We start from the raw sequence: 144179 nt of genomic DNA, 5'->3' as shown, positions 1-144179 counted from the left end.
GTGGCGTAATCTGCTATTTTCCTTTCTCCGTCAGACCCTGCACTGTGTTTCACTCACTTGAGCCTCAAGAGTCCGTCTCTCTCTATTCTTCTAATCAGTTTTGGTGCAGTTGTCTCGACTGTCTTGCTGTAGTTTTGCTGGCAGAATACACAGCTCTTGTGTGCATGGGACTCATTGTGTGTGTTTGTGTGTGTTGGGTGGGAGAGGGGTGGATGGCGGGGGGTGGGGGGAGTTTTGGTTTTCATTCTCCGTCCATGTTTTGGTCCCATGTTTGGTTGTAGCACATGTTATACAAGCTCATTGTGCAATGATTTAATGTTATTTACAGACCACTTTAATGTAAAGGGATCATTTTAACTGTTGATAAAAACGTTTTATTGTTTTTAAACTGAACTATTTATTTATTTATATTTTAATTATATAGTATGCTCTTTTATTTGGCTAAAATTGGTGAGTCATATGCCTTCTCTTCTCTACTAACTAAAACAACCCCCCCCCCCGATTTCATTTTATCTTCCCCCACATGACATTATCATGCTCAGGTTACAGGAAATAATTTGCTGTCTATATGATTGGTTGCTTTGATTATCTCGGAAATGAAGCTTATTCTGTTGTTACACGTAGTCCCTCTACTTAACAGCCTCAGTTCAATGGGTAAAATGCAGCTATGGATATCTTTATTAGAAATAATTTTGAGGACATAAGACTAAAGTCAGTTTTAGAGTCAGTAGCCCGAAATCAGCCGTCACTGCTGTGTCTGAGACACCGTTACGCTAGTTGACCACGGAATGAACTCGAGCAAGTGGTGCCATCATTGCCATGGTGATCAGGTTTTAGCCACAGAAACTTGAGGTCCCAGGAAGCAGACAGAAAAGAGGACATAAAAGGTCTCTTTTTGTTCAGGAAGTGGCAACGGTTGCTTAGCTTGCATCTCTATAAATGGTATAGATGGTGGCATTTGACAGGATGTTACAGGCTGTTTAACTGTGTAATCAGCAACATGTTACTCAGTATGCAACTGTAATCATTAACTGTATGGAGAAATGAAATCTGCTTGGTTAGCTATGGGACATCAGCCATTTTTTCTCCCTCAGACATGTTCATGAATCTCCTCAGAATCTTAATATTTATTATTATGATTGCTACCAGTGGGCCTAAGGGTTTCAGTGTCAGTCGTTTGGTCCATCTATCCATCCCTCCATCTGCCCAAATCTTTGTTCCTGAGCAAGATTTGTCAAGAAATACATACAGTATCTATGGCCCCCAAAGAATGTTTCCCAATGATTTTGCTGACCCATTGACTTTTCATTTGTCTTGATCAATATCTCAAAAACAGAATACTAATATTTTGATGACCTCCTGACCGCTCATCTAGCGCCACCATCAGGTCACATTTTTACCAAACCATTAAAATCTAAGAGGCCGTGAAATTTACAAGCATACTTGTGCTACAAAGAGGACGAATCCTTTCTGTTTTAGACACTTCAGCCGTTTTCGTCTTATGCCAAACAGGGCAGATTAGTTGATTTTAATGACCCAATGACCTTTGCTCTTACTCCACCATCAAGACAAATGTCAGAATGTTGTTTGTTCTCTCTGTAACTTTCCTATTATAGGGTGCGATGAATGTTACAGACTCTAGTGTCCACTGGTGGGTCTTTAAACTTAAATTTAGTTTTTACACCAGGAGATTACAGTGGTTGGTTGGTCATTAGTGTATTGTACTTCTACAAAATGTCTTTTCTTGCTTGCTTTCTCCTTCACCTTTGGTGTACAACATTGCCATTCTCACTCCCTCACTAACCACATAAAACTGTCACTGTTTTGTTATTTCTCCATATCTATCCTGTGTTTCCTCTGCTCTTTCTTTTTCCTTTCCCAAACTCTCTGTCTGTTGTTGTCTCCTCTGCTGTCTGTCTCTCCCTCGCCTACTCATCTGTGATGCCCCTTTCTTCTACTTATCCTGTCATATCATGTTTCCTTGTCCTCCTCCTCCCTCACTGACCATCCATCACTCCAAATGAGAAGTACACAAAGACATCAGAAGAACGGAGAGAGAAACAGAAAAAACACTGAGAAAGCGAACAAGCCATTGGCTAGTGTTAAGATTCCAAGTATATTGACTGAAGGAGTGGTGGAGGATGATAGAAAAAATGACACTCCACCATTTCCTGACTGGAAAAACAGTTTGGCAGAATGGTCGCACATACACACTCATGCACAGAAACAGCAATGTTGATGGGGAAAACAGCTTGTTGCCAGGACGGAGTATTCATTTATTGCTTCCCCTCTGTATCTGTGCATGCACCATAGGGTACTGACAAACACACACACACACACTGTTCTGTACATTGTTCTGTATGTGTTCCTGCTTGCATGGCAACTGCAGCATGCAAGTTATGCAATAAAGTAGCAAAGAGTGCCAGAGATGAACTATGAGTAATGGAGCTAAAGGTGAAAGATTTGTGTTTGTTTGTGTGTATACAAACATGTGTTTTTGTAAAAGGGAGTATGTGGATGTATGCCCACCAGTGTGTTTGTGTGTGGGTTGTAGGACAACTGACTCACACAGAGGGGTGAACTTTATTCCCTGTATGTTCTCCACAGGAAGCATGTGTACAGCAGTTGCCTTTGTGTTGCAGCACGGTTTGAAATGGAGTCAATCACCTCATTTCCTGGCAAAAGGGCAGAGTGGCACAAAAGGAGAGGAGAGAAAAAGCAGAGGATAAATCTGCTTTTTATGGCACAAAGTCCATGAAGTGTAGGCAGCAGGGTGGTATAATGAACAAGTCCTCCATCCACAGTTCATGAACTTTTGAGAATAAACACACTCCCTGCTGAAGTGTCCTTAAGCAAGACTCTGAATCCCTACCAGCCCTCTAGAGGTGCTGTTCTGTATCTGACCCTGATCTCTAACCTCCTCTTGAAAGGAAGCAGAACAAGACACAATTCTCTACAGGGAGCCACTAGCTATCATATTCATTTTGTTAATAATTTCACTAAACTCATTTGTGCTCCTAATGGAGAAATACTGCTAATGGAGAAATATGAAGACTTTAGCTCCACCTCCTGGCCCGTTGCTTTCATACACCTGCTACATGGGAGGGAGACAGAAGGAAAAGATTGTGTCAAAAAATTAGATTTGAGTGACTCACTTCCTGTTAAGTAAGGATCAACATACAAAAACATCTCACACACACATACACATGCACGCACACTGGTCTGCATTCTGTAGTCTAAACATGTGGGTATGAGCCTATTCAGTCTTCCCAGAAATTATACACAGTACTAATCTGGACCAGTTGGTTTGCTTCTTTCTGTTAGAACGTACGCATACATGGAAGTACCACACCTCTCTCTAACACAGACACACACTGTTGCACACATGAATTAAGGGAATAGTTCAACATTTTGGGAAATACGCTTATTTACTTTCTTGCTGAGTTGAGATGAGAAGATTGATACCACTGTCATATTCATGTCCATTATATATGAAGCTGGAGCCAGGAGACAGTTAGCTTAGCTTAATCCATACAAAAAACAAAGTTCAAAGGTGACAATTTGTGGTTATATGGGGAATTACCTGCGGAACTATTTCTTGGCCTGGCGCAGTGACTTTGTCCCACACGTAACTCCCGTTAAACCACAAATTGTCATTTTTACACTTTAAATAAACAAGGTATAACTTCTTACTTAGCTTTAGAGGTGCTTGGGGACTGCGATTTTGGTACCTTTGGACAGAGCCAGGCTAGCTGCTCCCCCTGTTTCCAATCTTTATGCTAAGCTAAGCTAACCGGCTTTAGTTTCATATTTAATGGACAGATATGACAGTGGTATCCATCTTCTCATCTAACTCTCGGAAAGAAAGCAAATAAGCATGTTTCAGAAAATGCCAAACTATTCCTTTTAGTAAAATAAAAAAGACACATTGCTGGAAAGAGAAACACAATAACAGACACAGTGAGAAGGAGTAAACCCCAAAGGACACTATAATAGAAACCAGAAAAAGCGAGATAGGGGTGGACAGAGAAAGTATTAAACAGTCGAGCAGATAGAGGGGAGTAAACGTGAGGGTGAAACTGAAATACAGGCAGGGGTGGGAGTTAACGCAGCAGAAGGGAGGAGGTGGTAATATGGAAAATGTGCTTCTTGCTACCGGCTTTGTGCAGCGGTTAAGTCATAGTGATTGCATGATTCACTGGAGGACTATTGACCCATCTGGAACACAGCTGCAAGTGTACTGTGTGTGTGTGTGTGTGTGTGTGTGTGTGTGTGTGTACATGTGCCTGTGCACACATCAGTGTCTGTGCTGCCTACGTGTGGGAGATAAAGCCACCATGTGTAAAAACTTTTGAGCTGTCTTGAGAACGAAAGGGTTTATCCCACCCTAGCCTCCCACACAAGTAATCTACAGTAGACATACACGTATACACACATATACAGTCTGTTGCATCAGTTGACCCAAAGTCCTGGATCTCAGCACAGCTGTCAACTTTGCAGAACGTCCCGGGAACATTCAGGGGGGTGCCAGGAACCCCTCTCATCCTGATCGATTTATAGAAGTATAAAGGACAGATGCTCACATTTGTTCTCTTTATTGCCCTGTTTTCTTCGCACATTCAATAACACACACCTTTTCGATTATCTCTTAAAATACCCACATCATTGCTCGATAACGCACACCACATTAATTCACTGGCTCTGAAACAAGCATGACTTTTTTAGCAGCCGCTTCTCCACTCAAAATAAATGTTTTGGGTTTTAATTTGGTGACATTTATTTTGTAGTGTACTTATTTGCCTATTGAATCAATAATACTTATGAGCAAGTGTTCAAAGTTGACAGTTTGCTAACCCCCCTCCCTCTTAGTTACTGCTGCTATGCCTGCTAAACTTTCCATTCTCGCACAGTATGAGGTTTCCATTGATAATGGCGGCAGATTTACAATTACAATCAAAAAAGTGTCCTTGATTTCAGATGGAAGTAGACAAAAGCAGCTTCTCATTTCTATCTGGTGACCGTTGATGTTGTCAGCTGAAATGACAAATGTCGCTGTCAGATTTGATCAGCTATTACTAGCTAGCTAATTAAGCTTAGGTTAGTTTCAGAGTTGGTTGACTTTTTAATGTTTCCACCTGACACGGTTTAAGACAAGCACCTTTAAAAGGTGTCTTAAATATGCACTCCTGATATCATGCTAAAAGACTGAGGCTAAAGTTGCATGTCCGAGGTAAAACTACATAATCTTCACCAGCTGATGCTCCATGTAGAAGACTTAAAGAAACAGCATTGGTCTTGTATTGCAGTGTAGAGCTTAGTCCTAGTATTATAAGTATGATAAGGAAAATTATAAGATGAGGCTGATATTTCATTCTACCATATCCCTATTTTGCTGCTTCGCTTACATACTTGGACAACGACATCTGATTTTAGCTTTATTGTTTGTATTCTCAAACAATATGTTTCACTTTTAACATTACAAGACAATGACTAACCAGTGTGTTTGGTGAACATAACGCTATCTCAGACAATGAGTTTGGCTGTGGTTACCGGAGAGTAAACTTCCCCAAATCCAATAGCACAGGACAGAACCGCTAACATTAGCCTAGACTCTGATCCAGGACCAGCTTCCGCACAGTGGAGAAATACTATACAGTGGAGTCATGAAAGGGGCTTTTTTAAAGTAACCTGTAACCCCACAAACTAATAGTATGAAATGTCCCTGGCCTAGGAAGTAACACTCGATTACTAGTGTGGGTAGTAATCAAGTTAACCGGACATGCTAACGTTTACAGTTTACAGTTAGAAACAGATAAACATACTGTTTAATCCCTTCCTTACAATTTTGTTCTTGTATTTTTGTTTTGCACAGGGTTAAAATGAAAATAAGAAAATGCCAATGCAGTATGACTTTTACTGCATACTGCTTCAACATGTGGAACAAAGCTTGACAGGTCCTAGTTACAGTTGCCATGGTCAATTGTTGTTTTGAGGAGGGGTTTAGCAAATGGTCAGAAATGTTAAATTCACATTTTCTTACACAAACACCAGCAAGGTGGTCTTTTAGTGTTTTTTTAAAAACATACTTTCACACATACCCACTCTGGAGCATGCTGTTGTCATACAATATTGCCTAAACCAATCCACACGCACAGAGTCACAGTGAAACATGCCATTGCTATCCTGGTAATGCTCCGCAGTGTATGTCAGCAGGGCTGTCTGCTTTTCTGGTGTCAGACCTGTCTATCCTTCACGCCAACGGCTTCATGAACTACTGCCTAGCGTGCCTCTGTCTGTATGCATATGTGTGTGAGTTTGTGTCTGGAGGCTCCAGGACTGCCAGCTGTACTCTCAACATGCCCAGGGAGAGTCTCGCCTCGCAGGATAGAGAAGACAGAGAGAAACCCTTTTTCCACGCTAACGCTTCCATGTTAACACGAGCCGTGCACGCATGTCTGTTTATGTGTGTGGAAGAGGGAATAAGAGTGTGTGACCTGTGTGTGTGTGTGTGTGTGTGTGTGTGTGTGTGTGTGTGTGTGTGTGTGTGTGTGTGTGTGTGTGTGAGAGAGGGAGTTCAGAGGGGTACAGCAGGGGAGGGAGGCAGAGGTGATTTGGAGGGCTTTCACATTTCATTAGGACAGCGGTTCACACATAAACACACACACTAGCACTCACACACTTCCTGCCCACCTCGTCCACTCCTCATTTGGCATCCGATTCACTAACACGTTTATTCTTCACATGCGAACATGCACAGCACTCTTCGTCACTCTTCCCATAAGACCTTGGCCCCTGCCTCAACCAGTAGGGCACACGCATATACACCCTCTCATGCAAATATGTCAACCTCTGACAGGGAATTGGACATTAACTCAGATTCACACATGCACCTTGAACATATGATCAAAGTGGCACGCACAACAGCAAACAAAGTACTTACATATTCACAGTCTTACATGCATACATGGAGAGTATCATGCAAATATGTTTTTTATTACCATGCCATCAGTGGCCTCAGCACACAATTCCTTCTCTACACACGTCATAGTACCAGGATGTGATGTATTTGATCTTGTATTGACACAGATATACTGATTGACCAACAGCCTGACACAGAACTGAGCAACAGTGCCAAACACCAGGGTGAAGATTTCAGCCAGCAGAGTAAAGAAGAAGAAGAAAAAAGACAATTGTTCCTTCTGTTGAGTTTTTAATCAGTACATTTTTAAAAACGTTCATTTCCATTTTGAAAAAAAAAATGCTGCATGAAATACATTTGTCAGTATTTCAAAAATTAACACTCTATCTGTCACTCTATCCAGTGACATAATCTTTTAAAAATGAGTCACTTTAAAAGAGTGACTCATAACCAGATGTAATTTAATATCCTATTTAAAAAAAGATGATTATCAGAAAAAAGTCTTCAGTTTATGATATTGATATGATATATGATATTTTTAACAAATGCATAAATAGTAACAATCTAAAATTACTTCATTATTTATTTTGTTTAAAATGGGAACCAGGTCAAACCATGCGAATTGTGCTCTAAATCCTGTAACTTTTAAGCTAGAGGCAAAGACCGTAAAACAATGTGGAAGCTGTTTGGAGACGCACAGGAATTTCTCAGAGACACATTTTTTCTCCTACATCCTCATTCATCACCATGAATTACCACTGCCCATGAAGGGTGACATATGTTGCTGATAAGTGTGATATGTTTTTGCTATACTGTACTATACAGTGCTGTATATTACTGTATAGGTGAGGTATGGTTAACCACTTACATTAAAGAAAGATTGTCATTGACTGCTGGTAAGAATGCTGTCTCAGGCCTCCACACCCTTAACTTTCGCTGCACTAAATAAATGTCACACTACTGAACATAATAATAATAATAATAAAACTTTATTTATAGAGCACTTATCAAAACAAAGTACAAAGTGCTTCACAACAAGAAAAATAAAATAACACAGTGAATGACAAAATATAAAGAAATAAAACACATGAAATACAGAAAGCAATAAAATAAACAGTAAAATAAACAGCCAGTTCACGTAAAATCAGGATATGCTTTCAGATAAAAATGTGTTTTGAGACGAGATTTAAACGAAGACACTGACTCAGACAATCTAATTTCTTCGGGCAAGTTGTTCCAGAGCCTCGGGGCCCTGATAGCAAAAGCTCTGTCCCCCTTAGTTTTCATCCTGGACTCAGGAACAGACAGGAGACCCCTGCCCGAAGATCTCAAACTACGTGAAGGTTCATAAGGGATTACAAGGTCTAAAATATAATCTGGGGCCAGGCCATGAAGAGCCTTAAAAGTAATCAACAAGATCTTAAAATCGATCCTAAAACCAACAGGGAGCCAGTGTAAAGAGGCTAAAACAGGTGTTATGTGGTCATACTTCTTGGTCCTGGTTAACAGCCTAGCAGCTGAGTTTTGTACAGTCTGCAGTCGTGTCAGAGCTTTTGATTAAGACAAGTGAACAGGCTGTTACAATAATCAAGGCGTGAGGAGATAAAAGCATGCACAACAGTTTCTGCATCACTAAGATTTAAAATAGATCGTATTTTTGCAATGTTTCTGAGGTGATAGAAGCATGATTGGACAAGCTTAGTGATATGTTGCTCAAAACATAAATTGCTATCAAACAGGACACCAAGATTTCGTGCAACAGGCTTGATATGTTGTGACAGGTTACCAGTGGATGGCAGTATTTGTTTAGTGATGTGTTGGGGCCCAATAACAAGGATTTCAGTTTTATTTGAGTTGAGCTGAAGAAAATTTATCGACATCCAATTTTTATGTCAGACAGGCAGTCCTGCAGAGAACTCAGCATACTAAGGTCAGTGGGCTTGACAGGGAGGTACAACTGTGTGTCATCCGCATAACAATGAAAAGAAATACCATGTCTGCGGATTACATCACCCAAGGGAAGCATGTATAAGGAGAACAATATTGGTCCCAGAATTGAACCTTGAGGCACACCATACTTGATATGGGAAAAGGATGACTTGAAGTTATTAATGCTAACACAGAATTTCCTATTGGACAGGTAAGATGCAAACCAGTCTAGTGCAGTTCCAGATATGCCCACCCAGTGCCTCAGTCTGTCTAAAGGGACAGACTGAGGCAGGGACGCAGCCAGTAGACAGCGAGCTGTTAAAAATAATTTGTAAAAGGGGCGCAATACAATCCATAACTTCCAATAGAAACCTAGTTGGGATTTTGTCCAGAGGGCTGGAGGATACTCTCATAAGAGACATGATGTCTGCGAGTTCGGGCAGAGTAACAGCAGAAAAATTGCTCAAAGAATCCCTGAGCGGGTGATCCACATCTAAAAAGGCAGGATTGGGGGTGATATCAGATCTTATTAACTCCACCTTACCAGCAAAGTGCAAAAGAAACTTTTCACAATCAGCATCACACTCAGCAGGGGCACAAGGAGAGGCAGGGTTAACTAACTGATCCACAGTCTTAAACAGGAATCTGGGGTTGTGCTGATGGGCAGAGATAAGTGCAGAGAAATGGCATGTTCTTGCATCCTTCACCATCCTATTATAAAGGCGTAATAACTCTTTCATGGCCACAAAGTGGACCTGGAGACGTGATTTCTTCCATCTGCGTTCTGCTCTTCTGCAATTCTTTTACAGCTTCGAATACTGTCATTTAACCATGGCTGTTTTCTAGTCTTTGAGTTTTGTCAATTTTTAAGAGGAGCTATGAGATCTAAGGTTGAAGAACACTGGTAGTTAAAATAATCAACCAAATCGTTGGTGTTGGAGGAATCGGGAAACACACTGCCCGGAGGATTGAACCGTGTACAGAATTTTAAGGCACTATGCTCATTAAGGACGCGTGTGTACTTAGAGCGGGATAAGACAGAACTGGCAGCCTCTAATTCACAATTGAAAACAATGCATAGGTGATCAGATACAAACATGTCCCTGGTTTCCACAGATGGGATTTCAGGCCCAAAGTAAAGACTAGGTCTAAGGTGTGGCCACGGGAATGAGTTTGGCCAGACACATGTTGTTGTAAGTTGAAAGAGTTAGTGATATTTAAAAAATCAGCAGCAAGGGCATTAGAGGAGTCATCAACGTGAATATTAAAGTCACCACAAAGAACAATTCTATCATAATTTAACACAAGACTGGATAAAAACTCAGGGAGTTCCAACAAGAAGGAGCCAGCTGGTTTAGGGGCGATATATAATAGCAAATATGACTGGGAGGGGGCCACCAAGTTTAAACATGAGCACTTCAAAGGAGGAAAAATCATTGCAAGCTATGAGGTCACACTTAAAATGCTTCCTATAGACAGTAACAAGGCCCCCACCTCGACCACAGACCCTAGGGCAACTAAAGCAGTCATAATCAGGAGGGCACAATTCAGCCAGCTGACTGTGATCACCAGGATGTAGCCAGGATTCAGTTAAAAACATAAAGTCTAACTCAGTGGAAGAGATAAAGTCATTTAAAATAAACGTTTTGTTAGAGAGGATCTTACATTCAGGAGAGCCATCTTAAAAAGTCTGTGCTGGTTCAGATTTGATGTTGAGACTGGAGGTCGGGTTCTGGCCCGGATCTTTATTAAGTTATTATTGTCGCTGTGTCGGTTGTGTCTGTTTCGCACTAAGGACCTGTCCGAAATTACCACAGGAATGTTAAAGGTGGCACTAGAGGCAGCCGGGCTCCAGATAGCAGCACTATGATCAGTCCACAAGGGGTGGTAGTGACAGCAGAGAGTACGTGGCTGTTTATTGTGGGCAGAGTAGAGGAAGAAGAAGAGCGAGGGAAACAGGTGATGTAAATAGTCAACTACGTGAGGAGGACAGCACAGCGTGCTGCAGGTTAGCCGCTAGCATGTGACTACCTGACTTGTTTGGGTGAAGACCATCTCGTGCAAACAAGGAAGAACGATCCCAGAATAAGTTAAAGTTGTGAATAAAACCAACGTCATGGGTGCTGCAGACAGACTGGAGCCAGGTATGAAGGCTGAGGATCCTGCTAAAACGGCCAATTCCCCGACCCAGTGTAGGAATTGGACCCGAAATGAAAGCATGCTTTCCGGTGCTGTTGAGCAGGTCAAAGAGGCGGATGAAGTCTGCTTTCGTCAGCTCAGATTGCTGACGGGCGGTGTCATTTGTGCCGACATGGACTATGATTTTCGTGATAGTCATCGGGAGTGCAGCCAGAAGTCCGGGGAGCTTTTCGTAAAGCTGCATACTGTAGAATTGTCCAATATAAAAGTAAGTGTGGGCTGAGGTTTTTTAAGAGAGAAACAGGATATATATTAAAAAGGATATGCCAAACAAGGAATAAGACAAACAATAATTAAAATGAATTTCTAAAATGTGACTGAAACTAACACTCAAACATTTTCGTGGGAAGAGTGTCTACAATCTAAATTTGATGATATCTGTAGTAGACAGAGACAGTCTGCAGCAGCAGTCCTACAGCTTTGATCCTGGTTTTTATATGGAGTAGGATTCCTGTTATCTCACACATGTTCTCCAACCACACCGTTTGATCACTCATGCTCCCCATATGGCATGTTATACACATCCAAAGACACAAACAAACTGACCAGGGATGTTCACAGAGGCATGTGTTTGTATATACACATGTGCAGGATGTATGCAGCCACACAGCTGTGTGCACACACAATCAAACAATCCCACCACATCCACTCCTCAGTTTACGTTTAATTCACTGAAATGCTTATTCTTTACTACCATTCAGTCTTTCAGCCCCTTTCACCACCACTCCCCCAAAGCTCTACCTGAATGGGATCTTTGGGGAATAACCAGTCTTTCCTATTTCAGTGAAGAATTAGTCTCATTTGGAAAGAGGAAAATGTTCCAGTGTAGCGTCCACTGTCATCTGCAAACAACAGAGATGCCACTGTAATGTCACTAAACTGGACACTTTCCAGACCTTTCTGGCATCGTGATATTGCATCCAGGAACATAATAAACAGCACATCTGACACCCAGCTTGAAAGAGCTTCACTTAATGCTAAGAATACAAACTCAGCTCTCACACCAAGTGCTAAACTCTTGGCTCTTCATGCTCCTCACATATTTCTTTCAGTATATCTTTGCCTTTTACAAATCTATAAAATGTGCTGACACAATTAGCTAAGCTCTCATTATTCATGTGTTATCTCTGAGACTGTAAACAGCTGGTCTGTGGTTACATGACCAGGATGGAATCTGTGTTGTTCTTTGTGAATCTGAGGCTCAGTGTTCGGTCTGGATCACAAGTACCCTGTAACCACCAGGCCGTGAAGTACTCATTTGACTAGACACCAGGGCAGAGTTAGGTTGCCACTGTGACAGGCACTGAACATATTTTGGCCACAGCTCCTTGCAGCTGCTTCCACAACAGCGGATCAACTGCCAAACCTCCTCGCCAACGTCCTCAGGCACCCATGAAAAGTTTCTCAGAGGTGTCAGTTGAAATACATTATTTCCAAAGTGAGCATTCCCAGCACATCCTTACAGCACGTTTGTGCTTACGAGGTTTGTAACACTTCCTGTCATTTGATACAACTCACCACCAGTTGACCTCACAGCTGTGTTATTCATGGCCACCACAAATGCCTCCATTTCACGTTCCAAGTGCAAAGAGCCAGTTTCTCTGGTCATTGTCCATAATGTCCAAGTATGTGTTTCTTCTTTATTTCAGCCATTAGTCAGTTGGAGACTGTGTGAGGCATCTCATAATTGATCAAATTTACTCTAGTTCAGAATACAGAAGTTTATCTTTCAAACAAAACCTGGTTGACTCTTGGAACTATTGGTGACTAGATTACAGCTGCACTAATCAATATTTATATGTTAATAATGGATCAAATGACTATGTGTAATGTGAAGGAAGTCACTTGTGAAGCCACAGAGAATAATCAACTCTCCTCCTCAGCTCTATGGAGCATTTTGGCATCTTTCAGCAAATTGCTTTGTTTTCACAGCCAACTTTACTGTTTGGTTCGCTCTTACCGCTCTCATCAGCATTGTTTTCATCCACAACAAGCAGCTGTTTTCAGCAGAAAAATCAGTGTATGTTACTTGCCCAGCACCAAATAGGAAACCAGAAAAAGTTAAAGCAGCTAAAGAAGCAGATATTTCTATCAGGAGTTGGTGGAGACCAAAACAAAGCTATGTGTAAATATGCAACTGTTTGCTAACACACTCGCCACACTAACAGAATTGTGTTTACAGTTCGTTTTCCGCTGCGCCGAAGTGGCCAAAAAAGCAGTTGATGTTGCTTTAAGCGAACACAGTGAATATAAGACAGCGTTAGACTGCTTATATGAGACTGCTTTTCAGTTTGGATGAAAGTTAGCAGTATCAAGTGTTTCTACTACGCTAGGCTAAACATGTCAGCTATCTCTGTATTGAACACAAAAATGAAACAGATTTTTATTAACTTTATTGACTCGGAAAGACAGAATTTCCCAAACTTCCTTTAACTGAAAATGTCTTATGTTTGCTGCTAGCCTGTTCCTACAGAGTTCCAATAAACATCTTCAAAGCAAGAATGTGTGTGTATGAATGTATGTGTGTGTGAGTGTGTTCGTAAGAGAGAAAGAGAGAGGCGGGGGGTGGATTCCTACTATTCTGTTTGTGCAAAGCCCAACACTTCCAGCATCTTTGTTTATAGCTCTCCTCTGCTCTTTTCACACAGAATTGATGAGAAAGACACACACACATTAAACACATTGCTTTTGGCAGGTACACGGGCATACACACACACACACACACACATACTGTGCTCCAAAACCCACCACAGTGACCTTTCAGATGCAGATGGAACAGCAGCTTCCCTCCACTGCCAAAATGTCAACATCTTCTGCTCTCTCTCTGCTTCTAAGACAAGCCAAGTTGGCAGCAGGTTAGCCTTCATGTCTCTGCACATTGGCTAAACCCCCACAAACACACACACAAACACACACTCACACACACACACTCACACAATGTCCTGTTCACTGCGTTCTCATTATTAGATTTTTTAAAGGATGTAAATTCCCACGTAATTCATTCAAGAGCAAACAGCCTTGCAAATAGACAGCCGGGCCACGGTGCACTCTGTCTGTATGCACACATTAAAACAGAGCAGTACAATCTTATCTATTTGTTTCTGTATGAGTACACTGTGAAATCTGGGGTTTACTAGAGTGAAGGAATGAACCACGTGAGTGTTTGTTTTGGGACTGAGCTCTGCCTGGAGGGTCACCATAACTCTGCCAGGGGAAGCTGAGCCTGTGTCATCGCAGTCCGGATAGAAATGAATCTCAGCGCCTGGTTCTAGCTGACCTGATAAGTAATGTCTATCTGACCGCGGCTACACCTCCACACCCACAATATGACTCACACACCATCATCGTCATCATCAGCTGGGAAACATACAGACACACTGCAAAAGAAATCTACAGATACAAGATAAATCCAGTTTTTTTTTTCCTTAAAATGTGCAAATGAATCTACCTCTAGTTTCCAGTGGAGTTTCACTTTTCCCCCAGAAATAGGCTTCAAAATCATGAAGAACTGCCAAACAAGATGATACTATTTGCACAGAAACATATATCCTATCTGTTTTGTCATTTTTGTAGTGCGGGCAAAAAAAAATGCAAAAAAATAATATAAAAAATAATGTAATATCTCAACCTTAAAAAAGTAATATTGATGATTCTGGATTTTTAAAATTAATAATCATAAAAACAAGCAAATAATGTGTGTGTGTGTGTGTAGTAACTCCAACACATTTTCCTACCAATTATGAGGAAAGGGAATGGAGAAAATAGATCAAAGTTTAGGTTTGGTCTCTGGGGTATCTCCATCTATCTCTCCCTCTCTCTTTCAGGTTCACAAGCAAACATGCAACCCTGAGGGTGAGGAAACTATTTATGGTGAAAGTGGGCAGAAAGTGTAAACACATGTCTGGCATCCTTTGAAAATACAAATATTTCACTCCTTTTCCTCCCTTCATCTCTCTGAGGGATCCCCACCCCTCACCTCCACCCTCCACCCTCCACCTCTACCATATCACAATCTCCTCCATGCCTTTGAGCCGAAGGGGGAACATAAATCACAGGACACGAAGGAGATAGGGGTGGAGAAGCACACGCAAACCATTTGAGCAAATGTCTGTGAAAAGGAGAGACGTTATGGGTGGGGTAGAGGGGCTGGGTGTATTCTGTGTGGGTGGGAGAGCGAATACAATCCCTTCCTTAACGAAAGCAAGATATGACAGAGGAGATGTCACCAGACCCTCAAACAGTTGCATGGCGCCTCCAGTGCCATCAGACAGGTGCTTCTGTGTGTCTACCCTCTCCTCCTCTAATCCGCTCATTTTACAGCCTCTTCTGTCTCCGTTCATCTCTCACCCTGACTCAAGGATATTGTTGTCATATTCGATATCATTGTATCGAAAGCTGAGGCCTGAGAGGTGACGCTGAGTGAAAAAACGTGAAAGCCAGAGATGTTCTGTGCCTTACATATATCCCCCTGCTGTTCTATTTATCCATTCTTCCATGGCGTTGTACAACACAGCACAACATCCTCACCCTCTTGGAACACAACCGTTTCTAACCATTTCTTTTGTAATGATTGTGTATCAGACAAAGTCCTTTTGGGATAGTGGGTGTCACATGACCTGCAATTCTGACTGTTGCCACTACACTGTAATTGTCTCACAGCCCTGCTCTGTGTCAAGTGTACTACAAACACATTTGATTTGATTTAGTTTGACCAAAAATAGTATAAGTTATGAGATAAACAGTATTTGAAAAAGACACTGGTACTTTTGTATATTATGACATTTCACTGTAGTCACAAGCTCAAACATCAGCTCCTTTTCAGCTGCAGTTAGCAGAATAAAGCTGTGTGGTAGACTGCTCCCTTTCTTTGGAAACAGCTCAGAAAGGAAAATGAGAAACCAAACGTTTTAAGGGAAAAGGAAAAAATCTATAAACTCCCTCTCTGAGCCCTCCAACTTAAAAACTCATGCCACATGTCAGTGATAAAAGATTAATAAATGTTGTTCCTCTTTCAACCATCAGAAGCCAGAGGATGTTGTCTGACCACACGCCTGCCCAGTCATACTTTATACCATTTGTGAATTATTTTTGCAGTGGCGGGGGGACTTCCATAATATCCAACACTGTGGAAAATTACTTGGTTCTGTGACCACTTTTGTTTAAGATACCTTTTTGAATACAATAAGCCTGGACTCATTCAAAAGTCTTGTTTCTTTATGTGAGTTGTGCAGCTGTCGGCATTTGTGCTTGTATATTATAAATAATCAGTTATTTGAAGCCGCAGAAATATAAACACAGATAAATAGTACGTGCTAAGAGATTCATGTTGATCTCATATCTTTGGATAGCCGATGGCACAATAGCGCTTTTCTTACACAGTATCATCACCACACACACACACACACACACACACACACACATACAGTGTTGTGGCATGCAGATGTAAGAGATGTAGGGCTCCTAGAGGTTAGCTTTGGGCAAGTGAGAGAAGATAACTCAAAATGAATTTGTCACTATGACAGGTGATCTGTCATAAATACTCCTTAGGGTACGATCGGAGTGAGCTAAAACATACCAGCATTGCCAGGCAAACAGCCCTGGAGGAGTCCACTGTGTGTGTGTGTGTGTGTGTGTGTGTATGTGTGTGTGTGTTTTTCCCTCATGCCCTGTTGGCTGTGGCTGCCCAGTGTGTGTGTCTGTGTGTTTGCCCCTGTGGTTATGTCTGTGATATCACCAAATCCCAAGTAATCTGGCACAAATATATGCACTTACACATAAGGGAGAGAGAGAGGGAGAGAGAGAGAGAGGGAGGGAGGGGGTGAGAAGGAGGGGGAGAGAGGGAGAGAGAGAGATGGGGGGAGGGAGAGAGGGAGAGAGAGAGAGAGAGAGAGAGAGAGAGAGAGAGAGAGAGAGGGAGGGAGGGAGAGAGAGAGAGAGAGAGAGAGAGATCACCAGCCTCATATGGCATTGTGTTGGCAGGCCTTTTGGCATCACCTCCTCCCTCCCTCTCCTCCCTCTTTGGCTCCCTCCTGCAGCCCTGAAGTCCACGGTTAATCCCTAAACTCTATCCCCATTTAAAGACAGGACATCACGCAAACCTGCCTGTCTGCATTGCATTCTAACACACATGCATACACACAAACGCATGCACTCAGGCGCATGCACATGCTGCTTGCTCCTGCAAACACAGAGAAAGAAAGAGAAGGGCTCAGCGTGGGGTTAAGCACTGCGGTGGCAGCAGCAGCAGGCCGAATATCTGTCTGGTTTTTCCGCAGCCCTAAAATGTCTCCAGTGGCAGGCATGTGATGGGCTTGGAGGACGACAAGGAAGAGAAGGGACTTTTTTGCAGTTACTAATGGGTTATGCATCTGTAGCTGCGTGGTCATGCACTGTCATGCACATCATGGACTGTGGCATGTTTGTGGACGTGTAGAGGAGGAGTTTTAAATAGATGTGTGTGCACTTGAAAGCAGGAGTTCTAAAGCAGGTCGAGATATGGGCCTGTAGGGAAGAGAGAAGTCACATTTACTTACATGTTTGATTTGTTGTTGTGCTATTAAGGGAGATATTGTTCGCTTATCCCGTTAGTCTCCAAAAAGTTTCTCAGCCCAAACTTTTGCTGCAGGGCTGAAAGCTCATTTTCTAAAGAAGGAACTCAAATCCCTCCCTACTGAATGATATCCACCTCTCTACACAATGTAACTGTTCTTTAAAAATCCTAAAATGCTATAATTAAATACATTTTCTCTGACACTATAAGGGCTATAAGCAATATGAGGCCATGACCTTTCTCCTTGATTGTTTGTAATCCTTGTGATTTAAGACCTGCAGCTCTGCTGTGGCACTCACTGCCAGTTCCTCAGGAAATGTGCGTCAGCTGAATACCTGAACTCACATGCACAGACATGTAGATGTTGACCTCTGGTGGGCAAAATGTGAATCCTGCAAGTACTTCAACTCTGAACTCTACTGCAGTATCTCTAATAGAACGATTTTAGAGCTTATGCTTGAAACCATCACAAAAATATGATTTTTCATATGGCACTATCTGCTTTTTAGAGTTGTATTTCATTAAATGGTAAAAAATAAAATAAAAATAGTGCTGTCTTGAGAGAAATATAGAGTTTCCAAAGAGGAAGGTGAAGATGAGAAGTATAGAGCAGTGGATGAGAAATTGGATTTGAAAAGGCAAAGTAAAAAAAAATGTGCTGATGTGGTGGGGCAGTGAGCATGATTCATGGACAAGTAGGAACTCTACCGAAAAGAGGAACAGCTCATCTGATCTTTCTTTGGAAGCAATGTGTGCAGATTATAATAAGCAGTTTAACAGCCTGAAGTTATGCACATGTTCTAGTTAGAGTTTCATCATATAGGAGTTTTTATTGTTTGTTTGTTTAGAACAATTATAGGAAGCATTTGTATCACCCCTTGATTTCTCCTCACCCCTCTTCTTATTCATCTGTCCATCTTCTTCTCTTATTGAATGTACCGATGTGTGTTTTTGTTGTCCTTGAGATGTTTTTCTTCTTGAATGTCAATTTATATCACAACCTACAACCTGGCAATCTATGGCACATTTATATGTAAATGCGTTGTACAGTATATAAGTGTGCAACTGTTCGCAAAAATGGGGATATGAAAAATGGAAAAATGTAATGTAAAGATGTAAAGAACTATATAAAAAAATAATAATTTAAAGAGCCAGTTCACCCAAATTAAATAAAAACATATTAGGGATATCTAGTGAATCATTTTTATTTTCTTTGTCCAGGTTTTAAGCTCTATAAAACATGCTATCAACAGTTTTCATAGGGATTATTTGTTCCAATTATTTCTTTCTGATTGAGCTGGTTGAAAAGACGGAGAGTTTCCCAAACTTTCCCAAAGAACTGAATAAGGTAAAATGAGAACTGAGCTGACAAATTTTAACTGTTAGGGACTGAGAGAGCTTTTGTTATTATTTTCTGAAAGCTGGTTTCACTGTTCATTGTTTAATAAATGTCAGTTACATATGTTTTGAGTAAGCTAGCAGGTGGTGCTAGCATGTTTTCCCTCTAGCTACTCCTCCTTTGTTAGGGTAAGTTGGCAAGACATTTCCCTTTTATTTTTACAAAATGTTTCAGTGAGAACCTCAAATTAAAGTTCATTGAACATTAGGGAAAACGTTAGGAATCTCAGAGATAAATACCTCCAAAATTGGGCAAATTAAACCAAGAGGAAAGTGAGGAAATATGGGTTTTTTGGTGGATTGGCCCTTTGATGAAGCAAAACTGTGTCCAACAGTGTAGTGTAACAGTTGCAGTGCCTTTGTCTTCCTGCGGAGGGCAACAGTGGGCCGAAGCGTCTCCTTTATAGTCTAAACAAAGAAGAAGAAGAAAGACACACACACACACACACACACACACACACACACACACACACACACACACACACACACACACACATACACACAGCTAATTCCTCCAGTACTTCTAATGAAAGCTTTTTGCAAGGATTGTTAAAATTTTCTATTTAATAGTACCATCTTTTGTCCAAACTTCAATTACTCTCAATCTTTTCCATTCTTCGGTACTCTATATTGCATTTCTTGTTTCACAAATACTATACAGCCTCCTCCATTTCCGTCCACTCTATCTCTGCATATACTATTATATCCTTTTATTACAAAATCTAATACTGGCTTAAGCCATGTTTCTTGAATACATATTATTTCTGGTTTATTTCTTTAGATCTTTAACAAATCCTTTAAATTTCTGACCGTTTGCTAATAAACTTCTTACGTTTCATTGAAGAATAATCATTAGGTTCTTTATCCCAAGACCCCTGATTTCCCTTCTGCCTCAAGTCTTGCTCATAGTACATTTTGGGGAAGCTATAATGATGGAAATGGAGAGGTGATTCAAGAGCTAATGGAAATCAGAAATCTAATATGCCTCAATGATGGAAATGATACCAGAACTGATGTTAGAAAAGGTACAGAATCAGCCATAGATCTTACTTTAGTGTCAGAAACAGTGGCGGGACATGGCATTTGCACATGGGAAATTGTAAGAAAAACAACAGTAGGAAGTGACCACTATCCCATATTAACCGAAGTAGGGTTGAGTGCAGAAGAGTATGGTATTGTAGGAGTAGATGGGTTTTCAGCAGTGCTGATTGGGAAAAAAATTAAGAAGATTAGTGATAAAGAAATGCAAAAAGTTGATGTTAATCAAGATGCTGATGAACTAAATATTTCTGTTTGTGAAGCCATTCTAGGGGCAGCAAAGCAAACAATTCAAAGGAAAGGAGGTAAGCATAAAAGGAAAATCGTACCATGGTGGACAAAGAAATGTGAAAATGTAATAAAATCACGAAATAAAGCTTTTAAAATGTAAAAAAGAACTCACAATTTTCATAATCTTATTGACTATAAAAGGTTGCAAGCTAAGGTAAGGAAACAATTAAAAATGCAAAAAAGGAGTTTTGGAGGAAGTTTTGTAACTCAGTAGGAAGAGAAACTGAAATTGCTGCAATAAGGGGAATGACAAAAAGAATGAATGGGATTAAAAGAAAGTATGGATGTCCAGTCTTAGTGGACAGTGGAACTACAGCTGTGACAGACGAGCAGAAAGCAGAGATGTTGGCACAAACTTTGTTAAAATTCACAGTTCTAATAATAATAGTGAAGAGGGGCAAAGAGGAAGGGAAAATACAACAGCTGAGAATAAGGAACTACTACAGCAAAATGAAGATACCAATGATTTAACAAATATACCAAAGGCAGAACTGAACCGTGCTCTCAGGAAAACCAAGATGTCAACACCGGGGAAAGATCAGATATGTTACACTATGATAAATCATCTTAGTGAATCATCGAAGGACATTCTACTGGAACTATATAATAAGGTTTGGGAGAAAGGAAAATGCCACAAGTCTGGAAAGAAGCTGTTGTAGTTCCGATACTCATGCCAGGAAAAGATTGCACACACCCAGGGAATTACAGGCCTATTGCCTTAACCTCCAATGTATGCAAAATAATGGAGAGAATGATAAATGTAAGATTGATGTATTATATGGAAAGCAAAGGCTATGTATCACAATATCAGAGTGGATTCAGAAGAAGCAGAAATACCATGGACCCTGCTTTATGTTTAGAACATGAAATAAGGAAAGTGCAGATTAATAGGAAAAGCATAGTGGCCTTCTTTTTTGATATAGAGAAGGTTTATGATATGATGTAGAAGGAAGGATTATTAATTCAACTTAGTAAATTAGGGGTTAAAGGCCTGATGTATAGGTGGATCAAAGACTTTTTATATGGAAGATCAATTCAAGTAAAAATAGGGACGTGTTATTCAGGGCATTTTTTGTTGAAAATGGAACTCCTTAAGGGAGTATATTGAGTCCTGTGTCATTTTCTGTTATGTTTAATGATGTTTTTCTGAATTTGGAGAATGGGATGGGATTCTCTCTTTTCTGGATGATGGGGCAATTTGGAAAAGAGGTAGGAATTTGGAATTTAGTGTGAAGAAAATACAGGAGGCTATTGTTAAAATAGAAGAATGGTCATTTAAGTGGGTATTTAAATTCTCAGTGGACAAAACAAAGACAATGTTCTTTACACAAAGAAGAAATGACTAATTAAAATGATATAATCAAGAATTGGAGAGAGTGAAACAATTTAAATTTTTAGATTTGTGGTTTGATGAAAGAATCACATGGGCTGCACATATTCAGAAGGTAACTGACAAGTGTAAAAAAGTATTAAATGTAATGAGATGTCTGGTGGGAAGTGAATGGGGGGGCGGAGAGATCAGCATTGAAAACCATCTACATAGGATTAATAAGATCAGTGTTAGATTATGGGTGTGTAGCGTTTGGATCTGCAGCAAGTACATCTTTCAGAAAGCTAGACAACATTCAATATCAGGCTTTAAGACAATGTTCAGGTGCCATCAGAACAACCCCAACATCAGCATTACAAGTGGAAATGGGAGAAATGCCACTGGAATTAAGGAGAATACAGCTATCTTTAAACTACTGGGTTCATTTAAAAGGACATAATGAAGATCATCCAACGCAAGATGCACTAAAAAGGAGGAGAGGAGAGAAACCAAAAGTTTTGGATGGACAATGGAGCAAAAAGCAAAAGAACTAGGAATAACTGAAATAAACATTAGTCCAACAGTACCAGTAATACATCCTTGGATACTTCCTGATCTGATCTCACATTGCTTGGCAGAAAGAACAAAGATAAGGAGCTTATTTTACATCCACAGAAAATACAGACATATATAGAAAGTTTCTCCGACAGCTATGTTAAAATTTATACCGATACTTTAAAGAACACAGATAACAAAATTGGTATTTCATTCATAGTTCCAGATATCAACATTAAAATTGGCAAACGAATCAGTGATGGAGTGTCGGTGTATACTGGGGAGATGCTTGCAATTTTGTTAGCATTACAACGGGCTGAAGATGTGAGACCTCTGAAGGCAGTAATATGCTCTGCTTCCAGCTCGTCATTAATCAGCTTGAAGCCGATTCAGCAAACACTTTATAGAATTCAAGTGATGGTGCTAAATTTTTTGATTTATTTTTCTCATTTTATTTTCTTTTTTTTAATAATTAGTGAATGTATAGAGTCCCGATCCACACGCTATTCCAGTTGGTGGCGGTAATGCACCATAACGTTGCTTGCCAACCGCCATAAAACGTTACGAAGAAGAAGGCGGAAGAGGAGAAGAAGAAGAAGAAGAAGAACGCCGGCGTATTTCCGGGTTTATGCTGACGCGTCCCTCTTCTCCTCGTACCTCGACGTGTCAGTCTTCTTGTGTCCAGAGCTGAGCAGCAGACAGGCCGGTCAATCCGCAGACATGGCTCCTAAAGGCAGCAACAAGCAGCAGTCAGAGGAAGACCTTCTCCTCCAGGACTTCAGCAGAAACCTTTCAGCAAAGTCCACCGCTCTCTTTTACGGAAATGCACTCATCGTTTCTGCCATTCCTATCTGTGAGTACCAGAGAGACTGGAGCAGCTAGCTGATGCTAACTAGCTTAACTAACACTGATTCATTGGAGGAGTAAAAAGGAGGAGAAAAACTGATTGAATTATGTGCTTGTCGAGAGTACCCTGAATGAACTTTAATACCACACACACACAAAGGAGCATAATAACACAATAGGATCAATAAGAATGTCTGTGATATGCTAAAGTTAGATTACTGTCATTGCTAACTCTGATGTCTGAAGTGTGGTTAAGTGACTGTAGGTTTTAGTGCAGGTTAGGATTAGTAATAAACAATACAGTTAGCTAGTAGTCTTTGTAATTATGAGTTATTGTATGAAAAACAAAATAAAACTGGTATTTAACCAACATGCTGCATTACTGACTTGATCATTTTACCAATAGTGATTGACTTTATATTTCTAGGGCTGTTTTGGAGAATTTGGCACATGGACCTTGTTCAGTCTGCAGTTTTGTACGCTGTGATGACTCTGGTCAGCACCTACCTGGTGGCCTTTGCCTACAAGAACGTCAAGTTTGTTCTCAAACACAAGTAAGAAGGATTAAACACACCGTTGTGCATTTGTCCCCTCTGAAGGTTTTACAGTTTCTCTTCCCTGTACATGCACATTAGTTGGATCAGGGATGCACCGTTATATTACTGTCACACTGCTGATACAGATACTTTTTAATTTGATCATCTCGATTGACACAGAATACAACATTCATTGGGGAAACTTTGAAACAAACTAATCTAGTATGCAATACCATTGTCAATACATTTGAATGTTTGCTAGGTAATCAAAGTACCATATAAAACAAATGAATCACTAGTTCATTTATCTTATCAGTCGACTTCTGTTTACAAATTACAGAACTGCTGTGCTTCAAAGTACTGTTTTCCAAGTTTGACTAAAAATCTTTCACTGACTCTTAATGTTTGTGACCTTTCTCTCCTCATCCTCCAGAGTTGCCCAGAAACGCGAGGATGCTGTTTCCAAGGAGGTAACCAGGAAGTTGTCTGAGGCAGACAACCGCAAGATGTCCCGCAAGGAGAAAGACGAGAGGTGAAACAACTTGCAAAGCCGTACCTCAATACAGTGTGTTGTGCTGGATGTTTGCACTTGTGGTTTCACAATTAGCTTTAACAAATTAGAAGTGTTTTCAGTGCAGTATGTCAGACAGTATATGTGCTTAAAGCATTAATATGGTGCTGACGTCGGTGTTCAGAGAGCAGTCGCACATAGAACCAGTGAAGGCTGATGGTCAGGTTATAGCCCTACTTAATTCAGGTGGTACAGCATAACACAGATACTGCCTGGTTTAGCTGTTCAACTCCCACTGGGATCACCTCTGGTTCTCTGCAGTGCCTCCAAAACACGTACCATATTTTTACAAACGTGATTGTTATTGTGTTTTCTTCTGTTTGTCAAGGATCCTGTGGAAGAAGAACGAGGTCGCCGACTATGAGGCCACCACCTTCTCCATCTTCTACAACAACACTCTCTTCCTGGTCCTCGTCATCGTCGCCTCCTTCTTCTTGCTCAAGAACTTCAACCCCACCGTGTATCTTTTACATAACACTGTACGTCATCAGCAACATTTGGGATTGATCAGGTTAGACAGGAAGCTTTACACATACTGTACTATCAGTCATCGAATGCTCATCTTTATATAGCGTCTGTCGTAAAATGCAGTCCAGTTTTTTGATACACTTTAGTTGAATGAGCACATTAGTCCTGACAGTGCTCAGGTGACGTCCAGGAAGGCAGATGCTGCACGTTTCCACACAAATTCCTTCAAAATCGGATCTTTTCAAGCTGGATTAATTTAACGAGTTGTCGTTTAGCATTCAGTCGATGCTTGTTTTTGCCTTAACTCCCGTTTTTTCCAGCAACTACATTCTGTCCATCAGTGCCTCCTCGGGACTCATCGCTCTGCTCTCCACAGGCTCCAAGTAAAGGAGGATGAAAAAGGGAGATTGGGAGGGTGGGATTGGGTAGGAGGAGAGGAAGTGGGTTATACTTATATAAGATGGGTATACACTATGTTGTTTTTCCACTTAAGGTAGGAATGGGGTTGGGTTGGGGGGGGATTGGAATATTACATTTCAATTTCATGAAATTCATCAAATGTCTGGAGGGTGTTTCTCCAGGTCTGTCTTCTGTTTTTTGTAACAAATAAAGCAACCAGATATACTTGTCCTCTGTTGATCGTGTGTGTGTGTGTGTGTGTGTGTGAGAGAGAGAGAGTGATTCAGTCGGCTTCAGAGCCCTTTAAGAATAAGATATTAATTGATTTTGCATAATAACCTTTTTGCATTATGTTGTTACACTCCACCAGGTTTAACTGAACACAGTGAGACACTGATGTTTCCATTGGCAATGCATTTATTTATAATCACACTTTATTCATATAGACTATTTATAGAGAAACCACTGTTCAGGAGAGAAATGATACACTGATGGTTTGCATGTCACTTTAGCAAAAAAAAAAAAAAAAGAACCAAACCACATGTTCAAGTCTTTTCCGTCCACAAATGTACATGTCGTAGAAAACAACATTTATCTGTAGATTAGGTTAAACTACTTGACATTTTTATGAGAATTGATTTAGGTTGACTTCATACCAGAACAGGAAATCTTGGGTTAAAGATAACGTGTCACAGTGCAGGACTTTTCATGTTATCTGAATCACTTAAGGGGTGAAAATGCAGCCATAGCTTAATTGTTTCAAGCTGGTTCCATTTTGGCCTTCAGACCTATTTCCCAGGGTGTGAACTTTAAATTATCCCTGTATCAATGCATTACATTACATGCCATTTCACTGGTGCCTATAGGAATATTGTATTGCTTACTTCCCTCTACAGAAAACAATTGAGTTTGTTGCAGAGTCTGTGGAGCTGGTTAAGACTCTTTTGAAGATAAACTGATTGGAGGAGAAGATACTGCATCAGCAACGCCAACGGTGTTAAAAAAACAAAAAAAACACCTCTGTGATTGAACTGTTCCAGTAAGATTATTTTGTGGAAACAGTCTAAATAAAGGCCAAGACGTAACAGCCATTGCCATACACTTTTACAAGCTGTAGGGTGAGACTTAAGCTTGAGTCAATTTCCCAAAAGTTAACTACACAAACTGTTGTGACAGTCTTGCTGCTTTGTTTTCAATGGTTTTTGTCCAAATTAAGTAATAGGTGACATATACTGTAGATTAGGCAATCTAGTAATATAGGAATCTGCGTACATATTGTTCTATTCTCACTTTGTTTGTAGGACAGCATCGAAACACCATTTAACAACTTGTAATGAAAGACATCCCTGAATTATTATTTTTTCCTGTAACGGGACTCAAGTCAAGGCACTCTGTCGGGCGGAGAAGTCTCCACACACAACCGGCAGGCCCCATTGCAACATGGTCACTGACAAACTGATGAGCAACTTGTTGACTTGCACACAAACTGTACATGTTAGTAGTATGCACTGACCAATTACTATTTTAGTATGTAGACCTCATATTGCTCTTATTTGAAGAACTGTGTAAGTAATATGTCTTAAGGGAAAATGCTTTTCTAGATGTTTTCTTGTTAGTAAATGGCTATTTGTTTGCATTATAATGATGACTAAGTGGAGGTCAGGTCACCCTCCTTTGTATTTACCACCAAGTCAGTGCAAATAGTCATAAGGAAGTCTATTCGTTATCTAAGGCCAGAGTTTTTTAAAATATACCGTGAGCCAAATGCTGCTTATCGATGCTCCGTTACAGTATGTGTAACAGCATTTTTGGCTAACGTCTACATATTTCCTTTGATTAACATCTGGAGGGTGTTTGTGCTACAAGTCAACAAATGTACACAGAGGGCAAGACAGTGACTAACTGGAACCTGGCCAACATTTCTGCTGATATCTGTGATGGCTTGTTTTCCCAGATGAAAAAGAACCAGAGCAAGAACACATGAAGGCGACAAACCATGAACTGTGAGAGCCACCTGGTCAGAGATAATGATTCAAGGTCACTGCTCAAGTTTGAACAGAAGCTCATTACTTACAGAAGCCCAAATCTTTAAATAATGCCATTATTAAACACAGATTATTTTATAATCTGACTTCACAATGCAAAAACAAAAAAAACTAAATTTACCCTTACTCCTTTTAAATAGTTCTGTGAAATATCCGTCAGGAGCCAGAAATGAATTCTGTGACAGTGTAACGTCAGGCTGGAGGAGGATGGGATCACGAATGACTCAAAACGCTGCAACTACTGCAGTGGTACTGCAGAGGAGCAACAAAATAACTCTATTTACATCATATTTATATAATAGCCATACAGTACAGTGAAGTCCTTATATGCATGAGAGGCTTCTTCATGGTTTTTCTTATGTTACAAGGTATGCTTTAACATTTTATGTACATGTAACATCCCCATAATTCTCCAAACAAAAACAATATCTCAAAATGTCAAAATAAAGTTCATATTTATTAACTACTCTAAAATAAATACTGTAATCTTTGCCACATCCCAAATGCCTTGTCTATATGGCTTTTTGTGCCATTAACAAGCAGTTTTTGCAGTTTTTATAATCATGACCGGCCAGGAGGTCAGTCATCCTTTTATTACATAGATATATTATATTTGTTATGCGCAATGTCCTTTTCTGCAGGGTTCATTGAGGCAATCAGCAATGCAGGTTCAGTTCACAGGCAGAAAAGTAGTCAAATGTCTCCATAATGAACGCAAACTGAGAGACAAGCAGTCCACCTTGTTGTTTTTTTGTGTTTTTTGCAAAGCGTTATTTCTCTCTTCTATAATCTAGTGAAGCAGAGCAGCAGTTCTTCCAGAAGACCACACGGGGGCGACATGCTTCACTCTCCCCTCTAACAGAGTCCCACGTTCCTCTGCGGTCACGGACAGTAGACGAGCTTGCAGTATTTTTGATCAAACTCCTTTGTGTTGTTTAGTTATGTGCTTTGTAGAAAAGAAAAGAGAGGCACACTACAGCAGGAGAAACATGCATCTGTTGGTTAATACACTCAGGATTTGCAGCCTATAATATCTACTGAATACTTTTCTGTACTAGACTAAATATGGGAGTACATTTGGTAGGTAGTTGAAAGCTAATTCAAGCTAATAGGGAACTGGTTTGTTGAGGCCTCATTCATAAAGCTCTTTTTTCAAGAAGTGTAAGCAGGTCACTTTGTCATTGCTAACTCTCACATTTCGTGGGAAAATAACCGAGACGTTTTATCCCACGATTTGAGCGTGTACCTCTGACACAAGAGGTGAGAGTATTGAGCTCATATGGTAATTGTGTTTGCTGCACTGCATAGCAATTTAATGAAAGCGCTGACTAACTGATGGGGAACATTCATGCGACTAAAGCTTCTTGTGTCCCCTTTCCTAAGGTACCTCTAAGTTATATGTCTAAGGTGCCTGCATTGATGTATTCAGCTGTGGTACAGTAATTCTCATGAATAAAATATGTGCTCAATATGAATTTTGTGCTTAAATTAAATTACTTGTGGGTGGAAGTCTGGACATTAGAGCGGAAGGCTTGAGACTCGAGGGTCTGAGTCATCGGATGTGAGAAGGTAAAGTGAATAAGTAATAAAACCGTCTCAATTATCTACTATCTAGGTGCCCTTGAGCAAGGCACTTTTACTTTAAATACTCCTGCCGTGCTTTTCATACTGTACTGCTCAAACCCCAACTGTAAATGTGTATCACAGACTATTTGGAGCTGTTCTAGCATACCATGAATCAACCATGTAATAGAGGTTGAAAAATCTATTGAATTAATTGAATGTCTTAATGAGGCCCCTGGATGGAGTTCTTCTAGATGGTGTCAGCATGGCACTGGATCTGAACTGTAATATGGGCAAGACTAAGCTCTGCATAGTTATATTTGAATGGGCCGGTGCTGAAAGTTCTGATTTACTCAAATGGACTAAGTTGCATGTGAGGCTGCAAAAAGCTGAGTTTAAGCAGTCTCTCTTGGCTGAGCTGGACTGGACCTGAGATGAACCTGGTAGAGCTGATCTGAGTCTCAAACACATGAAGTTACGGTATGCATTGCTGGGCCTAACAAGGCTGTCTGTTCCAGACTGAAGTGGGCTGGCGCTGGAGCTGAGTGGGGCCCAAGGGGAGAACCATGGACTTTAACATTGAACGGTGGGTCCATGGTAGCACTATGGTTACGTAGGTAAGTGAGTAGGTAGGCTGACCTCTCGGTAGTCCATCAGCCTGGTCTAAGAGCGGTAGTCCTTCTTACTGTACGGTCTGTTGCCCAGGATGTGGTCGATTTCAGACACCACATGAGACGTCATCTTAGGAAGGACCTGGGCAAAAGAGAAAGAGCAACATTGAATATGCCTGGCAGGGAGGAAGTGGGAAATACAGGGTTGCAAAAAGAAAAACATAACCTGGATCTATAAAGAGATTCAGATACAGCTTTTTGATCTAGAAATCGATAAAGCCGGAGGATAGTGGTGGATACAGCTGAGGAAACTAAGCAGGCAGTAGTCCTGAACACAGGTAAAAGCAGCATGTTCCCACCTGTATGGCCCCGAGGTTCTCAGTGAGCTGTTCAGGGTTGGATGTTCCCAAAAGAACTGAGCTCACTCCTTCATTTCTTAGACACCACGCTGGAGACAGAAAGAGAGGTTGATGTTCACACAGTGTCCACTTGATGGCGCACTGCTGCTTATTATCATCTTATGACAGACCACAAATAAAACTGAGCTTTTAGTCTTGCCCTCTACTTGCTCTTCCTGGATCCACTTAACACTTTATCACAGAGTGTTAAAAGACAAATACAAGGTTTTTGTTTCTTTTAGTCCATTTACGACAAATCGTAAACCTTTCATTACTGCCAGCCATTTTTCCAAAGTACACCACAGATTTTTTAAATGTTTTAATGCATTTACTTCTACCTTCCAGGCAGCTAAGACAAAGCTGGAGGGCAAATCAAGCCAATGAGACAAATAATAAGCAAACACAGACATTGTGTAAACAATGATGTGAGTTTGGTCACATTGTGCATGAAAAAGGTTCCTGTCTGACAGCTCTGAGCAATTATGTTTTCAAAGCCTTGCTTAAGGCTTCCACAGGGTTTGTTATGAGAAGGTCTTACCCACGGCCAGTTGAGGCAGAGTGCAGCCCAGCTTCTCTGCAATGTGGTTGAGCTCTTTCAGCTTGGCTTGTTGCTTCCTTCCATCCTCACTTACTATTTTCTCCTTCAACCACTGATACGACTGGCAGGAGAGAGGAGGGGGGAGAGATTGAAAGAGCGAGGGAAAAGAGAGGGTTATGAGAAACATAGATTAGACAAAGAAACAACAAACAGAGATGGATCAAATATGGGGAAGTATGTATGGAAGTATATAATAAGAGAGAAAAAGGGAACAGGTGAAGAAGTGAAGTAATAGATGAGAGAAAAGTCAAGAGGTCGAGACTGTAAGCTCTCCAGACATGTTGCATAATGTAAAATTATTGACTGCGCAAACAGAATTAGCTAAGGTGCTACAGATGTGACTTCGTTTAATCATTTGTGTCGGTAAAGGCAGCTTGTATTGAGTTTCCTCTACACAGGGCACCAGGGCCACAGGCATACAGGTTGTGTTGGGATGGATAATATGACCCTGAAAGTTGGGTTTGATGACTTTTGAAACTTTTCGAGCCATTCCTCACCCAGCACTCACACAACCTGCTTCCCTGTTACAGGAATAGTTGGACATTTTGAGTCTGTTACATAACCTCCCGTAAAACCTAAAGTTGTCGTTTTTACACTTCTGTTTTTGTATTGATTAAACAAACAAGATATAACATGTTAATTAGTGAGCTTTATTTTTTTAACCTTTGGACAGAGCCAGGCTTGTTTTTTCCCCCTGCTTTCAGTCTTTATGCTAAGCTAAGCTAACCAGCAGCTGGCAGTAGCTTCATAGTTAACGCACAGACATGAGAGTCGTATCCAGAGTGCGAACTACAGAGGAGCTTGGCTCCTCTTAATAAGACATGAGCTCCCCTGAAAACACAATTTGTGAAATTTTGGGGGATCTCTAAAACATCGTCCCGGCGGTGGCGGTGATTTACCTCCACTGTCCTCCCAACTGTGTTAAGGTGCAATGTGTTCATTTAATTTAGGTCTTCTTGCATCAGTGATGACTGTCAGATGACTATTGTGTGTTGCTCTGCACAATAAGCTGTTTTTGTTGTGAAATTTTGGGGGGGTCTCTAAAACACTGACAATATGCTGTTTTTCTGTGTCTTCATCATCATGCATGAGGGTGATTCATCACTGATTAACTCTAATAAAGATACCGGCATGCATGCTTTTCTTGCCATCACCATTGAAGCGTGACGGTGCAATATCAGAAACTTCACTAACTTTAACTCAAAGATCAGGGAAAAAAACAGGCCTCTGTGGTTCTGTTTTAAGGTAAGGGCTATTCCCAGTTAACTGTATTATTCACTGTTAGCACTGTATTGTATGTGATGGGTGTTGATGAGGACTGGATCCCTTGTAGGCAGCCTGGACTATTTCTGGTGGTATTTACAATGCTCATGCGTGTGTGTTGTTATAGGCTGGTTTGTTGATACGTGACCCTCGCATTTGATGTCTTAATTGTACCAAGAAATTTTTGTGCTCATCTGTATGTGATGGGTAACAGAGTACGCAGCCTGGCGTGCTCATACATTTGTGTGTTTATAGGCTGTTTTGCTATTTGACCTGTCCGTGTCTTATTTGTGCCGATAAACTAAAGAATATAGGTAGTACATCACTCTGCAGAGTGCCCTGCTTTAGTTGGCCGTATTGTATTATACTGTGATGTTTGATTTTGATACCCGTGTGGAGATTTGATGTGGTCATTAACTGATTATTATATATCAGATGTGCTGACACAAAGTGCAACCCCCCCCCTCCCCTGAAAGCCATGGTTCGCTCACTGGTTGTATCAATCTTCTGATCTATGCACAATTTCCAAAATGTCGAACTCCTCCTTTAAACATTACAGTATATAGTTTAATAAAGTAGAAACACTTTAAATGTTCATACAGTTCATCCCTCAACTACAGGTTAGCTGACTCTCTGTACAATGCAGTCAAGAATAATGCCATAAAATGACAAACTAATGAAAACAAGATTAAAAATCATATCCGGTGTAACTTTACAAAATGTTCTAAGTATCAGAGACATCTGCCTAATGTTGTGTTGGACAATTGTCATGGCGTATAATCAAAAAGGTGTTTTGCATTTGAGTCTGCATCCAGATTCCATGTGGCCCATGTGTTTGTCACAGTTGAGTTATGTTGGCTCAGAGTGGATAGCTACTGGATATTTTCCATCCCATTTCACAGTTCATGCTTTGGCACTTGGCCTTGTAGTTTTATCTCCAATCACATCAGACGGTGGTGGTGATTTACCTCCACTGTCCTCCCAACTGTGTTAAGGTGCAATGTGTTCATTTAATTTAGGTCTTCTAGCATCAGTGATGACTGTTTTTGTTGTTAACTTTGTCTTTTGGATGGTGACCCATTGCAGATACACACTGCTGAGGTTAAAAAACTGCACTGTTGCAGCTCTTGAAACACTAAAACTTGTGTGTTTGCACATTCTGCCATACATCCAGGCTGTTTTCCCAAGCAACCAAAACCATTTTGGCATCGATATATTTCTAAATAGTTGAAGTTAATCGGTTACAACAGTGGTTCCCCACCTTTTTGACTTGTGACCCCTAAAATAGAGCAGCGTCTACTTATGACCCATTGTCACAGGTTATGGCCTGAGCTATGAGAACTTTTCCCTCTCTGTTAAGTTTGAAGGATTTTTAGAGGCCTGAAGAGGTGTCAAGTTTTTGAAAAGGAAAACAAAGAAAAGTCACAAAAAAATAAACATAACCTTGGGCTTTTCTTTCATATCTCATTAATCATCCCTGTTAAAAAAAAATCTCAATTGTATCAAGTCATGTCTGTCTATAATGAAATCCCCAAAACGTATTTTTCTTAAAACAAGTGAAAAATTCTCCAGGTAGAGTGAGAATTGTTTCTAGAATTAAGTGTCTGTATCTTGAACCAGGAAAGAAGAGGCAGGTCGCTGCTCTAGAATGAAGAAAAGAAAAATGAGAAAAAACTTAAAACAAATTAATTTACATTGGAATAAAGAAGAAATATTCTCACTGCACTGGCAGATCACTTGTTTTAAGAACATAAGACTTAGGACTCATGTTACACGCAACAAATTACTTGGCAAGAAGGAGATTCTTGCAGTGATCTTGTGCCCCCTTAATACATTTTGGGGTCCCCTTGGGGGGGCCCAACTCCCGTGTTGGGAACCACTAGGTCACACAAAGCTGTCTGGTTTTGGCACTATCTTAGGTAGAACTGATTATCATGGAAGTCTGGGTAAATTAAAATGTTTAAATAAGAAAACGTTTTTCCTTGTTGAAGAACAGTTACCAAGGATTCATCATGAAACTAGTCCCAGGTCTCATTTTTGAATAGCTGTCCCTGACATTGACACTACTTGAAGTGGATTCAATAAGAAAAATCTGTTAAGGATCACAGCGTTTATTCCTGTGGTCATTCTATTTTGGGATCAGAGCGGATAACCCTCATGTTTTGAATGTTAAAAATGAAATCATGATGAAGTTAGCTTGCCTACCTTCATGGAGGCCCTGGAAGATTCAGGAATGCCATTTTCATATTTTCCTGTGATGATGCCGCACGCCAGCGGTGACCACGTCATCGCCCCAACTCCTGTCGCCATGGAGACCATAGGGAGTCAAACAGGAGGAGAATAAGTAAGATGCGTCGAAGGAAGAGGTGTGAAAAAAAAATATGTGTGAACAGTCCCAGGAAAGTGGAAAATGTATGAGAAAATGAAAAAAGACGAGCAACAGAGACTGATGGATATTATTTTTCTGTTTTTACTCATCTATGATAAACTGAGTGCAAGAACGTTCTGACCATAGGATGTTTGTGCTAACTTGTCTTGGGATCAGACATTTCATCATTGGGCACTGACTGACTAATTCGCCACAACACCCACATATACACACAAAGAAAACTTGCCTATCTTGTGGTAAAGTTCAGGCAGTTGCACTTCAACTTTCTCCCTCTGGAAGAGATGATACTCTGCCTGCTCACACACTGGCGGGATCAGATTGAACTGCCTTGCCACCGAATATGCTTCCTAAAGATTAAAAAAAGGAAGACAGAGAAGAAGGGCAAGAATTAATGGCTGGTTGTTATGATGTTCACTGCAGCAGCATCCTTTTATGTACTGTTTAATGTGATGCCGCATCAATGCATTTGTTTTCTTTTTGGTGAGAATAAAAGAGAGAAAGAGAGTGAAAGAAAGAATCAAAGGGATGATGATACAGGCAGGAGCAAAGGTTAGGAGTGACAGATAGTGATTGGAGAAACTCCGGGAAGAGTTGGAAGAGGGAGGTGTTAATCAGTGTGTGGGAGCGTGGCACTAATTCAAATGCAGGGCTCAAAGTAAGTCATCCAATCAATATTCCATATCACATCTTTCCGAGGCGTCATATTCAAATTTCCTTCTATACCTTCTTATCTGAATTTCCATGTGTCCTTCAAGAACACACGCCAGAGGAAACACACACATACGCATAAACGTGCTGGGCTTGTTGCTTCTTTAAACATTCCCCGCTCTTTTATTTTGTAGGTCTCCTGCTGTGGAACACATGTCAGGGTGAGAGCAGTAGCGTAACGCAAGGATAATGTCAACTTACAAATTACAAGTTGCCCTTTTGTGCTGCAACCCATGACATGCGCCTCGAGCCTGTGTGTGCATGTACAACTCTATGTGTGTGTGTGTGTGTACTGTACTGCTGCCTTGTCACGTACACTGAGAAGCTGTGTTTACCCACCCGTCATTACTGATGCTATCTAAATTACACAGCTTTCATCTGGGCTTGTGTTCTACAAAGATATCTGCTCCCTTTCACCAAGATCACAGGGGGAGGACAGATAGAGAGAGGAGAGAATGGGTGTTAGGTTCTTGAATGTCGCTTTAGGCATGTGCACTCTCTGCTGTGGCTTTGTACCCCCTGTATATTTTCATTAGTGTAGCGAGAGATGAACCGGTAGGTTGATTGTTTCTGACAGGAAGACGAAGCAAAGCCAGAGGAAGCCACTCTGCCTCTGTGGGAATCTTCCTAGAAACACCTGTTTTTCCTCAAACCTTCACACAGATTTTCCAGTTTCCTCCCATTTCCTCTATCATTACTCTTTCACTACCATGACTATGCATGAGCAATGTGTCCAAGATGGTACCAGATAATAAGCTGTTAAAAATGGGTCTTAAAAGTGTTAAGATATAGAAATCAGGCGTGCTTTTCATAACTAGTTTATCTAGTTATGAAATGTTAACACTGCTCCTTATGTGTTTTTTAGAAACAAATTTGTTTATTACTAATAGAAAAATTATGTAAAAGTTTACTGAGAAACTAAATGATCCACCTGAATATTTTCATTCTTTTTTCATTTCAGTGATCTTTACTCTAAAAGACGGTTGTCTTGAGCATGAATAATGTCTCCAACACAGAAATTACACTAGAAGCTCCTTGCTGCTTACCATGATCTCCATGGCCGTCCACCGAGATGTCCCCCAGTACATTGCCATGCCTTGGTTGATCACATAGGTCATGGCCCGAACAATCTCTGTAGAAATATAACGACAAGGAACAACTTACTGATTGATTCCACCCTGTGCAGCGCTAGTAACAGACAAAACACCAGTATGTCATTCAAAAAACAGTAACATTTATCCTGAAATGCTCCTCTCACTTTCCACATTCAGTTCACTGCACTCTACACAAACAAAACACGCTGGATAAACCTTCAAAATTCATTCAACAAAACGGTTGAGTCCTTTAGGCTATGTAGCTGATCCTTTGAGGAGACACAGCAAAAACCTTCTTGTAAGACAAAAATATTTCTCTTCGTGTTTCCCTCTTTTCTTGAGGCAGTTGTTACCAGGATTCAGGGAAGTTCAATGTATAAATTAAAGCCATAATTCACTCAGTAGTGGTAAAGCATTACATTTCAATTTTAATGGACTTAAGGCTTAATGAGTGAGAATGGACATCAGCGAGACTATTATGTGTGGCCAAATTTACAATCAATTTGTCCTTTGTGCAAATATCTGAAAAACGTGAGGTGGTGTTAAAATCATGCAGACTTTATTTAAAAGTAACCACAAGAAATCTTTAAAATTAAACAACTAAATAACAGGAGCCTTTAGACCCTTTAAAAAAAGCGTTTCTCATGTCCCTGAGGTGAATCCTAACACATTTAATCCACATACAGAAGCAGAAAAAAGCTGGCACTGAAAGAGAAAGTGATTGAGAAAGTGCTTTTTGTTTGCTTGCTTTTTTTTCTCCACAAAAGATGACGATAAAGAACATCATGCACAAGCTTGACGTGACTTGTCCGGAGGCGGGCAACATATTCTGAATCAACAATAGCCAAGCTTCATGCCAAGACAATGCCAAAGAGAGAGAGAGAAAAGGATGAAACCCAGAAAACAAACAGAGATATATGAGATTAACGGTGGCCTCGAGAGCACACAAACGTCTTCATTTTGTTCCAGTTCTGTGATGAACTGACGAAGTTAAAAAAAAACTCTGCAGAGGCCACCCCTCTTACCTGCCGACGGCTCACCACCCATCCCTATCAACTCCGGGGACAAACTAACAAGCTCACATACTAAAGCCCCTCTGGTCACATTCAAGCTGCTGCATTTTTAATGATGCAATTAGCTCCAACACTGCTGACTGCGCGAGCCAACGACAGTCGGGGCCAACAAAAACTCAGATTAGGGTTGTCATTAAGGTTATTCATCATCGCCTTGCATTCACTCCAATTATACTGCAATCCTTCACTGTGGCAGGACCCTTGTATTTCACTCTGCATAACTGGTTCTTGGCAAGACAACAGTGCATGAGGGATAAGAAGACGAAAGTTGACGAAAAATCTGACAGAAAAGAAAAGGTTTGCAACAGAATCACAAAGAAAAAGTAGAGGGAAGAGAAGTTAAAGAATACTGTAGGTCTGCAGACAAATATATAATCAAGAGAACGTTTTGGTTTCCCTTCAGTTTGGTAAGTGATAATTAACAACCTGAAACACATGTGCCTTACTAAACACCATCCTGTCAAGGGAAATAACACAGTATTAAGAAAAGCAAATGATTGTCTCTTTCCTATCGCTTGTAACTTCTGCTTTTCTCTCCATCCCTCTCCCTGCCCTCCTGCCATCCAGCTCCAGCAACATGCTGTGATTGCGCACACTGCGCTCACATTTAAATGCTACTTGCCTCAATTTCCAGCCAATATAACAAGAGAGAAGAAGAGAGTGCAAAACAAGTTTTGAGGAAGGAAGAGCAATAGATCTAACAGCTGAGGGAATTAAATAGGAAATGAACAGTAAGTGCAGATGGTAGGAAAACGTAAGATGAGTTTGCAGGACAGTAGAAATCTATAAAGAGGCAAGAGCTAGAAAAGTGTACAATCAAGGTCTTTGTGTGTGTGAAATATCATATTGTACACTGCTACACTAAATTATGAAAACAGAGCTTCCACAACATCACAAGACCTAAATAATACCTGGCAATATCCCTAAATGTTGTTTAACACACTCTGCATATCAGTCTATAATATGGGGAATGTATGATCTAAGTTACAAAGACTTCATTTTGAGTCATTTGGCCTTCTTTTACGATGAATTAAGGTTATCTAGAAAGTCTTCAGACTTATAATTACATATATTTTAAAAGCCCCACTGACAGAGAGTAGGAATTCTGAGCAAAGAAAGAGCAAAAAGCTAATAGTTAATTAACATGCAACATCCTCATTCATTAGTTGTGAGCATTAATGAATGAGGTATTGAGAGAAAACCCACAGTCAATGGGCTTTCACTGTAGAATGCAATAGCACACAATTAAATCATGATGGCTAATCAGTAACCAATACGCTACTACTATGCATATCAATAAGCAACTCCTTGATAATGAATTCTACAGGGTTGTTTGCCTCACTTTAGCTGGAAAACACTGCTCTGCAGGAGTAAAACTGGACTTAGACATCTAGTTCTGTATAACAGGAACACATGCTGAAATATCTTCGCTGTAAAAGACACCGTACAGACATTGATGAAATTCAAACATTGTGTTTCAGGCCAAGACATCATGTGGATGTATTATTTTGTTCTTTTCTGCCTCTCTAATCTCTCTTGCAAGAACACAGTTGCCCTCTAGCTAGTGAATACCATATCAACAACCCCTCTCCCCAGTGCCCTAACAAAAACCACACCAATCCTGAAAGGGTTTAAAAAAAGGCTGTTTTAAAAAAAACATGTTTTTTTTGTTCTCGTTTTAGTATTGGTGATATCGGTGATAACACATGTGCGCACTAGAAATCTACAGCATCTAAACTGTTCATTTGGATGTCAGAGAATTAATAAAAGTGTAGCTCACTTAAGCTGAGCAAACTTTGGAGACATTACAACTAATGTCACACTCTCTCAAAACTAGATTAAAAACTGTAAACTTATTCCAAGACAAATAACATCAACACCCGACATCATAAACTCAGACACTTTGACCTCAGGACAAGAGACAGAGAAGCATATAACTTGTATAACTTGATTGGATACTTAGGTATAACGTTGAATGCTGATTGGCTGACTCACCCTCCATGGGAGTATTGCTGTCAGGGCGGTTGGCAAAAACTACATCTACATACTCCAACTGCATCCTTTGTAGAGAGCCTTTTAGACCTGAGAGACACAGAGATGTGAGGGTTGAGATGGTGGAGGGTGAACGGACACAATAAAGCACTGTGTAGGGGGAAAGAGCATTTATGTGAAAAACTATAAGTCTAAAGTTGTTGTGTTGTTCATCTAGTGTGTGTGTGTGTGTCAGTGTGTTTGCATGTCTTACCTTCAATAATGTGTTTCCTTGACAGTCCTCTCTCTGTCTCTGCTCTGATGGGACAGAAGCAAACCAGTGATACGCTACACTGTACATCTGTCTATGCATTTGTAGTCAATTTTTCAAGTTAATCCACTTCAGGGTCTTCAAAAAGTGGAATAAAAAATGTAACATTTGCCAAAGCTCTATGTGTACATTTTATCTCTCAGACAACGCTGTAATTAGTTAGTTATTGTTTTTGTGCTCTTGTCCCCTCCTTCTTGCGAAGTGTCATGTAACTAACAATGTAAATGAGTGAATATACTGTATGAGAGGGTGTACGAACCATTTTATTCATCTGTATGTATGTTGACACTGACTTCAATATTATCTGAACGTCCTGGCACTTTAAAATATATTACTTTAAAATAGCTTTTAAATATTAAGTCATCTAGCTTGCCAAGCAGACTAAAAGTTGTTTTTAATCACTTTTTGACCCCGGCCGGGGGTGCATGACATGTGCATATCAGGCTGTTTTATTAAAATGGGTCAGTGCGCTTTCAACTGTTCAGCATCATTATGCATCCAAACTCTGGAGGAGAGAGGACTGAATCCTCCTCACAGGAATGAAGGAATGCTCAGGAGCGGAGAGAATAACTTCATCCTTATCACCAGAACCAGTTGGACAGTCTCCGCCAAGGTGTGTGACAGTCTACGTGTGTGTGTGTGCTATAAAACAGATTTCTCTCTCTCTGTTTGTGTATTTCATTGTTTTTTGGATATTCGTGTCTGATTATCGATAGATTTGAGAACTAATTACTGAAAACACTAGGTTAATACTTTTTTTTGCTATTTGCAAAACAAACTTAAGATAGCAGCAGCGCTCCTCTCATTTGAGGATGTTTTACTTACTGATATTTTTAATAACATTTGTGATTTTTTTAAATGAGTGTGTTTGTGTGTGATGACTGCTTTGTGCGACTGAATTGTCTTTATATGATGTTGTATATACTGTATATCATTTGTTCTCAGGTCTGTCTCATAACACAGGTCTTGATCTCAATGAGACCTTCTAAATAAATAAAGCTTAACTAACTAACTATTCACAATCTGCCTTCAGGCATGAGAATTACAGTTTAGAGAGTTTCTTACTTACTTTCCTCCCCAGTAGAGTTTAGTTGTGATGACCAAGCTGGATCGCCTGGGAAAGTGCAGAGAAAGATACAGAAAGAGAGAAGAAAGATGCAGCAGAGTGAGTGGTACACACTGTATTGTACTTGCTCAGTGTATTCACTTATTTAGATGTACAGTGGCTCTGCAAATACGCCACAACTTTCCTTGCTACCACATCTGGTCCCATCATGACGTGTTTATCCCTCAAACTGTTGGACTTATCAGTGACACAGACAACAGGTGTGAATATGCCGCCCACATATTGCTTAAGACCTCATACAACGGTTTGTAGATATCTAACGAGAAGTAATACACCATTTTTCGTGCATAATTCTACAAATGTCCAACAACAGGCGAACTGGACCTTCGTCGTCATGGTAACAATAAACACATGGTTAGTGTTGTGAAACGGTCGTAGTTTGGATAGGTTTAGGCACCAAAACTACTTGGTTAGGTTTAGGAAAAGCTCACGGTTACAGTTAAAATGAATAAGTTACGTTAGTAACTCATAGTAAGTCACGTGATGTAAACATGTGGGTTACGTAACTTACAGTACGTAGATAACTTAAAATAAGTAAGTGTAACTTAAAATAACTCATCGTTGACTTTTGGTTTCACACGGGACACGAACCCCGGTCTCTCGGGTAAAAGTCTTGTGTTTGTTATTGTTTCATTCACTTTTCGTAGGTATACCTACGAAAAGTGAGTGAGAACAGCCTCTGTGTTCAAGCATCGAGCATCTGCAGACATGACGAATCAATACATGCTGTGTATGTGAACTGAAGAACATCATTTTGAATTAAAAATATTCAAATACAAGCAGCACTGAGAGTTGTGTGTTATTAGCCATATTCATTTCCAATAAAATCTGAACTAGCAGTAAAAAGTGGATCATCATCCCGCAGTACCGCTTGTTCTTTCCTCCACTTATAAATCTCCACTCTGTAAACACGCGATGACACTCAGAGACTGAAATGTCAGGTTCAGTGTGTCTTTACTGCACCAGCATCAAACCACCTACTGGTGTAATGTAGTCAGCTCGGTATATGACACACGAGGACACATATTACCACTGTTAAGACGATTATAAATTTGATTTTGGCATGACGACTGATCGGACCAAGTTGGATCTGACTTTTATACAGTAACTATCTGTGTCTGTGTGTCTGTGTGCGTGCAGAAATACCCCAAATTACTGAAAAATAGGAATGCAGTCTGATTTGAAGAAACAAAAACAAAACCCTGACAAGGCAGAGATCAAGGTCCATACCTCAGCATCACTTAATATTTCTCACTTCAACATCAAACATGGCTGTCTCTTGCACACACTTACAACACTAACATGTATTTGCACACACCAAGGAACAAAATATCCCCCCCCCCCTCTTTCATGCATGTATCACACACACACACACACACACTCTCTATCACACTAAATTGATGTCATCACACACATTTATGTCATCATTACCTCCAGCATTTCTTCTTGATAATGTTTCCTAGAATGATTTCGGCCCTGCAAGGCAATATAAATGAGGTGTTATTAAATTGCAGTTTGAATTCAAAAACACTCCCACTGCAATATCAACCCCCGCAATTCACTGTAACTAAACTAAACAACCTCCTGTGTATTAAGAAGATGGCAAACCAGTTTGTTCATGATTGGGTAGTTAGATGGTGCATTCAAAGTGTTTTAATATGCTGTAACAGTAGAAAGGTCAAACCCCACTCCCACTGGACTTTTGGAATTTAATTTCTCCAATTCTTAGAAAATGTATTGTCACTCTGCTGTGACTTCTTCTAAATTTAAACTTGTTGAATGGTGAGGCAATCATCTTTTCACTTGCCCTGATAAAGCTAACACAGGCTGGAGAGGTGTTCTGCAGTATTTTCTCCATGTTTGCATCAGACTGTTTAAACATTAACCTAAATTCCTGCATGAATATTCATATTTTACACTTTTCTTCATATTTAAACAATATCCTAAGGCACAGGTTACTTCAAGCAAAAGAGCCACAATAGCAAGAATTCCAGCCTCACATTAACAGCAGTGATCCAAGTGAATTTAAACCCAGTCTTAAACAGAGGGCGTGTCTAGTGTGGAAACTTTTTCTAAGGTCATGAATAACCACAAATGGCATGACACTCTAGACCTGCTGGTTGTTGTCACTTGACTAATTGAGTGAAACAAATTGACTCTGCGTGTATGAAACCCTACGGCTAAACACAAATGAAAAAAAAAAAAAAATAACTTCCTGGAGCCACAGTGGGGCCAGACGTCTGCACCTGATCACACTAAAACATGAATAGGTTGCTATGAGCTCAACTGAACTGTGAACGAACAGATACGTTCGTATGACACCCACCTGCCGCCTGCGTAGACCTCAGCTGTGTCGAACAGGTTGACTCCACTCTCATAGGCAATAGTCATTAGCTTCTCTGCAACCTGGCAAGAGGTAAGGACACACACACACAACGAGAGGATATAGAAAAGTCAGCGTGCAGAATTTTTATTCATTTCTATTTTATTTAAGCTGAAAATCTCTCTTTTTAGGTACTTGCCAAACAGCCATGAAAGAGCTGTAGCATTCTGGCATATCAGTATCTTCAATATAAATATTTATGTGTTTCTACAGCTACACTGTCCGAGGTTTACCAAAACCGTTATCAAAGTAGAAAAAAGTTGGCACACCAGCACATGGGAGAAGTTTGCCCTCAGGGCTTTCTGCCAGAAAGCCTTTCTACCAGAAAACCTTACTACTTGATTAGGTTTAGGCACCAAAACTACTTGGTTAGATTTAGGAAAAAAAAAAGACAAAAAGCCTTTCTGCCAAAAAGAATGAAGGCAAACTTCTCCCACGTGCGGCACACCATCAAAGCAGTGCAGCTTCATATTTTATTAAACTATCATTGCTGATGCATTTCAGCCTGAGGCCTTCCTCAGAGGATCAGTATTTTTAACTGTAAGTCACTTATATACACAAGACAATCAAGGCAGTGACTTAAATCAATACAACAGACCACACACAAAATGGAGTCGCAAACTCTCAAACAGCCACAAGAGGCAAGTAAAGGGACAGAAGAGAGACCCAAGCCAAGCAACTCCAACAATGCACAACCTTATACAGAGAATACAACCACAGTATCATTCATCAAACAAAAATATAAGAATGGTTTAAAAGTAAAACTGGGACAAAGAGCTGTTACATTTCTGAGGTTGATTACTCAGTTAGTTTCTCTCTCTGCAGAATACTTTACAAACCAATTCGTTTCACTTTATTTTTACTGTACTATTCATTATATAGCACCATTTCAGTCAGCCAACTCACTATTTACTATTATGTAAATGTAGAATATGGACAGAGTTGATATTTGGCATCTGGGCTCTGACCTCGTCACTCTCCGCAAGGATACACCAAAGTCAGCATAACAGGGATTGGGGGAGTGAGTATACTTCGTCAAAACTGCTTATTGAATGGTGGAATATCTTCGGAAATTCCCTCCCCCAAAACCTTTCCGACGTTGGATTGGAGAGCATTGTGAAACTTTCCAAAACCGACAATACGACATTTACACCCACTTCTCGCTGTGATTGGCCAGCTGTGCGGAGGTGAGAAAGTAAGCCGAGGTTTGACCTTCTCTCTCAAGCTCTCTTTTTTCTCCATTCTTTACACAACTATTTCTGTCACTTTCCATGTGAACAACTGAGTGCAACACTATGAACTTATGATTTCTTGGATAACGTGTTGAACCATCTAGTTCTGATCGAGCATAACCAGACCCTTAGAGCCGTCAGGTGGATACTGGGGTGGAGGTGGGGCTTATGAAATGCTGTATGAGCAGCAGTGCAGCAGGCATTGCACAGCCAAAGAGTGAGCTGGGCACAACGGCTTAAAAATAGTACCCTATTGCAAAATATGTTTTAGATACTGTATGCTGCAGCAGAGCACTCAAGTTGTTCAAGCACTGCTGCCTGAACTCACACGCTCAAACAGAGCTTGTGTGCTTGTACTGTATGTCTGTTGAAGTACAGACTTTATTGTGGGATCACAGTATAATTATCTGTGAAAATCATTTGACTCCATGATATATGGTAGTGTCAATTCATTCCTCTTTAGTTAATAAGTGCTCATGCTTTATATAAGTGTGTGTGTGTGTGTGTGTGTGTGTGTGTGTGTGTGTGTGTGTGGCATATGTGCAGATATTCCTCCATATTTTGGCAAACATGGTCATCATAAATCATCAGACCGAGATCCAATTTCCCCGTGGTGAGTTTTATTACATCGGGAACTTCAAGTGAGTTTGTCATCATTTCCCTGTGGAGTTATGTGTGCGCATGACTTGGTTTGTGAACGTGTGGGGACAGAAGGGTGTGTTTGTGCACATGGTGTGTGTGTGTGTGTTTTTACATGAAATCTGTTTGTCTGCTTTTGTGTATATGCCTGCAAGTGCATGCGCAGTATGTAGGTGTGTTGCTGTTTCAGTGGTGGCAGACAGCAGAGGTGTTGTTTTTAGAAGAATTAGATAATCTCTCCTCTGAGAATCTGTCTCAACCTTCTCTCTGCAACCAGCACCAACTGGGCAGCAGTCCAAGCCTATGTGTGATAATGATACAATAAGAATAAACTTTATTTAATTAGTGTCTTTAAAGATGGACACAGTGAAAGTACAACACTTCAAGGAATAAAGCAAGACAATAAAACTACATATTGCAAGAATTTAGATCAATGAAACTAAGGCAGAAAAAAACAATGTAATAAAATAAGTAAAATAATAAATGATAATAAAAAGATGAAAAAAGATACAAAGTAGAAGAATAAAGGGATGGCAAGTCAATAAAGAGGGTGTTAAAAGTGATTTAAAAACCCTATTGCAGCCAGAAGACTGCTCCCATGGGGGGTTCAAACTACGCAATAGGCTTGAACCCCCTATGGGAGCAGTCAAATCTGAACATGATCAATAAAATCTTAAAATCTATGATGTCATCTGTCAGTGTAAAGACTTTATTCACTAGAAAAATGGCAGCAATGGTTGTTAAAACAATTTAAAACAACCAATCTTTACATTTAGTAGCAAAGGAGGAAGTAGAATGATGTTGTTATACTGCAGTAAAATAGGGAGGAGGGTGCATGTCCTGTCTCTTTCCAGCTGTACACATTGGTTACTTTTAACTTCGACAGCAATCTTTCCTTAACCGTCAACCACTTCAAAAAAGGTGTGTTGTTTTTTTGTACTGACAAATGGCCGGTGTTGTTGTTTAGGCTGAGGACTTGCTGGAGCCTTGAGGAGCCTCGCTGCTGCATTCAGAACCAGCTGGAGGAGGAAGAGTGACCTTTTGGCCTGCGAGAGTGTTTCAGAAGTGTGATCGGGACAAAATTAAAACTTGAACAAAAGATATAAATGCTTTGGCATACCTTCTGAGTGGCAGGAAACACAACTCAAAATCTGGACAAGAATCATACTCTGAGCCATAGTATGTTTATTGCTGAAGCGGTAGAGAAATCACTTGTTTGTTCTTGCAACTAAGGATGCACCGATCCAACTGTTTCTCTCCCAATAACAATTGTGATACTTAACTCACAGATCTTATACCACTGCTCTGTTTTGTACATTTAAAATCTGTAATCCACACTGGATGGAACTGTTTGCAATTATTGTTATGAGACCAGGGGTTGTTGTGGCGGCAGCCCACCACGACTGAATGAATGTAACTGGAAACACTAAATTTTCTTGTGACATTGACAAAGGTCAGTATTGGTACTGTAACGAACCAAACTAATGGTATTTTAATGTTTTCCAGCTTAGTATAACCGGTGCTATCTCCTGTATATCTCAGAATTCTGTCATATTTAAGAACTGCATCATTATCAGATTCTGATCCACTGCTTTCAGAGAGGGTTGAATGGACATTGAGGGAGGAAAGTAAAGGACAGAGAGACAGTGCCCACATTTCAAATGGCTCATTCAGTCCCTGAGCCCCGAACTACCATTAAGGCAAACAGAGCAGAATGAAAAGATACAGCTGCATAATAGAGTAAGAGAGAGGTTAAAGAAAGAAGGGAGGGGGGTCAGTTAAGGAGAGTAAGATTTAAGGAAAAGAGGGATGACAGAGAAAATGAACAGCATGTTCTTTCTGTAACTGGTCTCTGCTGAGTGCAGAGAGGAAACCATCTCTGTCACAACTGTTGGGGCACTGGAGGGTGATTTTCAATAAAGTGAAGGAAGGGTGGGCTAAGAGATTTTTTGCAGAGGTAAGAAATATGGGTGGAAAAAGTGAGAAAGTGCTGGATGGCTGAGTTAAATGAAAAGTAGTGAGAATTTAAGGACAAACAGTGCGCAAACCTTTTAGATAAGGTTAGGTAAGGTGAGGAATATGCTGAAGACAGCTCTACGAAGACAGATGAAGAGACAGTCGAGCAGATCGTCACAGACAGAGAACCAACACAAGGGTGATCGAGTCAGTTTTTAAAGGGTGAGTGTTTGGCCTTTGGTGATTGCTCATTCACAATGAGTCTCATAAGACACTAAAAGGTCAGTCACTGTCATGGAGTGCTTATAGTGACGTTCACAAGGTCAGAAAGTTTTAATTTGATGATGAGCATTGCTGCTTACACGGTTTTCTGGCCATTTTGGATGAGCTGAATGTGACTAATGGCCTTCAAATGGTGTGCTAATTTTTGTATGGGGAGAACTACGGTGGCCAACAAGGGCAAATGCACTGCAACTTAAGAAAACACATGCAAATATACAAAACACAAGCAAATAAAAAAAACATCTTCATCAATTTAGAAAAAACGCTGCAAATACAGATCTGTGTGTCTGTGTGAAACACTTCTGTTGTCATTTTGTATATTCGCGGCGCATTTCTGTAGTTGGTTGTGTTGTGTGTTTTTGCAGTGCATTTCTGTCTTTTCAGCGTATTTTCTAAATGCTGCACGTGTTGTCAAATTAATAAAGATGTTTTCTTAATTTGCTTGTGCTTTGTCTGTTTGCATGTGTTTTCTGGTCGGTCACTGTAGAGAACAATCTGCAGAAACAATCTGGCCGTAACACACAAACATGTACACATGCACTTCTACCCTCACCTTCAGAAAAACACTGAGTCCTTGTAAAGTTGCAGAAATACATGGGTGGCTACGCTTCGCTTAGTTTTTTTCTGGGGCACAATGGGTGCAGGAGAATTTGATTTCCATACATAGAACAGACGTAATGAGAAAAAACGTTTTCTCTCTCACAACCCCAGAATCAAGGCCATGGTAGCCTCCCACAAACTACCCACACAGCCTTGAGATGATTTTATGACTGCACTGCATCCTCCCCTCCACACTCCCTACATCAAAGTTAACATCGACAAGAGACACTTTCTTCAAATTCACTTTAGGATTTATGGATCCACTTTTGGCCTTTTTGAATGAGTAAGCAATGTTAACTTGCATCCCACCAGCACTCTTGTGAGCTTTCTGTCTGGGAATGTGTTGCTGCCCAGTGAAACAAACTTAGTAGCACTTATATATAATTTGCTAATGCTTTGTAGTTCAGTAATAATTGGGTTGCCAGGTTGCTAAAAACTCCCTTTATGGATCATTGGAGTGGTCAGTCAACAGATTACTATTTATTACTGCAGACCAGAAAGCTTATTATTAAGTGAGAAACTCAGCCGTCATTAGTGACCTACTCACTTTCTAATAAGCTATCATGTCTGAATGGGGTAAACAGTGATCCTGGCTCTTTCCACAGACCAGCACCTCTAAAGCTCACCAGTTAACACATGTATGTGGTGTGTTTATCTGTACACAATCAGAAATGTAAAAAAAAACAAGTTAGTAACTTCCTGGAGTCTCCTCTGGTTGTCTGGCAACCTCCCGTTGATGTCAAGACTCCAAAAAGTCACTGCACCCAGCCGCTGGTCGCCAAGCTACAGCATATAACTCCCCTGAACATGAAACATTTTCACGTTTGTGCGTACAGATAGGACATGTTAATTGATGAGCTTTTAAGGTGCTGGTAGGAGTATTCCTAAACTTTGACGAGAGTCAGGCTAGCTGTTTCCTCCTGTTTCCAGTCTTTATGCCTAGCTCAAGCTCCGTCCTTAACACAGAGACATGATAGAGGTATCAATTTTCTCATCTAACCTTCAGCAAGAAGGGAATAGGAATATTTCCCAAAATGTCTAATTATTCCTTTAATAAATTGTTTATTTCTAGTCCAGATGCTCTGCAGCTCTTTTGTAGAATACCAGTAGTCCAACTGTCTATTTGAAGGGTCTTCCTGGCTAATATTAATGAATCCATTGGTTACAAGTAATACACTTTTTATAAAATATGCCTTATTAGATATAATACGAAATAACTAAGGGAAAAGATGAGACTTTTGTCTTCAGCATTTGCATGTGTGTTTGTGTAAGTCACTGTTGGAGCATGTGCACAACTGTGTGCGTATTTGTGCAGCCCTCACACAGATTTTATGTATTAACTGTGTTTGTGTGCCAGAGTTGTTGCATTTCTTAATGAGGACAAGGACACTAAACTCTGCTGAGGACATGTAATATATTTAGGGTGCTTTTGATAACAATGACATTGAACAAGGGGCATTCAGGACAGCAGAGGACTTTTTAACCCAACAGCATTGTAGCTGTTGTGGAATCGCTTTGTATCCACCGAGACCCTCTGTCTGCAGCACTGGCTTAATTTGTTTGGTTATTTTCAGTGGTAATAATGCACTTTTATGTGTCTCTACTGAGAGCTTGAACATTATGTTCAGAAGTGAGTAAACATATTATTTAAAATAATATTTAAAACTGATTTTAAGTGAGCCAACCAGCATTTCTCATATGAATCTCTGTCTGATCTGTTGAAGTCAAAGTGTCTGAGTGATACCAGTGACATTGAACAGGGGACACTCAGAATAATGGAGAGAAAAGGGGTGCTAAGCTTTGAGCGTACCATGTGAGTTGATGGCACTAAGCCTTGAGGTAAGATAAATAATACTGTTACATAAGCTTACTGTTTCTGTGTCCCCTGGGGTGAACTCTGTTCTCTTCTCCCTAAGTGTCACTCTAAGTGTGTGCATATGCGTGTGTGATGACCGAGGCCAAGACGCCAGCAGCAACGTCAGAGTATGTTAGAGTTCATCAACATGAGTGTAAAGGGGATTTACGTACGCACACGTACACATAATGTATTGACCCTCAGTATGTCCTTGTCTGTCCTATGTAGCATAAAATTTGAGTCTGAACCCTCACACCTAAAGTCTTTCTGAAGGTTGTGACTTGTATAAATACTTTAAAAAAGAAATCCACCCTCTTTCATTGGAACACGTGAGGGAGCAATAAAAAACTGAGCTGTGGGCTAATTGAGCCTCTAGGTATTAGAACTTTGTCAGCCAGCCAACAGCCTGATCAAGGTTAACTCTGACACCACTCAGGAAAAAAATGGTTTGACAGATGTCCCACAATCACACTGACAGTGCTGGGGTTCATGCGTCCCTCTATTCTGACCGACGGCAGAATACAACAGGGACAAATCCCACTTGTAGTGGTTGTGTCTTAAACAGGAAAAGCTCCATTTTCAATGACTTTGTTATTCCTTTCCATGTGGCATTGTTTTGATGCTTTAAAATAGTTGGCCAACAGAACGACATTAACAGAAAATTAACAAACAGAAAATCTTCAATACATTTGAAGCCAAGCATGTCATATGAGATGTGCTTTAGTCTTATAAATGAACACAGTGTCTACTCAGGAGACGTAGCGTGAGCAGCATGTTAGCAGGGCGGCAGCAGCAGCAGCTTGTGTTCGTGTACAGTATTGAGTGTAGGTCATCTGTGTTTTGGCAGCACTCAGAACCCAATACACAATCACTGTAGTTAAACACGTAAAATGGAAGGAAATAGACTTGAAGCTTACAAATACACTTTGGGTTGTGTTTATGCGCATATAGCACAAGTGCAACACGAGCCATTACATGGTCTGCGTATACAGCTGGATTGATTAAAATAGGAGCGAATGTGTTCCTGTTTCATTAAATGCGCGTGAGACGAACAACAGAAAAACACGGCTGAAATGCTTTCTGTGTCGATGTAACGCTATAAAGAAATCGAAAGACTCAAATGGCGGGTGAATCATTTCTTTGTGCAAAATCTTACCACTTGCTTACAAATTACAAAAGAAGCATGGAAATCTGACTGGCCCTGGTTGGCCACTGCTGCCTAAATGTTCAGCTCACTTTTTTTGGCCTGCACGTTTCCTGACTTTGTTGTCCTTTTTTAAAAGGTCACTTTGAATTTAGCAAAAATTTTGGTGTAAATGGTCATTGGTGTGAGGTTTCTGTAGTGCAATTTCCAAGGTATCACTTGTTCATCTGTGTTTGAACATGAGTGCTATGACATTTTCTCTTGGAAGTGTCTGTCAAAACTGTTGGGAGTTATTTCCTGTTTCAGTGTGTTTACATCAAGGAAAACATTGTCTTAATTAAACGCCACAGGAAAGGCAAGACAATTTTATACATAGTACAAATCATAGACTGTATATATAGATGGACGATGGTATGTATGTATGTATGTATGTATGTATGTATGTATGTGTGTAGGTAAGTAAGTCGAGTCACTTTTGTGTAATCAATTGGTAATTAAGAGGTGAAAGAGGCAGTTTGTCTTATGTGTCAAATGGGACATCCTGTGTTGTATATGTTAAGAATATTCTTGTATTTTTAAACTTAGTGTTCAATATTAATGGTTTGTTACGACATCAAACACATATCACAGTGTGTTCAGCACAGGACATCAGGTACACATGTTTATATACAACACATTCAATAGTCATCACTGCCGTATATAGTACAACAAAATCTGTCAAATAATAAGTAGAGTACATTTAGATTAAATTAATATGCAAGATAAAGGAAAACGTTTTGTACCTCGTCTGTTATCTGTCCCCCGAATGTCACCCATGTACCTGGAGGGAAGAGAGAGACATTTCAGTGTTAGAAAACATTTCAATCCTGTCAGTCCTTTCTGTCAGTGTGTGTGTGTTTGACATCCTGGAGTATACGCTACTAATATCCAGGCTGTGGCACCAGTCAAGGGAGACTGTCAAGTTCCCAAGAGAAAAATCTGTCTTGTTCAGAGCTGCAGCTCAATACTGAAGGATCACCTTGTATGAGCGCCTGTTAGCACTTTCTGTCTTCACTGGTGACTGTTTGTGTTTGTTACGGTCATGCATATTTGGAAGACCATGTGTCTCCCGTCCTTTGGTCTGTCTGTGTGTGTGTGTGTGTGTGTGTGTGTGTGTGTGTGTGTGTGTGTGTGTGTGTGAGTGTGCATCTGACTACATGCTCCTGATTGCCCTGCAAACAATGCAGATAAGCCAGACAAAAGGCTAAACCACCCCAACCAGAGGAGACACAACATCCTCACTGAATTATGCATGTAGCTCTGTGGCAGAAAGTGCTTCCCGTTCAGATTATGTCAAAACAATTTTATCTAAAATTGTCCCGCTCTGCCAGACAAAGAGACAGACAGAGAGGGAGGAACACCTTTTTATATCACAAAAATGTCTGGTGTGTTCTAGGAGTTGCAAGAAAATCTGTGCTGCCTGACAAGATATGAGGCAGTCTGTGTTGCAGTGTATTTGATATTTGGCAGGGGAGGACCAAGGACATTGTCACCACGGGTAAAGGGAACTTCCATGAAATTTGATTACATTGCATGAAATGACAGACTTAATGAATTGTTCATATTATTGTACCAGTATATCAGAGTTTAAGTATACAATATATTATAGCCAATATAACAATTATAGCCACATCAACTGTGACTTTTCAGCACCGAGCAAATGTACATTTCCTTCAGAATGTTTCACCTTTTCCAGGTCAGTATTATTGTTAATTATATTATCAAGTCAGCTAATTATATGAACTTATCTTGTTATTGTCTAGAAAGTCAAACATGATTCTGAGCAAGCTGTAAATAAAAAAAATAAAATGAGTTATTAAAGTTTTTTTTTTTTACACAAAGATTTTGGGCTCATGTAATGTACAAAAGTGGAGCACAGTTTATTGCTTTGCACATCAGTTTGATGTTTTTTATCTGTGATTTTGCATATATTTGCTATATTTTGATATATATTGATATCAGGAAAAAACCTTTTTCTTTTTTCTTTTTTTTTTACATTGTGATGATTTTAAACAAATTGCACAGCCCTATTGACTGATTTGTGACTGAGTTATGTACTGAGTTTTAACACTTGAAAAATAAACTTGTCAGTGCTCTCTGGTGGGCAAATAATGTAATGGCAACACTGTTGCTAAATTACTTCAAACATACAGAATATTTTCTTTATTCCTGTACTGCGATTTGTTGTTACTTTCTCAATGACATAAAAACCAATACCAGTATCGGCTGATAATATTAGCCTGACGAGCTCTCTATGTAATATTTATGTATTAAAATGTATATTAAAAAATCTGAGAACCTTAGCATAAACATTTCTTTAGTACTCAACAAGTAGAAGAAGCCATGGCCTTTTAGCCTTCCCTCTATGAGAATTAATTAAGAATAGTGATGAGGAGAACAATGCAACAACTCCAGCATTCTTTTTTTGGGATATTTATTAATTCCCTTCAGGCAAAAAGACCTCTCTCTCTCACTCACTCACTCACTCACCCTGTGCCCCAGTGCCCACAATTTCACACCAAAAGAACAGACAATTCTTCCTCTGACTCTGTTGACCTCCACTGCTCAACTGTCATAAAACAACTAATGCACTTCAGAGACAGGCGTCAATGAAACGAGACTTGCTCATTTCAATAGACAGGATGTTGCGATACAATAGAGCTCATTGCTCCATACATTGCAATACCATCAGGTCCACTGAGGTTTAACTTACAGACGACACCCTCAGGATAATTGGATCTGTTGGTGCATAATGATATTATCTTAGCTTAATAAGGAGCAGAAAGCTGCGGTTCTCAACATGCATCATCAGCAGAATCGTAATCGAAGATTTTCAGCAGAGGGCTGGTGGGTGAAATAATGGTAATCACTAGTAGGAAAAGATGCTTTTGGATATTGTTAATACCAGTTACCATGGCAACCTCAATAAGCCTCAACTGCACCTACATTACAGTCATTACAGATTGCCCTTATTGTACAGTGTGTGCATGATGTGTTGTTTCTTATCCACAAATGTATACAAAGCTTGCCTGTATATGTGTTAGTGTCCATGTATGAGTGTGTACATCAGTGTGTGTGTGTGTGTGTGTGTGTGTGTGTGTGTGTGTGTGTGTGTGTGTGTGTGTGTGTATGTGTGTGTGTGTGTGTGTGTGTTAAATCAGCCCTTTAAGCTATGTGGTGGAATTGTAATCACAGCTAATGATGTCCAGTTGCGGCTCTGAGGTCTATTTCTGAGCTGGAGACTCAGCATGGGATGGACACCCTGCAGAGCTCTAATGTCAAGGTCGCTGGTCTTATAGGCTCAGCGGAGTTTCCTGTTTGATGGAAATTAAGGCCCTGCAAGCGATAAACAGCTCCTTTTTTTTGCTGGCAGCAGGAAGTGCCAGAAGTGGCACTTTATGTTACAACATGAGTAAATCTGATCTTTTTCCTCAAGCTGAAAGGTGTTCAAGTCAACAGGCGAGCTCAAAGTAACTGATGAGTCTGTAACATTTATATAAATGGTACAAAGATGTATCAAGAGGTCCTTGTTTGACTGGATTCAAATTTAGAATCACTTCACTGCCCTCAATCTTTTGTTCTCAACTACGTTTTTCTATTTTCCCATTTATGGTGATATTCCTGCCCTGTATCCACACATGTCAAACACTTCAATTGAGAGACCTTAAGAGACAAGACAAAACTGACATGAGCCCAACTGAACAAGGCAGGAAATTAGGAGAGAAAAAATAAAAGAGAAAGAAAATGAGGAGAATATGGAGTGAGAAAATAATGAGTTGTAGATTTGGCAAGAGGTGTAATTTATGCTTTCAGCTTTGCGTGAGTCCTTTGAACTGGATTCTTCAGTCATGAATCCAGTCCTGTGCCCGGCAGCGTGATAGATGGCACACATTTAGATGAAACAATTCTCTCTAGTGTCTCAGTTTAACTGACCTCCTAACTCTCTTTTTCCGTATTTTTCAGCTTGTCTGCCTACAGATAGAAAGGCTGAGTCATCATTTTTTGTTGGATTAATTTCCAGCACCAATAAAAGGGCACAGTACATCTCTGAGCTGGTAATGCTTGAGAAGTATAGGTTTACCCAGACCAGACACACAAAAAGGCAAATTATAGTTTGACTTGGCTTATAGAAAACTATATCTTTATCATCTACTGACAGACACATTTTTTAACTATTTAAGGAGCTAAAAATCAATTACTAATAAATTATATGTAATAATGAATTTGTTGGCAGTATTGCCTCTACTTGATTGCTGACAGTATAAAATCAGACAGGAGACATGGGGAGAAAGTCCTCGTCTAAAATTGGACCAAGGACGTTTTGGTTTTGCAGCAGCCTATGTGTCCTAAACAGAAGACCACCAGGACGCCCCATTATCATGAAATAAAAGTATTTAGAATTTGTTTTGTTGTGAAGGAACCCATTTAAATCTCTTTTGGGGGAAGAAAAGTCCTATAAAGTTTTGTGACAGAGCTCTTTTTTGTTTTTCATTGCTCTGTGTGGTTATTTGGCTTTGCCAGTGCCTGTATGGCACCTTATACACACACACACACACACACACACACACACACACAAACACAAAGAAAAACTCTCCTATTCTCTCACACACACACACACACACACACACACACACACACACACACACCATCCTTTGCACCTATTTTCAGTTCTGTTGCATGCCCTTGTCTCCTGTACTGCCTCTTTAAGTTCTATTGATTTCTGCTAAACAATTCTATTTGAATCGCCTTCGTCTGTACTGTTATATCTATATCTATTTCTGTTTATGTCTACTCTTTCAGCTGCCGCATACAGGGGGTGGACAAAACAATATAAACACATACAACAACGCATAACAAAACAGCACGAAAACAACATGTTTCTGTTGGGTTTTTTCTGCCAGGTTGACAAAATAGAAGACAGAGTGCTACTGAAAATAGCATTATAAATGATCTCAAACTTTAAGTCCTTTCTGACAGTGTCAACACAAACTGAAAATAATAAGCTTTTGCATTTAATTGCATCATATTTTACAGCTGTTGATACTGTTGTGTCCACATCTATCAAGGTGAACATTACAAACCACTTGGATTTTTACTTTATTGAGGGTAAAAAGAGTGAACAAAAGCAAAGAGACAGTGACACAAAAGCTAAGGTTGTCTGATCCCCATAGTACTGCAAGTATATGTCATGGCATTAGGATGCTGAACCACACAGCCGAAGAATTTAAAGGATGAGGTTAAAGTACAAGACAAAGTAGAAAACAGATGAGAAGGAAACAAGTGCTGCAGAAATAGAAGCAAAGAGGCTATAGTACATATTGGTCCACTCTGGACCACTGTGACAACACGCAGAGGTCCATCCTCCTGCTGTCTTTTCTACACTGCAGGACTGCAGGATTTTCTGGGAGAACCACTTTGAGAATTCATCAATCAATATTGCCGCATCAGTGCAGCAAGCATTCAGGACAAAACATGGACCTGGATAGTATGTGGCATGTGTGTGGTGTGAGAGGAGAGGAAAAGTTATGGGTTCACACAGAAGTGCTGATGGTTCACATAATGCTGATCATGAACTTCTGCTTCGACTTTTTTGTTTTGTCAGCCTATTAAAATGCACGTGCAAACACACACAAACACTCAGCTTTCCCATTTTCCCCAACCAATTAGCATCGCTGGAACCAGTGTGTGTTGACAGTATAAGTGCAGCCACTGCAGACCTCCCTGTCTGTTAACTGCTCTCAGATAGTGAATTATCTGCAGCAGCAGACTGCCTGTGCTGAGAAGGTATGATGACTTCACTAATCACTTCACTTATCAATTAATCCACCATCCATGCGTCTGTCCCGGCATAATCAGTTTTTTATAAAACAATTCTGTTTCAATTAACTGGTGAGAGGTTTTTACATTGTAAACAGAGAATGTTGTTACACAGTATGTGACATTTTTATTGTTAGTGAAATGGAAATAACTGATATTGAATTGACTCTCAGAATTTGGCTATTATGCCAAGAACCAAGAGATTGAATTTTAACAAGAATACAGTCAATTTCAGAGCGAGCCTTCCAGTGATGCTGCCAGGAAAAAGAAGGAGAAGCGCTTACTATATATTACTGTGTTATTATATATTTCTATTGGCTTATGTATGATAAAAAAGGACAAATATCATCTGCAAATGTCAAAAGATTTTTTTTGGGTTTTCCTCAGCCTGTTGGACCTGCACGACAAACTGTGTGTGTGTGTGTGTGTGTGTGTGTGTGTGTGTGTGTGTGTGAGTGTGAAAGCCCTCTTGATCTTGCCTGAGCACAGAGCTAACCTCTATCCGACCTCTTTTAACCAAATAAACTGCTCGTACCAGCAGCTGGGCCCTGGGAGAATAATACCCACAGGGACAGAGAAATCAAAAAAAATAAGAAGGGGAAGAGTCAGGGAAGAGGGGAGGCAAGGTGAGTGCAAGAATGAAACAGAACAGTGATAGCAAGAGTGAAAGAGTTTAAATTTCTGTTATCTCTCAAATGTCTCAATATTTGTTTTTCCTCTTCCCGTCCCAACATTAAAGTAAGGAGTTAAGGAAAAGTTTAAAGAAAGACAGATGGAGGAGAGAGGATGAGAGAGAAGGCTCAGTTCATAGAGAGAATGACAGAGTGTAAGAGGCTGGCAGGAGAAAGGCAAAACTGCAGAGGTAGGAGTCACTTCTTTCCTCTTCACTTTCCTCTTCATTTTTCCTGTTCACATCTCATCACCCCTCCCTCCGTCCTGCACTCTGTCCCTGGGATAATGTGGAATATGTGTGTGGAATACTAATTCATCTGCCTGTTCAGATTCTCTCTTTAAATTAGCACAACATTGGTCAGAAAACGTTTTTTTAAACTCCCCAGAATCTTGAATTAATACTGCTATTAATTCCTCAGCTACACATGTTTAATGTGTGTATATGTGAGTTAAATGTGGTGGGGAGAGTGATTTTATTTCTGTCTTTTAAACGACTGAAGAATAAATGTAGCCAACTAGAAAATGATCCAGTATGCTGAACATTATAATAGACTGAAAAGAAAGAAAGATGGGCTGAAACTCAATTTAAATTTTAAATCAATAGCAAAAAGTTAATAGCAGGAAAAAGCAATAAATATGCATATTCAAATGAGCCTTGTAAAGGGTTAGTCAGCTGACTGACTTATACTTCGGCTCAAAACTGTATCTAACTGTATCTACTTACTGTTAAATAGCCATGTGTAGCAAAGTGATGTTTTTTCACATTGTGCAGCCCATTAAACCCATTTAAGTGGTAATGGTTTTCATACACAGCACTGTAACTTTTTGTCAACTTTTTGGAAATGTATTGTAAACTGATCTAAGAAACAGTCATAGAAATCAGAAATGAATAAAAAAAAAAATGTTCATAAATGGAATTAGTTTCATCATCACTGCTTTGCTCAAGTGCACTTCAGCAGTGTCGGTCTGCATCCTAAATGCCTTAGCGATCATTAATCACTTTCCTCGTAGCTTCAAAGTGAAGAAATTGTTAGCCAGCCACTCCATGTCAAGGTCAATCTGCTACTTTATTGTTACATAACTTTTGAATATTTCATCTAAAACATCCTGGTTTCTGGCCAAGTTTGCCAGTATCAAAGTTTTAAAAGCAGCCTCGGGTCTTGAGTGCACACTGCAGCTGTACTCCAGCGAGCAAAGATAATACCACTCAAAATTATATTTTAGGAATGTTCATAAACTACTTAAAAAGAGTAACTAAATCCTCAAACCACTTTTTTCAGCTGAAAAACAATGTATATGGGTGTTTGATGGATTCAAATGTTTTCAGAAACACATTTTAGTGTACTGTTTATCTGTAACTTGAGAAAGTCTGTGACCTGGCCAGCATTTTTTTTTCTGCTTGAAAACAGACCAAGCAACGCCCCCTCGCTCGCTACATCCCACGTTTCGTTACTCTGATTAGTTGTAGGTCTACCGAATTGCGCCCCCTCCCAGCGCTGTCCATGTTGATACTTTTTTTTACGTTCTAGACACATTTTTTTAATTTCCAGGGTAGAGGCACTTAAAAAACTTTGGGGTTTACTCTTTAAATTGAATTTGATGTGAAAACCAAACTTAGTTACGACTTCAAAACTGCATCTTCCCTTGTATGAAGTGCAGAAACAGGCTGTGGGAATTCTAAACAGCAAGAAATGTTCAATTTCTGTGAAAAATAGGTCTTCAACCGATTAAACCATTATGTTAATGAAATTGGTGCTGGTGACACAGTGTTTCTCTCAGGGCATCATCATGCAGTTGCAGATTGGCTCTTTAAAAAGTGAGACTCCTGTGACAGTTACATCTCCTTCTGGCTGTGGTTCACACAACCAGCGACAAATGGAAACAAATGACTGAATCATGATTTAACAGGATTGAATGTGTTTTATTCATTTGTTTTCCACTGCGCTGTCAGTCATGTATGAGTTTGTGTGTGTGTTTGTTCTGCTGAATTTTGCTGTAACATTACAAAAGAATTGTGAGAATATGCCACACACACACACATGCACACACTCATCTGTCTTGGCACTGTTCCTTCAAGTTAAACAGTGAAACACCATTTAGTATCCTGCCCTTTGCTCTCTCTTCCCCCTCTCCCCTGCCAGCATCATGTCCGCCCTGGGCGCAGCATGTGGCAGGCAGCTGGCATTAGGCTGACCTTTTCTGCACCATGCAGCTCAGCCAGTTTGAGTCAGACCTCTCAGTCTACCATGAACCACCTGGGGAAGCAGCGCTCAGAGACGGCCTTGAGAGCCAGACATTACACCCTGAAAAACAAATGGCACCAAAAAGCCTCTTTGAATGTAATCTACCAATGACACCATATAAAATCATTTTGGTTCAACTTTATGGTGCTTCACAAATGTATTTAGCCAGTTTAGATTCAAAGGTTCTTGGTGCAGAAAGATCATCAGCATCAGTGCAACTCATATACTGTACAGTGCTGGGTAAATCAATGTATAATTGAAATACAATTAAAATCATTAAAAAAGGAAAAGAACAATTTTGAGGTTGCTGCTGTTATGCATCAGAAGTGTTCTCTATCTCAGTTTATCTGCATAAATGAAAATGAAGAAAATTGCTCTATGTTACAATGCAAGAGTGTTAAATGTCACAAATGGCAAATCATCTCATTTGCCCTTTGCAAGTACCAAGAGCAGACTATATGTTTTTAATGAGTTCAACTTATAACATTAAAGATTCCTTCCATGTATTTAGGACAAAGAAAAATGTACTGCTTTGAATAATAATTGTCTGATATGGTTTTTCCACAAAAAAATTAAATCAACCAGTATAAAATTCTTAAAATTACATTTACTCCTTTTACCTGATTAAAAATCTAGACTCTATGAATAAGCAAATATTTGTTTCAAAAATGTAAGTTCTGGACACAGGAGGTCTCCTCCCAATCTCAATGTGTGTTTACTCGGTTACACTTGTGTAAAGTGCATACTGGATCATGATTGGCTTCAAAACTAGATGTGATCTCACAAAATCTTGCTGGTATGTACACGTGTTAAACTGAGATTTAAGGTGAGCACAGATAAACTTTCTCCTTTCAGCAGATTAATGTGAAAACAACCTTTTAGTGTAAACTACATCATATCATACATCAATCTGCACAGTGAAGGTCAAACATCCAAGTGAAGTAACAAAAAGCAAAACTATGTTTTTGAGTGGAGGGGAACTTTAAAATGCTAATCAGGTCAGGCCTGTCAAAGTCGAAATAAAAACAGAAATGTACCACTGTGCTATTCAGTGATGTTTGGCAAAATTGTCTTTGTTCCACTCATGCCAATAAAGCATATTGAATTGAAATTGATATTTAATGTCAAGCATCACAAATGATGCATGTATCACTAAAAACAGTAGGTGTCTTGTGCCAAATGAGCAGCTGAAAACTGTAACAGAGAAAACTGAATCAGGATAGGCCAAGTTGAAATCCATGCAATCTCCATATGAGATCAGCAAGAGCTCCTCAGTAAATATGAGGACGCTTAGTCAGCTGAAGTACGACTTAGAGTTGATTTGGTGATATGTAGCAGTTATGGGGAGATGCACAGGTGGGAAAATTGGGAGTGTTGACAAATAATTAGAAACAGGCTAAAGCAGGACTAGAGAGCATGTCAAAACTAAAGCCAAAGCAAGTACAGAAAACATGATCATCTTCTTATACAGGATATAGTTTCCCCCTGTCTCCTCTACCACTGGTGGCCAAAAACCCTGTGCCTTAAAACTGTGGCTGAAGCGTGGCCTGTTTGTGGACACTGTACAAAACATCCTGGTGAAGGTCAGCCTCTCTAAGCTGGCTAAAGCTCATGTCCCACGAGAACTAGACGTTTTGATCCGATTTACAGGATGGTGGCTGATCTGAGGCCTCGAGGGACTCCTCTGAGCAGGGAGAATGGTGAGGAAGGTGTTTTATCTCATCAACAGGATCCTGATCTGCTACTGAGGTACTAGTAACAGTGCCCCTTGACATGTTGTACTTTTGGTTTTGATTTAAGTCATGATTTTTCAACACCATGAAATATGTGGAAAAGTGTAGAAATGACAAAGAAATTTGTTTTGCAGTCTGTTGGACAAAACAACTTAAGTTACCTTGTTTCGGCCAAACACAGAATTTCCACATTTATCATCTGATTCATGTTTTTGTATTTCGATTCTACTGATGTTGAGCAATGTTTTGCTTTTAAACAAATTCTAATTTCCTTTTATAACAACTAAGTAGGATTTTAGGGATGTGGAGTTGACTCTCGAACCGCTATATGACTGATTTATAAATTATATTAGAGTGCAACTACTATAATTGAAAGAGCATGTATCGTATATCTTGTTAATAAGTTTGGTCTGACTGTAAATAAACAATATTTTAAAGAACCAATCCAACAACAAAAAAAATGTCAATTTAATAGGTAAAGATTTTGGATTGGTTTAGTTTCAAGCCCTGTAGTAGTTCGGTAGGTTTTCTACTTACAAAGTACGTAGAGACTTTTCAGTTACTTTTTAGTAATGCTTAAGTTTTAATCACAATATATCTTTCCTATACAATGGTGAAACTTTATCAGCCTTTATAATCTTGCAGGCCTAGATATAGTGTATCTATATTAGTGCATGTGTCACTATAATGTTTGTCTGGGGGATGTATGTACAGTAGCGTATATATCCAACTGTCCAATCCAGGACTTTGATAATGGAGAATGGGAACATTGGGCAAATATTTTTTGTGGACGAGAATAAGAGAGCAGGCACACACACACACACACTCCTCTGTTGTTGTTGTTTGAGAGCTCTCCATGGTGACAGAAATAGGTATGCTCTGTGTGTGTGTGTGTGTGTGTGTGTGTGTGTGTGTGTGTGTGTGTGTGTGTGTGTGTGTGTGTTGTCTTCTTCCCACTCCCATGCTAAATATTGAAGCTGAGTTTGGGGGTGGCTTTGACTCTCTTGTATGAGAAGTGAAGAACTTTTACCAGCAACCCACATTGATATGGCAACACACACACACACACACACACACACACACACACACACACACACACACACAGGTTTATACTACAAACACACATACTTGTACTTCTATACTTGTGAGGACCCTCATTGACACAATGCAGCCCCTTACTCTAACCTTAACCATCACAACTAAATGCCTAACCCTAACCCTTACTTTAACCACTAAACCTAATTCTAACCTGATCCTTAAAACCAAGTCTGAACCCTCAAACTGCCCTTTGAAGGTCTGTTGAAAAGCTAGGACTGGTTAAAATGTCCTCACTTTCCAAAAATGTTGTCTTTCCCAAGGTCTAAAACTCAAATTGGTACTCACGAAGATGGACACACACACACACACACACACACACAAAACATATCCGGCTTACTTTCTGATAAAATGAGTGTAGTCTAATCAGGTGGTGTACTTCCGACAGAGGTGTGTGTGTGTCTGTGTGTATATAACCATTTCAACCAGGGGAGTTATAATACCACAGTAGATTTGTTGGTTTAATAAGCAAACAGACTGAACTCATAATAGTTTAATTTCTAGCCCAATTCTGACTGTAATGTTGTTTCTTTTACTTTTACCATGTCTCAACAAGGGACTTAATTAAGTGTGTAAATGACTTAATGCAAAGCTCATCTATCACTACACATATTCTACAGAATACAATACAAGCAGATTTTAAAGACCATTAAAGATGGTCTCTGTTTTTGTTGTCATAGTTTTTGTTGAAGTCCATAATTTGTGTTGTTGTTTCCTAAGTAAGGCCTGATGGAGAAATGAATTATGGGTAGTGAAGCAGAGAGCAGAGTCTACTCACCAAGTCCTAAGCAAGATACTCTGAGTCCTGATTTTCCAAGGTTCCTGCAAAAACAGACAATAAGTAATCAGATCTCTTGTACATGTACACACAGCAAAATTACACACATGTATTTAACCAAATGTATCTTATCTCAATCTGTAGCAGATAAAAAAATTGTGTATGCAACATGATGTAAAGGAGACGGACAGTCAAGTGAATGGCAAGCAGGCCTTTTATTTTTACGAGGTTGGATGTGGCTTTGTTTCAGATAATCACATGACAGCTTGACAGTGTTTGTGTTTTCTCCACGACAGGAAATTGAATTTCATTCTCCCGGACCTCCAGGTAGATGCTTTGACACCGTCAACCTCCCACCATGTCTAAATATGTGTGTGTATATGTGGAAGGAAGCCTCAGAGTGGAATAAAATGGTTATGTGCCCTTTAATGTTCCTTTCCAGTCAGCAGGGAGGTGAACAAACAACCAAAATCAGAATGGATGGAGAGATGAGCAGGACGAGAGGAAGAGACGCTGAAGAAAAACACATCAACACAGTGATCGGTCAAAATGGAAAATACTAATTGTATGCTGTATACTACAGGATGGAGATGAAGTGTATTTGCGTTTGGGTGGGGGTTTTTTGTGTGTGTGTGTGTGTGTGTGTGTGTGTGTGTGTGTGTGTGCTTATGTGTACTATAGATATTGAAGGCATCTTATTAGTTTGCTAATGGCCTCATTAGCCGTGTCATTAAAACCAAACACAATCTCTGCTAATTCTAAGAGTCTTTTTGGTGTGTACAGTATATACATGCATCCCTAGATATATACAGTAAATAATCTGTCCTTCTATAAACCCACACCTGCCTTTGCAATCTCACTAACCCACAAAATCAAATACATGCTGATTATAGTGTGGACAGTGGCTCAAGTCACTGCCCTTTTATCCTGTTCAGATGATGAAGCCCTCCGGTAAAGTTAAGAGCCGTAAAACCAAAACAATGAGCTGAAAGATGCTTGACTTGACAATAGGAGAGGCATAGTTTCACTCTCAGATTACAGTTATACAGCAGTGTTTGTCCTTCCACTCTGTTACAATACTGTGGGTAGATTGGCAGATCCCTGCCATGTCCAATCAAGCGTGAGGAACAGTTATTGTCCTGTCGTGTCAGCTTCCTGTGACAGTGTCCATGGACTGATGACTAAACTTATGCTCCAGGACACACACACACGCACACACATGCACACACACATACACACACATTTTTAAAACAGACATCTGAGTTTTGAGCAGGTGCAAAGCTAGAACCACAGCTCCAATTCATCAGCTTGTGGGCAGTACAGGTGGCACACTTTTCCTCGGAGAGGAGTTCAGAATTAATTTTATTTATGTTATGTCGGCACTTTTCGACTTGCTCAAGAACAGAGAGGATACTTGAGAATTGATCTCAAATTAAAATCCACCTCATCATCTTGAACTTCATCATCTCGCACTTTAAGAAGCGGAGAGTACAAGAAAGAAACTTCTGTGCCTCACATTGCGTACACCTTGAATAAAAGCGGGTGATTACAGATATACTTATGCCACAGTTAAGGTTTGTACAACTCATAAAACAAGTAAAGCAGGATGGAAAATAAAATTTTCATCAGGACATTTAAAATGCAGAAAACTAAAGAACCTATTTGTGTCTCTGGTCTCGTGGGGTACAGTACATGCTGTTACCAAAAAAGCCCTAGATTAATTCCTGGAAAAAACAATGTTTTGTTCATCACATCTGTGTGTCTTGCTGAAGCAAAACTTTGAACACCTGATGCCCTAGGTCACTCATTGCAAGTCCCTACCGTTCTGCCGTAATAAAAACAATGGAAATGCACAGATTCATTCAGCTTTAAAACCTTTTCTAACTCTACTACAAAGTAATTGAATTTGAATTCTATACTCACATTTCAAGTCTCTCCAAGTTTGTATTAAAAACACATGCATGGCCTCATCAGATTTACAGGCTCAGCCTTGTGTATTGATTGAAGAGTACATTATTTACAGCTGTCAGTATTCTTTCATTTTCGCTCACCTGTCAAAACCACTTAAGTTATTCATTACTGACATGTCACCTCTGTATCCTTCAATATCAGAATAGTTAATGGGGCATAAGAATCAAGGCACCCTCAGAAAATCGATTTTGGATGATGCATTAGATCCTCTGCAACCTATAAAACATCCACAAAGGAGGCTGAACATTTTGGACAAGGTGCTCTTGAACAACAGGAGTTACTTTTGCTCAGCAGAAACAGCAACAACAGATGATTATGTATGAATATGGTTTAAGCCGCATACATGCTTTACCTACTGTTATCATGATTCTGGCTTTGATTTCTACAGTGGTTATTTGTGTTATATACAGTATCTGCTTGGAATTTGCATGGGTTTTTTCAGGAGGCCCTGATACCGTTCCACAGTCTAGGTCCTATATGAAAGTAAGTAAGACAGTTAACTGGAATGAATGTGACCGATATGCTGTGTTCAGCTGAAATCTTGCCGTCTTTCAACAAATATCTGCAGGACCAGACTCCAGCCCTCCCAGTGACCCTGAACAGGAATGAGCAAGTTTTAAAAAGGTATGAATGAAAAGTTATGTAAGGTTGCTTTTCTTGCCCAAAACAAAAACATTTTTAAAAGTTTCAAGTAAAGGCATGCCTATAGTCAGGGCAGTCTTCTGAATTTAGATCATGGAGACTACAGGCGCTGAGTCAGGCAGTGGATGCCCCGCCAGCGATGATGATGTCGCTGTTCTGCGGCCACGACCATGAATGATGACAGGCGACCTCTATATCAGGTCCATAAAGAAAAGCTTGGCTGGAGCCAGAGCAGAGCACACACAGATCACATAACAAAGCAAACACTTTAACAATCCATTTAGACTTAGTACTTTTGTTGCGAAAGGAGTGACTTCTGTTAAACTTCGGACAAACTGTTTTAGGAGGATGAGCCAGTCCTGTGATTCTTGTTGTGTGGTTCATTAATGTGGAGATTCAAAAAAATGGTTTAACTTGTCAGTGCAGCTACAAACTTACATTAATTCACTGCTTACTGTGCTATAAAAGGGTGTAGTGGGAAGAAGCTACTGAGCATTTATAGCTGGGTATACTCTTTTGCTCACTGACTTTTTTCTCCCATGTTGATTGAAGTAATGAAGGAACAAGTAACTTTCCTCAGATCAGCATGGTTGGCCCTGATACTGCTGAGCCTACACAATACATCCCCTCATTCAGCTTTCACAGGGATAGATTGCGAGATGGATGAAAGAACGGCAGTGAAGAGGATAATAGATGAGATGGAAAGAATGATGCATAGAAGAAGAAAATAAGATTTCCCCACTTGGGAGATGGAGTGAGAAAGTGATCTTCTCCCTCATTTAAAGCCCCTTTCAAATGGCTCTTCATAGATATGCAAACGCTTATAGCCAGACATATAAATAGCCAAACCCCCACCACTAAACACACAAGCTAATACGGCCGTCTTCGCCCATCAAATATTTATTGAAATATGAACCCCCCCGTAGCCGCTTTCCCAAATAGATCTACCATAACAAGCCTTCCCCATCAATGAGGCCATTCATCTCCACTTAAACATGTCTTCATTTGCCTGATGATGGACAGTAATGACTTTCTCAAATACCCCCGGTACTATGGCAATATTATCCTCTCCCTTCATCTGCCAAATCTCTCTCTCTCTCTCTCTCTCTCTCTCTCTCTCGTCAACAGTCATCACCTCAGATCTGTCACTGATTCACCCATTACCTCCTCCACTACAGTAACGGAGGGAGCTTCTCAGTATTCAGGAAGAAAACAAAAATAGGTTATGCTTCAAGCCTGCATTTTAAACAAGATTAGTTTTTACTAGACAGTTGGGAGTAATTGGCCAAGAAGTCACTTTTTTTCTGCTGTTACTGTTTAGAGTTGAGGTGAGAAATTGTCTTTTTCCTCGAGCATTAATCTCATCATGAGATTATTGACTAAAATGTTTGTTGATTGAGGCACTTTACAAGACTGACTGGTCAATTTATTACTTGCACTAAACTAATTCACTATTCTGTACATATTTCACCAGTGAGATGGTTGGATAAGAGTTGCTGTGTATATGTGACGATGAAAACACAATTTGAGTGAGAAAGTCACATCTGGGAATCTTTGTTATGAATAAAAGTTCAACTTTGGTCTTGAGATCAGATGAGAAAACAAATGATTTCCTAAAGGCATTTTATTGATGCTTCCTTGATCCTTTCAGTAGAATGCGTTTAACAATGTTGCAAAGGTTTCCTTTGTTTTGTTTGAAATGTACTTATATTCCTTTATTTGTAACTGTGAAGCACTTTGTAAGGTTGTGAAAAATTCCACATAATTAAGTGTTATACCAACATGTTCTCATCCCAGGTCATCAAATCCCGACGCAACTTTGTCATGCCCCTCTGCATCTCATACAGATGCAAAACGTATCCTTTAGCGTCTACACGAGACGCCTTTTTAACACACGGTTAACGTTGTGAAGCGGCCGCAGTTTGGTTAGGTTTAGGCACCAAAACTACTTCGTTAGGTTTAGGAAAAGATCATGGTTTGGGTTAAAATAAGTACATTACATGACGTGACATAACATGTAAGTCACATACAAAACGTAAAGTCAATGTTGACTTTTGGTTTCGCACAGGACACGAACTCTGGTTTCCTGGGTGAAAGTCCTGTGTTTGTTTGACCCACCAATCCACCCCAACTGACTCCCTATGCGGACTTTCTCGGTCGTCACCTGACTTCCTTGAAGACTTTCTGGCAGCCCGGTGCCTCTCATACAGACACTCAAGGGTTCCTTGTGTGTCTGTATGAGATGCCAAGGGGCGCGACAAAACGGCGGTATCTGACATCCTGGGAATGAGAACGGGCTGGTTATACTTTACAGTAATGGGTCATCTCTAAAAGAATGCCATGGACACTTATTTTGATAAAACCTAAGACAGTACAGAAATAATTTACTACTTGACTAAGTATGGTCAGTGTTAGTCAACTAAGTATGGTCAGTGTTAGTCAATGTTTTATTTCTGGGTGTACTTTTCCTTTAAATGATTTTGTGGATGCCTTTCAGAGGGATTGGTTTCACTTTTGTGACCAATTTGAAAATGAACACTGAATTGCTGTTTACGATACGGAAAAACAGTTATGAGCCACAAGAGACCGCCTGAAACACTTCTCCGTCTGTGTGTGTGTGTGTGTGTGTGTGTGTGTGTGTGTGTGTGTGTGTGTGTGTGTGTGAGTGTGAGAGAGTGTGTTTGAGAGAGTGTGAATGATACGGGGAGAAAGAGGAGCATGGGTGCATGCCCAAGGCCACCTGAGCTCCAGATAAAGTAGGTTACAATGTTACAGTAATCACCCCAATTCTGGCATCACACATTGCTTGTCTATGGCAACACTTCACACTTCCTGGAGACAACAGCAGTCACGTTTCTTTCACCACTGTTTGAATCTCCCCCTATGTCACTGTCTTTCTGTGTGCTTCTACACACATTTCTCTGTCCCCATTTTCTCTCTCTGTTTATCTCTTTCTTCTGGATCTCTCTTTATCCTTTTTTATTGCCTTCTAATCGCTGCCCATGATCTTCAAGTTATAAAAGCCTCCTAACTATACTGTGCTGCTCAAATCCAACTCTATCACATGTGTAATTTCCCCTGCACTTAATCAACCTTGTGACTCAGTATGATCTCATGTTGTAAATTCATCTGCCTTTGCGTTGTCTTCATATCTGTCTCAATCTTTCCGTTATCAGTAGACAAGGCAATGTATTTAAATAGTACATTTCATTACAGGTAAACTCAATATGTTTTAAATTAAAGTGAAATGTAGGTGCAGTAGGTGGCTGTCTCTGTTCCCTCTCACTTTAGCACAGTTTAATTCAATTTCATATTCAAATATGTATTATTGTTTATTTGAGAGCTTTTTACCAGTCTAGAAAATCAACTGCCGACATTCAAACTACATTCACTGTACTTGTTTTGAGCTACCAAAAGTGAAAACTGTTTCGAGAATCATTCAAAAGCATATACTGAGCATATACTAACCATTAAGCATGTGTGCATCCTTCTCCTCCTCTCACACAGACCAAATATCTTCCTATCCTCTCACTCTCTCCTTTTACCTCCCACTTGCATGCCATCATCTTTTAAACATGAAAACTCTCTGCATCTCTTCTGCTGCGCACATCCATCACATATTCAACTCTGAAGGTCTGTCAAGGTGCCTGATTTACACAGCAGTTTGGCAAAAAAAAAAAAAACTGTTATGGGCTGCTTTCAAAATTAAAGTTCCTTCACTTTATGTCTCATAGCTGCTGCTAACTTGTTTTTCTTGTGTTCTCTAAAACATCCTCAGATCTCAGATTCTTCCAACTCCTTGACACATCTTTGCTGAGTTTACATCGCCAGAGGGAATGAATGAGCCAAGTCCTGTTAGAGGTCTGCTCAGTATAAAGCCATTAAATTCTACAGACTTAAGTATGTACAGCCGTATTATGGGGAGAGAGAATCTGACACACATTCATAATTAGTAATAGCAAGTTGTAATAATATATTTGCATAACATTTTCTATTGGTAAAAAGGCTGCAATGTTAACGAGAGCCATCTGTAGATAATTATCATGTTGTGTGGACTAATTATCTCTCCATATTTAATTGACTGAGTAATTAAGAGAGGGAGATAGTTGTGATGATTGATTAAAAAACTGAAAAGCCAAAGCAGATCTGCTGAGATATCAAGTATTCAACCATATCAATAAAATTCAGATGAGAAAACTGAAAATTCTGTAATCTCCAATGAAATGTCACAACTATCAATTCATATGAGTTGTGCAAGATTTAATGCAAATATTTGGTCCAGAGACAAATTTGTAAAAAAAAATTAAAAAAAAATAGGAAGGGACAGGCTGAAAAGATAAAGAACCAAAGGGTGAAAAAAGACAGAGCAGGCAAGATGCTGATAAACTGCACCAGGGTGCCACAGATTAGAAAAAGCACTTGTTCCAGAGGGAAACTGCAAGTTTGTGTATGGTGATTAATGATGCACCAATTCAAATAAAAAATTTAATTACAATAAGGGGTGAAAAATGAAAGTGATGAGAGAGAAAAAAACATCAATTAATCAAACTCAAGCTCAGTATCAACACTATGAGATATAGATAGATAGCACCTACAAGATTCAACACTTGAACCTGCAAGAAAGTTACACAGGGACAAGAAGAAGAGAAAGAGATAGTGCGAGAGGGGACAGAGAAAACAGCGATGGATGATAGTTGATGATGATGAATGGTGATGAGTTGACACTCCCTTCTCTCACATCACCGGCTGCCTCTCACCTGTCCTCCTGTGATTTCTGACCTTACCCTGAACTTTTCCTAATTCTGTCCCTCCATTCTTACTGTCATTTAGAAAGAAGGACTTTTAAATCATACATACTTACACTGTGGCTGTAAAATTATGTTTGATAATGTTTTCAGCAAAATCACCACTGATTTACTGTAGGAGATTCAAAGAGCTGATGTGTTACTACGGCAACAACGTCATGTGGATGAACATTCTAGAATCAGCTAAAGACCAATCAGCTCCTTCTTCCCTCTCCAAGTCGAATGTACCTGTCGTTCCAGAACAACAATCACTTACTTAGCAACAATGACAGAGATTGAAGAGAAGCTGCTTCAGGTCAATCTAACATGAGGAAAATACCTTAGAAAGCTCTTTCTATCTAATAAAAGCATAAGGCCATATTATGTATGGTTCTTAATGTCAACAAATCCCCCCGAAAACCAACAATGAACTGCTCCTACTAACAATCATCAAGGAGCCACACTGTTGCACTGGGTGACATGTTCCTTCATTTTCGACGAACCTGGGCACTGTAGTTTATTGTGATTCAATCGTACATTCATCGTCAAAATACTCAGTAGAGCACAAATGTGTATTAATACGCAACTGAAAATAGTCCCCAGCAAATCCACTGATACTTCTGTTTGAGTAATGTTTCCTACAAACTACAGCTGTTTAAGCCCCCTTTTTTATTAATTAAAGTATATATTTGTGACTTGTTTTAAATATTTGTCTTCAGTTGGACAAATGGACAGGGTAGGAAAGTGAGAAAGATTGAGAGATTGAGTATTTCATTGTTTGGTCATTTTATTTGCTGACAATAAGAAAAATATAGAATAACTCCACTCCTCATCATTTCAGCAATGTGACAACAATCCAACACAATATGAGAAATTTTCCCTCCTCACATCCACCATGTTGTCTCATGTGCTGTAATATCATGTAGGCTGTAGCCCCTGAGCACATTCACCTTTAGCCCATTGCATCAAAGACACTGCCTACAGAAGTTCCACAGAAAAATTAATTAATGCTAAAATCACCACCATCATTCAAGTCTCTTTTGAAAAGAAAGCAATCTGTATGTGCGTGTAGTTGTGTGAATGTGCCTATGCAGCCATGCAGGCATGCATACATAAATGCATGAATACATTTATGTATATGGTGGGTGCACATGGCACTTGCACCTGCTTGCATGTTGTGCCTGTATATGTCTGTTCCTGTGCGTTCGTATGAGCTAAACTGTTTCTATGAACTAAGGAGCAATCTCAGCAGTGGAGCCTTTTCATGCCTATCAAAGCCTGAGCACTGACTGGATAGGGGTGGGGGATGTGTGAAGAAGTGAGGGGGGCAGCTCTCGAAGCCTACTTACAGGCAGAGTAATGCAGCAGCCTGTGTATGGGAGAAATATAAAAGCTGTCACCTAGCAAGCAAGGCGAGATCACACCGCCAGTGGGACCAGTAGGAAGCATACTTTCAGCCAATCACACTTTTGACACCTTCCCAGTTGCAGCTGCAATATATACTGTGACGAGAGCAGTAATTGTGAGTATGGAGAGATTTGTGGTGGTGCCTGTGTGCACATGTGTGCTTGTGCGTTTGATTCAGCACTGGATCATGCAAATCTGCATTGCTGTACAGGATTTGTACCCTTAGTGTATGCAGCTAGTGAATGGCTGAATGTAGAATGAAAGCATGTAGAAATGAAATACATTAATACATGTGTGTTGAGACATATGTGTCTTATTTCTCAAGAAAAGCTGAACATCTACGGCTATCATCATGAAACAATAAACCTGACAAATAGAAAGAGAGAATATGACGCTCATGTTCAAACTCCTTCATGTTGCTCTTTGCTTTCTATCTACTACAACCTACTAATGCAATGCTTCAACAACCCACACACCTATACAATATTTTTATTTAAATACACATTACCTATGTAAATACATACATATTACCTATGTTATACGTATATGTGTGGACTTCTAGTATGATTTTTCACTGTAGGTATCTAGTATTTACTCTGCTCTTACAATGCCTCTCTGCATGTAGCCTGCTGTACATGTAAGTTTGTCAGTATGGAGCTCAACAATAGAAATCATTAAGACTTGCTTTGCAGATTTGCTGCAGTTGGTGAGTGTGTGATTATGATAAACACACTATAGTGTAGAGGGTAAAAATGAACTCTTCTACTGTGATATCCGAACATTTAACGAAAGTTAAATTATTATTTTGTTAGCATTCATAAAGTACAGGTCTGATGAGGTTTTGATGGGGTCCACATGGTTGAGACTCATGGGCGCTGTACTAATTGAATGCTAACAAAATCATTGTTACGTTCTCTGATGACCTGCTTAAATTTTACTGTCCATTGCAGAAGTAGATAATAATTTATCCTAAACCTCCATGTTATTTCTCAGCTTTTAAGAAAGGCTGATTAAAAAAAATCCTCTAGGGAAAAACAGATTGAGAGCTGAAAACTAATTCACCAGAAGCTAATCTGGACATGAGCAATAATATGTAATAATTATGTAGCTACTTCCACCCTTTCAGCTCTGTTAGAACAGGACTGCTGTCCTGGTGGTTCCCTTGTTATGTAAAATATATGCATACCTCTTGATTTTTCTCCCAAATTTGCATGAAGTTAAATACTCAAAATGCAAATTGCCCACAATCAGCTTCACGAGACAAGATAGGCCTATATTTGCACATGTGTAATGGTGGTCTTGTAGTGCATTTGATCATGAGGGGGGAGGCACTGATGAGAGGCTGTGTGGATGTTTAAACATGTGTATAAGACTATTCAGATACAGTGATGCATGGATGTATGTACAGTATATGTATACATCAGTGGGTACGAGCAGGTGAATAGTTACAGAAGGACACAACCAAGCACAATCCAATATGTGCCTGCAGTGACTCAGAGTGGCTGCGTGGGCAAAAGATTCTCACATTTCAGGCCTGAATCATTCTGCCAAAGTCTCTGATCTATTTGTTGTTAAGTGGCCTTGCTGTTCAGCAACAGAGACAGACTGGTTTCCAAAGCTATGTAAACCCAGTACATCTGAGAAAGGACAAGCAATTTCCACAACCCAATATCCATAACACTACAGAATTTTTCTTTGGCAGACAGTAGGGTAATTCTGTCATCTTGTGTCCTATAATTTTTCCTTCTGCTCTTTGTTGCAACAATAGAACCAAGCTGATATCCATCATCCTAAAACTTTGTCCCACCTGCCTCTCACACCAATCAATTTTCCTTCAATTTTCAGAGGTGCTGATGGGAATCCGAGGTTGCCAAGATTATGATATTGTTATTTGGATCTGCAGCAACTTCAAGTGCAAACTAAGGACAGACTGCGGAGGAAATGCTGACAAGGTGGAAGAAACATTTTTCCTACCAGTTTTCTTTTAAAAGAACAGAAACTTTTTTTTGTTGCCGCACAGACTGCTTTTGTTTCTGACAACCCATTTCTGTTTAGATCAAAGATATGGAAGTTATAGCACACACAGTGTAGTGTGGCTTGAGGATAACTCCTTAAAAATGACAGTGGTGCAAGCCTAAGGAGTATTGCAAGACACCAGAAGCAAGAGGATCAATCTACACAGGCTCGCGCATGCTCAACAAAACACTGTTTCAGAATGTATTCTTCATAGAGCGTAAGAACAGCTAGCTCTGGTCTAATTTCCCCAAAACTCGACTGTGGACCTAGATGACTCAGAGCCTGGAGGCAAAACAAAACAAATACCAAATGAGATTCTTAGAAGATCCCATATTCTCCATCAGCAAATAGTGCACCCACACAGAGACACACAAACACAGATATAAACACACCTTGAAGGCCATACAGTTGTAATGCAATCCTACATTAAGTGTTATGAGATCATAATTATATGAAAAATGTCCCTTTGGCTTTCTTGCTGTTGAATTGGGCTTGCTTCCAAAAAAGAGCAGAGAGGATGGATGGATGGATGGATAGATAGACCTTGTTTTATTTGGCATGTAATGAAAATGCCATCGACCAACCATGTAACATGAACACAAATAAATTATTTAGTAAAGAAATTGTGCTAGATGTCAATGAGCCTCTGGCCTCCAACTGCAGTAAATGTGCCACAACTGATATGATAACAATATACTGTATTAATTTAAAACATTTCAGATTTCAGCTGCAGTCAGACAAAAGGGACTACAACACAAGGTTTAAGATGAATTTCGCTTCAGGTCTCAGGTAAGAAAAAGGGTTCATTTCTCTGACCATTTGACTTGACACATACTGTAACTCACTGAGTGTGTGCGTGTGTTTCTCTGTGTGTGTATAACAGAGTGATGCCCTGGTTTTGTGCCTATAAAATGTACTACAAATGGATGTGAGCACACTACACATTGCATTACATATTTTATAGTGAGGATTTATATCACTATTCAACCTGAATTCATTGGACTGGGGAAGGTCCTGTAATTTAATTTTCCCACATTGCACGTATAACTCCAGAGACTTTTCAGTGTCCAACATAAAAAAAATAAAAAATCTCACTGGCCCACTTGACCAGTTCTCAGCCAGAGTTCTACTGGCCCCTTGTATATTTTCACTGGCCCAGCAGCCAAAAATGAAAATAACTCTTTTTTCCATCATTTAATAATTATAGGACCCTTTATTGCAACACTTACCATAAAAGGACATTTCAATCATCCTTACAGTATAAGACATTACGTAAATATTTACATTTTAATCCAATCAAAGAGTACAGTACAGTACATTGTTGGGATGCTATTATTATTATTGTAATTGTTGTTATCCGTACTTTCAAACGACATCTTGAATAGTGAGGCAGTCCACAAATTTGGCAAGGATAGGAACAATAAATCAAAACGCACCCTTCCAGGCAGTTTGTTTAGGAAGTAGCAACACCATTATCTGATGCCAGTCACAGCCCATGGAAGTCACATGGCTTGTTTGATTTGTGGAGGAAACGACTGCCTGCCAAAAACCCACAGCACTCGACCTTAGACAGTCACGTTAGTAAAGAAGAGCGACCATCTTTTCAGCGGCCCAGTCCACCACTAGCCCAGACGGACCAGTGACTGGTCAATCAACTTGCCCTGCATAAACCTTTACTGGCCCCAAGCCATCAGTTATGTCGGACCCTGCTCTTTTGTACAGGATAAAGCTCTCAGCCTGGATGGAAGACATGCTGATCTGCACTTTTACTTACATGAGCAGCTGGTCAGAAAAGCTGCTGGATGACAAAAACACAATGTAGTATTACTTCATGTGTCGGGCCAAATTAGTCTACATTTAACTGTTATTTGTTGTAGGTTGCTCTGTATTTTGTACTTTACAGGCTTTTAAAAATTACAGCCACATTAGATGATTCACATTGTATAAAAATTAAGTATGCCACTTGCAGCAGCCACCATTACCAGACTCAGAAAAACACTAATCCAGTTTTAATAGGGATTAGTGTGTCTTTCTGCCTGAAGTTCCCTGCAAACCAAATGAGGAATTAACAAGCTGCAGACAAAATAACAAACACTCAGGCTGTGGCAAAAAATGTTTTGATGTAGTAGAGGGCATACAGTATACATATATTCTCTCAGTCAAACACATGCACATTCACCAGAAGAGAAAAGCCATTGCATTAATACAGACTGAAGCTTCAGCTGCTTACAGTGATGACTTTGCATTGTGCATGATTAAAATAAAACTCAGCAGAATTTTCTGTCTGCCGTCCAAAAGTCTGTCTGCCTACTGTTGCCACCTGAGCAGCCTCTCCGTCGCTGTAAAGGCGAACACAAGGTTGATTTGTTCTGAGACTGGGACAGAAGGAGATGGACAAGCTGAGACAGCAGCCAACTCAGAGATACTGTATCTAAGTGGTCTTGTCACTAGAAGACCATAGGTTCAAATCCCTGAAGCAGCAGGGGAAATGCAGGTGTGGAAATGAAATGAGCATCTCACTGCCAAGATGCCCTTGAGCAAGGCAAGGTGTACAATTGTGTGAATGTGAAGTGGAGTACAAGCTAAAATTTTTAGAAGGTTCTTCTTTGCAATGACTCAGTTTTTTAAAAGCCTGTAGATCTTCTTCTTCTACCTCTTCTTCTTGCGGTTGCTCCCATTAGGTGTTGCCACAGTGGATCATCTGTTTCCATCTCTTCCTTTCCTCTGCATCTTTCTCTGTCGCGCCAACTACCTGCATGTCCTCCCTCACCACATCCATTAACCTCCTCTATGACTTTCCTCTTTTCCTCTTGTCTGGCAGCTCCATCTTGAGCATCCTTCTCCCAATATACCCAGCATTTCTCCACTGTACATCTTCAAACCATCTCAATCTCGCCCCCAATCTTGTCCCAAACCGTCTAACCTGAGCTGTCCCTCTAATATACTCATTGCTAATCCTGTCCATCCCCTACCCATTGAGGTCCGCTCCATTCACCACTTACTCCTCCTTGGGTACACTCTCCACTGCTTTCTTCCACTCACTCCAGAATTCTCTCTCTTCCATCTCGCACCCAACTTGCAGGCATTTGCGCTGACAACATTCATCATCACACCTTCGAATTCCAGCTTCATACTCATCGCTCTGTCCGACACTCTCTTCACCTCCAACACACTCTTGACATGCTCTTCTTTCAGGGTTACACCTACCCCATTTCTCCTCCCATCCACACCATGGTAGAACAGTTTGAACCCACCTCCAATGCCCCTGGCCTTACTCCCCTTCCACCTGGTCTGTTGCGCACACAGTTTATCTACCTTCCTTCTCTCCATCATATCAGCCAGCTCTCTCCCTTTCCCAGTCATAGTGCCAACATTCAAAGTTCCAACTCTCACCTCCGCACTCCTACCCTTCCCTCTTCTCCCTCTGTCTCCGAACATGTCTTCCTCCTCTCCTTCTCCTTCGTCCAACAGTAGCATAGTTTCCACCAGCACCCTGCTGACCAACAGTACCGGTAGCGGTCGTTGGTAACGATCATGATCCACATATCTGATTTGGCATAGATTTTATGTCTAAGTCACAACTGTAGATACCTCACTGAACATGGATAGATCACAAAAATAACAGACTATTGAGCAATAACAAGAGAGACAGTTGTGATGCTGTTCATGTTTCTGTCCATCTGTTCAGCTAATCCTGTTGGGTCATTAAATACACAAATTAAGACTTCAATCAATAAATGGAGATTAATGTGTACACACACACACACACACACACCGAGACATATTCACACACAGGCATGTTCACACACAAACAAGCACAGAGAGGAATGTACACATATTCATACACAAACTTGTTTTTGTCACTCCAATTTCTTTTCTTATCACTTGTCATTAAGAAATCATATTGAGATCACAAACCAATTATGTTTGAGAAAACAAGAATTCTGCACATGGCTTCTTTGACCTTAGGCATCTTTCACTGCACCATTTAATTTCACTAAATGAAAAACTGGCAAAAACAAAGTTAAAACAAAACCAATGTGTAGCATACGTTAAAATTTAAATTGCAAAAGCAATTATCCACATTTGACAACATCACCTACTGTATAAAATATAGGTATAACTTGCTTTTCTGAGTAAAATTTAAATCCTTTCAAACTTGGTTCTTTTTGATGTACTGTAGGTATAGTTTTTTTAATAATTAATTAACACTAGTTGGTAGACACAATGATTCAAAGTACCTTACTGCGTATTTTTCATTAGCACGGGAGCCTCAATGGAAATGGGAAATTTAACCATTAGAGTTTCTTAAATATACTAAATATATCCACAAATGACAATTGATTGAAAGCTGTGGTGACATTTTAATGCATGCTGTACATAGAACAATCATAATATATCACAAGTCTCTTAGGAACAGTTTGGTGCACAGGCTACATCACTATCATGCCATTTCATGAGAACAAGTTTTGCATTATAGTCAGTGAGTCTGAGAATAATAGTGAGAGATACAATCAAACCACCTGACATTACCTCCCATTCAAGTAGTCTAATTAATGCAGCCTATACCAGGGAAAACATGTTGATCCAATGACTATCTGACAATGAGGCCGTGCTTCTAATTCAAACAGATAAAGTATTTCTTTTGTCTACTGGGTCATGGCCGTTACATTACAAAAGCAGGAATTCAAACTAGCATGTCATTACATGAAGAGATGAGAGAGTACACCAGGAATGTCTTAATGCAGCAATGAGTCATTAAAATTCAGTAAATGAGAAGATGTAATTGGTGAAAGTGAAACATAGTGCATACAATATCAAAGAAAATGTATGTATGCTGATGCTACTGTTGAAAGAATAAAACAAATAGATCACATTAAGTAGAGCAATGGTTGCAATATGAAAAACTATATAAGAATTCGAAAACATTCTCCTGTATGTTTCTTTTTGCTGTTAGTCCTAACAAACATTTGGTTTTTACTTGTGTGAACTGAAAATGTTTACTTTTTTACAGTTTTGTGATTGGTTTGCGCAGATTCAAACTGAAAAGAAAAAAACTTGGGACTGTATTCCTAAAATTTCTCTGAATTACTGGAATCATTAAGAACATTTGACTAGGAAAAAAATACTGCTATCTCTAAGAAAAGAGAGGCAGTTATGAAGCCTCCTACAGCCACTTTCAGACAAGTGCAATGAGATAACTTCTGTTATGAATTGGCGCTATATAAATAAAATTTAATTGAAAAGTAAAGTTCTCCTTAGAGAATAAATACTATCACCATTATCATAAACTGAAATAGTCTTAACTCTGTAATTCACTGCAGTAACAAAGAAATAAAAGTTCTAAAGCTATTTGACCATCCGTCAAGCACTTCTGAGGGCGTATACTGGCATCTTAAATCTAGTAACTCCAGACTATGTATCCACTTTTAAATAGACTTGGAATTATGTTCACTGTATCAGTCAAAGACAACTGTAGTAATATGCTATGTTGTTTCAATATTTATTTGTCCATTTTGACTATGACACTTTGTGTTGAAGTTTTAGAAGAAGTTGGTTTGCACTATTAAAGGCTGCAAATCAATTAGTGTTTCCCGAATTTTTTCTGCCCAATGAAGCTTTTTGTTCTTGGAAGCACTTGATTCAGCTGCACACTGCTGGAAGATACACAGAGAACCACTTTTCACCTAAAAGTCAGATGGACTAATGAACAATGCATTCAGTCCATCTCATAATGTCCAGCTGGCTATTATGACAACATCTATTTTCTTTCTAGCTGTGGAAAAATATGGCGATGAATAACATGCTCATAAAAACGTGTTTTTACAATATGGTCCTTTCCTCTTGTTGGTATAATAACATTCTCACTCAGGTGCAGTTTATCATTATTGCTCTAAAATGCAAAAACAAACTAAAAGAGTTAAGACTCCGCTGAATAGCCCAAATGTCTGATGTCAGTGTGCTCCTACAGTATAACTGGTTCTTTATGTAGCTGATCCAGGACAGAAAGAACTATTTACTATGGGGAAGAAAACATAATTCTTTTATCTTGGGGTAAGTATGGTTTGCAAGTAATTAGATCTGCATTTTCCTCAATACTTTCCCAGGAAAAAGACTATAAATAGTAACATTTACCTTTTTAAATAAATAATAACCCCATTCAAGACTTCCCCTTACCCAAAGAAACACTGACACTGTTGCTGCTGAAGCTCGCATGCACAAGCAGTTTACTTCAAGGTGTCATTCAGATTAAAGGAGAATATATTCAGTCTGATAGGCTGTGATATCGTTTAGGGGCCTTTCATCATGTGTAAAGTTGTAACTAAATTGGAACAACTTTGACACAAACTGTAACACATTCAAATACACACACAAACACACACACACACACACACAAAGGCAAACACTCATATCCGTAGATGCACAAACCCTACCACAAACACAGACACACCAACATTCAATTCAATTCAATAGGCTTTATTGGCATGACATTTGACATGTGTTGCCAAAACACAATTCCGATTATGATAAACAATAAATGAAAGGAATTAAATGAACAAAAATAATGTCATTAACAATATTAGTTAATAGAACAAAATAGACACATGAAATAAAGTAATATAAGTAATCAGGTTAGTATAATTTCAATGTGATTTTAAAAATGCAAGACAAAAAAAACACACAATTATTTGAATGGAGGTGATATGTAAACACACATTTACAGATGCATGAACATTAGCAGACATAATGTAGTGAGACAAACACTTCTTTTTACAACTCACTTCCAACACAACATAGTACTGACACACACATTCACACACCCATGTGCAGAGATTGAATTAAATTTATGCATGCAGAGAAAAGTCGGAGCCAGCAGATTTTCAGAGTGTATGTTGGGGAGCTGGAGTGTGTGGGACACGGTCAGTAAATCCTTCAGAATAGCAGACTGAAAAACACTCACTAAGTTACTGCGTTATAGACTTGACTGCACATGCACGCACGCACACACACACACCACGAACATGGATACAGGTACAGATACACACGCAAGACATACAGTACGTAAACATGTGCACACAAAAACACACATATGCACACATACTGTATCATACAAGTACACACACAGTTATAAATGTCATAAAACTGCTGTGGACCATAAAAAGTATAATATACAAGCACTGACTCTCCCAGAGAAGAGACAAGACCTGCTGAGTCTCCAGCATATTATTATTACTTATTGCTGTTTTATGGTTGTTATCACTGTAATGTTTAATAGGGCTGATAAATTACACTAAAAAAAGCAACTAAAAACAAAGAGCTACCTTTCTTTTTTAGGATTCTTTTTCAATAATCATATAAAATTGATTGTTGGAAATGTCTTGTCAGGGGCAAATTAAGGCTCGATAAATCAGTGTTGACTACTAAGAGATGATGAGAGACAGAGAGAGTTTCTGTTTTCATGAAGGAAAAAGCAGCTGCAGCCTTTCAAAGAGCAGAGAGTGGCACAATGGCAGAGTTCAGACTTGTGGTCCTTTTCAACTTAAAAGGACATGGTTCCTTTTTTCTATGCTGAGATAATGATATTATTTTTACGACAGCATGCATATTGAACACACGGTAAGCCCCATAATGTTTTCTTTGTTTGTTTGTTTGTTTGGTTGTTGTGTTTAGCTAGCTTTTTTTTCCATGTTTCAAATGTATTATGTATGTTTGTATGTTCTATCATTGATTCATAGTACTTTATGTTATAATAGAACAAGGTGACTTTTTGACATTTAGGCTGCACCACCAATCAAAGCACCTCAATGCAGCCTCAGTGTCCTGCCTGCTGTGTGCCAACTAAATCCCTTCAGGGATCAACAAATGTCTTCCGCTCTTTGATTCAATTGCAAGATAAATAAAGGTTAATGAAACAAAGCAAATCTTAAATGAATTGTAACAAGATGACCTTTGCAGAACTACAATAGGATTTAGAATAAATTTGTAGGTTTAACAGTCCACACAAAACACTTCCCAATGCATGCATGTGGAACCACCAACTGAGACAGACATCTCTGGATTCATAGGAAAATCGTATGCAACCAGTACAGTATCTGCATGCTTTCTGTAAGTGTAATAGTGATATAGTGAGCCTAAGAAAATCAGGCAGCATACAGTAGCAGGAAAATGAAACTGCTGTTTGAGGTGGCAAACAGAGTTATACCTTTCTGGACAACAATCCGATAATTTTCCTAAATCTACACTAATGGCTCTGAACAGCACAGAAATAGATGTAACTTCTTCATGCCCTGTGCTGTTCTGTCGGTCCAGCATGTCAGCTGTGAATTAGTTCATGTGTAGACCACACTCAGCAATCACTCCATCCTGCATTTTTCACAACACAGCATTACTGCTCACTCAGCCATGCACTACACTGCAGCAGCCCTGACTCTCTGTCCACCTGTAAGGTATACTTCATGCTGTCACCTTAAAATGAATCTCTCCTTCTGTCTCTAGGTGTGTTTTTTTCTCTTGTTTGAACTCTTTTCAGGTTTTGTCCATCACAGAAAGCTGCCTCTCATTTACACGTGTGGTTAAGAGGGTGACAAGAAGACAGACAATTTGTACAGAAATAAAGGAACAGAAGAGTCTTATACACACTATCAAAGAAAAGCCCGCTAAGCCTGGAACCTATCAGCTCAATCATAATAACAGAACCTGATCCAGAGAGGCTTGTTCAGGTTTCATTATCACAGCAAGTCATGATCCCCAGGAAGGGGTGTGGGATTGTGGGGAATCAACGGTGCTTTCAGATTATGTTTTAAATTTGAGTTTCACACCTCAGAAGTGAGGACATTTTTGCAAGTACGATCATGTCAGATTTGGCCACTTCTGGTCCTATCCATTATCTCATCAAACTGAATGCAGGAATCTATTCCTGCTCGAGTGCCTGTACACCGCCTGTGTAATACGTCTGTTAATGCTGAAACTGTTCATCTGTTCAGTTATTGTATTGCTGCTGTACTGCACCGTGTTTAGGTTCAGTTCTCCACAAAAGCTGTGTTGTGTTGGTGGGAAAACTGGAACTAGTTTGCCATTTATTCACCTGGTGTCGCCCCAAAGTGCACTGACTTTATTCCATAGGCACACTTTATCATTTAGTTTGTTATTTTTATATTCTTTTTAGTGATCACTTTCATAAAACAGGTGACAGTATTTATCTGCAGTCTTAAAAGAGCAGAAAACCAAAATCTTTGAACATTTAAAGAACTAATACTTTCACCCTCACACATGACATTCACTGACCTTTTCAGGATACAAAAAAAAAGAGTTGTCCTAGTTTTATTTTCTATAATAGGCTGCTGTCAATTTAACTGTCTACAAAATGGATTAATAGTCTAATTATGATGCACATTATCATCATGCTGAGGTATCAAAATACACCAGCTTTGTCCTTTATGACAAGTTTTCACAGCAGATTTCATTTTTTATTGCCCACAATGATTCACCATCTCATGGTTGAAGTTCATTATTTCAACTTTTCCCATTGCACCGGACTACAGCTGCTGCTTCACAGAGGCAGTAAGTGTAAGGGTTAATAACAGGCAGGTAGTAAACACGGTCCTGTCAGAGATACAGGAATTAATGTACTCATTGTAAGGTTTATGTGAACATAAGTCCCTAGATGTGTTTGTCACGTGTTACCAGATTCTCAAGGAGTGAATATGATAAATTAGGCTTCAGTTGAGTGCTTGCTGTGTGATAAATTGATTAATACTGTGCTGGCTGGCAAAGCACTAATGAACCCAAAATACTTTTTTTCACATGCAAAATCGCATCATTAAAGATTTAATCTCTATTGGGTCTCTGTTGACCTCTTTCTTCTCTCTCTTTAGTTCCTCTCCAAAAAATGTGAGCGATTTAAAAATTACACTGTGGCTCTAACAACAGCACTACCATGGTGCATGAGGCTCATATACACACATCAACATACACACCACACCTTACTGCACACACTCATACATTAACCCATGCTGATAGCTACAGACAAGAGGACAAATAGGGAATGGAAATGAGGAAGTAGGGATAATTACAGAGGAACTGCAGGAGCCGGAGAAAGGAAAGGGGTCATTCACTAAAGCTACAATTAGCAAAGTGTACAAGTATGTTGCCACACTGGTGGGACAATAAAGATCTATTCCAGGGGTTTTCAAAGTCTGAGACTGCAGGTCTCCCCTCAGACAAAGCTTGGAAAAAGGCACCCCCTCACCCCCCCTTAGTTTACTTCCTTAGCTTCGCTCACTTCCTGGATGCCTATGGGATCATGATCATGTTTTTTGATCCCACAGACACTCAACAACTGAGCCAAGATAGCCTAAAATTGCTGTTTGACAACACCAAATACACACAAAAAAAGGTCTGTCCTAAGGCATTTCTTAGTTCCTTTTAATAACTAATGTAATAGTTTCACTTCTATTCACTGAGCCTCCCCTGAAACAGTTTGGAGCCCCACTGGGGAATCTCGCCTCCCATTTTGAAAACCTCTGATCTATTCTATTCTATTTACAATTTACAGATTACAACGTGGAAAAGAAAAATATTTAACTCACCATGATGTAAGTATAATAAAACACTTTTAAAAAGGTACACACAAAGTTTGTTATGAAGTGTCAAGCAGAGTAGCAGGGAAAAACAGGGGATTGGACCCAAACGCAGACAACAGAGGCAGGCTGGTACAGTTCAGTGATTTAATAACACAAAATAGAAATACAAAAGGCTTACGGGGTGGTCAAGCAGGCACAGGTCAAAACAGAATATACAGTCAAACAAATCCGAAACGGTGCGGACAAAGTCCAAAATCCAGGCAAGATCCAAGAGAAACAGAGAATAAAGCCAAGAAACACTGGGGGAAGACAGGAAACACAGGCTGGGATGCTCAACATAAGACAAAGAAACAAGGGAAGCGCACAGACTTTATACACTCAGGTGAGGGGAGATAGCAAGGCACAGGTGAAACTAATCAGGGTGGGGAAGATAATCATAAGTGGAGGGAAAACCACACAAAGACAGGAAGTAAAACTACAAAACACATGGAGAGGAGTGTATATCAAAATATAACAGGAAACGCCTAAACCAAACCCTCAAACCATGACAACGCTATACTATAAGTAACTCAACTTATATTATATATATATAAAATATATATATATACATACATACATACATACATACATACACACTGTATGTATGTTTGGTGGTCACTGCCCCGGGTGCTCCGATGACCACGGGCACCACTGTCGCCTTCACCTTCCAAGCCTTCTCCAGCTCTTCTCTGAAGCCCTTGGTATTTCTCTAGTTTCTCATCTTCCTTTTTCCTGATGTTGCCATCACTTGGTATTGCCACGTCAACCACAACGGCTTTCCTCATATATATATGTATAAACTTTGTCCTTCACCCTCCGCGGGTGGTCTCATCCTTCGAGCTTGGGTCCTCAGAGGCCTGGGAGCTTGAGGGTTCTACGCAGTATCTTTGCTGTTCCTAGTACTTTGCTGTTCCTAGTATATATATATATATATATATATATATATATATATATATATATATATATATATATATATCCATCCATCCATCCATCCATCCAGCACATACCTGCAGGGTGTAAGATGCTGGCAGGAAAAGCATACATGGAGCGTCATGACCAAGTGGCTGGCATAGTGTACAGGAACATCTGCACGGAGTATGGACTGGAAACCCTGAGGTCAAAGTAGGAAACACCTCCAAAGGTGGTTGAGAATGACCGAGCCAAGATCCTGTGGGACTTTCAGATTCAGACTGACAGAATGGTAATGGCGAACCAACCAGACATCGTGGTGGTGGACAAACAGCAGAGGAAAGCAGTTGTGGTTGATGGCAATACCAAGTGATGGCAACATCAGGAAAAAGGAACATGAGAAACTAGAGAAAGTGGTGCCCGTGGTCATCAGAGCACTCAGGGCAGTGACCCCCAAACTGGAGGATGAGACCACCCCCAGAGGGTGAAGGACGAAGTTTTTTTTTTTTTTAATCTATACATACATAAATACATAAATATATATACATATACATACACACACACACACACACACACACACACACACACTGTATGTCATCACAAAAAACAAATTACAGAAATATTTCACATAATAAAACAACACCAAGACATCAATAAAAATGTCCAATCAAATACATTTTCAGAAACTTTTTCTGGCGGTCCAACCCTGTCTCCTAGAAATCTCGTTCATATACTTCAAATTTGTTTTCCTTAGTTATGTTTTTTTGGAAAATGTAATTGCTGCCTGGATCTTTATATGTCGGGGGCACTACATTTTTGTACTGCACACAAGTCGCAGAGAGGTGGTAGGGGTGCATGATGGACATACAAAGCACATGTTAATTAACAACGTTCCTTGTTTATGTTAATAGTAAACGTAACCCGGGCTTCATTACATTCCTCTCAAAACGTATTTGCTGTTACAAATTTAGTAGTATGAAGTAGTATATAAAGGAGACAGGAGACATGGCTGTGGGGGCCAGAGTGGCAAAAGCTTGACCAAGGGATAGCTAATAAACCCCTACAATATGGGGTTAAGAGTTTGCAAATGTAAACTGAATCCAGTAGAATCCACAAACAGCCACTAAAGTGAAGCAAACAAAGGAGAAACATGAGCCTTATGCTTCTCAGTTACAGTAATGAGTTTATGGAGTTATTATATCCACCTTGCCAGTGTTCTTATCAGTCCATCTTTTCATGTCTATAACCATTGCGAAGATTCAGTTTCCACATTAACATGGTTCAGTTTTCTTCACTAATGACAATGTGATTAAGTTTTCTGCATGGGAATCAATGACAACAAGATCCCCACTTTCCTTGGATTTGGAGATATAATATACATTTGAAGTTACATCCACTACCTTTAATGGACAGGTGCTAAGAAGTACTTTATAATGATGCTGAATGCGTTTCAGCAGGTTTTAAATTACAACTGCTTCCTGAGCACTGCATGATGATGAGTAAAGTGAACATCAGAGGTCAAAGCTCTCCTGAGGAAGATTTTATTGTGTCAGCTTTGATGTTGACACAGATTAAAAACCAGATGTGAAAAAATGAGAACAAATCCATCTTAGTTGTATTTAAGAATTAGCTGAGAGAGTTTCTCTCACATTGTGTGATTGAATATCTGTCCATATACAGTACCTCTCTCCATTCTTCACTCAGTCTCATGCTGTTTCACTCATCACACCACTTTCTTTAACACCCCACCCACACACACACACACACACACTTCTTTCAATCTCCCTTTAATTCATCTGGGCTCTCCTCAAGACTTATCGATCTGGATGTTCATTATGAGACAGAGTGTGTTTACAAAGGCATATGATTGTATGATTTTGTATGATGTGTGTATGAGTGTGTTTATGCCTGATTGTGTGTGAGAGAGAGGTAGAGACAACAGAAAGAATTGTTATTGTAAGCTTATTGTCAGCTTTAAAACGATCACATATAACAAACTGATTCTCATCAGCGCAGAATCAGAACTTAACGGATATACATCTTCAAAACATAAAATAGTGAACTATCCACATACTAAATTATTTTAATACCACACTGTAGAACCAGTTTGCACAAACCAAAATCCACTTTTAAATGGAGCCACAAAACCTCCACCAAGTCAAACCTCACACACTCACACATTAGACAAACCCACACAATAGAGTGGGTAATTCACATCTCCATGGAGACAGAAGTCAATGGCCTTCATATGGATACAAACACACACACACACACACACACACACACACACACACACACACACACACACACACACACACACACACACACACACACACACACACACACACAGTCCCTCTTCCCTCACACCACTATTACATACACAGGTATAATGGAGTGAGAGAACTGTTGCTGCTTCATGCATTTATTGCACATAACTCATCAGCATGAATAAATTACTTTTTTTTTTCATTTTTTATTTTAATCCCAATTTAGTTTTGGCACTTTTTAATTCAAGGTGTAAACTACCATGTTCCTCATCCAATACAAATTGCAGGTTCAAGCTCCATCCCTTTTATGGATAGACAACCCAACCAGCCAGTAAGAGTTGCTAATGCAGCGACCAGCACATGCTTACTGCGTCAGCGACCTCCCTTACAAACGCAGACGATTGCGTTGATTGACTTGCTGAGTAGTAGCTACTGCTGCTGGGAACTGAGCACAAGTCTCTCAGATGTTTATTCAAAGTGGGACATTTGTCACAACTAAAGACATGAATTCACTCTGTGGGTTTGTCACAACACCTCTCTGTTTAGTCATTTTTGCTAATTTTCGTTCCTTCCTGCCATTCCCCACCTGCCCTGTAGTTGCCCTCAGTGTGTTCCCACCATCCCCAGTCACCTGATCCCCTCACTCAACAGCTTTCCCTCATTAGCTCCCCTGGACATATACCAGCCCTCTTTCCCCATTCTTTGGCTAGATCGTCTAATGTACTACCCAGTCTTAGCATTCCAGACTTCTTTCCAGTTTCTGATATGATATGATATTTAATCAGATACCGTAAGACAAACAAAATAAGCAAAATAAGCAAAACATCAACGATGGAGATCAAGAGTTGCACCTGACACCCATTTTCTTTCCAGACGCCCTATGTCTGTCGGGTCAAACCATTAGTCAATTACCAAAATAGTTTTTATGACAATTGACTAATTGATTAATTAACAAATCGTTTCAGCTCTACCTTCTATGGAAAAGTAAGTTAGCGCGCTTGTACGTAGTGTGTTTCAGTGAGCTGAATATATAAGCCTTACCTGCTCACTCAATTCATCAGCTGAATGTGTAAAATGTAAATGAAATGTGTGTTTTAACGTGTCTGAATTTGTGTGTGTGTGTGTGTGCGCGCACGCGCGCCTATAATATGGGTATGTAAAAGTCAGCCACCATGACATCAGCCTCAGGATACAGTTAGGTGATTTTGATTAGGCTACAACATGGATCAAAGGCACTCAGCAGACACAGCACAGTAACACAGATTCCTCACAGCGTTTAGTATGCCACTGCTATCTGCGGAGGGAGGAAAGGGGGAGAAAAAGTGAGAGAAAGAGGGAGGGAGAAGAATTTAAAAAAGGAAAGACAGAAATACAGAAAAAGAGAGACCGAAGGGGTATAATCTGAGGAAGGAAGAAAAAGGCCAATTGAAAAGAACATCTGTAAGGGAAGGAAGTGTCTGTGAGTGAGTCTGTTGTGTCATACTTCATACAGACACTGAGGGATGAGCAATTCACAGACACGCACACACACTACATACAGTACTCACAAACTCATGCACTACGTATAGCCACACACTCAACACACACATTCACATAGTTATGTGTACCAGATCGCTGAAGCTGAGGATTTGCTCAAAGTCAGTAAAAAATTAATAGAACCAATTACTAATACTTTTGACAACGTCTTTCTATCGCTCCATCCTCTTTTTTTATTTCTCTCTAAATTCCTGTCTATACAACATTCTGATGGTAATTCAATGTAATTCCACTATCATCTCGTCAGCAAAATGTCCACCCTGTTAAATAATGATGTGGAGGAGAGGGGTTGAAGAGAAATAGAGCAGTAGTTGGAAGTAATCAAGCTGGATGTTAATATTTTGGTTGCAATATGCCAGAGATCAAAGCACAGTCATGCTGTGATAAATTTCAATGCAGTGAAGTCCTCAGCGGTTATGCTCTTTGATTTCTCGCAGTCCACACCTGGAGTATTTCAACAGGGCGATCACAACAAAGAGCTTTAGGTCATAACGTTTTCCCAGGATTTGTGAATTTGCAAGAGAGAGAGACAGAAAGAGAGGAGTCAGCTACAAATACAAGTACTAAATACTAGTAAATACTTTCTTCTGACTATTGGTTAAAATGAGAAATGAAGGTGTTTGTAATGTGTTTGACTATAATGGGTGTTTGTAATCATGTTTGAAAAGTGTGTTTTTGTTCGATACAGATTGAGAATAGCACAATTATTAAGTATTTTCCTCTAGTCGCAAAAAGACCGTCAATGTGGAGGTTTAAGTTTCCTGTAATAATAATCATTTGAATGATTGATACCTGCTGTGACATATCAGTCTGGGGGGAGCTATATAATTTAGGGGCACTGTGGGTTTGCATCTGAATGGAACAGCATATTCAAAATGTAAAAAATCACCAAATGAGAGGAAAGAGAAGATGTTAGTGCTGGCAGTGCCTTCCTCTGCCTCTAACTGACTGGACTGACTGCTTTAGTTCAAGTTTTTTGCTGGAAACAAGGAGGGTGTTGTGCTGCTTGTTCAGTGGTTGCTCTGCTCTTTAGACAGTGTTCAACTTGTGAGGTTTTCAACAATGGCAGAGGAAGGGGAGCAAAGTTTACTTTTTGCTGTAGATCCCATTTCAAGCATGCCAGTAATTACACAGACTATGACACTCCGGCTCAGTTTGCGTAAAAGAGTCATGAAATTATCCGCTTCCTTGGCACCTACTGAACACTGCAAGCCCATAATCTTCAACTGGCATCCAAGTCAGATCCGGCATTCAGCTCGGCCCAACTGATTATTAATCACTGGCCCTTTGATTATTATCCATACATGCTAATCTAGAGGGAAATAGATTTCATTCATTACATTTCATCTTGATATATGCACTGAGCGTTTCCCACTGCAGCCCAGTTAGTCCCAGCTGCAGTGGGAAACGACTGCTCAGAAAAAATCACTGATGAACTTTCTTAGTTCACATGATCAATCTCTGTTTCTCTTTCTTTTGCTCTCTCTCTCTTCTATCCTATCTATTCACAATAAAATCGTTTATCAGTCTGCACTGACGCTTGCTTTTGGTTTTGGCTCTCAGCCCCATTTAAATCAGTCTCCTGCCACACTATGGAACAAACCAGAAAAGTCATGCTGGCACTTCTTTTAATTAAAAAGTGAAAGTGAGTGGAGTGAAGAAAGCATGGGATGACCTCATTATCCTTAACTCTAACATCAGAGAAAGCTCTGCAATAATACTGGGATCAAATCAGAGGAGCAGTAACAATGATAAAATGACAGGTATTACTATATCTTTATTCTTGCATTCATAACTAGCGAACAAGCAGGCTAACTTCAGAGTCAGCCACAGACTGAATGAAATATTTTATTCAGCTATGCACAGAGAGGTATTAGTCTTATCAGTTGCTGTCAGATACGAGATAAAAGGTTGGAACTCAGAGCTGGTTTCAGCTGCAGAGCTGCCACTATTATTAATAATACTATCAGTGTCTTTCAGGCCGCCCAAGGGCACAGCAACAGTTCACAGACAAACTGACAGACAACCAGTCACTGTTTGTTATTCTGCCCACAGTTCAATATAATAGGCCCCTGTAGGGATTTACTAGTATAATCATTCATAGATTTGACACACTCTCTCTCACTGTCTGTCTCTCCCCTGTTGTTCTTCTTGTTCCTTTTATCATCCCTGCATCACTCTGTGAGCTAAATACCTGCTTGAGTTTCTCTAACAGCAATGAACAGAGTTTAAACCCATGTCAACCCTCTCAAAGCCTCACATAACACTGTTTTTTTTTACATTTTAACTCGCCAGTGATCCACAGGATTAAAAACATACAGTATTTATAAGAGGCCTCAGGTGTTTTACTGTTTTCCTTGAAATGGTGTTATAAAGCAAGAACATCAGTTGAAAGTAAAGTCAATGAATGTAGGTTCTGTTCATGCATTCATGACATTAACAGCACTTGAGGTTCAACTCTGTCTGCATTCATCACATCTCCCTGCCTTTTTTCAATCCCATTATTCCTGTCACTCTTTATTTTATTTGCAGTTTTAGCTTACCCCAATGGCTTAAAGTCTTTCAAATATGTTTGTGTGTGTGTGACTTTTAAAATGTTCCAAACTGAATGAATGGCACTACAGAGCCAAGGACATGATTACCATAGCAACAAGCAGAGATAATGCGTTGGTTAGGGCCAATGAGTATTTGTTGTGTGGTGGTTTGGAGCTCGACCAGCAGACACAAAGAATTCCTTCCCTTATTCATTATCATCTTTCTCATTTGATCCCTTTTCCCCTCATATATTATTTGTTGTCGTGTAAAGAAAAAGCTACGTGGAAATAAACAGCTGCCATCTTTCTATAACACAAACACACATGCACACTTCAAAATACATGTTAATACAAGTTAAATATAGGTATTTCACCTAACACACATACACACACAGAGCACCTTTACACCTCCTCCATAGAATGGCATACCACACACACACTTTTACAGTAGTTGCTAATCTGGCCTTTCACACCGCTATGCTGTGCAAGCTCTCAGCAGGCTACGTACAGTAGCTGAGCTGACACCAACCCTCTTCTGCCAAATTAACAGTTTATGAGTTGGCTCATGCAAAAGCTTGCCAAGTATTCACAAAGCTATCAGGAATTAGCGTTTTTCTTGCCCGATCTTTCAAACCACACACATATGGGCATATCGGAGGTGACCAGTATTTAATTAAAAAAATTGTAAGGCTGTTTTTTCTTACCTTCAGCTTTAACTGAAAAATACCTCATTTGAATCACTTTTTAATAACTGAAAATAAGAAGCTCTTTGAGAGTATGTTATTGTCCTGTGATGAACGTGTGTCAGTGTGTATGTATTTGGCTACTGCTGTGTTTTCACTCTGTGTGCAACTAGTCTCTGGCCTTGACTGCTGTCACCCATTAAACGCCTCCCATCTCCCACATCTGCTGCCTCTTTACTCTATTCTCTCTTTACTGAAAAACTAAACCAAATCATCAGGGTTAGCTGTCATAAAAGAAAGTAAAAAAACAGTGTGTGTGTGATACACAAACCCATACACTCACACTCAGATAACCAAAATAATCAAATAAAAAAAGTGTGAACTAAGATTTTAAAAAGAGCAAAATATGGCCGCGCATGTTTGTACAGTATGCATCAATAATATGCAGATAAGCCTGCTATGGATTTATGGGGACCCTTTGGTGTTTACATGTGTGTGTTTTCACATGCATGCATGCAGAGCATGTTCTGTCAACACGGGTTCAGCCTGAGATGAGACACTGGATGCATAGATTATATTCCAGTTCTATTCTAACAGGTTTTTGCTATTGGTTAACCCTTTCGAGGCTCCGTCTGAGGCAGATCAGTTCCCTCACCGCCCAATCAGGTGGTAGCATGCCATGTAAAACACTATAGAGACTGCCATCCTGTTCCCAGTGTACTCAGTAACCTGATATCAAGGAGCCAACTGCTGTTAAAGGGCTATGCACACACACAGAACTGAAATTAACTCCAGGTAAATACTGTTACTATTTTTTTTACAGTGTTACAACCCAGTCTCATGTTTTGTTATTGGCAAAAACAGGAAGCAAAGGCTGTTATAAATGTGATACTCTTCCGAATACAGGATAACAAACCCAGACCCCTGACTGGGCACAAAAGGTGTTCAGACAGCACAGAACCACCAATAGAAAACTTTGTATGGAAGGAAATACAATGCGTTTTGGTGTATAACAGTGAATGTATACATAACTTTTGTTTGTTTACAAGAGAAACATTTTAACTTTGTTAAAATCACGAAGGTTTCCATTTCAATAGCAAGTGCTGCAGTGGATGCTAAATTGTCTTGGAACATGAATAGTAAATGTCAGAAACACGTTTCATTTTTTCAGAAAGACAGATGAAAGAAAAAATGTAATTACTGTACAAAGAAATAGCCAATGAGGCTACCGCAGGTAAAACGGCAGTCTCACTGGTGTTTTATTGAGTGTGCTACCACCTGATTAGACCTGATGTGTCTCAGAGCCTTAATTGATAGTGAATTAGAGACCAGGGCATGTATACAACTAAATACAGCATTTTAATGTTTCATACATTTCTGTGGGGGGTTATACTGACCCACACACTACTGATTTATTAATACATTTGATATTAAGTCAAGCATCTCTCTCTCTCTCTCTCTCATATATAAACTCAACAAGGAGACAACACAAAAATCACTGCTGCTCTTGCTTATTTCAAATGCTGCCAAGCTAGTAACTCATTATCGCAACACACAGTGATGCATGGAAGGGACATAGGGAGCAAGTTGCACTCTGGTGGCTCAATCTATACAAATGTATACTCCATACACTAATCACACCACTGCATGGGGTTTGAACCCTTTCATGAGAGCCATCTAAATCTACTAAATCTACCTGTGTGTCTCTTTTCACCTATCTGACTGATGCAAATGTTGTTTACTGAGTGTGAAAGTAAAGGAAATCGTTATCAACTGAATGAGCTCTCACCACAGCACATCAGCGTGACGGTAGGTCACAGATGCATTTTTTATAACACTCGAAAAATAGCCCAGTGAACCTTTTCTTTCTGCTGTACTGTCAGAATGAAATGCAAAGTGTGGTCATGTAAATCCACCGTGATCCAGTATCTTATCACTGTATTCAGATGTACAGTGATGCATCCACCACCCCCACCCCTCCACACATGCACGAACCAAGCCTGCTCCTACTCTACTGCTTTGCTGTTATCAGAACTTTAAATGATTTCTACTCAGTCAAGCTCGCATAGGGTGCTGTAACAACATATTTCATCAGTCAATAAGTCAATAATAAATGTATTAGAAATCTGTTGATGCAGTAAAAAAAAATCTGTATATGTATCAACAGAACAGGACATCAGGGAGACGGAGAGACGCCCTGTGGCTACAAATTAGGTGGGAAGAACACAACCAACCTGAAGTGACACTTGAAGTTGCTAATTGTAAGTCCTAATGTTAACTAAGCATATACATTTGCTGCTGTAACATTTATAGCCTGCAAGTTCATTTATTTATATATTTGGACAAGCAACTTGTAACTATGCTCGATCTGTTTTCACTTTTCCAGAAAAAGCTTAATGGCAAGCCCTGAACATGTACTGCAATTACCACCTAGTCAAACTGTTGTTTCTAAGATTACACAGCAATTTATCTGGAAGATATTTGTGTACGATTTCTGAGCTCTAAGGCCAGGTAGGCATGTTAATCAACAAATAGAATTGTTTCAGTACTAGTGTGATTTTAATGGTAATGAATTAGTTTAGTTTAAAGAGAGAAAACACTTGAAGTTGACTAAAATGTAAAGACTTTTCATCAACTAAAATTATGAAGGACAAAAATGACTAAAATGTGATCAAAACATCAAGACTAAATCTAAAATAGCTACCAAAATTAACACTGCTGTCAGCCAGGTGACAGTTTGAAACACTCTGTTCTTTAACATGTGTTTATAGGAATAAATAGTTAAACAGCCTGACCTGTGTGTGTGTGTGTGTGTGTGTGTGTGTGTGTGTTATGTGACTAAAAACTGCTTTAAGAAGCACATGAAATGATACGCACACGCATTTACACACTGAGAAGCAAACACATCCTCGCTTGTCATGCTTTCTCCTACACAGCATTGCCAGAGCAGATGGTGTGTACAACCCTAGGTTCACTTCCTGAAACAAAACGAGAGAGAGAGAGATGGAGCAGGGGGTAGAGACAGTCTATCTAATCCCATACTGTCCGTCCCAAAGCATCACTGTCAGCAGAAGCCTCTGCCTATTGAACTTTTAATGACCAACTGACAGGAAGACTGTGCTGGCATATGGTTTGGCATCATATAGAGGAAGCTGTGTATAGCAGAGTGAGTGAGTGAGTGAGTGAGTGAGTGAGTGAGTGAGTGAGTGAGTGAGTGAGTGAGTGAGTGTGTGTGATTTTGTGCATGTGTGTGTGTGTTTGTGTGAGGTTTCATTTTAGCAGATAAAATACTGCTCCCGCTCTTTGATCCATTTTCCAAGAAGGTGATTCAATCAGTCAATCAATTAAACTTATTTCTGGACTCAAGAGTCCACAGAATGAAAAGATGGAGAGAAAAAAAACAATTAAAACAAATGAAAACTACCATCATCTACAGTATATTACATGAAATCAACAGTATCACTACAAATAACCCATTCTCAAAAGTGACACCAATCACCACAACTAAAGTGTGCAGCTTCCAGTTGGATTAACTCATTAAATATACTGTCCTCTACATTAATCATTCTGTACATATAATATCTAAACTGTACTGTACTGAATACTCACTGTAAACATTCCTCAACGGTGCATGACATGTGGGTAATTTTGTGCTGATGAACATATGACTAACACTACAAAATCCTGGCACACACACAATAACAACCTCATGGCATCATTGTAAGCGACTGTAAGGCTCTGCATACTGCTCTGTTTATTCCTATGTCATAGATAAGCAGTATACAATGGCATTAATAATACAGTAAACCCTGGAGAGCCCAGACCTTCACATCTGTTAATCACAAGACTTACATACAACCATGTAACAGCATTGTTGATATATATCTCTACTATCCATCAAATTATATGTGAAATGATGATCAAGATATTGATCTAGTCGCTCACCTTTAGAGCTTCTCCACTTTAGGAGAACTGAGAAAACATATTTTGTTTTTCTTCCATTACATGAAATCTAACCGATGGCATTTGTATTTCTGGGGTGTACAAGTACTAACATTTCCAATCTTGATTTGTTGCTGTGTAGCTGAGGAGTCTAGCAGCTCGTAGTAGCGAACGTTCCCGCAGGCCAAAGTTCCCAAACATACATTTCAGCAACACCATTACACTCAGCTGTGACATGACATGAGCCAAATATTTTTCAGGCTTCTGGCATGTTACTTCTCGACCCAAGAGCTTCTTCTGATACACACACACACACAATGTGTTGGCATCAAGATCAGGGGAATTCTTAGTGGTGAAAACACTCACCATCTTAGTCTTCACCACTTATTCGACATATTCCAATAATACAATTATGTACAACAACTTTTACACAATAGACTGAGATGTGTTTGAAGTGGCTGTGGTCACTGGTATCATAGCAGTGTCGGAACCATTGTCATCATGTCTGTTTTTAAGGCACCATCAGGAGGTGTCATGAGATTTCTCAGTTACAGACAGACGGTTTGTCAGTCAAAGTCATCAGGGTATAGAGATGCAAATCCAAGAATGTCTGCTCCCCATTCATTTAAACCTTTCAGGCATGTTTTTATGTTATTAGCATCTTTCTGTGGTCTATTATGAGAAAAACAGTGTAAGGATCTGTCCTTACACTGTGAAGTACAAGGACAGACCTTAAAGACTACCTTTGTGGATGCCTCTAGCTCTACAGAACTAAATCCATTTGTTGCTAGCAGGACAATTTGCTTTCAGCGCAATGTCACCTGCCAGGTGCATTTCTGTAAATTTCACTTTTGGTCCAGGCATGTTTTACTCGCTGCCCCTACCATTCTGGGTTGTTGTTTCCAACACAGAGTGAGGTGGCACCGAGCCATGGCCTGTACGCTGCTCATCTGTCTGCCATCTCTCATTACTGGTCAAGCCGCATCACAGCCCACTTATATTACATTGTCTAGACTACTTCAGAGGCTGGACAATATGTAAGTCCGGTCCGCAACTGTTTAATAGTCTTAGGCAAAGTGTTCGATGTTAAATTTGTAATACTTGATAAAACATCACAAAATTAAAAAGATCCCATATTTTTATACCACTCAGGTGTGTGTTTGAATCAGTGTAGAAGACACGTTACATGCTACGTTATGTTGCTATTTCGTTTCTTTCACTGTGTCCCCTGCTGCCTTGTTCAACAATAAGTAGTCATGAGCATATTTCCAGTTACAGAAATCCAGATCAATAACAAAATCTTCCATCATGGTACATATAATTTTATATCACAAAACAGTAACAGTGTTCTGTAAATTGTTTAAAATAACCATACTGTACTTCATCACATTTCAATATTTTCTTCTTTTATTTGGAACTTCCATACAAACAAAAACAACTCTTCCTGCTCTGTATTTACAATTTCACTCTCCTCCTCCATGTTTTCTTGTCACTCTCTTCTTCACACAGTATATTAAGGTTGTCACGATACCAGAATTTTAAACTTAGTACTCAGTACAATACTAGTATAAAAAAACAGTACTCTATACACCTCTTTCGATACCACGGCAGAAAGAAAAATAAGTTCTAGGCACACAAAATATCATCATTGTTTTCTTTTCTTTTTTTATTAACAACCTGCACACAGTGCTGGTACAGAAAAAGTCACTGAATACATAATGTGGAACAGTTGATTTTCTTCCCCCTTCTTTCATCTGTGCAGCCTTGGGTTGAAAATCTGATTGTAGGTCTGTTTTTTTTATAGCTTCGGTACTTTCAATACTATAGAATGTATAATTAATGGAGATCGTATCATTTTAAACACGTGGTATCAAAAAAGTGTCAAAGTATCGATACTTTTGACAACCTTATGGTATATACACCGTCGTATCGCCCAAGTTTACTCAGCATTGTTTCAGGCTCCAGCCTTTTATCCAGGTTAAAAATCAAAAATAGGTGAACATTATCGCTTAAAATAAGAACAAATTAAATCTGGCAATTTGCACTTTTCACTGTGGATGAAAAATGTATTTCCCTGTAAGTTTTGCAAAACAATTTTGCATCATTAACTTTTTTTACCATATGCAGAGTGCCACAAGCACCCTCAGTTTATCAGAGTGGTCTGCAGAACTTTCATTTGACAAAACTACTACACATTTAAATCCTAAAACGACCCTAAACTATAACTTACAGCAGCATAACTATTGTCAGATTGAGGTCTGATAGTGTCTGATGAGTCTAATTCCCCTGCCTTGACACTGAAGAGTTTTATAAAGTTCAATGGAATATTAACACCATCAAATATAGGAGTGCTGAATAGCGCTACATTCAGCCTGCAGTCTGTCACTATCTCTTCTCTATATACATACAAAACATGTCTTCATTCACACACTCTGACACACACACATCCCAGTCTGGTTTCACAGTGATCTGCGGAGCTTGGAAAGAAATTAATGGCACCATATTTTACGTAAGATTCACAGCCCGAGGCCACAAGAGTCAAATACACAAGTCAGCTGAGCAGCTGCACTGCTGAGGTCAAATCCGACTCAGACACTCTGCCCACACTGCAGAGCTGTCTCACCAAACCACAGAGAGAGAGAGGCAGAAAAAAAGTGGTTAGGTGTGTGGGAGAGAAGCAGTCCTCTTCCATTCATGGCATTTGAAAGCATTAGGATTTGAACATTTGAGTATTTCTGAACAAGACAGAATACAAGGGAGAGAGGGTTCAGATATTTCAGAGACAGTATATGTGAGAAACAGACAAAGTGTAAATGAACTGTGGGGAGAAAGGAGACATAGTGATAGACAGAACAAAGAAACTGTAGGAACTGTCAGTAAACTCTCACAAGGTAGCAGACAGCATTTATTCATAAACACTGTCAGGTTTGCATGTGACATGCAGTGTGAATGAGCAGCTTCCATATGACTTACCGATAAGTATGGAGACTGACGATCAAATTTGAAATGTGTAGCGCAAGCTCACTGAAAACATACTGCAGGCTTGGCAGAAGGTGCTTCAGATGGTGCTGGCAAGACTGGCTTTATGAAATGCCACAATATGACAGCAACAAAAGGCATATGAGAGAGGGTTTTAAAGCAGAAAGGGGGAATTTTGTGGCTTTCAGTGAGGCTGTGTTGTTTACATGCATGGATATGTATCACGATATGGTAAATGTGTTCAAAATCAGATACAAAATAATGAAATAAATGTTTAATGGAATTGACTTACATTACATTAGACAAAAATTATTATTGCTAAGCCATCAATATAAGGGTCTTTCTAGGTAGAATGTAAGCCTACTTCTTTTAGATTGTATTTACCATCTGTTCTTAATATGTTTTAAACTTTGAACTCTGAAAGGTGTACAAAGGAATTGAATTTCATTCAAAATCACAAATGTGTGGACAATTCAATTCTAATGGAAAATTGAGCAGCATAATTAAAGAATAATGAAGATGTAACAGCTGAGATGGAGTGAATGAGAAAAGAAATATAGACAGAAACATGAGTAGTACGGCAGCACATACAAACATGTGGAGGAAAAACACCTACCAAACAAATAGCTTTTTTCACAGTCACTAAACCCTGCACATTACACACATGCACACTTCTAACTGACACACACCTGTACTTCATGCCAGTGTGTTTCCCCGTTGACTCCTTGAGTGAAATGTGGCGTGGAGTGAAGGAGCCGAAGCTGCGAGCGATGATGGCCACGGTGCGGAACTTGGCCCTGGCTTGGTTTACCACGTTGGGGCTTGTGGCGTTTTGCTTGCTGTGGTCCCCATTCCCCCTCTTCAGGTTGTGGTCCGTGCAGGCGATGGACACCTGCATGGCTGAGCTTCAGTTGAGGGATCAGAGCCCGAGACAAAGATGAAAAAGTACAGATGGGACAGCTTCTCGTCCTCTTTTATTCAAAGTCTGTTCAGGTTCTCCTGTTTCTTTTGCAGTTCTTTTTTCTTTCCTTGGAAATGGATGAAGTCTTCAGTTGCTCATTTCCAAACGCTGGGTCTCCATTTGCATCACTTTGTTCTGTGAAGCAAAATAAAGCTGTAAAAGCTTTTCCTCTGTTTTTTTTACTCTCACAACAAGTCTTCCATTTTAAGTCTTTCCTTATAGAAGAGAGGCAGCGGAACAGGTCAATCATCAAAAGCTTGAAAAGAACAAAGGACTCCTCAGTTCTTTGAGGGATCCCCAATTTCTTTCCCGACCAGTCTTCCCTTCTCCTGTGTCCTGCCTCTGATGCCGAGCTCGGGGAATTTTCAGCTGCAGAATGACAATCAGAGGAGCTGGGGAGAGTGCAGAGGGATAGCAGAAAACAAGAGAGAGAGAGAGAGACGGAGATGCGACCCAGGCGCACCGCTCTCCCTGGTCTGATTGTGGAAAGAGAGAGAGAGCATGAGAGAGAGAGAGCATGAGAGAGAGGGGAGAGAGGAGGGTGAAGGAGGAGGGGACAGGTTCAGAGAAGGGATATGGAGACAAAGCAGAGGAAGGAGGAAACAAGGGCAGGAGTCACTCTCAGGTCCTGCCAGGGTGCACCATCACACCTCTGCCATCAGCACTTTTTCCCGTCTTGTCACTTCTTCTCCCCCTCTCCTCGCTCTTCTTCTCCACCCTCTTCTTCACTCTCTTCAGCGCTCCCTTGCTCCTGCCTGCCGATGTTAATGCATGTCACTAATGTGGTTGTGCCCCAGTTTCCCCCTCTTTCTCTCCTCTCCCCTTCTACATCTCCCTCGCTCTCTGATATTTGTTTTCTATCTGATATTTGGATGCTCCACTCTTTTTTCCTTCTTCCTGTTATTTTTGTTTATCTCAGTAGGGAAGCTACTTCGCCGTCAGCGCACCTTCAGGGAACTGAGACGCATGTGGTGCAAAACACAGTTTTCTCTCTCTCTCTCACTCCCACTCTCTTTCTGTCTCTCTCTTTCTAGCTCCCACTACCTGTCTCACTCACCCTCTCACTGTTTTCTCACCTGTCACCCATCTTTGAAGGTTCCTTCATCTCTTCCTCCCCAATACTTTCCATTCCTCTTTATTCCCTCTGCACACTATTCTCTCCATGGCATACCCCTTTATTCTTCTTTCCCTCTTTTTCTCTCTATTTTCTGGACCAGTAGTTCCTCTACACAAGTAACATCTGTTGGCTCTGTGTCCTTCAGCTATTGTAGCAGGATAAATCCTGCTGCTATAACTGTGCCACCTTATGGCTATTTTCTTTGCTTTAAAATTCACCATATATTGAAAGACCACATATATACTATAATTGGTTAAGTGAATTAGTCTTGTTCAAGTGCCATCTTATTTTGTGCATTTTTTTTCATTTTTCAAAGTAATATTTTTTTCAAATCCCTCACACACACACACACACACACACACACTACACACTACATACAACCCCCATAGCAGCCCCATAGTAATTCCAGTAATTCTATAAGGGGTGCCAAGCGGAGGTAAATAGAGCATTTTGCTGCGGGGTCTCTCAACAGTCTCTCTTTCTGTGTGTGTGTTTCATGTTACTATATCCAGGTGGGGACTTTAACCTGAATGCACACTCATTCATGGGGACTTGTGTCACTGAAGACTTGGTTTTAGGGCACATGTTAGAGTTAGGTTATGGTTAGGGTAAGGGGCTATGGAAAGCATTATGTCAATGACTGTTCCCCACTGGGATAGTCAAACCAATTTGTTTGTGTGTGTGTGTGTCTGTGTGTGTGAGTGATAAATGATAAATCTCTAATGTTAACACACATGAAAAAAGGCTGTGCCAACACCAATCTAGTCAGTGCTAAAGCACCTCAACATTGCAGTATCTTCGACTGTCTTGGAGTCGGAACACCGCCAACTCCGGTTGCCGTTGCGGGACAATCATCCATCCTCCACCCAAGGTATGCATGGTATGCACCCCAATATTCCCCAACTAGCAAGTCCCATTTGTTGAGAATAATAATCCAACTGATAATGATCCAAAAATATGCAATCTGTGACAGTACAGACATTAACCAACACGTTAGTGTGAAAATGAAATACTGAAACATTAACAAAACATTTTCTGTGTCACTTGTCTTCTGTCTGATAGAAGAACATTTGGAGGGCCTATGAGTTGTGTTTAACGATAGGCCAAAATATATTTAACAGTCACCAACTTCATTCATTTAGATGGCGGTCAGAACAAGCTCCCCCCATCTTAATTGTTGGAAAAAAAATTGTTGGACATTTATTGCTGGTGATATATTATTTTACTATTCTCATAGTTATACGTTATGTTGAAGGGGCCCTGTGTATTCTCTTTCAAATAAAGGGAATACACAATTGAAAGTGCCGATACGATACCTACGGTCGGATAACAATACTTTTTATGATACCTTACTTTAAGTACTATAAACATGTTTTTGTACAAAACCTTTTTTTAGCCATGCTTTCGGCAGTTGGTTGGTCTTCCAGTTTGGTCCACACTGAAATATCTCAAAATGTCTCAACAGTTATTAGATGGACTGTCATGAAATATTGTACAGATATCTATCGTGCTTAGAGGATGAAATCTAATGACTTTGGTGATGCCTTGAGTTTTCCTGAAGCACCACCATCTCTTTCTGAGGTGGACATTTGTGGTTTGGACTGAAATGTCTCAACAACTACTGGATTGATTGCCATGAAATTTGGTACACACATTCATGACACCGTCAAGATGAATTGTAATAACTTTGATGATCCTTTAGCTTTTCATCTAGTGCCACCATCAGGTCAGAGTTTTAATTTGTCCAATACTTTGGTCTATGACAAAATACCTGCAAAACTAATGACATTCCCATCAACATCCGGTGTACTTTGAGTTTAGTGCTGATTAGCAAATGTTAACACACTAAACTTTATACCTGCTACATATCAACATGTCATCATTGTCATTGTGAGCATGTTAGCATACTCACGTTAGCATTTAACTCAAAGCACAGCTGTTCCAAAGTACAGAGCCAGTAGCATGGTTGTAGACACGTAGTCTTGTTATTTAACAAAAGAAGCCTCAATTTAGAAGTCTCAAATGTCAAATGTTGTCTAAACACAAGCAGCCATACAAGAACTTTGCCTAATATCAGATCCCACTCTAGTAAGAGTTTTTATATTAATGATTTTCTCTCTCAACATAGTCTTAGTTTTTTTTTTTTTTTTAACTGAATGTTGGCTCTCCTCAACTGTGTCTGCCATACTTTTAGAATCATCTCCTCCAAATTATAGTTGTTTTTACTCATGTAGACAAGTGCCACCATCTGCCCTAATAACTTCACTTGCTCCAAGTGTCACTTTGGAGATTTTTTAAGCTTTGAATACATGCTTTGGTTATTAAAGCTCAGCAGTCTGTACTAACTGTGACTATTTATCGACCCCTTAAGCACAACACAACAGTGTCATGAGTCTGTTGTTGTAAAGCGAATCCTCGATAACTATGCTAGGACTAGGTTTTTAGATATTATGAATACTTTTCCTCCATCAAATGCTTGCTCTGTTGATGATCTAGTGCAGGATTTTAATAATAAGTTGAGGTCTTCTTTTGAAACTGCTGCTCCTCCAAGAATTAAAAAACAACAAGTAGCCCACAAATCACCCTGGAAATCTGCTGCTATATGCCAGCTAAAAAGAAATTGTCGCAGGGCAGAGAGACAGTGGAGAAAAAGTAAACTAACTGTCCACTTTGACACCTCACATGAGAATTTACAATAATTGCATCAGAAAAAAAGCCATACCCACTTCTCAAAGATCATTATTGATAATAAACAACCCCAAAGTCCTCTTCTCCATGATAAACACACTTTTGAACCCATCTCTGGCCTTCAGTTTAAACGATGAAGCCTCAGTTCTCAAATGTCAGGAATTTGCTTTATTTTTTAAAGAAAAAATCAACACCATTAGATCCAGTATTACAAATGCAGATTCATCAACTCTGTGATCTGCTGGTGGGTGAGTCTCCATCTACTATGACATCCTTTAGTTTGACAACAGATGATGAAACTGGTGTCACCATTAACAAAATAAAGTCATCCACATGTGCACTAGACCCCGATCCTATACCACCCTGTAAATCCAGCTTCCAGTGCATCTCATGAAACAACAAGAATAATCAACACATCTCTGCAGTCAGGTACCTTCCCCTCTGCTTTTAAAACAGCTCTAGTAAAACCCCTCCTTAAGAAGCCTGATCTGGACATTAGTGACCTTGGTAATTACAGGCCTACCTCAAATCCTTTTATAAGTAAACTTCTTGAGAAGAAGATTGTATTTGAGCAGTTATAAAGTCATCTGAATACCAATAATATTTTAGATAAATTCCAGTCCAGTTTTCAATCCAACCATAGCACTGAAACCACTATATTAAAAGGTAGTAAATGACCTAAGAATGTCAACCAACTCAAACAATGTAGCAGTCCTCTTAGATTTGAGCGCTGCATTTGATATGATTGATCATGGCATTTTAATCAATCGACTTGAGAAATGGGTGGGTCTCTCTGGCACAGTGCTCGACTGGTTTCGCTCATACCTGTCTGAAAGAAAAATCTTTGTTAGTTTAGGTGACTTGACAAAAAATACAGCATTCCGCAGGGAAGCATTCTCTTTTCCTTATACATGCTCCATCTGGGCAACATAATTAACCTCCATAATGTCAAATATCACTGTTATGCAGACGATATACAACTTTACATCTCCGTTTCACCAGACAACCACAGTTCCTTAAATGCTCTTTTTACCTGTCTCACTGACATTAACATTTGGATGAGTAAAAGAAATTAGGAGAAAACAGAAATTCTACTCATTGGTCCAAAAGCAGAAAGGCATAGACTTGAGTCAGTGCTTGCTAGCATGTGCAAGCAAATCAAAACACATGTTACTGACCATTTCAACAAAGGTCACAAAAACATAATTTTTCATAATAATTAGATCATTTTTAACTCAGAACGATGAAAAAAATCCTGATACATGCTTATTACTAGTCGCTTAGACTACTGCAACTCTCTTTTTACTGGTCTCCCTAAAAAGTCTTTAAGAAAATTACAAATAATTCAGAACACTGCAGCCAGGATTTTGACCAATACAAAAAAAGAGATCACATTACCCCTCTGCTCACATCACTGCACTGGCTACCTGTATATTTTAGAATGTGACTGCCTCTCATTTTATGTCCCAACAAGAAATCTGGTGAGGCTGCTTTCTGTTTTTATGGCCCTGATCTGTGGAACACACTAGAGCTGGCCGCCTGGCCAAACTGAGCGATTGGGGGAGAAGGGCCTTAGTCAAGGAGGTGACCAAGAACCCAATGGTCACTCTGACAGAGCTCCAGCGTTTCTCTGTGGAGAGAGGAGAACCTTCCAGAAGAACAACCATCTCTGCAGCACTCCACCAATCAGGCCTGTATGGTAGAGTACCCAGATGGAAACCATCCCTCAGTAAAAGGTACATGACAGCCTGCCTGGATTTGGCCAAAAGGCACCAGGAGGACTCTCAGACCATGAGAAACAAAATTTTCTGGTCTGATGAAACAAAGATTAAATTCTTTGGCCTGAATGGCAAGAGTCATGTCTGGAGGAAACCAGGCACCGCTCATCACCTGGCCAATACCATCCCTACAGTGAAGCATGGTGGTGGTAACATCATGTGGTGGGGATGTTTTTCAGCGGCAGGAACTGGGAGACTAGTCAGGATCGAGGGAAAGATTAATGCAGCAATGTACAGAGACATCCTTGATGAAAACCTGCTCCAGAGCGCTCTGGACCTCAGACTTGGACGAAGGTTCATCTTCCAACAGGGCAACGACCCTAAGCACACAGCCAAGATAACAAAGGAGTGGCTACGGGACAACTCTGAATGTCCTTGAGTGGCCCAGCCAGAGCCCAGACTTGAACCCAATTGAACATCTCTGGAGAGATCTGAAAATGGCTGTGCACCGATGCTCCCCATCCAACCTGATGAAGTCCTGCAAAGAATGGGAGAAACTGCCCAAAAATATGTGTGCCAAGCTTGTAGCATCATACTCAAAAAGACTTGTAATTGGTGCCAAATGTGCTTCAACAAAGTATTGAGCAAAGGCTGTGAATACTTACGTACATGTGATTTTTTTTAAATTTTTATTTTTAATAAATTTAATCCATCCATCCATGGCTGTAACATAATAGAATGTGGAAAAAGTGAAGCGCTGTGAATACTTTCCAGATGCACTGTATGTCTTGTGAAGCACTTTGGCCAGTATCTTTGCATGAGACATGCTATACAAATAAAGTTATTATTATCATCATCATCAATTACGCCCCCAAAGCTATGGAACATCACTACCTATTATCAGGGAAGCTAACTCGTTAAATATTTTTTAAAAAGCAAGCTAAAAACTTATCTCTTCACTTTAGCCTTTAATTAGCTGTGACTTTCCTGATACAAGCTGGAAACTCTGCACTACAAGAAGTGGTGCAGCAGTTCATTGCACTGCTGCACTACTCTTAAAATGCAGTATTTTACGTGATTTTATGCATTCTATTTTTTAATCTTTATTTTAAATTTTACTATTATTACCAAGAGGGTTTTATTTTCCATCTTATTTTCCATTAATTATGGCATTCTATCACAGTTTTTATGTTCATTCTATGTCTTTCATGTGAAGCACTCGGTGCACCCTGTGCAATCCTGTAATCAGCCTTTTAATCAGCTCATCTGCACACCACTCCATCTTTTCTCAGACTACATTTGTAAACATCGAAATAAAACTTCTCTGAATAACAACAATGCATATCTGATTGCATGTAGTGTAATATGTATTGCGTATTCTTTGTGCGTATTGCATATTGTACATCATGTTTGAACAGAAGAGGGGGTCAGACAGCATGTTTTTTCCCCCCAATTTCAGTCCTTTAGAAATGAACTCTTCATATTATCTCCACCCCTTCTGTCCCATCTTTCCCAGCTTACTGAGAAGATGTACACAGCCTCAGATCAATCTCATGCCTAATGGAAAAGCCGTTCTTCAGCAGCTCATTCCAGATCGATCCCATCACAATCCTCGGGGACCAGTAGATTTCCCATTCCACATATGAAATTGGAGCTAGCTTAAATCCTCTTTCCACTAATGAGGATCAGAAAAGTGCTGAGTGAAAGAGGACTGTGGTTGCACGGTGTATTACTGTCCTGGAGTGTGTGCAACACATCAGTCTCCATCCATCACGGTCAAAGCACCAAAGCTGCTGGATGAAATTTATGTTCCTGTAAACAAAACTTTGCCACAAAGAAGATGAAACCTAATGACTCTGGTAATCCTCTGACATTTACTGCAGCGCCACCATGAATGTGACATTTATGGTTTTAAGTGAAATGTCTCAACTATTGGATGGATTACTGTGAAATTTGGTTAAGACATTCATGTTTCCCTCAAGATGATCACTTTGGTGATCCCTTAACTTTTCATCTTGAGCCATTATCAGGTTAAAATTACCTTGGTTTATGACCAAATACCTACAAAATGAATGCCATTCCCATCAGCATCAGGTGTACTTTGTTTGGTTAGTAGCATGCTAACACGCTAAAAATGGTAACATCAGCATGTTAGCATTGTTATAGTGTTAGCATGTTCAGGTTTGGCAACATTTGACAGCTTTTCTCCTATATTTCAATACTTGAGTTCTCCTGACCGTCTGTCCTTTACCAATGGTACATATTTGCTTTTTTTTTTTTTTACAGTATGTCGCATATGCACACAATCAATTATGACTGAAATACATGTGACAGATGCAGAGTGTAACACAGGAAAACTGCCCTCACAAGCGTGAACATGGACATATACTGTGGCAGGTTTTATTAAATTATCTGAAACACCACACATGTATGGCTCTGTTGCCTGTTAAAGGAGGCTACAATTCAGCAGCAATCAATACAAGCATTCATGTTTTATTAGATGTTTTACAGCTACTCTGCAGCTCAGAGAAGAGAAACAAAGGTGATCTCAGATGGTATTTGTTGAGAAGAATCTTAATGTCTGTCTTAAAGCTCTGCTGGTCTTTTAATCACTGGTGAGTATTGTGTACTGTAAGTCTTCTAGCTTGTTTGGATTCTGCAGCAGCCACCACATCTTCTTCCCACATGTACAGTATGTTTTCCTTAAGTCTCTACAACTAAAAAAACTTTTCTGACTGCAGTAGTCTTATCACCTGAAGTACAATGTCAAGCAATTTAACATTTGTTGTAAATATAATAAATAAACCACAAAATCAGATTGACATTTTTCTCATGATTGTGTTCATAATTCTCACTACTGCTTACTCTCTTTTGAATGTTGGTGATTTCCAGCCCTATTTGCTGCAATTAAGTGTCCATAACTTGTAATTACACACATACAAACAGTTAATATCCTTTGAGTCAAATATATGGGTTAGGTGTAGTGTGTGACACAGGTCAGTTACATGTTGAGAAATACGTTAAACGTGTGGAAATTAGTTTTTCACTCTTCCCAATAATAGAGGAGGTTACAAAGTTATAGTAGATCAGTATTTAAAGGTCACTTACTGCTGTTCTGTTCCCCGAAATCTCCACCAAGACACCATGGGTTTGAATTAAAGATTAAAGATCAAACTGATGCAGCAGTCACCCTCTGAAGAGCTGTGTCTCATAACAAAGGCACGAAGATGTGGGTGAAATGTTTAGAACCGACCAACTGATTGACCATCACAGTGACATACACTAGCTGCTGGTTATGTCTAAAAATAAAATCCTGTGGGTTCAAAATCCGCCCCCATTTCTATGATCTATTAGTCAGGTTGCACATATTTTAAGCCCTTTTCTCCATTTTTCTGATTATCTTCTATGTTTTGTTTTTGTTTCCCCAGCAGCTGCCCCGTAAGCAGCAAGTGATGACACACGCATAACTCTGAGTGTAAGGCACTGTTTGTGTCCCACTTTTGCACCTGTGTGCGTGTGTGTGTGTGTGTGTGTGTGTGTGTCTTAAACATTTTGTAGTGTGATGCACTGTGCATCACCACCAACTGTCTATCCTTTCTCAGGTCAGTGCAATCTGACCTAATACGAATATCATTTCTATGATACTTGATGATGTTCAAACTGCAGACAGCCACAGGTTTTCTTGCTGAGAGAGATAAATAGTGAACAAAACACATACATGCATGACACAGTTTGTGCGCCGTAAGCATCCAAACATGAAAACACACACTCACAAACGTAAAAACAAACAAATGTAAAAAAAAAAAAACAAACACTCAATTTATAATTAGTTGTACACTGTTGAGTTATTGTTTGAAAACACTCAGAGCTGTTTGAGGCAGTAGGTCATTTGTAGAAGGTCAACAAGACAATATTCAAGGACACCAGCTATTTTTGTTCATATAGATGTGCGCTGTGCACAAAGTTATGGACTGAAGTGGAAAAGAAATCAGTTTGTGGTGATTATTCATTATTATCATGCTGCACATTTCTGTGCACTGTAGGTCACAACATACACACACTCAGTAGAGGACATACTGTATACTTGTGCCCTTGTCTGTGGCTCTGCCCGGAGTGCCATGACATAAGATGACAGGGCAGTATCACGGATGTCAGCCCTCCTTATGACTGTAAGCTCCTCATCTCCTGCCCATGGGACTGAGCTGTTCCCACTGCCATGGACTGAACCATTTGTGGAAGCTGTAGGGGGGTTATTACCACTGAGATATGACGCTGTTATAAAGCAGCTCTGACATGTTTGTGGCCTCATATTCCTATCAAAACTTCATGGTAAGCAAAACAAGAGAAGAACAGACTTATTGTGCAACTAAGGAAAAAAACTTGAACAACATGTCCCTTATTGAGGTTAGAGCTTGTTTTTTTAAACTATTTAAGAACTTATTTTAAATCTTCAAACATTCAGAGTGCCACCCCTTGGAGGGTCAGGTACTTTAATAAGCTTCTCCAGGTGTTAGAACTAGGTTGGAAACACTGTTTTTCCCATAAATAATAAGTTGAAAAAAGCCCAGAGTGAGGAGGTAAGGTGACTTCACCTTTCCTAAAAGTAGCAGTTTGGTTTGATACATATATATGAAACAGCAAAATATTGTTGGAAAATTCTCTCTTTTCCTATTTGGTTTCTATAGTTTCTTTTATCCCGCAAGCTTTGTAAATATGGAGCAACAACAAGGTGGCTGTGCCCCCCAGTACAATGGTTTTCAACCTTTTTAACACAATATTTTGCCGTTGGCTTTCATACACAGTATTTATCAAGTGGATTAGTGGATGAGGCAACAAGTCCTCCAAATTGAACGACAAAATAAAATTGTCAGTACATGCCCTCTAGAACAACACACAGAAGCATTTTCCGATCTGCCGCCCTGATATTATATTGACCTTATATATGCTTCCTTTAGGCAATATTATTTGGAAACATTCCATAAACTTTCATTGTTATGCAGATGATACCCAATTATATCTAGCGATCAAGCAAGATGAAACTAACATCAGAAAATTGCAGTTCATCCAGGTTTTTATGTCCTTAAGGCATGCTTGAAGTTTAGCTAACTGATTAAACTCTGACAAAACTGAAGTTATTGTACTTGGCCCCAAAAACCTCAGACACATTATCTAAAGATATAGTTACTCTAGATGGCATTGCCCTGGCCTCCAGCACCACCGTAAAGAACCTCTGAGTTATCTTTGATCAGGATTTATCCTTTAACTCCCACATGAAACAAACGTCAAGGACTGCCTTTTTTCACCTATGTAACATTGCAAAAGTCAGGCACATCCTGTCTCAAAATGATGCAGAAAAACTAGTCCATGCATTTGTTACTTCTAGGCTGGATTATTGCAATTCCTTATTATCAGGCTGCCCGAATAAGTCCCTTAAGACTCTCCAGTTGATCCAAAATGCTGCGGCATGTGTACTGACAAGAACTAGGAAAAGAGATCATATTTCTCCAATATTAGCTTCTCTGCACTGGCTCCCTGTAAAATCCAGAACAGAATTTAAAATCCTTCTCACCTACAAAGCTCTTAATGGTCAGGCACTAGACCTCATAGTACATTTAAGAGTAGGCTTAAGACTTTCCTCTTTGATAAAGCTTATAGTTAGGGCTGGCTTGACAATGTGAGTGCTGTTTATTGGGTTCACAGAAAATATCAGTCAGATTGCATTCAACTTCTCCTCAAGAAATGAATGCTTGTATCTATGCTTGAATAATGTTTGTTGTTTTTTAAAGGAATGAAACAACATTTTATAAACACCCTCACAGTGCGATTTTAGTGGCACACGATGTGTCAACAGAGAAAACATAATTATATAAAAGACTTTGTGCAGAGCACAAAAAAGCAATTCAGCCTGTCATTTCAAAGTGGGAAATTACAATAAAGCACACAGAGTCACGCTATCATTAAATCTTCTCCAGCCATGACGGAACGGAGGCCACAGGTCAAAGGGCAGAATGACAAAGAAAGAGGGAGAGCACGAATGCTTCATCATAACCATTCAAATCCATAAAATCAGCATTTCAGTTTTATCTGGCACTGCATTGATTTCACATTGATCAGGCTGCATCAAGTAAACAATAGGCAGTTTACGTTAGATTTTGTGTTTATTATTTTTATATGTTTGAATGTTTATATGTTTATATGTACCCCACAAAAACATCCACAGAACTGCAGGCCTTACTTGCCTCAGTTAAGGAAAAAATGGCCTGCATGGCAGAGTTCCAAGACGAAAACCACTGCTGAGCAAAAAGAACATTAAGGCTCGTCACATTTTTGCCAGAAAACATCTTGATGATCCCCAAGACTTTTGGGAAAATACTCTGTGGACTGACGAGACAAAAGCTGAACTTTTTGGAAGGTGTGTGTCCCATTACATCTGGCGTAAAAGTAACACCGCATTTCAGAAAAAGAACATTAAACCAACACTAAAATATGGTCGTGGTAGTGTGATGGTCTGGGGCTGTTTTGCTGCTTCAGGACCTGGAAGACTTGCTGTGATAAATGGAACCATGAATTCTGCTGTCTACCAAAAACTCCTGAAGGAGAATGTCCGGCCATCTGTTCGTGACCTCAAGCTGAAGCGAACTTGGGTTCTGCAGCAGGACAATGATCCAAAACACACAAGCAAATCCACCTCTGAATGGCTGAAGAAGAACAAAATGAAGACTTTGGAGTGGCCTAGTCAAAGTCCTGACCTGAATCCTATTGAGATGCTGTGGCATGACCTTAAAAAGGCAGTTCATGGTCAAAAACCCTCCAATGTGGCTGAATTACAACAATTCTGCAAAGATGAGAGGACCAAAATTCCTCCACAGCGTTTTAAAAGACGTATTGCAAGTTATCGCAAACGCTTGATTGCAGTTGTTGCTGGTAAGGGTGGCCCAACCAGTTATTAGGTTTAGGGGGCAATCACTATTTCACACAGGGCCATGTAGGTTTGGATTGTGTTTTCCTTTAATAATAACAATCTTATCTTATCTTTGACTAATATTTAAACACTTTTTCACACCACTATCAGAAGATAAAGTTGATAAAGGGTTTTTGATCAACATAAAAAAATTAAAGCCAATACAAAGAAAAGTCAGTAGTTTGTATTTAAAGGCCTTCTCCTCATGAAACATATACTATATTTTACAAACATGATGATGGGTAAACAGGGTTGATTTACTCTTCAGCAGTTGAAAATGAGCAGAAGAACAATTCTCCACAAAACATCCGGTTTGCATAAAAGCCAGAGTTTCCATTATCCAGCGACTGAGTACTGAGGTGTGTCACAGTGGAAAGATGCCAGACCCTCTCCAGCTGCCACCTCCACTCAGAGTATCAACAAATTTACCCTTGAAAACAAAACCACAATTCCACCACACCAAGAGGAGCTTATGTAACAGAGCACTGATTAATTATTACAGTAGATGACTCTACTTAACAATTGTCCAAATTAAGAGTTCACCTTTAGTTGAGCTTATTATAAAAGATTTTTTGTAGTTTTCAGGTAAAATGTATCCTTCTGAAATTTTGCCAAAAACACACAGATAATTTCTAAGAATTTGTAGACAAATTCAACCCTCTCTCTGGTAATACACTGACATGTAAATATACATTACTTTACACAGATACACCTCCCTTTTTCTGTCAGAAACTCTGTAAAGTATCTAATGACAAGCAGCAGGATGATGGCGTGATATTTGGTGAGTGGGAATTTAACATTAAATTACACTTTGACAAAATACCACCACACGTGAGCAAATCAACAGACAGCTGAATAGCATAAGCGCCTCTCTTTATTCTCTGTACACACAGACACACACACACACACAGGCAGGTCACCACTGGGTCGTAATCCCAAGTGTATCCATTTAGTGGCTGTCTTTGTTCTCAGAGGAGCATTCGATTACAGCAAGTTATTTAGACTTGGGACAGCTGGTGAAGATAAGAAAGGTCAAAGTGTCATGACCTTCAACCTATCACAACCAGTGATACTGAGGACAGTGTTACAGTAGATTTGTAGTCATAAGATAACATAAATGTGTGGTTGAACATGAGAGCGAGCGGCAGAATGAGGTGAGCAGTGAAGCTGTCAGTCCTGCAGTAAATGTATCGTGTAGGTTACAGTTTGTCCGCAAATAAAAGCTGCAGCTTCTCACGACCAAAGTAAAGCTCCCGTATGTCGTTTCCTAACTGCTGGAATAGCGTTGCTATGACGATCATCTCCGCCTACGTTGAGGGGGTACTTTCTCTAAATGACACACTGGGGCAGCATTTTGCTGCCGTTGTTTGGTTCAGTGTAAAAAAAGCAAAGCTGACGTAATGACAGCTCTTCTTTACGGCAGTATTGAAGGATCTCTGTGTAAAAAGGGCTACTGAGTCAGGGCAATGGCGGGCTGAAAGCGATTGCAAGTGTGGTTACACTTTTCAAAACTCGAGGTAGAAAACACTCACTGCATAAGCTGTCCAGGGCAACACGTCTAACCTGAGGAGACACCTGGTCAAACACAAAATATATCTAAAACCTGAAGAGGGTGCTGTGTTTGATTCTCTGAAAGTCCACCACAGCAACCACAGCAGCGACGTTGGCAAGCCTGACTAAACTTTAAGTGAGGCAGTGAGGTAAAATGTTCTAAATAAATAACTGAGAAGTTTGGATTTTTTACAACTGAAATCACATTTTTGTTATTAGAGAGAGAGTACTGAAAAAAGGTACCATTGGGTACCGGTACCAGATTCCAGGTACTGGTATCAGTTTAAATGTGAATGGTACCCAACCCTATTAGATAATCTGGGTTGTTTACAACCTGTATGATCTAAACAATTACTTTGGGGACAACAACTTTATCACAACAGACATATATAATGGCCAAACCAATAAAAATAAGAACCAATTAATTAAAATTGTTTGTATCCTTTAAATTTATGTTATTCAGCCCAAAAATTCAATGAACAAGTAAATTACAGTTTCATTACAAATTTGAGTTTAGCTCAAACTTATAGAAACAGTAATGATATCAGTGGAAGCTGCAGCGAATGTACTTCATTCCACAGCTTTTTAACACACTTTACTGCAATCTGTGGCAGATGAGCTGTAAGTCTTACTCTTTAAGTCATTACTTTTTTTTTTAAACCATGAACTGTTAGCACCATATGTCTGGACTGAAATGTTTTACACTACAACAAACAAACAACAAAAGGAGCTCATTATAAAGTGCCTGCGAGCAAGGCACTGTGCTCCCTGAGAGCTTAAGCAGTGCTGTGTTTCTACTGAGAGTTGAAGCTCTCCTCTTGTGTGTGTGTGTCTGTGTGTAGGTTAACACTTCCTCCCACTGTAGCTCAAGTCACTGCTGTATCCATCGAGGGTTACTGCTGTAAATATGAATGTGTTCCAAGGGAACGATTTAAAAGAGGAAATAAAATCTGTGTTTTTCTGTCCATCTCTTGTGTTTGCGCTATGAAGTAAATCTCAGCATAGAAAACTGCTTACACTGCAGGTAAGAGAAAAGCCACCAGTCCTAGTTCCATTATGTCTTAAGCCACTGAAATAATGTGATTCAAAATGTTACATTCTAAAATGAATGTGCCTGAAATTTTACACAGTGCAATTACAGGAGAATTTCTGAGAGCAAAATTGTAAAGCACAACTTTTTTGTAAACTTTTGTCAATTGTACCTAAATGCATGACATAATAAGGTTGTTTTCAAACTTGCACCGTGTAATAAGCACATACTCCTACACTACCTGCACTACAATTAGCTATTTGTTGCAGAGAGCAGTGCTCCTGGCTGCTAGAGAGTCTCCAGATATGGACACTTGATAGTGAAGAGTGGTAACAACAAGAGAAAACCGTCATCTCAGTAATAGCATTGCTATGGAAACAGTATGGAGGCGTTATGTGTGTGGGAAAAAGCAGCAATAAAATAACACCAGGCAAGAATAAAGATGCCAGATGGCAACCAGGCAGCATCTGGAGGAATGAAGGATGCATGTATACTGGTTACCTTGGAGAAGAAAGTGTATACAGTAAGTAGTGTAATGAAACAGGATGTTAAAGGCACTTTGATCTGTTATAGTATGACTGCATTATATCTCCAAAGGGGATGTTTTATAGAGAAGTACACTGCTAAAATGTTTGCCAAAAACCATTTATGTCCAATCTTAAAATCTTAACTTTTTTTTTTTTTTTTTTTTTTTTTTACACAAGTGAACAATTCAGGGAAGGCATGTCAGTATTGTGGAACAAGACAGAAAGACAATGCAGTAACTAAGATATTGCGATATTTTAATTATTTTGTACAACAAATGGCCAATCAAAGTAATGAAGGACCAAAACACATGCTGCACTTAACACAAATCATCATGTGTTTTTGAAGTCATTTGAGTTGTGTTGGGTTATGAGTGTAGCATTTTAGCACAGACATACACACACATGCACCCAAAGGAAAGGTCAAAGCAATGGTTTTGTACTATACTGTAGCCCTGGCTCTATGAGTAAAGGTTTCATGCCCTTTCGCCTCAGTACACTGAAAGTGACATGTACCTGGGGTTACAGTACATTGTTGAAACTATCGCTTAGCAAATTACAACATCGGAGCGCATCTTCTCGTGCTGTTACCATAGCATGAGAAGGCGCTCTCCGCCATTGGGAGGGACATGCAGGTGGTAACAGAGATCAGCCTCGTCCTCCCCATGAGCTCCTCCTGCAGTGAGCGTGGCTTCTCCAGCATGAAGAGGATCAGGACTGTGTGTCCTATTTATTTTTTCTTAATTCTGTTTATGACAGTTTACAGATAACTTTTCAGGTTTGTTCTAAACCTATTTCTTTGAATGGAGCAAAATAAATAATTATTTATTCATTTTAATGGTGTTTTTATTATGCCATTGTCAACTACAGATGATACAAACAAAGTAAACAACATTTAGATTTTACATATACACTTTGGGACAGTTAAAATTGTTTTTCGGGATGGTTCTGAGAAGGTGGTGAAAAAGGTTAGTCTGGAGCCCTGATGGTACGTATTGTAAGGTTCTGAAAACCCTGTAAAATGTTCAGTGCCGATGTTAATCAATTTTTACAATATCTGTACATGGCAACTACAGTCTAGTTAAAGTAGTGTTAAGATTACATTCATTTTTGGTCTAAAAGAGGACATAATCTCCGATCTCCGCATCCGTTCACCACCACAGCCTGTACACCCTAAATTTTTGCACCGCTACATGAACAGCACACTACTTCCTGCAATGGCACTTCATAGATCTCACCATTAAAAACATCTTTTTGTCCTGTGCCGACTATGATCCAGAGGTCATGATTGGATCCACTTGAGTATGAGACAAATTGACATACAGGCCTGAGACCTGCAGCAAAAAAAAAAAAAAGAAATCGAGGACCTAGCCCCTAGGACCCCATTAGACTAAATTAAATTTGACCCAGCCCGACAGGGTCAGAAATCAAGTCTCAGATACTAAGAACCAACGGACTGCTGTAATTGGCATTCATTGTTGGATATGGACATAAATCATGTACTGCAGTATTGTCCAATATGGCATAATTCCTAGGGAGACCGGGCTGCTCAGTCATGTTGCTCTTTCAGTTACTAAATTAAAATTGGTGCACAGTGGGGGTCACGGTACATAAACCACTGGAAAAAGACTTGTCCTGGTTGGTTGAGCAGGTACATGTACATTAAATTGCAGCACAGAGCTCCACAGAAAGGAGCGCTCAAATCCATAGAGCCTGTTAAAGGGCAAAGCTTGTGTGAAATATAAAAGGGTAAGTTAATTTGTACGAAAATTATTCCTCATGCAACTCACTGACTGCTCAGTATTTCTCTTCCGGATAAAAACTTTGAAAGAATCAAACAGATGGTGTGTCTTTTTGCGTCTGTATGCGTTTGTGCTTGCATGCATTCATTTGTGTAATCACGTACATGTGCTCTTACATCAACGTTTTAGTGCTGGTGAGAGGAGAGAGAGACAAACAGCTAAAGAGACAAACAGAGAGTGAGACATAGATTGCATGTGTTTCATCTACCAGCTCTGGTGAGTTCATCACTTTGTTAATTGGATTATATCAAACACCTGTGTCTAGTCTCATGTGCATCTCCCTCTGCTTCAATTTCATGCTCTAATTACTTGATGATTACCGGTTGGGTCAGTAAAAATTAATTTTGTTTCATACTTTTACTTCACATTTACATTTCTCCTACATAAACACATTTCACTTTAGAAAAAAGTTGTGAGCTCGGCTGTGGGTGTTGGGTGGTCTTGGCTTTTGTTTATTTATGGATTTATTCTATTCATCTTGAAATTAAAGTTGATTGTGATAATTTATGGAAAACTAAAACATTGTAAATTAAAATTAAGGACCTTAAAGCCTCTATGGTAAAACCATGCAGGTGATTTCAAATAGAAATTGGCTGATTAGACCACTTCTCAAGACCGTGTGGGTGTGTATAGACTGAGCTTGATTGACATCTCCCTCATTCTCCTGTTAGATGTCTAATGCTGCGTTCCAGACAATGTGGTCAGAATTTCCCAGTTGAAATTTCCGATTTCCCACCTCTAAGCGTTCCAGGTGCACAATGTCAAACGTAAACAAAAAACATGGCTGATCGTGACAAACTGATGTTTCTTTGGCAAGTGTACACACAACTCTCAGCAGTGTAGCCTCCTTGCATATATAAACGAAACAGATGAGGAAACATCGACGCATGATCAAAAGCCATTATAGGCCTACATATTATTTTATACTCGGAAATTATTTGAGTGCCAGATTTACACTGTGACATTTATGCACTATATAGTAGGGCTGCATGATTAATTAAAATTAAATTACAAGGGAACATTTTTAAACTAAAGTAGCTATTGTAGATATTGGAAGCAGAACTTTTTTAAATGATAACCCTCATACAGAAATCCTTCTCTTGTCCCACTTTGTAGAGATTATTAGCAAAATTACTTAAACCATAAAATTGTTGAAATGAAACCACTTGAAGATAATGGGAAGGTGAAGCAGATGCATGAAGGAGAGCTCTTACAGCCTGCCAAGCCACTTGGCTCTTCTGATAAGTGCTTCACTGTGGCTGTGTTGATCATCAAGGTTAGACAATGTTATAGGTCTGTGCCTGAAAGCAAGGATTGGGCAGTCAGACTAATACTGCAAAATACTGAAAATCCAAACTTGAAAAGGAAGACCTAACAATGTTCAATCATAAAGTAACACGAAAATCAGGACATTGGGGGATTCCTCGCTGTGTTTTGACATCCATCATATTATTTCAAGAATTCCAAAACTTTGCAAAAGCTTTTTTAAAATACATAATAGTTTAATCATGCAAGAAATGGAAAGAGAAAAATTGTAAATGTATATACGCATCTGTGTGTGTGTGTGTGTGTGTGTGTGTGTGTGTGTGTGTGTGTGTATTGATTTATGTGTGAGCACTTGTGTGCAATGATCTACACTCAAGAGATGCCCATCATTCGAGATTAAATAATTGTATATAATGTTACAATGGAACACCACAGAGACGATTCAGCAAGAAAACCAACAATAAAAACATTACAAATAAAAAACAAATGTGCCAACTATAGTATTGTAAGATTACAGGACATTTAGACATTGCTGTGTGTTAGGGACAGAGGTTAAGCAAGGCAAGGCAAACCTTATTTATATAGCACGTTTTATACAAAGGAGAAACCTCAATGTGCTTTACATGAGAATTAAAAAAGAAAGAAAAAAAGAAAGAAAGAAAGTGCTATTGACAACCGTTCTGTCACAACAAGCACACAGGAAAGTGCAAACACAAACTATTCAATGACTAAGATACAATATGAGTCATTGAAAGGCAGCATAAAAAGAAATGTTTTGATGCTGCTTTTAAAAAGAAGTGAGTGTGAATGCATCTCAAGTGCTCAGGAAGGCTATTCCAGCAGCTACGAGAATAAAAACAGATTTACCGGATTTTGAACTGAGCCTCAGAACAGCAAAAATACCAAGGCTAGATGACCTGAGAGGTCTGGGTTATAGCTTTTAAGCATGTCAAACACACATCATGGAGCAAGGAGAGTCACAAGCAAGAGAACCAGTCAGTATTAGTGCATACCAGAAGCCCATGCAGTGATTTGAGGGCAGGTGTAGTGTGCTCTCTTTTCTAAGTCCAATCGCTGACTGCAGCATTCTGAATGAACTGCAAACACCCCAGAGAGAAAAGAGCATTACAGTGGTCTATTTTACAGGGTTACAAATGAAATGTACAAGTCTGCCCAGGTCTTGTGTTGATCAGAAGCCTCTTATTTATGCAATGTTTTAAGTGGTCACAAAGCTAATCTTGTAACACTGTTGGTATGTGTGACTGCAGTCACTGGCCACAGATCGCTGCATCTTTGCTGCATTGCTGCACTGAAACCACTAAAGCACTTAACTGTTCATTCATGGATTTGGATTTATGCAACTACTTGTCCAGTATTTTTACACAATGCTGTAAGAGTATTGTTGTGCATCATAGTGTTTTCCTACACGTATCGCAGTGTTTAAACAGTGACAAATACTGCAGTAAAGTCCACAGGGTGTGTGTGTGTGTGCCCTTAGTTGTTATTATGATGGCAATCTCTCATATCCCACTCTTTGTCCCTTGTTCTCTCACCTTTCCTCACTAAATAGGCCTTGGGGGAGATTACAGTGTTTTACCTTTTCTTACAAAAGATAACACTGCACTTGAGAACACACATCCACAGTTTCTCACACACACAAACTGGCGAAGACTCAAGCTCCACTCTTTTATAATACAATCTGTGAAGACACACACACACACACACACACACACACACACACACACAGAGGAAAGACAAGAAAAGTGCTGATCCGAGGTAAGTATAAACTTTGCCTGCGTCAGTGTATCAGCTTAGTGCTGTAAAGTGGAGATATATGGAGACACTAAAACTGAACGTACAGTATCTCACAGAAGTGAGTACATCCCTAAGTGAAAATGTCCAAACTGGACCTAAAGTCTCAATATTTTGTGTGGCCATAATTTTCCAGCACTGCCTTTACCCTCTTGGGCATGGAGTTCACCAGAGCTTCACAGGTTGCCCCTGGAGTCTTCTTCCACTCCTCCATGATGACATCACAGAGCTGGTGGATGTTAGAGACCTTGCGCTCCTCCACCTTCCGTTTGAGGACGCCCCACAGATGCTCAATAGGGTTTAGGTCTGGAGACATGCTTGGCCAGTCCATCACCTTTACCCTCAGCTTCTTTAGCAAGGCAGTGGTCGTCTTGGAGGTGTGTTTGGGGTTGTTATCATGTTGGAATACTGCCCTGCGGCCCAGTCTCCGAAGGGAGGGGATCATGCTCTGCTTCAGTATGTCACAGTACATGTTGGCATTCATGGTTCCCTCAATGAACTGTAGCTCCCCAGTGCCGGCAGCACTCATGCAGCCCCAGACCATGACACTCCCAACACCATGCTTGACTGCAGGCAAGACACACTTGTCTTTGTACTCCTCACCTGGTTGCCGCCACACACGCTTGACAACATCTGAACCAAATAAGTTTATCTTGGTCTCATCAGACCACAGGACATGGTTCCAGTAATCCATTTCCTTAGTCTGCTTGTCTTCAGCAGCAAAATGTTTGCAGGCTTTCTCGTGCATCATCTTCAGAAGAGGCTTCCTTCTGGGATGACAGCCATGCAGACCAATTTGATGCAGTGTGCGGCGTGTGGTCTGACAGACTGACCCCCCAGCCCTTTAACCTCTGCAGCAATGCTGGCAGCACTCATACATCTATTTCCCAAACACAACCTCTGGATATGACACTGAGCACGTGCACTCAACTTCTTTGGTCGACCATGGCGAGGCCTGTTCTGTGTGGAACCTGTCCTGTTAAACCGCTGTTTGGTCTTGGCCACCGTGCTGCAGCTCAGTTTCAGGGTCTTGGCAATCTTCTTAGAGCCTACGCCATCTTTATGTAGAGCAACAATTCTTTTTTTCAGATCCTCAGAGAGTTCTTTGCCATGAGGTGCCATGTTGAACTTCCAGTGACCAGTATGAGAGAGTGAGAGCGATAACACCAAATTTAATAAACCTGCTCCCCATTCACACCTGAGACCTTGTAACACTAACGAGTCACATGACACCGGGAATAGAAAATGGCTAATTGGGCCCAATTTGGACATTTTCACTTAGGGGTGTACTCACTTTTGTGGCCAGCGGTTTAGACATTAATGGCTGTGTATTGAGATATTTTGAGGGGACTGCAAATTTACACTGTTATACAAGCTGTACACTCACTACTTTACATTGTAACAAAGTGTCATTTCTTCAGTGTTGTCACATGAAAAGATATAATTAAATATTTACAAAAATGTGAGTGGTGTACTCACTTCTGTGAGATACTGTAGATGGAGGGATACAACTAATGACAGGACCAAGGGAGTGTAGAAGAAACAAAGACTGACTGATAGAGAAAGAAAATTAAGTAAATATGGTGAAACAGCAGGATTAAAACACTAAGATAAAAAAGGAACAGAGAAAATTGGTTTAGTGGAAAAGAGAGAGAGGAAGGAAAAGGAGAGGTCATTGTTTATTTGTTGGGGGAGCTGGGTTGGATATTATATTGCCCCCTCTTGAGCCATGGTTTAAAAGGTCTCTCTGCAATCCACAGTAGGTGACATTCCTGCTGATTCCACAGCTGAGCACTGCAGCACCTCTTAAAGCAGTATTTCACTTAAGTCAAACATTTTCTCCTCTCTTGGCAAACACACAGTATCTCTGAGGAACTCATGAACAATTGACTTTTAGATGCTCTGATTCACTGCCATCAGCGGTGCACAGGCTTTTGTTTTTGAGCTGTAATCAATAACTGCAATGAGGAAATAGTGCCTTGACAAATATTAAACTCTGACACAGAAATAAAATCTGTTTGTATTTGTGTGGAAGTGTGACTTTAGCTTTTCAAAATGACACAAAGGAAGTGGAAGTAACTGCAGACACTCACTGCTGTTCAATCTACTGTTGACAAGTGTTATTTCACTCTCGCACACACTCATACACACAAAGAAACACACTCATAACCCCATGCTTTCATGTCTATTGTCAAAGTGACAGCAGGTCCACGGCTCCCCCTAGTGGTGACGCCACAAACCAGCACTATAAAACCAATTACAGGACACTCTGGCTCTCTCTTTTGATCTCTCTCTCTGCGTCTCCCAGGACTCTCATTTTGTATCTTCTCCTTTCTGTAACTAACCCACTGCACCTCACTCACTCACCCACATGTACCATATAGTCTAAATGTTAAACACGTTTAAAGTGTATCCATTTCCCCTCTAGGGGTTCTTCACACACCTACGCTTTTATCCCCTCATGTGCACTGCATCATCATTACAAATGATAATCATTTAACTGCTGCTCTTATATTGAAAGATCTACAGTGGGTAAAAATGGTTCAGTCTCACATCCCATCCTTGTTACAAACACACGCACAAACCTATTAGTGAGTTTCTGTGGGGACTTCTAATTGAGTTACATGACTGTGTGCTCAGACCTTACAAACTATCATTATGAGTTGTAGTACTTTGGCTGTGGTCTGATTTGCCAAAGGCTAAAGAGTCACCTTGAACATCATTTAATAGATTTAAGTAAAAGGATGAGTGTGTGTGTGTGTGTGGGTGGGCGCGCCACAACATTAAAGTTGGCACAGCTCCTTTCCTTTTAAGTGAAGCAGTGTGGGAGAGTAACATGAAGCTTCACTCGGGCATTATCCTCAAGTGACCTCAGTGAGACCCAAGGAGAGCACTGCCTCTTAAATAACCGCTTATCAGCCCTCATCAATAATGGACAAATACCAAGAGAGGGGATGAGTGAGGCAGCAAAACTTAAAGACCAGATCAGAGAAACAAAGACGGGGAGATGGATCATTTATGTCTTAACAGAAGATGTTTTGTCCTTAGTTTGACAACCTGTACCCAATAATACAGACGTTAAAACAATTTAAAAAAGCAAAGAAAGACAAAAGAGAAGAGGGAACATACTTCACCACCTTCTGACAATATCATGATTGTTCTTTACTTGCCAATACTCAAATCTCTGTCTCGTTTAATGTCTGTCTCAGATCTAACAAAGCAGAAATGATTATTTTTCTAAAGCTGAGAGAGTTTCAGAGACTGGTCAGCCAAGCACAGTGGCCGTTGATCCAGTCAACTGCATTCTGGCACTCTCCTAAATGAGCACGTCAATAGGATGCCCTATTGATTCACACAGTCAGCTAGTGTTGACAGAAGTCAAACACCAGAGGTCTGTGCATGTGTGTGTGTCTGCAGAGACTCAGAGTTACAGTGATGTGTGTGAGAGGCCAGTTGATTTTCCAAGCTGTAGAGTTGATTTATTAATAAGGGTCATGTTAAGAACATGCTTTAGCTCACTCAATAGCCAACTAATGACTTGGTGATGTGTCTGTTTGCGTGTGTGATGGTAGACTGCCCTATATGTCACAAAATGATCGATCAGTAGGATTAATAACAGTAATTAAACTTAAAGCATTTCTGCCTGAGCCTTATGTACAGCAGTCCACCCTTCTTCTCCTGCTCTCAAATGACCATATAGCCTAAATTTCAAACACTACTGTAACTGGTAGTAAACTCAGAAATTCAAGAATTTAAAGTGGACTAAATGATATTTTAGTCTTTGAATTGTATTTAATTATTATTTATTTTATACCTTAAATTAGATTTTTCTTCATCTTTAGATTCTAATTTAAACCTTTAACAATTTGTAATGATTGTTATATTTAACATATTCAGTAATTAATATTAGATTAATCTTTAATTTCAAAACATTGGTCATGTGATAGAAGAGAAAATTTGATAGGTACACTCAGTTTTTTTTTTTGTTTGTTTTTTTTGGTACACGTAGGTAAAACTAATGTAGTCTAATAAAACAATCCACAATAGGTCCTCCGTTCATGAAGGTGATGATGTTCAGTTTTTGTTTTAAACAGTTTGGAGTGGTTTCGCATAAGTAAATTTGTTGTGTTGGTGAACTGTATTGTGATATACTGACAGGCGTTTCTATTTTTTTTTTTGTCCACCCCATATCAATGAGGGTAAGCTAAGTAACAGAAAATTGCATGTTTGTCTACATCATTCATGCTTGGAGTTTGGTGACATCAACATACATAGTTAGCTGTAACTGTAAACTACAGCATGATTAGGGGTAGAAAGAAAATAGATCCTACATGAAACTGTTCACAACAAATCTGTGGATTATTTTGAGTAACAAAGTCATGATTTCTGGAAATAGACATTGCTGTTGAGTTTTTCAAATGTATTGTGTTAGCGCTTTGAGCACCACAAGCTGAAGTGCCTTATAGTCCCATTATATTCAAAAAATGCAGACATCTCTACAGCCAATATCTCCAAAACTCTGCAACTCACACCAAAACAATCTAGATGGCTAAATGGCACTACAGGTAAGAGGAAGAATGTGTATTTTTGATTTTGGGGGTGAACTGACCCTTTAAGGCCACATATTTACAGCGCATGAATCAAATGCATCACATTACTTACCTATTAAAGCTCATTACTCATTATACAGCACAGCCTAAAAATACTACTGGCCGTCAACACTTCCTACAAACAATCACCAATTTCACACAGTGAAAAAATGACTTGACTGCTAAAAATGCAAACTGGCACACTTCAGCATTACAGCAGAGTAGCCTACATTTAACCAAAATAACCTCCATAACATGCGCAAATAGTACTACACAGCAACAACAATTCACATTCACAGTCTGGCAGTGGTATAACAGTGGCGACATGTGACGAGTTAATACTTGATATGTTTTAATGCTAATCAAAGGTTGTGAACTTCACCTGGCTTCCTCTGAGCAGAGCAGACGATGATGTCTCGGTCTAGGGCTGCGATATCATTTTTCACCACACAGACTGACTGACATGTACTGGCTGTTACAATCCAGAGGGGCGCTGTTTCACCAATGTGAAGAAACTCAATGAACACTGCGGAAGAGACTGCACAAGACACTGTTGAATCTTTTTAATTAACAGTGATAGATAGTTTAGTAGAGAAAACGTCACTGCATTTTAATGGAAGAACCAAAGGGTACATGATAGTTGTCACAATAGTCTGTTGCTTTAACAGTGTGTAACTTAATTGAACACACTGAACTATAAAACCTCTGGTTAAAGGGATTTTCCCATATTTTAATTACAAAATGAGGTGCTCTCTGTCTCTCTTTCTCTCTGTACAAAGTCATTTATTACATGACTAGTTCTAAGCCAAAAGTGTCACAGGATCTTGGTCGGTTGAATACCTTGTGTGTAGTTTAATACACCCTCACATGGCTTTAACTGTAGCCTAACAGCTTTAAAGCATTCATAATAAAAAAGGCTCTAAACCAGGTACTTATACTGCTATATTTAAATACAGGTAGAAATTAGCCACAAAAGAGATTTACATAAAAAAAACATTAAATTCTTTTTAGAAATGTGTTCTCAAATATGTTCTACAAGACAACACTTTGAATTAGTCTAGTTTGAATTTGTCTAAAAGGCACAGCTAACTGAGTAAATCAATACTTTAGTGTCTTTGAGCAATTTAGTCACAGTGATGCAAGCACTTGATGGCAGAAACTAATGGGTATGCAATAAAACAAACACACACACACACACACACACTTGGTTCACCAGTTGAAACTGCAATGTAATGAATTTCCTACCAATAAAATAGACATTGTGAAAAAATGGCATGTTTTTAGTGCTATATATAGCCTACAATTGGACACTTGCCTCCACACACACAAGCGCAAAACACACACACGTTTTTGTGACCGCCTGACCAATTAAGTATTTAGTGAGGATACCAGCTCCTATGTTAAATATTCACTTGTTTTCCAAGATGAATAAAGGATGAGCAATTGACGCATTTATCTGCATGCAAAGTATATGTCTGTGTCTGATTGCGTGTGTGTGTGTGTGTGTGTGTGTGTGTGTGCAGTGTGCACATGCGTGGTCTTTGAATCACTGGTTGAGTGCACAATTTCGCTCACTGCTTCTCAAGTGTCAATTGGTTACAAACTACAGCTTCATTAGGCTCTGACTAAGAATTCAGACTGACACACATACACACACACACACACACACACACACACACACAGATAAACACATCACAATATAAAGTGAGACAAATCCGTCCCAATCTTCATGTACTTGAGCATGAACACAACTTTCTTTATTTAGGTAGTGTTACTGTATATAGCATTATCTAATTTCTTATATTAATTTAAAAAAAGATCTCTTCTATGTGTATTGTAGCTTTGTTCCTTTCTCTCCACTCACTCCCCACGAGTTCTTCACTCTTGCTGTTTCTGTCTGTTTGGCAACATAATAATAATAAGTAAAGCCTGCACGGCTTCTCCTTACATAGGCAGATGCCAGAGTCTAAACACTTTTAGTGAACACGAGGCTCCAGTCCAGAGAGGACAGGCTTGTGACTGGCTGTGGTCAATAAACATTCACTGCTGCTCTCTATTATTTGGGGTTCAAAGACAGCACTGTTATATTTGTTCTGATTTTCTTTTCCTGCCTTAAAGCAATGTGGAGCTCAGAAACAAAGTTTGGAGGATAGGTTTGAAATCACTATCACTCAACCAGTCAGATGGTGAGTCTATCGCAAACAACAGTACATTTTAGCTGGGAACTCCTGAACAATGGAAAAGTTTTAATGTAAAACTGCTCAATGCAAAATAAGATTCACCACCAGAACAAACAATAATTGTTTGCAAAAGGGTTCCAAAGAGCACATGTGGTGGTACTCTGTTGCCTAATAATCTTTAAATTTTATAGATTTTCACCAAAAAGGAGTAGATCAATTTAAACAGATTTATCATTTTTGTTACCATCTATGAAAATGTGTTCTGCTGCAAGAGGACATGTTTCACTGCAGTTTGTAATAAATATAGTCTTCTTGTGGCGAGAACAGCTCAGAACATGTATCTGGTGATAGAAAGTGAAGATGCCAAAGTATTTGCCTTTACCTTAATGATAATTCAAAGCCGTGTAACTATAGACAGTCAATTTTAGAATCCAATTTTCAGTTTTTCATTATTGAGCTTTTACATGTAATTTTCACATTTTTTTAAACCAGAGATTGAAGGTAAAAGACAATGAATGATGTAAAAACAGAAAAATAAGAAGATAGTAGAGAACAAGTGAGTGACAGAGGAGCAGAGAAACAACTGTGGGGACACTGTAACTCTGTTACATTCACACCACGGTCTATCAGCAGGCAGAGCTCATTTAATCAGATGGACTGACAAACATCCAGACTGTCTGCACACACACACACACACTGGTACACCCATGTGCACATGGCATATGCTTCATAATGTGACCTTCTGCCCCCCTGGAGGTCTGAATGCCCCCTCACTGTCACTCCCTTACCCAGCATTCCCTGCTCTGTTTCCAATAATATCATGGGCTTTTGATTAATCTATTTCCCCACTAGGCTGATTGAATTGATGTCTGCTTTAATTCAGTGTGTGACCAAAAATCAGCAGAGTGCATTTGTACATTCTGTAACTACTTTGGCATTTAGGTTAAAAGGGGATGTACTAGATTTATGCTTTTGTTTTGTTTTTTACAGGTAAGGCTGATTGAACACAATAGTTATTTTTCAGCTTAATATTCATTTAGTTACCCAAATGAAAACATGGAAACTTTCTTCCTGTACTGAAGCAGCTAGTACCTGCTCAAACGAAACACCAAAAAACATCATTATTTCACCAAAGCACTATAATATCACAAAAAGTACAGAAACTGTGAACAAGGAAGTTTTGCTGCATTGCAGTGGCTTAATGCAGCATTTTACAAATGTGAAAAGAGCAATAAAAACTTGCAGGAGCACTGCGTAGCTTATTCCATGTAATTTCCTGCATACTGTGCAGAGTTGATTTCTGGCACAAATAAAGTGTTTCAACCAAAGCAGGAAGAAGACTTCCTCACATTGAAGTGATTCGAAAATGGCTGATGGTGGAGGCGTTGCATAACAACAAACTGTAACAGCTGTACCCTCTTTAATACAGTGCAAGAAGACTAGACTGAGAACCCAAATAAAGAAAAGAAGGAGAATAACAGAGCCGAGGGAAGCACCAGAGTGAACCTGTGCCTGATGTTTATTCAGCCATGAGGCGTTCAGGACCGACATGTGCACTGGCTTATCAAGTCTTTCTGGAACAAAGTAGCTGATGTCTGCTTTTCTAACATGGTTCACTAACATTGACACATAGCGACAATATCTGGCCCTGACTAGACAGACATTAGCCCCAAGGAAATGTTGAATGCATATGTTCTGAATTTGAACACAGTTAGACGTCACCGCAGCCTACATGGTCAGGATGCCCATTAACGATACAATGAACATGCACACATAAGAAGCTGCAGTTGCTGTCTCACAAGCACACACACAGATGCTCCTTCACAACTGAAAACACACACCCACACCCCAAACACAGACACACACACATGAATAATAAACTGCAGGGCACGCTGTGAAGCTGAGGCTCATCTCTGCTCATAGTTTGTCTCTTCTTCCTCTTCCCATCTGTGCACTTTGTATAATTTTGAATAAATCAAAGGTTTGCTAAAAAAGAAACCATGTGTGCAACCACATTTTTGTTGGTCTTCACACTGGATAGGAAATTTTGAGATATATCTAAGGCTATACCAGTGTTACAACTGAGTTTTAGGGTAGAATTGCGGTTAGGTGTTACCTGTAGAAATGATGCCCATGGTTACAAAAATTGGGTGTGAATTTGAATACATTTTAGGGATTGAAGTTCAAGGTTAGGATTGTAGTTAGGACAGAGGTTCTGGACCTGGGGGTCAGCACCCCAGTGGGATCGCAGGATGATTAACAAGATAGGAAAGCAAACATCTTCACAATCAGGATAATTTCACTAACTTTTCTCCAGTGTTTTATTTATTTATTGTTGTGAAATACTGTATAGTTTTACCTTCTTTAGACCCCTATAAAGTATTCAAAAGGAGAACAAATAATCACTCTTTGGTGGAGCTGCTCCAACAGACATTTCTTTTTTTACTGGGTTAGGAAATGTTTTCAGAGACTTTGTCATGTCACAACTCACCTCTCTCTACAGAACCAGAAGGACTTTGAAGAAAAACTTGTTGGAAGGTCACTGAGGGCATCTTTTCCTTTGGGGTGTTCATATGTTAATAAAAGCATTTCATATTAATATTTTGTAGCCAACTCTTTTTGTGTGGATAACATCATGGCTGGTTTAAGTTGTTTTATAGTTACAGCTAGAGAAAATGATTTACATTTCAGGAGTTCTGGGCTAGAGAAATAATATCTCCCCAAACTAAAATCATTTTTTCCCCCTGTTAGTGTGAGTGTGTCTGTGTGGAATGAGTGCCCAGCACAGGTCTTGACCACTGATACACACTGACCTGGAAAAGGAAGTGGGCAGCCAGCTGTTTTATTCGGTTACCATGGCAATGAACATAAACTTTCAAACGCATACACACATAGGCCCATGTACACACATATGCCAAAGTCCCAAGGCAAATGCTAACAGCACATGGCCATATGAGCTCCCATAGCCAGGTTGAACCAACAGGGATACAGACTGCCCCCCTCTTTACCGACACAACAGCAGAATAAGTTTAGGTCATGTTATTATTACACTGATTGTAATATAGTCAGATATGTTTGCAGAATATAGCCACAGAATCAGTGATGAGAGAGCCTGAGGAATGAACGGGCTGTTCAATTGACCAAAATACAGTTCATGGAAATGTTAAGCCTCTCCAAATATAAAACACACATGCACACCTCATTTCTAAACAAGACTGTGGAGCGTAGTTTGAATATTGTATGACTCTCCACTTCATATGGTAAAATGAAAAATGAAATTGCTTGGTTTTAACAAGTATATTTCCCTTATTTTATCAATCGGTGAGGCAACGTTCACGGATAAATAAAGGTTTAATGATTAATCACAAACTACAACCAACAACAGAAAATTAAATGCTTTATTCAAGACCGTTCTTCTCCTTTCTTCTCCACTGGAAACAACGACACAATGAAAGGCAAAGCCGCTACATGCTGCTTTATAGCCTGAGGACTGAGCAGTGATCCACAATGTGCCAATCACACTCACTCAAACCTCTCACCAACACGATGCTTCAGCTCAGATGACAAGAAGAAAAACAACTAACACATGACAGCAGTGGGTCTCCACCAGTGTCTAAGGATCACTCTGTCATGAAGTGGATTATCTTCAAAACAAAAACCATTTAACATGTAACATGAACCATTTGGAGGATGATTTAATCCATATTTTCTATATGGTGCTGTACATGTATACATTCTTATTATGCATGGCCCTGGTGCATTAACTTCTATTACTGACACATCACATGTTCTGAAACATGTGCAGTTTAAAATGCTTTGGTTGTGCAGCTTTAACTGTGAAGCAAACATGAACACAGAAATGAGCAACTCCACACATAATAGCATAAGCATTAGTATATCCACAATACAAATCTGAGTAAATATCAAAGGAAAAAAACTGTCCAACATAATGTAGGCAGGTAAGGAGCATTAGTTACCTTAATCAGAGTTACTGTATTAGATAAATAAGCACTCATACAACACACTCACATAAAAATATATGCCTTCATAGATTGATCAGTCAGCTGGTGGGTTTCATGTTGAGATCAGTAGTCCCCATGATGCAGTGGACATTGCATATAACAAGGGTGACCTTAAAATTGCTGGAAACAAAGATGGAGTGTGTGGGCTTAATGGGTGAATGTGCTGGTTTTCTAGTCTTGACTTTCCACACCTCAGATCTCCATAGTGTCTTATTGTTCCAGATGTGCAAACTTTTTTTCTTTTTTATCTCCAATGAAACACAAATAATGTGAACATAACAACCAGTCAACAAACATCATACAAACAAATCATTTTCAAAGAAACAGTGGCCATATAACTACAAGCCTCACAACCAACCACCATCCAACTAACCAGAGCAACAAATCCTTCACCCATAACATGTAGAAAGTCAAGTCTGGTGTCAAAGACAGCTGACGATAACTAATACGAATATCAACGAGGCAGAGGAATCCAAAGTTAACACACACATAAAAATGTGAACAACTCAGCGAATCTCAAGTCAGCAGTGGGCATCCATCCCTCTTAGCACTAATGCTGGTGAGGTTGCCATGGCAACAAATTAGCCTGTAGATGTGAGCCTTGCAGTACTAAGGAGTACTCCTATAAAAGTCTGCAGGAAAGTCCTACAAACATACACACACACACACACACACAAGTGAGGTTACCTGTAGAGCATGCCTGTCTGGCTCTTGACTGTATCATGCAGCGACAATGTGTGGAAGTTGAGAAACTCCTCCAGCTGTTTGAGCTCCACCACACTGTTGGGTTTGTTTGCCGTCCACAACATCAGAGGAGCGTAGTGTCGCGGCCCCGCAGATGTGTGCCTGACGAGCCTCCCCTGGCCCGGGCCTTGGGCCTGGACCCCACCCTGACCTCCTCCCTGACCTCTGGTGCTCTTCTGCTTCGGGTTGGGGATCTCTGGGCACGTTGCTTTGTACAGGTACATCTTCCTGCTGTCTTCTTCACTTTATCCTCTCTTTCAGTCTCTCCCGTCTTCTGTGAGTCTGTCCCACAAACATGTACGCTAATAAGTAATAGTAATCCAGGTAGGCCCCTCGCCCACGAAGCGCTACATGGAGCAGAGGACTCTGTGTGTGAGTGTGTGATTAAAGCTCAAAGGAAAGTGAAGTATTCCTCTGGATAAAGCTCCACATAAAGCATATTCCACATAACGCCGGAAAATCCAACTTGGAAAAAAACGTAGAAACGTTGAAGAGAGAAGAACAGGATTCAAGAGTCCAATCTGTCTGCAGGCTGCACGTCCACACAGGAAAAACTGGCTTTTTAATTTACATGTTCTCCTCCATGTGGGCTGTGCCACATATGTTCTCTGTACACATACACACATATGCAGATAGAAATCGAGAGACCTACACACACATATGCCACTTTGTCTCCCCCTCTCTCTCCTCTGCTCTCTCTCTCACACAACACACACACTCATGCTGTCACTTTGCCCCCTGCTCAGCCAGTCTACTTTATAAGCTCAGTTTGGTTTTGCTCCCTATTAAATGGCATGGGAATCTGGGACATTTTTTCCCGCCCTCCCTCCCCTTCTCTCTCTTTCTTTCTTTCTCTCACTGTCTGTCTCTCTCTCTCTCTCTTTCCTTTTACCATTTTTCTCTCCAACTTCCTCTTATCCTCTCTCCCACTCTCATTTTCCCCATCATCCCTCCTTTGTCTCTCGGTATTCCCTCTGTCACAAGCCCCTTCACTTACTCCTGATTTCCTTTCTTGTCTCTCTTCCAGCATTTACATCTCCCGCCTTTTCTTCCACCCATCAGTCTTTTTTACACATTACACTGTGTATGTGTGCATAATTTATGTTACTTTGCTCACTTTCCCCATCCCCAACTCCCCATTTAATATTTCCTTTTAATCTATTTCATCTCTTTTACCCTCCCTTTCTCCTCTGTCTCTCTCTAAACAAAGTGTACTCTGGAGTTTTGCCCATAACAAACACCTAAAATAAACACACACACTCACACACACACACATGCACACAGCCAACAGCGTGTTATGCACAATTTCGCACAGTCTGAGGGCAGTGTTTTCATAATGAAGTGAACCACAAAATAAAATGGGGAAGCCTCTTTCTCTGGTCTGTTTTTCTCTCTCTCTCTCTCTCTCTCTCTCTCTCTCTCTCTCTCTCTCTCTCTCTCTCTCTCTCTCACACACACACACACACATACACACACACACACACACACAGTCATGTTTCCATCACTTCAGAGGACATTACATTGACTTACATTCATTCCCTGGAGACTTACCCTAACCATTACCGCTACTTGCCTAACCCTAACCCTTACCCTAACCTTAAAACAAGTCTTCACCCTGAAATTATATGATTTACATTATGGGGACTTGCATTTTGTCCCCATAAGAAAGGCGAGTCCCCACAATGTGACTGTGTAAACATATTTATGTCCCCACAACATGAGTAATACATGTCCACACAGACACACACACTTACATACACATCTCTCACCTCTGGCCTCCTCTTGGGAGTGTTCACATGACATCACGTCTGGTCCTCCAGTGGATTGTGGGAATCATGAGGAATACCATTCTCCCATATCAGGAAATTTGAGTTTTGACACACACAAACACACACATAAACACACAGCTGTTGAACTTGGAATTGTATTCTTCCATTCATCTCTGGTATTCAGCAAATGATTTTGGCAATTGCTACTTGGCCAAAATACCCAAATGTAGATGGGTCCAAAATACACATGCACACACAAACAAAGCCCATACTGAGCAGTAATGACACATGGAAACACACATGCAACATTAATTCACTTAATTATGTCTGTAACCAGTTGTGAATGTGCTGTTGATGTTCTTTATCGTAATATAAATCCATCCTTTAAGTTTAACTTTTGTTTGTCAGGATCAAGTGTCTTTCTTCTCTCCTGCAGGTATCAGGTACCGACTGCTTGACTGTCCTTTGTTTCTTAAACTTTGGGTCCAAACCCAAAACTGTGGATAGACCTGATTCTGGTGAGTCCCAGTCTTACAAGAGTGCTACTGCATGGGTTTTTCTTTTATTGATTTTGTTTTGTTTTACATTTTGATAAATCCTGGAATAAGGTTTTATTCTTTATTCTTCTATTAAGTCTTTTTCTTTTCAAAATTTAAAAAAATTAAAATAAAAAAAAAAATGTCTTGCAACAGCCGAATGTACTCAAGACAACCACAATATTTATTTTTTCAAAACTTTGCTAGAGGGACATGTACAATATTCATTTTTCCAGAGCTGACCACTACCAGACTCCCATACAAGGTTGACTGTATTTCTGTACCTGAAAGAATATGAAAATGTGGCAGAAACTAATTGCATTAATGCAAAAATGGTCGTGCACATGCACACACCCCCAAACACACAGAATTAGGGAGGGAGGATGGCAGAGGGGCAGCTGTGTCCGTTGTCCGGCAAGATGGGTGGAAAAACTGATCCTGCCTGGCAGCAGGAATGTCAGCTGAGCTTATGCAACGCCCGAGTGTGTTTACGGTGTATTTATAGACACTAGAAGCATACACATGAAGCCTACACATTTAGTGCATACACAGTAAACTTTAATAGCAGCCCAACAAAGAATGAATGTTCTGTCCTGCAATAAAATTCACTATTCATTTTACTGTTGTGTCACTTTTCTCTCTCTCACTCTGATTTTTTGTCTGTGTTTTTTTTTCTCCTGTATTTTGGTCTCTGGTGATTAGAACAGTCACATTCTCCTTTGAGCCGCTCAGCATGTGGGCAGGTGAGTCACTGACAAGAATACCAAAAACAGAGTGAGAGGATAGAGGGAGGAGGGAGGAGGAGAGAGCAGGGAGAGAACAGTTTGAGGAGTCCAGTAGGGGGTTATGGCAGTGAGTATGGGAACCCTGCCTTATGAGAAACAAAAAGTGCAACTTGGACAACAGGACAACGTCGCTGTTTATCTTCTGTTTTTTATTAACATCTGCCCATCTACACTTTTCTCACTTCCTCTCCCCTTCGCTGTTAGAATTTCACCTATTTTTCATTCTGAACTTCATGTTCCCAGAGACTAATTAGCCATCTTTTTCTGTCTCTTTCATTTTGCCCCCCACCCCACCACCCCACCCCCACACACACTCCTTCCAGTGAGTGAATCCCTATACAGTGATTGCATATGTCTGATAATTATCCATTGTGCACAGCATGATAGAAACAGAACACGTAGAGCAGCACAACACTGTATATCTTTTTTGTGGATGAATTTTAGAAAAGATTAGACCACTGAAGTTCATGTCCACATTGTACCCTCTCACTAGTGATCCGCAGTGTATAGAAACAATATTTCCGTGTTGTTAACTTGAATGAGGAAGGTCTTTCTATGCCATCTGACTCTATGGCAGCAATAATTATGCCAGTGATCAGTCTCCAGCCCTCAGGGACTGTCCTGCTCCTATTTAACGCCAGTGTGTTGGCCTACATTCTCTACTAAATCCCATTGTTATTATCATTGAAAATCTAAACCAGCTTAATGCTGAAGGGTGAGAGCAAAGTGAGGATGATAACATTTTATTACATTGACTGTACAAAAAATATGGATAATACACCAAGTGCAAGGTTCCTTTTTTATCTTATTGTTCTTTTAATCATCCAAAAGGTTTTAAAAGATGAACCAAGAAGAGAAAACACTATTCAGCCACATTTTGTGGTTTGGATACATCAGAAAGAGTGCTAATATTTAGCTTAAAATTCTAATATTTAATCTATTGAGGGATGGGTACCTTTAGCATGCTAAAAGTGGTGGCTGTTGTGTGAATCAAACCACTAATCTTGGCAGCATCCCCATGCTTCATCCATCAAGCTCTGCTGGAACATGTGTTTTTGTTCTCCATGCAACAGTATCATGTTGCCACACCTTTGTCTCTGGTGCCAAGGGTGTGAGGACATATAAAACCAATACCTGGTTAGAGAGAGGCAGTGTGGCTGTCATCGTTTCAGCCAATCAAGTTTCCTTACTTGCTTACAGTTGTAGGGGGAAAACGCTTTGAATATTGCCATAAAGTGATGATTTACCAATCATCTTCCTGATGATACCAGATCTTCCTGTGTCTTGAAATGAAAGACATGAAGGTCCAATACAGAAGATTAGATTTGTTAGTGGAGACACATCTACAAATACAAGCAGGCATTCTAGCTTTGTTGGCAACTTTCAGAGTTGATTGTAGCATGAAGGTATCATTAAGGCATCTCTGTCTATCACAGTCAACAACAGAGCTGCTCGCTAAAGGGATGACACATCTTGTTACTGTCTGGGTGCCAAGTCAGTAGCAGTCATCTGAGAATGACAGTATACCAACAGAGTAACATAAAACTAAATAATGTACTGTACTGTAAAATAAAGTAGGTACTGTAAACAGTGTGATCCCAAGACAGCACAAACATAGTAGGCTATATGTGCACATGATGTAATACAACCAGCACCATCTAAAGGTTATTTACAAGGTGATTTGTGGTATTATTTGCCAGTGACAGAAAATTCAACACAGTTACCTTGGTGTAGTAAGGCAGAATACATTAATTAGATTTTCAATACCTGCATAATGACAATTAAGAGAAGGAATAGTTTGAATACTCTGTCTCTATCAAAAACACATTAGCATTAGATTCATTTGTAGCAGGAAAAAAAACATTTTAGGGGGAGAAACGGCTATTTATAGCTCAGTTATAAAAGCCCAGGATTTCTGTGGTTATATTCTGCCCCAGTTATTATGCAGAATCACTGGAGAGCTAAAAATCGAAGCAGTTGTTTTGATTTAAATGAGAGAGAGAGATATCCAGCCATCGCATGCTGTTTGGCATCCACGTCAGAGGCTCAGAGAGGAGAGCTGATTGGCAAGAATGGGAATTTTGGAGGGGTTCATCCCATGCTCACGCCTTTTTTAGGTCAGAGTCAATCGTTAGTCGTTCTTTCAAGTAGAAGACTGACTCCCCATTAGAATAATGGAGTTCCAGTGACAGACACTAATGATCAGTATTGATTCTCCAGAGGGAGTGAATTGTAAAATGTGCTTTTTTGTCTATGATTGAGTATGTGTGTGTATGTGTGAAGGTCGTGCTAATCTTAAAATGATTCACACAGTGTAGTCCGTTTTATTGGTGGTCCATCACTTTGGAAACACACCTATTAAACACACTCACACATACACACGCTCTTCACACTCTACATGCACCTGTCAATCTGTCAGTCAAGCCACGAGAGGCTTTCATCGTATCTTTATGAGCCTGTAAATAAAGAGCATGTGAAGTGTGCAGCCACAAACATGTCACCAAGCCAACTCTCAAATAACATTAGAAGCCACATCTGAAATAACAACCTACGTAGTATTTGACGTGTGTTTTGATTTGACATGAGAGACCACTTGGTAAGTCAAATTTTATTTTTGACCTGATAATGGGGAGATTAGGGGAGATGTGTAGGATACAAAGGGGAGGACACAGGTTTAAGAAGGATTTTGTGGCACTAACACTCTGACTGAATATAAGTATACAGTCCAGCAGGATGAGTGCATTAGCTCTTAAAAGGTGCTTGAGAGGTAAGGAGCGAGTGAAACAATGCTGACGTTGAAATCTCAGTCTGATAGCACTATACTGATCGACAAAACAAAACAAAACACCGTATTTTAATGTATGCATCACCTCACTGCTCAAACTATGTTCATGATGGGTCTTATTTTCAGAATTGTGGCCTTTTTGACTATGGCTCATGCTAACTTTGCACTGTCCACCTCCATTGTAGAGATCTGAGAAATGCAATTCTGGCGAAATGACATATATCACGGAAAGCAGTGAGATCTTCCTGAAGCTTTCCAAATAAACTTAAATGTTACATACTGTAAATCATATCAGACACTTGTCTTTGAGTCCAAACAAAAGTAACCACAGGAATTAGCCCCTGGATTAGCTATTGTAGCTAAATGCATAGGAATTTACTTACTGGGCAACCAGCCAGCTAACCAAACCAGCTGATTAGTCGGCCAGTTGGTTGGTCATCTAGAAACCAATTAGTTATTCCTGTAAATTCGTTTATGTTAAATATGGTTGAGGTTTGCTATGGCAACCAAAACCACCTGTGAAAGGTCAGGAAAAGGTTGCAATAATGGTGGAATATTTCAAATTTCAACATTGTCTGTATAAGAGAGGATATATATTACATTACTTTTCATATACGCACTGAATATTGAGGCTGTATTGTACGCTTTACTGCACGTAATCATAGGAGACTATGAGAGAGATTATTAAACAATGATGACAATACACATGATAGCACAAGCCAGGCACATTTGTAAGAAGCTAATGTAACACCTGTACCTAATGTAACCTGATGAGTTACAATTGATAAAACATTTTATTTAAGATACATAATAAGAGTCAAGAGTCATTTTTAAAGATAACCATTAAATGTCCAAGAGAACATTATCTTGGACATTTACATTGAATTCTGTCACGTCTGATACAAACAAGGCCAAAAAAAGAGATCACACGCACAATGTAGCCGCCAGAAGTCGTACTTGAAGCTACATGAAACACATGTGACAAAAATATCTTGCAGCTTCTGTCACTTCACAGCTGAGCTGTGCATACAGTATGATTCTGTAACCTTCTGCCAATTAATTTTCTCTGAATAGTGAACAAACAAATTTGGATTATAGAAATCCTTTTGAATTACAAAATCTTCTGCTTTGTTGCTCTACGAAATAAATGGATCCATAAATATTTGGAAGACCTCAACATTTTGTCGCCACACTGGGCCCTTGGTTCTTAATCATCCTCATCACTTGTCTCAGCTCTGCTTTGTTTTTCTAAATTAGAGAGCTAACAGAGGCTGGAAACCAGGAAACCAGCAGGGAGGCTGGAGAATAAAGACAGAGGGAAGAAGAGAGGAGAGGAGATAAGAGGAAAGGAGAAAGGCTGGACTACAGACCGATTAATGTGAAGCTTTATGGTTGAATGATTGGAACGGGACACAGACGGATTAGGCATTTAGCAGCAAGAAAGGAGAGGAGAGCGACGAGAGGGAAGACATGGCGAGGGGTGGTAACCCAATGCTGAAAATATCCATGTGTGAGAGGAGACAGAGAAAGGGAGAGATGGGAAAACAAGATCACCACCACTTGCTGCACTAATATTCTAACTTCCAAAAGTGGAAATTGCCATGTACAACAAAGCCTGGAAACCAACACCATTGGTGCTTTCTGTCTGTCAGTCACACAGACAAGAATCAAAGCACTCCCTCCAGCCTCCATATGTTTTGTCACCATGGTGTTAGAAGATGTCAACACAGTCTAATGCGGCAAGACAGATGCTGGCTATTAGCATTACGGCCAGATCAGGTGACATAACTCTAAGCCGGGGGTCGTTATGACCAGCATGACTCCTGTGACACACAATGCTCACAAATGAAACGATAGGACAGGAGGGGAACCACTTGTCATCAGATAGCGCTGATGATTCAGCCCAAAAATACTTGAATAATCTATCAGCATGTATGCACACACCATCTGTATTTAGTGTATGTTGCACACACATGCACACCAATTTACTGATCGTAGTGTTAATGATGTGTAGAGAAGCAAAAAGCCTTTTATACTTCTGTGTGTGTGTGTTTGTGTGTCTATGAACCGTTGTACGAGGATACGTTGACTTGCTACACTACACAGGACTGAAACACGTTTTTTACCTACAGAGTGAGGACATTTTTGGAAAGTGAGGACATTTTCCTCACAACTTCAAAGGGCTGTTTGAAGGTTAAGACTTGGTTTTAAGGGGCTAGGGAATGCATTATTATACGTCAATGACGGTCCTCACAAAGATAGAAGTACAAGGTTGTGTGTGTAGGAGTGGGTAAGCACTTCTGAGATGAATTTGTCCATGGAGCCAAATGATTTTGTGAATCAACAAGCAGCTCTGTACAATACATTAGGCCTTCAATCTGTTTGCACTGTGTCAAGTGTGGCTGCATGGGCGCTATTTAAGCTCTCTCTCTCACACACACACATCCATACTCACACACTCTCAAGGCTTAACTGACCTGTAGGGCATGCCAGTTTTATGTGCGACTGTGTCCTCTTTGCCCAGTCCAAACATTTTCAGGTACCAGCTGGTCTCCATCTCTCTGATCAGCGCAGCCCTATGTCTGTGCAGCGCCCCCTGCTTCCCGCATGAGGAACCTCGCTTGGGATCCTGGGAGTTGCTGCGGTGGGCTCTCGTCCCGCTGAGAGAGGCCACCGATTGTTTGCGGTGCATGTGGTGTGGCTGGTGTCCACCGCCGGGCCCCCCGATGCCCCCTCCGCTGCTCCGGGCAGCTAGCATGGCCTCAGAGGGTGCCCCCTCCCTGGACTGATCACTCCGGCTTCAGAGAGTGATGCATGTCTAAGGAAAGCTTGTTTTGACCCTTGTCTTTCTACTTTTTGGCCATCTTCTGCACTTCTCAAACTCTTGCTTCTTGAATTTTGTTTTCAAGTCTGTTTCCTATCTGTTTATTCTGAGTTCTACTTCTACTCTTTATGTCAGTCTTTCTCTCTCTCTCTCTCTCTCTCTCTCTCTCTCTCTCTCTCTCTCTCTCTCTCTCTCTCTGTGTGTGTGTGTGTGTGTTTGTCTGTCTGTCTATGCAGTGTGCTCTCTGGTCTCTTATAGCCTCATCCAGCCTGAAACAGGATCCTGGTTTCCTTGTCTCGTCATCGCCTGCCCTGGCCTAAAAGGAGGGAGCCAAGCATGCCAGGGTGTCGAAAATGGGTACACACTCGCACACAATAACACACACGCACACACACCCTGCAGACACGATAGGTGTTCACAAATACGTCCAAGTGCTAAAACAAGATATAAGAAATTATATAAATATACACACAAACTGCATACAGGTGAGCACAGAATGCACAAACTATAAAGTTAAGTGCAGGTAGTAAAGTGAAAATAAAAAATAGGAAAATGGATGTAGGCAATAAACACAGGGAAAATTGTTTGACGCAGGGCTATTAACAATTATTAACACACACCACATGTACACTGGCACCCACAGATTGTTTCTTTTTATCTTCAGGGTTGGTACCAGTGACAATCCTATATTTACACTCCTCCTGGACTATTTCAGAGTATCAATGTCTTAACGCCATTCCTTATGTCATAAGACTCCAGGCTGGTGCGGGAGAAACACAAATTTACACCTTTGCCAGGCAACACAATGTGGAAACACAGATATCTGGCTGCAACAGATGTCAAAATATGTGCGTAAGACACGCACTGTGTTAAACATGTAGTATTTCAGACTTCCAACTTTGCCAAAACAACACAATCAAAGTATGTAAAAAGTATTAACATAAAAAAGTGATAGCACAACACTGCAGCCTAGCTTGAATGTATATATACATGTAAATTCACATATAGAAACTTTGTGTGAGGTTTGGTGTTTCACTATGTTTCCACTTGGGTGTGTATGTTCTGCTGGAAGTTCAAACTTACACACAAACACCAGAGAGCCTTTATGGATTCCCTCCTGGCAACTTTCAAGCAGACTTTTTGGAAACCCTTTCTGACCGCAGATTTGCACAGCCGAATAAACGAATAAACGTTATTTTTTGCCTGAATGCACCAGAGAGAGTAACACCAAACAGCAAAACAGCACTGTGCAAAGGGAAGTATATTAACTGAAGGTGAGTGGAAGGACCCAGGACACGCACACATTCAATCATCATTTGTGTGGTGGAGAGGGACTGCATGCTGATGAGATGCTAATTCATGTCAGGTACTGCAGGAGAGCAGGGGGTTGATGTGGCCCCTTACCACCTGATTCATCACAAGTTTAGTCAAATACACAGAGAAGTTCCAAGTCAGTCTGTTATAAGGAAAAATGGAGGGTGGGCAAAGAAGGAAGGAGAGAGCCAGAGAGGGAACTTGGACCCAGCGTGGAGTTCATTTATTATAAAGCTGGCTAAGTAAAGTGCTGGCTCACTTGTCCAAACCAAAGAAAGAGGCCGAGCTCTGTTGGAGGCGAAACAGCTTTAATTTTAATCTTGGCCTTCATTAAAATGCTTGAACAACTGTTTGAATTTAATGTGAGCAGATCAAATAAAGGTTACACATTTGTTATGTTTAACTGCAAAGATGACTGAAATGTCAGATGTAGAATTTCTTGAAGTTCACTAAATTCACTCACTGAAGAAAGAAACGCCCCCTTAGTTACTGTTGCTACTGTTTCTGTTTTAAGTCAGCTTAATGCAAGCTACAGTGATGATACTGGCAGATTTATCACTCAAAATGTTCATATATGTTTAGAAAAATAGATCCTTGATTTCAGACAGAGGTAGACAAAAGCAGTGGCAAGCCTTTGCCAGCTGAAACGACACTAGCAGATTTAATCAGCCACAATCTGTTGAAAACAATGTCTCCTGCTAAATTTTTATTTCCAGCTGACTCGCTTCAAGGCAGGAATCTTGTAAAAGGGGTCTTGTACATGCATTTGATGGCTACATACATTGCATTGTGCTTAAAGAATGAGTCTAAAGCTGTATGTCCCAGGCAAAACAACCATCATGTATCATCACCAGCAGATGATACAAACACAAGACATAGAAATAAAGAAGCAAGGTTCTTGTATTGTGGTACAGAGCTATAATATAAGTGTGATAAGGAAAAATGGAAGATTCATTCAAACATAACACTCATCCATACTTGCTTGTATTTTGAAACCATAACACTATGTTTTTAACATGTTTTTACATTACATGGCTTCCAGAAAGAGGACTAATTAGTGGGTTTCTCTAACGTAACTATATCTACCTGTTGGCTAGGGTTGCCGGAGTGTAAACTTCCCCAAATCCAATAAAGAGCAGGACAGAGCTGCTAACGTTAGCTAAAACTCTGATCCATGACCGGCTTCCACACAGTGGGGAAATACTATGAAGTGGATGTGCCAGTCATTAACAGCTTTTTATGTAACATGTAACCCCAACTAATGTGTTAGTTTGAGCTAGACGTGTGTGTACTCGTCCATTAAATGGCTCCTTGTGGTCAAGCTGTGTGGTCTGAGGATCCTCCTGATATCGAAGCAGACACCCAGAGATGGGTGTCCTCAGAGGTCAAGTGAATCGATCAGCGATGGAGTGTCAGCCCTGAATTATTCAGCCAGGTAATGAGACCCTGATAGCTCACTGGACGTGTCTGAGGGGCCTGGGGGGTGGGGGGAAGTTGGGGTCAGTGCTGACTGAACAGTGTGAAGGGATGGAGGACAGACTTCTGTTTCTGTCTGCGGTCAGCAGCTAATTTGCTGGAGTCCTGCAGTTTGCTGCAGGGCCGTGCAGTGACCTTTAAGACCATGTCACTCAAAGCTACCACTTGGGGGATATTATAATAAATACCTTGAAATATTAGAAATATATCACCTGACAGAGATTTTGCCATACCATCTAGTAGCTGTCCCTTCAATATCTCTGGTTCTATTAGGCAGTGCAGGCAATAATGCAATAATGTGGGACTGCTTTTGGGATTTCAGCATCCATGTGGTGAAGTACCTTGAATTGTGAGGTATTTAATTCAAAAAATAAATATATCACCTGACAGAGATTTTGCCATACCATCTAGTAGCTGTCCCTTCAATATCTCTGGTTCTATTAGGCAGTGCAGGCAATAATGCAATAATGTGGGACTGCTTTTGGGATTTTAGCATCCATGTGGTGAAGTACCTTGAATTGTGAGGTATTTAATTCAAAAAATAAATATATCACCTGACAGAGATTTTGCCATACCATCTAGTAGCTGTCCCTTCAATATCTCTGGTTCTATTAGACAGTGCAGGCAATAATGCAATAATGTGGGACTGCTTTTGGGATTTTAGCATCCATGTGGTGAAGTACCTTGAATTGTGAGGTATTTAATTCAAAGAACAGAAAAGACATCCCCATCTTATTATTTTATCTACAGTATAAATGTTTTCTTAATTGAGTTTCCAGAAAAAGTA

The 144179-nt window shown here is 39.8% G+C and overlaps 2 protein-coding genes across 5 annotated transcripts; one reads left to right on the top strand and one right to left on the bottom strand.

The window, feature by feature from the left end:
* Positions 1-22804: 22804 nt before the first annotated feature.
* On the top strand, positions 22805-25239 carry ssr3 (signal sequence receptor, gamma). Its single transcript, XM_044203881.1, has 5 exons — positions 22805-23041; positions 23462-23588; positions 24004-24102; positions 24470-24601; positions 24930-25239. The coding sequence occupies exons 1-5, from the start codon at positions 22909-22911 to the stop codon at positions 24994-24996; spliced, it is 558 nt and encodes a 185-aa protein (XP_044059816.1). The 5' UTR covers positions 22805-22908; the 3' UTR covers positions 24997-25239.
* A 168-nt stretch (positions 25240-25407) lies between these two features.
* Positions 25408-140744, bottom strand: kcnab1a (potassium voltage-gated channel subfamily A regulatory beta subunit 1a). 4 transcript variants are annotated; one of them, XM_044203879.1, is made up of 15 exons: positions 131847-132701; positions 62647-62690; positions 51052-51089; positions 42505-42584; positions 41610-41654; positions 40122-40166; positions 38996-39039; positions 38746-38832; positions 35630-35715; positions 34102-34222; positions 33692-33786; positions 30164-30284; positions 29587-29675; positions 29256-29369; positions 25408-27999 (listed from the first exon to the last, which is right to left on the bottom strand). In XM_044203879.1, exons 1-14 carry the CDS (start codon positions 132125-132127, stop codon positions 29280-29282), a joined length of 1266 nt encoding a protein of 421 aa, XP_044059814.1. In that variant the 5' UTR covers positions 132128-132701; the 3' UTR covers positions 25408-27999; positions 29256-29279. The 4 variants fall into 4 exon arrangements, with proteins under 4 accessions (XP_044059814.1, XP_044059813.1, XP_044059812.1 ...); XM_044203878.1 differs by lacking the exon at positions 131847-132701 and adding an exon at positions 140256-140744 and having other exon boundaries at positions 25408-29369; XM_044203877.1 differs by having other exon boundaries at positions 25408-29369.
* Between the last annotated feature and the right edge of the window lie 3435 nt (positions 140745-144179).

The sequence above is a fragment of the Siniperca chuatsi genome, linkage group LG7 (assembly GCF_020085105.1).
Source record: "Siniperca chuatsi isolate FFG_IHB_CAS linkage group LG7, ASM2008510v1, whole genome shotgun sequence".
Classification (NCBI taxonomy): Eukaryota; Metazoa; Chordata; class Actinopteri; order Centrarchiformes; family Sinipercidae; genus Siniperca; species Siniperca chuatsi.
The sequence above is the reverse complement of the archived record's forward strand: the minus strand, read 5'-3'. Positions and strand labels throughout refer to the sequence as shown.

Coding starts and splice junctions, on each gene's coding strand:
- ssr3 (XM_044203881.1), top strand. CDS start 22,909: ATGGCTCCTAAAGGCAGCAACAAGCAGCAGTCAGAGGAAGACCTTCTC. Junction 23,042..23,461: donor CGTTTCTGCCATTCCTATCT/GTGAGTACCAGA, acceptor TTATATTTCTAG/GGCTGTTTTGGAGAATTTGG. Junction 23,589..24,003: donor AAGTTTGTTCTCAAACACAA/GTAAGAAGGATT, acceptor CTCATCCTCCAG/AGTTGCCCAGAAACGCGAGG.
- kcnab1a (XM_044203878.1), bottom strand. CDS start 140,536: ATGCTAGCTGCCCGGAGCAGCGGAGGGGGCATCGGGGGGCCCGGCGGT. Junction 40,167..41,609: donor ATCAAGAAGAAATGCTGGAG/GTAATGATGACA, acceptor GCACTTTCCCAG/GCGATCCAGCTTGGTCATCA. Junction 35,716..38,745: donor CAGCAATACTCCCATGGAGG/GTGAGTCAGCCA, acceptor ATATTTCTACAG/AGATTGTTCGGGCCATGACC.